The sequence below is a fragment of the Rousettus aegyptiacus genome, unplaced genomic scaffold (genome assembly GCF_014176215.1).
Source record: "Rousettus aegyptiacus isolate mRouAeg1 unplaced genomic scaffold, mRouAeg1.p scaffold_m13_p_13, whole genome shotgun sequence".
Taxonomy (NCBI): domain Eukaryota; kingdom Metazoa; phylum Chordata; class Mammalia; order Chiroptera; family Pteropodidae; genus Rousettus; species Rousettus aegyptiacus.
Window position 1 is genome coordinate 75935575 of NW_023416288.1, and position 140746 is coordinate 76076320.

The following is a 140746-nucleotide window of genomic DNA, read 5'->3' on the forward strand; positions in this document are numbered from 1 at the left end:
ACCTGTTGTTAAGCAGCCCAAGCTGGGCACTAGTAGCAGCTGGCCTTGGTCCACAGATTAGCATCTCTTAGGCACCTCCAAGCCCAGCACAAGTGCAACCATTTAAAGATCACTTTGTAGCTCATAACAAATGGCCGCATGAAGGACCCAGGCAGCAGCTAACCTTGGCTTGCAATAGAGCCCCTCCCAAGAGGCCCCAGATCCCACATACCCAGTAGCTACTTCAGACAACACCAGACCACTACCCAACCACCTCCACAAAAGACACGCCTAAAGGTCAATTAGGACAGGGTTCAGGGACCCATTACAGCAAATCCTGCTCTATAAGAACAGCTCCTGCACAACCGCTCCTCCACTATAGTCACAGCCAGTCCTCACAACCAATACCAAAAGGAAGGTCAATCCTTTTCATTGACATGCAAACAGCAACCAAGGCTCAACTATAACAGGAGGGCACACACATTCCACACAAGGGACACACTTGGAGCACCCAGCTCAGGTGACTAGGGGAACTGTTACAGGGTTTCACAGGTATCTACCACATAAGGACACTCTATTAAGGCCAGGAGACATAGCAGCTCTACCTAATATATAGAAACAAACACAGGGAAGCAGTCGAAATGGGGAGACAAAGAAACATGTCCCAAATAAAACAGAACAAAGCTCCAGAAAAAGAACTAAACAAAATGGAAATAAGCAATCTACCAAATGCAATAGCTAAGATATGGAGGAGACCTAAGTGTCCGTGAATAGATGAATGGATAAAGAAGAGGTGGTACACACACACACACACACACACACACACACACACACACACACAGAGTAGGATATTACTCAGCCACAAAAAGGAATGAAATCTTGTCATCTGCAATACCATGGATGGACTTAAAGGGTATTGTAATAAGTGAAATAAGTCTGAAAGAGAAAGGTGAATGTCATATGATTTCACTTATATGTGGAATCTAGAGAACCAGAGAGCATTTTGATGGTTGCCGAATTGGGGATGAGGTGAGGAGACTGGCGAAGAAGGGAGGAGATTAAGAGGTACAAATTGGTAGTAACAAAAAGCGATGGGTATGTAATTTGGGGTAATTGTTTTACTGTTCAGCACATAACTTATTTTGACAATTGTTCCATATGCTCTGGAGAACACTATCATAGCTAGGTGTAGTTTTCTGCAAATGTCAATTAATATGGTGAACCATGTTTTCAAATATATGTTTACTGATTTTTTTTAATGTTGGTCTATCAGCTATTGAAAGAGATGTTTTAAGTTAACCACTACAACAATAAATTTGTCTTTCCTTCTTTAAATTATGTCAATTATTGTTTCTAAACCTATTAGTTATCAGATACATAAAAATTTTGAATTGTTTTCTTTCTGGTAGATTTACCTATTTAGTAAAATTAAATGTCTCTCTTAAATGACTCTAGTAATATTTCTTGCTCTAAAGTCTACTTTATTTGATATTAGTAGAGCTACACATTAAATATTTTTTTTCCATTCTCTTGCAATCTTTTTATGTCATTGCATTTAAATTTTGGATATTATAAGGAACATATTGTTTTGTGTTGTTTTCTTCAGTCTGAAAATCTTTGTCTATTAATTTGAATATTTAGTACTTTTATAATGCAATTATTGATATTATTGCTTTGATATGTACCACCATAATATTTGTTTTCCATATATGTAACTTGTTTTCTGTTTCACTGATCAAGTATTTTATTATTCTAACTTTCTATTAACTTGTGGAATATATTACATATATTATATATATTATATATCTAAATACATTTACACATATATATTTATAGCTATATATATAGTGAGTAGATAGAGTTATACTATGTAACTCTATATATTTCTATCGATTGATCGATTGATCTATCATCTATCTTGCTACCGCAGGAATTACAGTATGTACCCTTGACACCCTTGACTTATTGTCTTATATGATAGTAGTTTCTACTTAAAATTTGGTGAGAAAAGTTATAATTTTCTAACTTCTTTTAATCTCCTCTGACTTTTCATGTGATTACTGTCATATATTTTAATTCTAAATACATTTTGTAAGCATACAAACTATTGTTTTTATTATAAAATTATTTTAATTCATATATGTATTTTCCAATACCAGTGATTTTTTTCCTTCCAGTGTTTTTTGTTTCTGTCAGAGGTCATTTTCCTTCTGCCTGAAGAAACCCCTGTGGTATTTACTATGATATTGCCAAGAGTGAATCCTCTCTGTTCTTGTTCGTCTGGAAACTCTTTATTTCACTTTTAATCATGAAATATATTTTCATGTACTTTTCAAGTGAATTTTAAACTGGCAATTATTTTCTTTCATAATTAAATATGTCATCACATTGTCTTCTGGCTTCCATCATTTATGTTATGAAATTAGCTGTCCATTTTATTGTTACTAATTTGAAGATACAGTATCTCTTTTCCTTTGTGTAGTTTTGATATTACCTTTTTGTCTTTCATTTTCAGCAGTTTAACTCTGATGTACCAAAATGTGGTTCTCATTGTATTTACCGTGCTTGGATTTTATATTCTTCTTAAACCTATTATTTATTATCTTTGGTCAGATTTGGAAAATTCTTGAAAGACTCTCTTTTCTTTCATCCCCATATTCTGTCTCCTTCCTTTCTGACACTCCAATTTCTTATATGGTAGGCCTTCACTGAAATATCTTTTAAAAGATGTGCTTTCTGAAGAAGAAAATGCAACCTAAAAGAACTGAGAAGCAAGAAACTGGCACATAAAGGAATTGATAAACATCAGGGTAAATACAAAAAAGAATTTATTCCATAAAGTATTATCATAATTATAATTAACAACTCATCTAAAGAGTATGAAGTAAGTCAGAACTAAAAAAATGGCAATATTAGATCTGAGGGAATGTGGTATTTAAATGTTCTAAGAATTTATACTTTTCAGGTGAGGGATAAGGATACTGATTAACACTGAACTTTTCAAAGTCACATGTGTGTTTAAACTTACAGACTATGTAAAAAATAAAAATAGAATATAAAACTTCTAAAGTATTATCGGAGCAATAAGATTTTAAAATAACATTTAATCTACTAAAAGCTTGAAATGAGGAGGAAATGGAACATAGAAAAAATGGGATAAGCAAAAGTCACAACATAGTAAAAACAAGTGATGAATATTTCAGTTTAACTGAACTTGACAGTCAATAAAATTAAGGTTGGAGTTTATAAAATATAGAGCAGTATTCTGTTTAAAAGCGACACATTTAAAATGTGAACATGTAGAAAGATTATAAGCAAACAAATGGTAAAATGTATATTTTGTATTTAGTAATCAAAAAAGAGCTCTGCTATAGGGGACAGCAACATTTTTCTGTAAAGCGCCAGATAACAAATATTTGGGGCCGTGTGTCACAACTCCTGATCTCTGCCATTGTAATAATAAAGCAACTATAGGATGTATGTAAACAAATCAGTATATATATGTTCTCATAAACTTTTATTCATGAAAACAGGTAGCAGGCCATATTTGGCCCACGGGCCATAGTTTGCTGACAAGTCTACTGAAAGGTCATAATCATGGGCATACCATACATGCAAAAGAATATTTTAAAATACAAAGAAATAAACTTAGATATAATTTTATCAAAAAAAATCAATCTCAGAAGCTAGAATAGGTATTCAGTAAAAATAGAGGAGAAAGAATTAAACAAAGATGGTAGATAACCCATGATTTTTCTTTTCCCTCACTTCCATCTTATACCTGTTCTAGACAGGGTAAAAATTAAGACATAGGCTTGGAACAGTAACTGCAGACAGCAGATGATCCAGAATTTATGAGAACCAACTCCCCAGAAATTGTAGGATAGAATGTAAGTGGTTTTATGGCTATGTTACTGGGCAGCTCTTCTGTATCTGCTTTTGCTGTGAGAATGAAAGATACAGACCACTGTTTGTGATGAGAAGTTCCCAAAACTAATTGTTAACACTAGTATTTATGGATGATTATTTAGGAAAAGAATGGAGAATACCAACCATTATTTATACTTAGCATTAGAATCATAAACTATAAAACAGCATATTAAACAGTTGCTTATCGTCGCGATTATAATTCTTACCACTAGGTGGCACTCATTCCAAGTTGTATTTACCCAGGAAGGTGCCATAGAGGTCTCAAACTGACATGGCCAGATTCTGGCCACAAATGTATTTTGATTGGCCCATCACATTTTCGAAATTTGTATCACTAGTCAATGTTTAAGATTAGAGAATTCTACATTATAAAACTAACTACATTTCTTGCTTCTCTTGAAAAACAGACCTGAAAACACTGGGACTTTCCTCCACCTGCCAGCAGACAGCTGACTCTACTAGGCCATTTCTGTAGAGAGAGCAGGCACTCTCACATCAAGCACTGTTTATTTCTCTCAACTTGTCTGCTTTAATCACTTATAGTCCCATTTGACCCTATAGGTAGTTAACTTTGTAACCAGAAGTTCTCAAGCAGTGGCTATTTATTTAAAAAAAAAAAAAATTAAAAAAAGAAAAGAAAAATATAACTTAATACTGAAATGTATTTCAGAAATGGAGATGCAAAGGTAAAAGAGAAGAAATAAGACAGGAATCAAGATACAGTTACATATTATAGACTGCATTTTGAATGAATGAAAGTAAAGGAGTCTTTGAGCAAGGTAAAGAGCAGAACAGTATAAAAAGGTAAAAAACAAGAGTACCTGGCAAATCTCAATTGACTGGGTCCAGTGGTGGACACTTTATGTAAATTCATGCACTAAATTCTCAAAAATCGTTCTATGAGGTGTGTTGTTTCCTTCCCATTATGCAGCAAGAAAAATGAGGCCTAGAGTTAAATAACTTATCCAAAATCATAGACAGAAAGTGGCAGAGTTAGGTTTAAGCCCAGCAGGTCTAAGGCAAAGCTCAAGCTCTTAGCTTTTATTCCATGGCCCTTGCCGCCATAGAGAGCTTATTTGGTGATCAGTTCGACATGTATTTTGGTTTGCTTTGCCATTCATACTGATTCTTTCTGAGCCCCTACAATGATTAATTCATTTTTCCCTGTTGAGGGAGGAGGTAATTCTTAAAGCAAGATAAGTGATCCTCCACCTTGTCCATTTGAAGAGGAGGGAAGCAAAGTTCCCTTTTAGATAGTGGCACAGTTCATTTGGATTGCAGTCAATTTCTTTCATGTGAGAATTCTAAAACTCCTTGGGATATTTACTCTCCCCACCCTGAAAGACAACCAGAAAACCTGCTTTGTCAGTGGCAGAGGCCATTCTTTTTTACAGTTTCAGCCATAGGTGTCACTGTTGAAACACAGGGAACATGGCCACTCAGGTAGGGTCACTGCTGCATAACGTTGTTACTGATTCCCAGGCCGGTGCTGGGGGCTGGGGACCCTGCAGAGGGGAGCCTCAGTGACCTAGAAGCACCACTGCTACTCATCAATTATCTCGCAGCAGTTCCTTTAGAGAGAGAAAAAAAATCTCTCCCTAATGTTACTTTGAACTATGAAGTTCTATGCCATGTAGGCCTGAGCCACACCTGCCCTCCCACCAACCACCCCACACACAAATAAAGTCTTATTATTAAGAGAATAGTTGAATTTACATATGAAGCCATTTTTAGAGGATCCATACTTAATCTGCAGGGTGGCTACATTTGGAGGGATTTTCAATCTCTGCCATGCAATTGCCCCAAATTACCTCTCCTCCCTCCCACCTTCTTTAACCAACCTGCAAAAGGGAAAAAACTCCCTCTTGATCTCTCTGTCCCCATGGCCATCCCCTTTTTTATTCAAGGAAGAGTTATACTCTTTTATAGCAAAACCTGAGCTTTTCGAAAAAATAGCTAGTAACCTTAATGCCTACGAATCTTTCTCTTGCTCAGAGAATTAATCTATATGGATTAAACCACCTTGTATGGATTATATTTTGGTTTCAGAGATTTGGATATGGACTGACTGTGGGAAGCATCCTCTGTACCTGAATGTCAACAGGATAATCCCCAAATACCTTCTTGTTAAAAAATAACTGATACTATTACTATGCTAGGGATGCATACAACTGAACAACAGATGGTATTTAATGAGGTTTCCAATTCGGTAAAAGGTATTTCTCTTATAATTCTACTGTATACCAATTTTCTTTCTCATAGAAATATTTTCTATATCTTTAAGTAGAGATTGGAGATACAGAGTAAACAGGAAGAAAATGCTAAAGATGGATTTGAGGATCATGAAATGACCTTGATAAATTGTCCTTTTTGTTCTGGATATATAGTAATATAGAGATATAGTCAACTTTCCACTAATCAGAACAGAGAGAAGTTCACAAATGACTCAAAGTCGTAGCCAAAATAAACTATGCATCGTCTGCTACTGCTTTCCAACTCCTTCTACCAACCTATAAGCAGCCTATCACCAAGGTTTGGCTGTAATTTTCTTAAAGCCACCAAAATGCTCCAGCCTTCTGGAAGAGAGGGAAGGGTGTTCTAGTAAACAGCTACAGCAACATATGATAGATAACCAATGCCTAATTTTTGATTCCTGATGCATTATTACCATAGCTAATTAGTAATTAGGTTTGTTCTATCCCATGTTAATTGAGAAGCACTGGTACCTAGTCCTTAAGATCTTCCAGGAGGTAGAATAATCACACATCTTTTCTTGTTAATCAGTTCTAGAAGTAATTAGCCAAGGAAAACTTTTTCTTTTACTTGGTACAATATTGATTAATTTCCTCATGAATTAAGAAAAACTTATTTCCTGAGAGGTCATTTATATTTAAAATGGAGGGTATTAAGTAACATGTTTTTCATCAGTGGTGGAATCCTTCCAAAGCAAAATGAAAAAGTTTGGAATTGTAGAAAGGTCTACAGATTATAAAATTCAAGCTTATGACTTTTTCACTTACAGATAAGAAAGCTGATTGCATTCAACATTAATTTTCTCATCTGTTAAATAAGAGCTCCAAATAATTGCCTTCAATTGCAGAGTTAAATTACTGGGGTGGGGAAAAAAAGCTAAAGTTCCTCTCTAAGGTACTTTCAATTACCCCTGCTTTATTAGAACTAATCAGTCATTGTCTTCTGAAACCACTTTTCCTCCCCCAAATCAATGAGGTGATATATTATAGTTCTAGATTATAGCTTTTAGAACACTTGGCTGGAGCTAAGAAGGAAAGTTGCTGGAATTGTGGCTACTCTTTTGTGGTTTACAGGCAATCCAAACATCAGTTATGTGTTGTTATATTTCAATTCTCAGACACTGATAGGATCCCATGTTACTGTATGCTTAAAATCAAAACAAAGACACTTCCTTTCTAAGGCTGTGGGATGACATACAGTTTTGTGCCACTTCATCAGAACTTGGTCTTTTGACCAGAACATTTATTACAAAGTGCAGTGAAATGGAACAGACCACAAGAGAAATGGGAGAAGCTCTCTCTCCCTTCCTGAATTAGTCTGAGGAGAGAATTTTCCTTCAAAAATAACATGTCTGCATCAATGGCTCTGTCTCATTGAATTAATTTCCATGGGGTACTTCAAAGAAAATATCTGAGCTGGAAACTAGAGAAATACCCATTTTACAGTCACTTTCATTCAATATGCCTCCCATCTTTGAAACAGAAACTATATTATCAAGTTATCTTTGGAAATTGAATGGGCAGAGATATATTCTAACTTAGTTTCAATTAGTTTGAAGAGCAAAATATGTAAATAAAGACATCCTTTGGCAACTGGAAAAGTAAATTCAGAAAGGTCAAAATTTTGAGGTTAGAAAAATGGAAATAAAATAATTTACTGTATGTAGATTTAATTAATATGTGTGAACAAGGGTTCTAAAAGTCTGTCACCAGCTTTTCAAATCAGTTCATATTACCATTCTGTTGGTTTGGGTTCTACACAGCCAACTTTTCTTCCCTATCCTTCTGTGATCCTGAGATGGTTAAGGTGCTAAAAAGGATTTAAATTTGCTTTTTTATTTCTAATCTTTATATTTCCTTTCTTAAAAAGTAATTTTTTTAAGTTGGCTGGAACTTCTACTACATAGTTGCCTGAGGCTGTATTAGAACTAGAAAGTTGAGGACTAGATCAAAGCAAGCTGTGTGCTTTTGTTTCTGGATTATTAAACATTTACATTTGACTGGCCAAACTGTTTTTTTCCTAAATGCATACACACTTGATTGAGTGACAGAATTGGTGTCAGTAATTTAGAGGATACTTCATTTTACCAGAAGGCATATTTTAGGCCCAATTTAGCTAAACTTTGCTGATGGGACAGAAAATTTAAGTACAAGGGTAGACTTAAAAAAAAAAAAAAAAAAACTTATACCCATAGAGTACACAATCACTCTAAACCAGCAAAGCAAAACAAATGATGTGTTTATAATGCTAATTACTGAACTTTACCCACACAGACCAAGATATATTAAAAAGTTAGAGTGGCAAGTGATTTGTTTCAGTTGTTAAGCTTTTGCCTTAATTCCTTCCTAAACTCAGAGTAAGAATCCTGAAGGAAGAGGCTAGAGAATCCAAATAATGTTTTAAAGTGATAGAAGAATAAGAGAATACTAATTTCTACACTTTCGGGATCCTAATGTCATATGCTTTTAGACTGAAAAAAGTTCGTGAAGCTTTCAAAGATAACAGACGTGTAGCCAAAAAAAAAAAAAAAAAAAAAAAAAAAATGGAGTACAGGGTACTCTAGTTACTGTGTGAATTGTAAGTGATAATATTTATGTGTACAATAGAAAACCAAGGTAAACTCTAATGACCTGCTCTGGAAGAAAATTCGTTTATCTACTTTCTTAATGCTATTTGCCAAAAACTTTTTTGTGAATATTCCACAATTTGCATACTTTTCAGATTGGGAAATATAGTGGTTATCCACAATAGTTAATGAGAATAGGCCAAGATTTCCATTTTCCATAGTGTTTCAAAACCTCTAGGCTAAGTCATTCTCTCCTTGACGTATCTTTAAATGTTATACCTAGTATCAGATTATTCCATCGCATAGCATTTTGTGAAAATATACTGAAACAGTATATAATAGGATATTTCTTGTGGTACAATATTCCCACCTTGCAAATATTCCCACCAGTGGTTGCTCATAATCACATTATGTTTGAGTGGTGATTGAGGGAATGTCTAATAGATTATCTTTTCCATTCTTCTGCATAGTTAGCTCTTTCCAGACTCCCATTAATAGTTTCTTTTAAATAGATTTCCCCTAAATGATAAAATAAAAGGGGTGGAATTTGACCTCAAAGGCAAGGGAAATAAAAGCAAAAATAAATGAATGGGACTATATATCAAACTGAAAAGCTTCTGAATAGCAAAAGAAACCATCAACAAGACAAAGACATTTGTAAACAAATGCCTCCTAAGGGGCTAACATCCAAAATATACAAAGAACTCTTACAACTCAACAATACAAAAACAAACAATCCAATTTAAAAAAGTGGACAGGGGACACTATTCTCTTATTTCTATTCCTATTTCTATAAGTAGTCTCTCTTACATATATTCTTTAATTTTTTATTCTTTTCTCAGTTCTCTGCCTTCAACACAGACAAAAATTATGTAAAATTAACTCAGATTACTTCATTTTTAACTATCATCAGTATACTTTTGACCTCCAAATCAATATTTTCAACTCAACTCCCTCCCCTTCTTGAGATTTGAACAAATATTTTCACCAGCTGGCTGGGCCTGATTATTAATTTTTGAGAAGAACATAAATCCAACATTTCTAAAACTAATCTCCTTCCACTACCCTGCATTAATTCCCCCAGACCCTTCTACATACCCAATATTTACTGACAATACAACAGCCATCTTAACTAAAGCTTGAAATCTTTTTAGCTCCCTACTCCCTCAGTGTTTATATCCTTAACTTAGCCATTGTTTATATGTCAAATATTCTGGTACCTGGAACCCTCTTCTCCATCTATATTGTAACTGCCAGTCATCAGGCTACTGTCATAACCCTTTTGGAGATGTAAAAGATGCCTAAATACTCTCTCTGCTGTTGGTCCCTTCATATTCATTCTCCACAAACTTTTTCCCCTTTTGTCTTCCAAAATTCAATTCCATACAAGCCTTCTGTTATTCTTTTTCTATAAAATAAAGTTAACAGCAAAGATTCACCTATCATTTTTGTTAGAGAATAATTTCCCCTAGTGGACATATACAGTACACATAATTTTGGGATATATCTAACATGACTGAAACACTAAAATCCTGTTTTGAGATGTCGAGTAATGTTCAGATCCTTAAGTATTTATGGGAAGATGCTAAAAACCACAAAAATTTAAAAGCTAAAAAAAATTATGGTAGACTTCCAAGGACAAACTGCTGTAGGTAAAGACAGCACATGCCATTAGTTACTTACATATCTCCTAATGATGGCCCACTTCTCATTGCCATGTTGTGAATTATTACAGTGTTGGATGGACTCTGAAATTAGAAGTCAATGCCAAAAAGTGGCAATGAGGAGAGGGTTTTGGCTGGTATTTTTCTTGGTCAAAAATGCACTCCTTTGAATCAGGTTTGAAGTATTATGAGGAGCTGGTGTCGCCTGTGGCATTGTCCTTGTAAAGCCAAGTATCAGAAAACCATAAATAAGACCTGTCTTTGCTTTTATTATGCTTCTTTTGTGTTTCATAGGGACCATGACTCTGGAATGTATTTGCCTGAAATTTCCTATTTAATTTCTTCTATCAAATGCCACTAGTGCCTGCCTTAGACCTTCTCCGCCTCACCTAACATCAACTCTTGCTGTGGCAAATGGTTCCATGAGCACTTTGTCTTACTAACATAACTAACACCTCAAGTGACCATGCTCTCTGCCCAGGGCTTCTTCTTGCTGCAGTGTACAACACAGAAGACCACTCTACATGGATACATTTTTAGCCTAGAAGCTCAGGAGCATTAGCAATCCACGGGGGAATGCTTAACCAGTGGGGGACAGGAAGTGATGGATAATCTCCTCTGGAGGATCTACACACTCCTTAGGGGTCCAGTCCCAGTAATTCATGGAGATGACCTACACCATTTTAGCAGGCAGCAGTAGTATCTGTGCCTGGTAACACATAGTGGTGGTGATTTCTGCCAAGGATCAGGTTGGTGCATTGGCAAAATGCAAGAATAATGGGTAAAATCCCACGTAAAGAAAACTAGCTACCAGCCACCCCATGTGTCAGCACATTCTATCCCTTTTTCATAGTCAAAACAGGAAGATAGCAATTAAAACATACAATGTCCACAGAGGGCTGGCAGGAAACACAAATAAAGATGAACATATGAGGACTCACAATACATTTGAGGAAAAAAATCATAAAGTAGTAGAGCTAATAGAAAAAACTAAATGAAACCTTAGAAAATGTATAAGTGGAGACAGCTCCCCCACAGAGAGGTTCAGGAAGATTTTGTATTAATCAAAAACTCAAATAGAGATCTTCAAACATTTTAAATTGATCATTAAATTTAAAAAATACTCTAAAGGTTGGATAAACAGTAAAATGAACAAAGCTGAAAGATAAATTAGTGAGCTGAAATATCAAGCTAAGGAATTCTTTCTAAATGAATTCCAAGGTAACAAAGTGACAAAAAACATGGAAGGATAAGAGACATAGCATGTATATCCAGAGGTTCCAGAGGCAGTTACAGAGGAAAACAGCACAAATAACAAAGGGAGGGGATGGTACCTAAAACAAAAAAAAGAAAAGAAAAGAAGAAAATATCCTAGAACTAAAAAAGCCTTGGTATAAGATGAAAAGAGCCTGCTTAAGTGCTAAGTGGAGCAGATTAAAAAGAAGTCATATAAAAAGCTCCAACTTTAATGCACATAAAAGTAAAATATCACAGCATAAAGGAAAAATTCTAAAATATAGAAGAGAAGAAAATACAAAGTGTTACTTATAAAAAATAAGTATTAATTTTCCTTTTCTTATTCTTTAAAGAAGTATGCTGAAATATTAGAGGCAAAACACATAATGGCTGCAACTTATTTTCAAATGGCTAAGCAAAACAATGCACACATAAATAGAGGAGAGGACATCAAGCAAATATGGCCAAATGCTTATCTAGGTGTCAGGTCCACGGGTATTCCCATTCTTTCAACTTTCCTATTTGTTTGAAAACTTTCCTAATATAAAGTTGGGGGAAAACATCTCAGGATCCTGTTGACTGGCAACTAACAACTAAAAATTGTCTATAAACTATCAGGTGTCAGATTGAAATTATACATCACAGTAGTAACACTAGATACAAGACAATAATAAAGCAGTATCTTCTACATTCTGAGAGAAATATCTTTTGACTCTCTCAGCTAAACAAACTATTATTCGAGGATAAAGGCAAACTAAGTAATTAAAAATCATGAAATGTACTAACTTCAAACTGTATTTAATAGAATTACCAAGGAATATATTCCAATAAAATTAAAATTAATGAATGCAAGATGAAACTAAATTAAGCATTACATATATGGAATCAAATACTTATTCATTTAATCTTACACCTAAAAATCCCCTTAAAATAATATTAAAAAGAAAAGATCAAAACTGACAAATACGAAGATCACAAGGGAAGAAAGACAACATCAAAGGGGGAATTTTAATCAATTTCTAGAAAATAGAACCTACATGGATTTATCAAGGCTGAGGAAGCCATGGTCACAAAGCCAAACAGTGCATGAAGAGTAACAGTTTCCATTGCCAAAACTGGGGGGGGGGGGGTGTTCAGGAGTAGGAGATACAAAATACAGTGGAAAGTGATGAGGAAGGACAGGGCAAAATTGAACTTTTACAGACAGTACAAACATTGTATATGATTAATTCCTCCATCCTCCTTCCCCACCCTATACAAGGAAGGCTGGTAGCTAAACTCCTCCCATCTCTCACATCAGGTGAGAGATTGGCAGTTTCTTCTCTGAAGAAATTAGTGGTCCTAGGGATATAACTCCACTTGCGGTATTTTGCTGAAATAAGAAAAAGAGCCAATGAATGAACAGTCCTCAAGCTGAACCACACAGCTTCTAATCTGCTGGTTCTAAATCTCACTGTGAAATACTAATGGAAATATAATTTTATGAAACATATGAAAAAAAATTGCCCATATGAAAGGATGCCAAAATAGAAAAAAAAAAAAAACATGGAGTTTAATGAGGTTTTCTTCAAAACTGTCATCTTTAATATATTCAGGACAATCAGAGAAGATATTGGATTGCATCTAGAAAACAAGAACATAAAGCTATGGAAAATAAGCAATTGGAAGGTAAAATGGGTTCTTAGAAATATGACTTTTTAAAAGTCAATATGAGGATTGAAAGATAAAAACTAAGAATATCTCCCCAAAAGTATGACCAAAAACCAAAGATGAGTAAAATACTGTGATAGAACAATCAATTCAAGAGATCCAATATTTTTTTTCATAATAAGTTCATGAAATAGAAAAAAATGAAAATGATGAACTTAGAAGTAATGCAAACTTCCCAGAAAAATTTTCCAAATCACAATACCTCATAAAGTATCTAGCAAGACAAGTGGACTATTATTTACCAAATATTCTCTATTCAACTAATATTTTAGTTTACATAAAGGAAAATTATTAACTTCATTCAATAAATAATTTGAATTACTCTTTGTAACAAATGTGCCTGTGTCTCAGATTTGATGACAATGACATGTCAGCTTTCGAACATCAAAAATTTGCAGAAAACAAATCTTTAATAGAATTGACAAACTATAATACATAGGCCAAATCCAATTTGCAGTCTGTTTTCATATAGCCTGGCACTAAGAGTTACAAAACACAATACAAAATAAAGAATATGTGGCCTGCAGAGTCTACAATATTTACTATACGGGTTTCCTCTAGTATGCTGATCTTCTTTTAGAATATTAAGGAGGTTTTAAAAGACTCCATCATTAAGAAACTAAGAGTTATCTCAAAATTATGGAATATCTGAACAACTTTTGCCTCATATTACCTTATACTGCAGGGAATGCCAGGCTAGTTATTTGCATTAATGCAAGACACCACTCAGGGTTGTAAGATACCTAGAGCAGTGGAAGAGGCCAGTAAGAAACAAAAGAGAACATGTCTGAACTAAAGACACTCACATTCAATACACACACAGAAAAATGTGCTGTGCTTACCAATCAATACAGACTTGTGTGATTTGTTTAAAATCATTGCTGAATAGATGAATGTCATGTTCTAGAATTCCTGCTGCTTCCATAACTTTACTTTATCATTTTCATAGACATCTAAGAACCAAACAAAGTCTGCTTATATTGAGGAAATATCTCTCTTCTAATATTTGTGAATTACTTGGTGTAATATATTTCAGACCAAAGATTTTCATAGGATATAGCAGATAATAAAGAAATCTTAAGTCAAAGAGAAAAGCACTTGTAGGTTGATGCCTATAAGATCTCATGCAATAGACTGATTTCCAAGATGATGTCCAATAATCCCTGCTTCCTGTTATTCACACTTTGTGTAATGCTCTCCCTATGAGTATGAGCTGGATCTAGTGACTTGCATCTAATGAGTAGCCTATTTCCATTGATTAGGTTATAAAAATTGTGTTTTCTGTCTTGCTAGCACTTTCTCACTGGCTTTAACAACATATCTGATAGGCCTACATGGCAAGAAACTAGGGGTAAATTCTGGCTATTAGCCAGCCAAGGAGGACAAAGGCCTTCACTATAATGGCCAGTGAAAAACCGATTCTACCCTAGCAACCACTGAATAAGTCCAAAAGGGGCTCTGTCCGAGATGAACTTGGAAATGGCTCTAGCCAATGATCTGATTTCAGCCTTGTAAAAAACCCTAAAACAGAGGACCTGCTAAGATGAGCCCAGATTACTTATCAAAAGAGACTGTGAGATAGTCAGTGTGTACTGTTTTAAGTCACTAAGTTTGGGTGTTATTTGTTCCACAGCAGTAGATAACAAATACACATTATCATAGGAAGAAAATGTTTTACACCTTGTTCTAGAGTCAGTTTGTAATTCTGCCACCATCATAGGATTTATGAATATTGTATCTAGGCCTAGTTCAGTTCAGTGCCATGCAATACTAATGCACTTTCTTCCTTTTTGACTTAACTATTATTCTTTTTACTATAACACAAATATCTAAGATTTAAAAAATGAACAAACAGTTGTATCTAATTTCAGTGGAGATTTGTCATTATGAGAAATATGAATCAGTACCTGGCCAGATACTCCATACCACATAACAGATCCAGAAACATCCAGATTTAGAAACACTTATTTTAGAATATATTGTTACTTTTTAAATTAAAAATGTTATCAAGTAATTCAAAATATTTTAATATTAAAAACTTTTCAGTAATTTTTATTATTTCTCCAACCATATATTTGAGATCTTAATAAGAAATATTTGACATTATTTTGAGATTTACTGGAGATAACATTATCATTCTATTCTTTTCTTCTAGAAGATTAAAATCCACACTATCAGACTTTTCACATTTTTGCCCTTTAAATTATATTTATGTCGGGTTCATACTGTATAAAGTGGATTTATGATGTTGACATCTTACCTTACTAAAAGTTGCTTAAAAACTTCATTTAGTGATATGCAATTTGCTTCAAAATAGTGTGTATGGAGGGAGGAGAGGAAGGCTTAGGGAGCAACCAGTCATGAATGATATATGGAATACCTGAGGAAGAAAATCCCCACTCTGTACTGTCTATACTACCTAGTATGATTTATTGCCTTCCCTTGACAAGTAGCTATCTTCAAGGCTGGTTTAGTGTAGCCTTGACCCATAATGACTTCCACCATTTATCACGCTCCCATATCCTATAAAAGCATGTACAGTTCATATCCCATGCACTCCTTCATCCATCAATCTCCATGATCCCAGAAGTACCACCCAAATTACAGATTCACTAAAGTATCTGCTTTTAATACAATTCCTTACTTTCTCACATGAGGGGAGTAATAATCCCTAGGGCAAGAAAGTAGAAGAACATGTGAGTATCAATCTTTTTTCATGACAAGTTCTTCAGTTTTTTTCAAGGCTACATTAACTTCAGTGCATGGAAAGGGTCAACCAAAAGCTTGGACAGATTGCCTCCAGAAAGCAGAGGGTCCAACTCAGTGTTGCCAGACCATAAATGCAACTTCTTAGGACCATAGCCTATGAAAATGGTCACCATCTTCTTAAGTGTCTACCTACAAGGTTTGCACAAGATAATGGCAAATATTGGTACATGGCAGTTTTCCAGAGACCAAATTTTAAGGATTTCTTCTGTATCCTGGTTGCCTCCACGAGGATAGAGTCAGCCCTTGGCAGCTACAACCCCTTGAAACTCAGGAGAGTGACTCAGAGATTAGACATCAACAAGAAGCCATCTGTAAGCATAAGGTTTAGGCATTGTAAAAAAAAAAAAAAAAAAAAAGTGTGATGGATGGAGGAGAATGACCTAGGAAACTACATTGGAAAAGACTGGCTATGAGTTGATGGTTGTTGAAGCTGGTGATGGTTTCACGTACCATTCTTTCCACATTTGTAAGTTTTGTAATTTTCCATATATGTGATAGACTTGGATATAAATATTTAAACTTCCTAGTATCCTACTGTAGTAATCTATGATTTTTCTTTTCTATAAAATCACACGCTGCTTGCAAGTTTCTTGCTTCACAAACCAGGCACACAATTTTGTTTAACATTTATTATTTTCAACAAGACTCCTCATTTTGAAGGGGACATGCCGTAGAGGCAGATATAGCAACTTTTACTAATGACTAAATTTTATTGGTGACTTACAATGGAGCAGAAATACCACTATGTGCTTTAGATGAAATATCTCCCTTTAATAATCCTCATGGAGATAGTTTTATTACTGGAGTGAGAGATTACTAGGAACTTACCTGTATAATTTACCTGAATAAATTACTAGTATTACTTATACATAAGAAACTTGTCTGAGAAGCTGAGTATGAGTCAGAATCTCTAGGAAAGCCAAGTGTATATTCTAAAGCAAGATATGATATACCATGGCATGATTTTCTCCTATTGTAATGCTTCTCTGGAAAGTTCTTTGATGTCCTACCAAGTTTGATATCTTCTCTTTAAATACCTGATAACTTGTATGCAACAAAACACTTCCTGACAAAGATTATGGTAGATGTTTATATTTTATCTCTGAAGGGCAAATACCATAAATGAGTCAGTAACTATTTTCAGTAAGAGAGATCTTGCTTAGGTTGGTCTTAGAATATTATAAAGCTGAGTAGTTTGATTTAACGTTAGCTGGAATTATCATTAACATAATAGGCTATTAAATTTCAAAATAATTAAAAAGAAAAATAATTAAAAATAATTAAAAAGAGAATAAGACAATTGATATGAGGATCTGTAGAATTCAAAGCAGTGAGCTAGTTACTGAGAGGAGCTAAAGAATTTTAAGTTTCATTATTCTATATTCTGATGGAAAAAAAAAACAGAAACAAAAGTCTGTTTTTTCAAAAGATTTTCCTATAGTTTGCTTTGCATACAAAACCCTAGAAACAATGATGTTTACTTTGTTTTTGTGGGAAATTGTGTTGATTCATTATTTGTTTGCCAGAGTTAAACTTACTCAACGCCCTTTTAGAATTCAACCCATATGTAACTTCACTGATGTTATAATCAACACAACCATTGATAGAAAAGCAAGTATAGATCCTGTAAGTGTTAAAATAAGCATTCGTAAATTTTTTTCTTTCTTGCATAAGTTATGACAGAATTATTTTTAAAACACAATTTAATTCTCACACTTTTCATCTCCAATTAGTTACTTATTTAGATGTCCTAATGAATTACCTGGGTTTGGATCCCAGCCCACCATATATTCTATGACCATGGTAAAGCCTCTTTGCCTTACCAGGTCGCGTTTCCATCAGTAACATGGAAACCCTTGTTCTTATCTGAAGACAGCTACATAGCCTAGTGATATAGTCATGGTAAATGCTCCCAAAAAGACCATATCCTCCCTTCATATAAGAGGCAGGTTATTTTTCCTGTAGTTTCAATAAAACTTTTTTTATATAAATAATAAATTAGTGTTTCATAAGCCATTACAATTCTCATTTAATTGAAAGGTACCGATTGGGCAATTCATTACATGATGATATTACAGAAGACAATGCAAAGGGGAAATTTCAGAGTTGTGAATCTGAAAAAACATCATCTTCCAACTCAGAAAAGATTTAAGATGTCAGCTGGACATTTATTACTTTTAAAAATGCATTTAGTGAATGAAACAGTTATTTCCAAATGCATGTTATATATGTAAATTGAGTGCTTTATTATTTTCCATTTCGGGAATATTTCCCCATATGAGCTCAATGTTTCCCAACTTGCCTGTTCCTGAGGCTCTCCTAAATCAACGATATATGTTCAGAGCCCCTCCCCTGGAGAGGCTGACACATTGGAGCTGGGGCAGAAACCTGTGCCTATAACTGTCACCCCATGAGGCTCTTATGATCAGTCAAGTATAGGAAAGAGTGCCTCAGCTGATCTGCCTGTTTTGCTTATTGGGGGGAAAGTGTATATGTGCAAGTCAACCACTAAAATTACATTTTCCCTAAGTCATAGCATGCTCAAATTCAATAACTGTTTCCTCAGAGTTAAGAGTGGTTTAGCAGCCTGCAGGGCTGAAAAGTTAATTACAGTAATGGTTGAGAAGGTGATTTTGCCTTTCTGTGATGGGATTACTTTTCAGTGTTAATCTATGTGCTTTCCAAGTAATTCCCTCCCTTGCGGCTCTCTCACTGGTACACTGTGAACCTCTCTTCCACTCTCTCACCTTCCTTCTGTCTTTCCTTCCTTCCATCCAGGAAAAGCCAAAGCAGAAATAAACACTGAAAGAAGCTGTTTTAGTCTGTATGGTTTGCTATAACAAAATACCATAGACTGGTGGCTTACAAACAACAGAAATTTCTCTCTCACAATTCTGGAGACGGTGGGTCCAGGATCTAGGCACCAGCAGATTCAGTCAAAGCAACTGTTATTTAGACAAAAGGACATTTAAAATGAGAAGTGAATTTTGATAAAAATGTAGTAGTATCAGTGATATTTACTTCTATTTTTTAAATACTTAAAAAATGCATAATGTTTTCAGGTCCATCCATGCCACAAATGCTGTCACTTTCTCATAGACAGCCATCATCTCATTGTAACTTCACATGGCAGAGGGGATAAGGAAATCTGTGGGATCTCTTTTATAAGGATACTAATCCCACTCATGAGGGTTCCACTCTCCTGACATAATCAGCTCCAAAGGACCCCATCTCCTAATACTATCACATTAGGGGTTAGGATTTAAGATATGAATTTAGGGGAAGGGGGAAACATATATTCAGTCTGTAGCAGAAGCCTTTGGCTTCAGTGTTAGACTATAATGTTGGAAGATAAGCTTGCTAAGATCAGACCAACACTAAAAGAAGGAAAGAGGAAGACATATACCAAAAGTGAATCGAGGAAGGAGTGGTGGGCTGAGGGACAGAGAATATATATCCTCCCTGTCAAAATCAATTTCTCTCTCTCTTCCATTCAATGTTTTATGCTTCAATTATCAGTCCGATTGCCTCTATCAGTAATATCTGTGTATGAATGCCATATGTGCGTCTTGCCAAAATGCTAGGAAGCCCTAAAGGACAATGCATCCTCCATCACTGTATCTGCCCAGCTACTCAGCAAGGGACCTGGCACAAGAGATGGTCTCATATTTCTGCAAATTTTAAAGGGCTATACAAAATGATTTACATCAGTAAATGTGAGATAAAGATGCTAATGATTATCTGTACCTATCTGGCTTCCAATTTCTGTAATCCTTGCTCTCCACCTAACCCCAATATTATAGTTCTAGAAGGAACTCAAACTTTGGATACAATTCCTCTCCTCTCTTGCTAATAGTCTGATTTGGCTGTAAGTTATCCTTGATCTCACTTTTGTTCTGACCTTTGGTCCTAATTCTTAAAACTGGACTATTGACTTTTCTTTGTTCTCTAGAACATTTCTATTTAACCTGAACACTGCTACTCCAATACCTTTAAAACTTGGTTAGTCTTTGTTATGGGTTGAATTTTGTCCCCCATAAGCATATGTTGAAGTCATAACCCGCAGTATCTCAAATGTGTCACTGCCAAATGTGACCTTATTTGGAAATAGCATTGTTGCAAATGTAATGAGTTAAGATGAGGTAATAATGGAGTAGGATGGACCCTTAATCTAATATTACTAGTGCTCTTATGAGAAAAGGAAGACAATTGAAGACAGACACACAAGGAGAACACCATGTGTTGCCAGAGGTAGAGAAAAGAGATGTTCTACAAGCCAAGGAATGCCAAGAATTGTGGCCGCCACTGTAAGCTATGAAAAGGCAGATATTCCCTAAAGCTTTCAGAAGGAGCATGGCCTGAAGAGGAATTTTCACTCAAAAGGCTAAGCAGCTCTTTATTCTTCTTCTGTAGATATGCTTGCTGCATAGGCCATACTTGAAATTAACTAAAGACTCATCTTTCCTTTTCCTTGTTCCATCAAAGCAACAAATGTAAATGCCTATACTCTTAAGGAACAAATGTAACTGCCTGTACCCCCTAGCAACTCTTGAGCTTTGTAACTCTGTAACTGCCTGCAACCCACAGCAACTCCAGCGCTTTGTAACCATCTGAGGACAAATTAACCGATCAGCCCATGCCACATAAGTTCTATATAAGCAATGTTGCAACTAAGCTCCAGGCCCATATCTTCAGAGTGTTAGCTCCTCTGGGACTGCTGGCAAAATAAACCTGAGTTCTTCAACTCTCAGAGAGCTGCTTGGTTTCTCGTCAGTTTGATTTTTGCTACTTTTCTGCAACAGCCCTGATGACACTTTGATTTCAGACTCTTAACCTCCAGAACTCCAAGACAATAAATTTCTGTTATTTTAAAGTCACTAAGTTTGTGCTACTTGGTTAGGGGAACCCTAAAAAACTAATATAGTCTTATTGCCAGTTTTTTTTCCAGATATTACAGACAATTTCTGAGCATCAGCAATCAATATGCCTACCCCACATACATATGTAATGGCTGAAAAATGACTGCTAGAAATTTATTACTTGCAGGAAAATTACTGCTTGGTTGTAATTGTCCATGGGAACATAGGCTGTCACCCATAGGAACATAACATTCTAACAATAAGCTTTCTGTTTCTGTACCCCCACTTATGCACCTGAATTGTGAGTTGACAGGTAACGAATAGAAGAAGGATAGACCTTTGTGTTTATACAGAATGAAGAATGGGATTTTGGGTTTAAAACCCCTGTACTTCTACATTTCAGGGCTGCTTAATTTGGGGTCTGTGTGCCCCTGGCAGATCCAGCTGGCTAAATAGTGTATTTCCTATAACTCACTGAGTTCCAGTGGTCCGTGTGTCTTTTGGGGGCTGGTGGCTACAACATTTGGAGGCCCCAGCAAGATCTCAGGGAAGGGCCCTGAGATCTAAGACCGGACTGGCCTCCAAAGCGGTTGCTGTCTCTGTTATGGATTCAAAAGGGTGGCGAACCAGAGACATTCCAGGGCCCTTGAATGCTGTGGCAGGGTTAATACAATCATTGAGGACGCAACTTTCAGGACACACTCTTTGTTCCTGGTCCCGACGGGAATCTGGAATCTCTGAGGTCTCGGTATCTGGATAAAAGGTACATTCCTGGTTCTGTTGACCGGTCATTGGGGGTCCATGGAGAGACTGGACACAGTCATATCTCCCAGACCATGGCCAGGCCATGGGACGCTACCTCCTGTGCCCTGTTGTCGGGTTCTGTTTTTTGTCTCTGGTCCTGTCTAGGTTGTAGGTGGCGGAATTCTCTGGGTCCACCTACACCTCAGTGATTGTTCTTGTCTGGTGTCTGTTTTGTTTTCTGTTTTGTGTTTTCTGCACAAGCAATAGAGGGAAGCCCGAGTTCACAGTGACACCCTTGGGGTGTCTCCTGCAACATTTCAAAGAAGAGTTTGTAGAGGGAGCTGACTATGGCATAAAGTTTTCTCCAAGCAGACTAAGAACATTGTGTGAAGTTGAGTGGCTATCATTTGATGTAAACTGGCCTCCGGAGGGCTCTTTTGACAAGGGTTTGGTGAGGAATGTTTGGAAGGTTATCATAGGAGACCCGGGACATCCTGATCAGTTTCCCTGCATTGATCAATGATGGTTAAACCTTGTTCAGAACTCCCTCCTTGGCTCCGCCAGTGTACCTTTTCTCTGGGGGAGAGGGTTTTAGTTGTGGGCACCCCGAAACATTCAGCAACTGAATCTCCTAGATAGCCCAGTCCCTCAGTCCTCCAATCTCCACCGGAGGATAGTGACCTTCCCCTATATCCTGGACAACAGAGGCCAAATAGCACTGCCTTACCTCTTCGGATGGCCAGCAGGTAACCCCTGTGGGCCCCCCGGCTCCTGCTCCGGGAGGGGCACCAGCCAACACCACCATCCCAGCCATCCTCCCTTTGTGAGAAGCACCACCCCAGGGGTAGCACACTGACAGGCCCTTTATGGTTTATGTGCCTTTCTCGACTAGTGACCTATACAACTGGAAAGCACAGAATCCGCCTTTCTTTGAGAAACCCCAGCATTAATGGGACTCTTAAAAAGTGTCTTTCAGACTCACTGCCCCATCTGGGACGATTGTCAACAGCTTTTAATTACCCCCTTGACCCCTCAGAAGAATGTAGACCAGACACATTCAAAGCATTCAGACTGGAACAAAAAAGATAGCTGTAAGAGGGAAGAGAGTTAAGGAAGCAGGGGAACAGATTGAAAAAGAATTTCTCTCCACCCGCCCAGACTGGGGACACAATTCTCAGGCAGAGAGAATGGCATTAGATTGGTACCACCAGATTCTAATTGGGGGAATTAGGAGGGACGCTCGCCAGCCAACTAACCTTTCTAAGGTAACTGAAGTTATACAGGGAGGGACCTTAGGAATCCCCTGGAGCGTCTCTTGAACGAGGCATACCGGGTATACACCCCATTAATCCTGAGGCCCCTGAGAACCAGCAGGAAACTAATATAGCCTTTGCTACTCAGGCAACCCCTAATATCTGAAAAATTAGAAGGTTTTGCAAGGATGAACCTTTCCCAACTTGTCGAGATAGCTCAGAAGGTGTTCAACAACAGGGAGGCACCAGTTGACCACAAACATGTGGCTCAAATCCAAAGCTACTGTCATCACCTCAGCCAATCTGTTGCCAGACTCAGACCCTGAGACCCCCATTCATGACTGCACAGATTTCACAGATGCTGTGTATTCCTTGTGGCCAGACCTCAAAGACTCCCCTCCGCCTGAGGCCGATGAAGCTCTGTTCACGGACGGGAGCAACTTCATGCATGAAGGAAAGAAGTATGCTGGGGCAGTGGTCGTAACTCTAACTGGTACTTTCTGGTCACAAGCTCTTCCCCATAAAACTTCTGCTCAAAAGGCAGAACTCATTGCCTTCACTGAGGCACTAAGATGGGGAAAGTATAAGGCAGTTACAATATACACTGACAGCTGATATGCCTTTGCCACTGCACATGTACCTGGGGCCATCTACAAGGAAAGAGGGCTTCTGACTTTAGCTGGGAAGGACATTAAGAACAAGGAGATCTTAGCCTTATCTGAAGCCATACGGATGCCTAAGGCTCTGGCTATTGTTCTTTGTAAAGGGCGTCAAAAAGGGAATCGTCCTGAGGCTGAGAGAAACCTACAAGCCAATGCAGAGGCAAAAGCAGCGGCCACAAGGCCAGTGGGGCCCCCACCACATCTACTGACTGTTGTTCCTTACCCAGAACTACCTCTGTTTCAAGATAAGGGAGCCACTAGGAACCAACAGGGTTGGTGGACGACCCCAGATGAAAAAATTGGGCTCTCACAGGTCCTTAGAAGGACTCTCCTCCACCAACTACACCAGACCACACACCTAGGGCGAACTAATTGGAAGGACTCTCCTCCACCAACTACACCAGACCACACACCTAGGGCGAACTAAGATGCTCCAGAAGGGAGAAGAACTGCAGAGGAGATTGCCTCATGATGCCTGCCTTGTGCCCAAGTTAATCCAAAGAAGGGGAAGATAGAAGAACCTAGGCATAGAGAAAGAGGAACTTATCCGGGGGACGACTGGGAAGTCAATTTCACTGAGATAACCCCAACTGTGGGGGGCTACAAATATTTACTTGTTTTTACAGACACCTTTTCAGGATGGGTAGAGGCCTTCTCTACCAGGAAAAAGACTGCCTTAGTAGTTACTAAGAAACTACTACAAGAAATCCTCCCTTGATTTGGTCTCCCCAGAACTTTAGGGTCGGATGATGGGCCAGCCTTCATAACAAAGGTATCACAGCAATTGGCCAGCTACCTAAATTTGCGGTGGAAACTCCACTGCACCTACTGGCCCCAAAGTTTGGGCCAAGTACAGCAAATGAATCAGACGCTAAAGGAGACATTAGTCAAATTAGGATTAGAAACTGGTGGGACCTGGGTAGAACTTCTACCTTTGCTCTTCTCCAAGCCAGGTGTACTCTGTATATTAATAGATTCACCCCATTTAAAATTTTCTTTGGAAGACTCCCACCTTTAGTACTTAGAATAAAAGATGAAAAAAAGGCAGAACTGAGTAACCTTGTCTTATTTAAGTCTTTATGGGCCCTTCAAAGTGTATAGAAGAAAATATGGTCCCAGGCTCGTGCTGTCCACTCAGCTCCGGGGGACACACTTTCCCATCAGTTTCAGCCTGGGGACTCTGTGTAGATCTGGAAGTTCACTTCCAAAGGACTAGAACCCAAATGGAAAGGACTCTTCACTGTCTACCTGACAACGCCCACTGCAGTTAAAGTAGATGGCATCCCATCATAGATTCATCACCTCCATGTGAAGACAGCAAGAGAGTGGACAGCTCAGGAAGACGGGCCCTTAAGACTAAGACTCAAGCGTATATAAGTATAACCCTTTGTTTCTTCCTCTTTTCCTCTTTAGCCCAGGCATTGGACCAGTCACAACCAGAACCAGTAAGAACATTAATAACTTTGCTAACAACAATATACAAAGTCTTAAATAAGACCACCCCAGACATAGGACAAGTTTGCTGGTTATGTCTAAACCCCAAACTCCCTTATTGTGTTGGGGTAGGAACTCCCCTAAACTTAACTGAGCTCAACAGGCTAGAATTTCAAATTGATTCACTAGCAGAAGTAGTCCTTCAGAATAAAAGAGGGTTAAATTTATTATTCTTAGAACAAGATGGATTATATATAGTTTAGGTGAAACCTGTTGCTTCTATACCAATAACTCTGGAGTAATTAGAAAAAGCTTACTACTAGTACAGAGAAATTAGATGCCAGAGAAAGACAGAGACTGGAATCAAATAACTAGTTTCATAGGATGTTCATTTGGTCACCATGGCTAACAACCCTTTTATCTGCTATAGCTAGACCTGTAATCATCCTCCTCCTCTTGTTAACTTTTGGCCCATGTTTCCTTAATTTCTTGTTTACATATATACAGAAGAGAATTAATTCTATTAGACTTTTAGTATTACACAATAGAGGCTATGAACAAACTCCAGATGAAGAATCAAAGATTTGATTGTCTGCTAAAGCCAGTGGGGAATGTAATGGCTGAAAAATGACTGCTAGAAATTTATTACTTGCAGGAAAATTACTGCTTGGCTGTGTCCATGGGAACATGGCTATGTCCATGGGAACACAGGCTGTCACCCATAGGAACATAACATTCTAACAATAAGCTTTCTGCTTCTGTACCCCCGCTTACACACCTGACCTGTGAGTTGACAGGTAATGAATAGAAGAAGGATAGACCTTTGTGTTTAGACGGAATGAAGAATGGGATTTTGGGTTTAAGACCCCTGTACCTCTACATTTCAGAGCTGCTGAATTTGGGGTCTCCGTACCCCTGGCAGACCCAGCTGGCTGAATAAAGAGTGTTTCCTATAACTCAATCACTGAGTTCCAGTGGTCCGTGCGTCTTTAGGGGGCTGGCGGCCACAAGTATTATTATATTAGTACACCCATAACTAATGGAAATCTGGGCGACAAGTTCATCTTTATAGCTATATGTCTTAGATGAGGAGTCCCCAGACCCAGGGCCATGGAGTGGTACCAGTCCATGGCCTGATAGGAACTGGGCCACACAGCAGCAAGTGAAGCTTCATCTGTATTTGCAGCTGCTCCCCAGCACTAGCATCACCACCTTCGCTCCACCTCAGATCATCAGGTATTAGATTTTCATAGGAACACCGGTCCCTGGTACCAAAAAGTTTAGGGACTGCTGCCTTAGATAGCTGCTGGTCAAAATATATTTTCTTCAACTTCCGCAATTGTTCTGGCCTCCAGTCTTACAAAATATTAAAATAGAGTCTAGCTCTGTATCAGTATATTTTTATTTTACCTTGCTAATCTTTATTAACAGCCTTAACATTAGAGGAACAGGAAAAAAAGCATACCAAAAAAAGCAACAAATGCAGAGGATCATTTATATGAGAGAAATTTTAGTTAGAGAAAGATAGATTTATTTGTAATTCAATTAATAGCTCTGTCTGTCCTCTCTTTTCAAGAAAGCAGTATCCGATATTTTTATGAATAAATGTGATTTCCAAAAAAGAAACACTGCATCACTTTCTATGTGAGAATGGGCATTAACGTACAGAGTGTGCAAGGAAATGAGAAATAATTGTTGCATAGATGTGAAAAATTACAATGCATCTTTTTTTAATTGTAAATTGAATGTTCTTGGTGAAGTCGATAAATAGATGACTCAGTACATCTGGGGACTTGTTTACTCCAGTCTGAAGTTGCCCTTTGCCACAAAGCCTGAATTTTGTTCTCTCATAGTTTGCAGGATATAAGAACATAAAATAGATTTTCTAACTCTTGGGTCAGAGACATCTCTCATTCTTGTATATAACTATATAGCCCTTAGGACAGGGCTAATGTGGAACATGTGCAATCATTTGTGTGTATACGCATGTGTGTATGTACATGCATAGGTACCCATTTATATATGTGTATGGTGGTGGGCTAAATCTTTTTTTAAGTGTACAAGTATACCATAAACATAGATATATACTAACACTTGTACCTACCACACATATATGTATGTTGCATGCAGCAAGAGTATAGGGAGTTAATTTGAATTAATTTAAGTATTATAATAGAGAATGAGAAAGAGAGAATGAGAGAAATATTCCACTCAAAATGAGCCTAAAACTAAATTTCAAAACATATGAAATAACTAAAGACAGTCAACAAAATCATGAATCAGAATGTTTTGACAAAAGCTTTAAAATCAATGGGCTTTGAAAATACACGAAAATAATGACATCTATAGGAAGAAAAAATAATGATACACGAAAAGTCACTTATGAAACGAAAAAAGTGATTTTGAAATAAAATCAAAAATTTTAAAATGTAATACGAAGTCAATAAAAGTGATGGTGACAGTGTAAATTAGTAAAATGGAAAATGGTAGAGAGAACTTCTCATAATGAAGTACAGAGATAAATAATATTTTCTTATGAAAGAGCAATGAAGAGATATACAAAAGCCATTAAGGAGTCCTAAAATATATTTAACAGTAGTTTCAAAAGGAAAGATTGACAGGAATGGCAGAGAATGTCCAGACTTAAAAATCTATAATGTATAATACAGGTAAATGAGTATATTATGGAATAATGAAATGAATAATCTATTAAAAACCTATAACTTATTGTATCCAAATTCAACAAAAGGGCTTCAAGATTTAGAAAGCAAGCAACAAAAAATAGTTAAATAGAACGTCATCCAAATTAAAAACTTTTGTGCATCAAAGGAGACTATCAAGAGAGTGAAAAGACAACTCACAGAATGGGAGAAATTTTTTTCATATTATATACCTAATAAGGGATTAACATCAAGAAAGAACTCCTAAAACTCTACAATAACAACAACAAATAAACAACTCAATCTAAAAATGGACAAAGGACTTGAACAAAACTTTCTCCAAAAAAGATATACAAATAGACAAAAAGCACATGGAAAAATGTCACTAGCCATTAGGGAACATCACTAGTCATTAGGGAAATGCAATTCTAAACCATAGTGAGCTTTCACTCCACACCCATTAGGACGGTTATTGTATTTAAAAGACAATGAAAAATAAAAAATGTTGGTGAGAATGTGCCTGCTTGTGTGTTGCTGGTAGAAATGAAAAATGATGCAGCTGCTGTGAAAAATAATTTGTCAATTCCTCAAAAAGCTAAACATAGATTTCACACCCATGTTCATAGCAGCATTATTTGCAATATTCAAAAGGTGAAAACAACCTAAGTACTCATCAAAAAATGAATGAATAAACAAATGTGGAACATACATACAACCAAATACTATTCAGCTTTAAAAAGGAAAGAAATATTGAAAATGGTATGATATGAATGAACCTCAAGAATATTATGCTCAGTGAAATAGTCTGTCGCAGAAGAACAAACATTACATGATTCCACTTACATGAGGTATCTAGAGTAGAGAACATAAATTTACGTTATGTGTATTACATCACAATTTTTTTAAAAAGCTAAACATAGACTTACTATATGACTTACCAGCAATTCCATTTCACTTTTAGGTATATTCCCAAAAGAACTGAAGGCAGGAACTCAGACACTTGTACACCAACATTAATAGCAGAATAATTTATAATAGCCAAAAAATGGAAACAACTCAAGTATCTATCAAGAAATAAGTGCATAAAAAAAGAGACATATATGTGTATGTGTGTGTGTGTGTGTGTATAATTATTGTGTATTATTTAGACATAACAAGGAATAAAGTTCTAATACATTCTAGGAAATAGATGAACCTTGAAAATATGCTAAGTAAAATAAGCCAGACACAAAGAGCAAGTATTATATAATTGCACTTATCTGGGTATCTAGACAAGATTTCACTTATCTAGGTATCTAGAATAAGCAACCTAATAGAGATAGATAGATTAGTGGTTATTGGGGCCCATGGAGGGAAGGAGAGTTATGGCTTAATGGTTAAAGAACGTCTGTTTATATTAATAAAAAATGTTTTGGAAACAATGGTGATGGTCATACAACATTGTGAATGTAATTAATGCCATTAAATTGTATACTTGGAAATTATGAAATTAGTGAATTGTGTTATGTATATCTTATAACAATAAAAATACATAAGAAAAAAAATGACAGAGCTATAGGGGAAGAGTACACATCCACAATTATAGTGAGAAATGTTAATATTTATCTAACAGAAAATATCAGATCTAGGGGACCAAATACTTAGAAAAAATATAGTATCTAAATAAGAAAACTAAACTACTTGATTAGTTGTATGTATACCAGTGTGTATATAAACATTACTCCAAAGAAATACATAAAATATATTCTTTTAATGTGCACTTAGAATATTTAGAAAAGATGCAATGCAATTCTTTGCTAGTATTTGGTCAAAGATTAAATAGCTTATAAGTTATATACTCCGACTATAATACAATAAAATCAGAAGTAAAAAATTTAAGATGATTTAAAGGGGAAAAAGTTTAGCCCTCTATGTGTAAAACCTTTAAAATATAAAGAAGATCATAATAGAATAACATTACATGAAGATCTAAAAATCTACTACATATATACTATATGAAATGGAGTTAAAGTGGGGTTTAAGGTAAATTTACAGAATTAAATGTTTACATGAGAAAATAAAAGTATTTAATTATCAATTAGCTTAACATTCAAGTCAACACATGAGAAAAGGAATAAGAATCAATTGAAGAAAATTGAATAAATAAAATCATAAATATGAGAGCAGAAACCATGAAATAGAAAATAAAACAAGAGGAAATTCACAGTTGCTCCTTTCAACATTGATATTCTAGGTAAAACAATAACAAAAGAAAAATAAATAAGTGATACAAAGATTGAGAAAGAAGAGCCAAAACCGTTTGTATTTTCAGATCCTATTATTGTCTACATAGAAAACTCACAAATATCTACAGATAAACCCTTAGAATAAATAAATATGGTTAGCAATGTTACTGGATACAAAGAAAAAAAAAATCTATAGTATCCTCATATATCTCCAGTTAAATTAGATTATTTACTATTACTATTAGAATAGGAGAGAAAAAGTTCCAATTACAATATGGCTGTCTGGGAAGAAATCTAACAATATTTTACAAAGTAAAGCACAAAACATTACTGAAGGATGGAAAAGCAGACCTAAATTAAGAGGAAAAAGATAACCTCCGAAATTGGAAAACTCTCTATCAAAGATGTAAATTTTCGTCAAATAAATTTACGAATCAAATATAAACATAATCAAAGTCCCACCAGGTTTTTCCATGAAAGTTGACAAAGGACAAGACTCTCAAGGACAAAGTTGAAGAACAAGAAAGGAGACATAGGATAAAGCAATAGTACTTAAAACTTTCTAATGAGCTCAGGAATAGGTAAATTGAGCAAATAGAATAGAGTGAGAGTAGGCTCAAAAATAACTCTACACACATATGGAAACCATATATGACAAATGTGTGAGAATGGATAGACCATTCAAAAGCGGGTTTGGACAACTGTTTATGAATACAGAGTAAAAATCTTAGATTACTATCCAACACAATATAAAAAATAAATCCCAGTTGAATAAATACATAAATTATAAAAAGTACACTCTAGTATTTTGGAAGAAAATATATCTTTATGAAACTGATATTGATCATTTTTGTTATCTATTGATACATTATGGCTCCTACATCTTGTAGAGACATTTTTGAAGATATGGCCTTTGAAGTTGCCAAGAAAGGGGAACAGAGAGATCATGAAAGCACATCAGCTTTTAACTAACCATCTTTATTGGCCATGATTAGTCCCAACTTAACTGCAACAGAGCCTGGGAAATGTAAGGCTACACTTGGAATATTCGCTCTTCCACAGGTTATTGACCTATGATTTCTATGTACCATTTATTCACATGCTTATTAGTTTCCTATTTCTGCTGTAACAAATTATCAAAAACTTAATGCTTCAAATAACCAAAGTTTCTTAAATTGCACTTTTGGAGGTCAGAAGTTCAAAATGGATTTCCACTGGGCTGAAATCAAGGTATTGACAGGGCCATGTGCCATTTGGAGGCTCATGGGTCAATCTATATCCTTATCTTTTCCATATTCTAGAGACTGCCCTACATTCCTTGACCCATGGCTCCCAGGCAGCAAGCAGATCATTCCAATCTCTGCTCCTATTATCACATCTCCTTTTCAGACTCTCCTGCCTTCCTTTTGCATTTACAAGGACTCTTGTGATTATATTGGAAACACTCAGATAATCCAGGATAATCTCTCCATTTTGTGATCCTTAATTTAATCACATCTGCAAAGTCCCTTTTTCAAGGTAAGGTCACATATTCACATGCTGTGAGCTTTAGGATGTGGACATATTTGTTGGGCCATTACTCTGCCTACTACATCTAGTATGAACCAATTTTTGTAAAACACACATACATAAACACACTCACACATATACATAACTGACTATTTATATGTGCCTATAAATACAATTCTATAGGTATAAATGAAATGTTAGATAGATGTATAATCCAAAGATTACTAAATGTATACAGAATTTGAAATAGAATAAGTAATACTTGCTGAAGCTGAGAGGATTTTATAAGAAAGGTTTTTTCAGAACTATGCATGTTTCACACACAAATGCACGCATGCACACACTGCCCCAACACACACACAGAAGAGGAGGAGTCTGCAGTGTGTGAGAGGATACTAGTCTTACTTGAAATAGAGCACAGAAAGACCATTCCAAGGGCTTGATATAAGTTCTCTGAATTTGTGGTGGAGGATGCCACAGAAAATTAATGTCTGACAAAGTCCTCAGCACTCCAACAGTGATAGGCTGTGGCTATTACCTGGGGTGGCAGAATAGGGAAAAATGCTTTGAGAGTCAGCTACACTTCCACTGCCTGTAGGGCAAAGGATGCAAGAGTATTTCTTCTAGACCAGGTAGGATCACAGAACAGAAGAGAGCTCAGCTCACCTGGATCCTTTAAAAATTCTATGCATGAAGTTTACTTTGAAATGGGACCCCAGATGAAAGTCAGAATGAAGTACACCACTAAAATATTAGAGACTGAGGAATACAGCAACCCAAAGATGAGAATGCATTTACTAGGCTTATGGGAATTGCATTTGGAGAGGTTCAGAAAGGCAGTGAATGAAGAACATGTAAAAAATTCTCAGGCCCACGAGCGACATCAGCATAATGGTAGAACAGGAAGCTCCAAGCTCTTGTTCCTGCAGAGACACCACATCAACAACAACATACAGACTAAATTGCCTTTGTAAGAACTCCAGAAACCAGCCGAAAGGTTGAGGGTAAAGCCAAGAAGAACCTCATGGAAGCTTGTAAAAATCTATTGCATTTATCGTTTATATTCCCTCCCCCTCTGGCACAGTAACAAAAGCAAAAATAGACAAATAAGACTACGCCGAACTTAAAAATTTGTCACCTTAAAGAAGACAATCAAAGAAGTGAAAAGGCAATATACAGAATGGGAGAAAATATTTGCAAATCGTATGTGTAATAAGGGGTTAATGTCGAAAATATACAAGGGACTCCTACAACTCAATAACAATAAAATGGGCAAAAAGACTTAACCAGGCATTTCTCAAGAAAAAAAAAATAGAAATGACAAACAAGCATATGAAAACATGTTCACCAGCAATGATTATTCGAGAAATTAAATGGATAGCACACACACACACACACACACACACACACACACACACACAGAAAATAAGTGTTGGTGATGTTGTGAAGAAATTAGAGCCCTATGCACTGTTAGTGAGAATAAAAGTGTAGCACTATGAAAAATAGTATGGCGGTTTCTCAAAAAATTAAAAATAAAATTACCATGGGATCCAACAATTTCACTTCTAGGTATTAATCCAAAAGAATTGAAAGCAGGATGAAAGACATTTGCACAAAAATGTTCATTGTAGCATTATTCACAATAGACAAGTGATGGAAGCAACTCAATGTCCTTGAAAGATGAATGGATTAAGAAATGTGGTATATACATACAAGGGAATATTATTAAGCCTTAAAAAAGGAAATTCTATCATATGCTACACCATAGATGAACCTTAAGGATGTTATTCTAAGTGAAATAAGTCAGTCAAAAAAATAGTGTATGACCCCACTTATTGAGGTATTAAAAGTAGACAAATTCATACAAACAGAAAGTAGAATGGTAGCTGCCAGGGGTTTGGAGGAGGAGGAGATGGGGTGCTCTTATTCAAGAGTATAGTTTCCAATTTGCAAGATGAAAAAGTTCTAGAGATCAATTGCACAACCATGTGAATATAGTTAACAGTACTGCATGGTTAAGATGGTAAATTTTATGTTATGTGTTTTTTAACCACAATTAAAATACAAAACACCCAGGCCCAGAGACCATGGAGTCATCTTTAAAAATTACATTAAATTTCTTATCTGACTCCCACTCCCATTTGTCTTTCTTCTCCACCCTGTACCCGGTTAGCTCCAACTCAAGCAGAGTCAATATCACTGGTAGTAAGTGGGGGTGGAGGCAAGTTAGAAAGAGGGGAGAAAAGGGGGATCCCTTTCTCTGGCAGCAAATTGTCTACTTGAAGTGAGCCCAACCAAGGAGAGTTGAAGAGCCAATCAATATATAGCACTTGGCATTTTAATTTCTAATAAAGGATTACAGTTTACAACTTACAGTTAATTGGGAATAAGTGGAAGAGTGAGGAGGCAACCAATTTTAATCCACTGTCAGAGAGAAATTTCCTACTGAGCCTATTTAAAGAGTTGATGGGAAACAAAAAGAAAGATGCTTTCTAATTATACACAATATGTTTTACCTATCCAGTGTACTGGTTTCAAATGCTAATTACATAATGTTAACATAGAGAAAAACTTGGGAAGGCTCTACACTAAATGTTTATCAGCCATCTTTGGGAATGGATTAGTGGTGGGGGCATGCGAAAGAAGATGTTTACTCTTCACAATTTGAATTATTTGCAAGGAGTATATATACATACATATACACACACACATACACACACACACATACACACATATATATGACATGGAATTTTTAAAGTCAAAGTTTGAATTAATATATTATTCAGGTTTAGTTCACACAGGTAATGGTTCTGTCTAAATACTGACTACTTTGTTATAACCAGATATTAGTAAACCTCTTGAGAAAGACCAACTTAGTTCGCAGTTGTTGGAATCCAGCATTGTTAAAAGAACCAGGTATAAAGACTGTTTTCTAGATTTCTTTTTTCTGTAGCAAAAGAGAAAAAAGGTAGGAAGCGGGGGGAGGGAAGTGAGGAGTAAGGTAGGTACAATCTCCATTCTCTATAAATTTTTTAAGAGACTAATTAAAAAACAACAACAACAACTCACTAACTCTACCAGTTCCTGCTAATAGTAAATGAGTTCACCATGAACAAATACTGAGCATTACAGCGCTGGCTTGTATTATCTTTCTCTTTTTAAAGATAGCATGATTTTATGGAGAAATTTTACATCAACATGGTGCTTCCAGTTAATAATTACTAACAATGTTCTCACTTGAATTCCTTTTTTACACAGAAAGAATATCAGATTACAGATGCTTACAAAAAGATTAAGAAAACTCTCAATAAGTCACAAAAGCAAACTCAAAAACTTTCTTTGAAAATAATTAATGATAATGGTAAACATTGTTTTCCTGGATATTCTGCCATTATTTTGGCCCTTCCTCACATGTCACCACTAGAATCTTACAGAGTTGCTTCCTGCCAACATAAGCATTGTGTGAAAACTTCACAAACATAGCTGGGAAGAACAGACCCATGACCTCTGTATGACTTCTTAGCAACTTTGCAAGATGGAGGCCGAATTTTTACATGTGGGTTTGGTGGTTTGACTGGCCTTGGCCAACATCAGGTCCACACGTAAAGGCAGTGCAGTGGATCCTTACCCTGGGGCACCAGCTCAGTCTCATGGGCCATGAGTCACAGTGGTGGAAGAGAGCCTCCTTCCTGGTTGTCTTGACTCATTCGGGAGCAAAAGAGGCTGCTTACTGGGGCTGTGGTCCTTTGTTATGTGAGAGACCGCAGTGAGCTAAACAGTTTCACCAATATGCAACCAAATCCCTCAAATTAGGAGAGAACAGGATAAGAATGACCAAATTCACTGATGATGTGGGCTCGCAAAGTTCTATGAAAGTCTAACATGAGCTCTACGCTCATAAAGCATGTTCTACTTTGTCTTTTTGACTTCTAATAGTTAAATTGCTGACGCTAAAGTTGCCTATTCAATAGATTCTAAAGGAATTTACATTCTGTTTAACAGTGAATTCACTTTGAAAGTCTATCTTGGAGCAGACCCAAATGTCCCAATTTGCCTGAGAAATAACCCATGTTGGACTTCATGAGCCACTGTACCCCCCCCTGTGTGTGAACCGGATGTTGGCCATCATAATATCTCTTTGGACATTATGAATACTGCCAATAGCTATCCACTATCACATTCTTCTCCAGGATTCATGTGTTTTTCTTTTCTTTTTAATTGAAATCACCAATCCCAGGTTTTTCACCTTTTTATTTACATTGTAGGATCATTTAATGGGAACTAAATTATAATGTGTACTATATGCATTAGTGATTTGTCTAATTATCAAATTACTAAAGGGTTGTCCCTCCTAGACAAACTCCTAAGACTATTTTAGTTGCAAACTAATAATAAATGGAATATAAGAAAAACGTTAAACAAAATATATCAATCCCTCCTTTCACCATATGACCAGCTTTAGGCCCTCTCAGAATCTAAAGTGATTTACCAATTTAGATAATCCAGGGATCTATAGTTTCATGCACCATCCAACCAAGGCAATGAAATATACATTAGTGCGGGTTGGAAAGGCTGCTCATATATTAGGGCTTCCATTTCTTTTCCTATAATACTTGTCCTTCTCTATCTTCCACTTGCTTTTTCCTGCTTTATATCACTTACATCCCTAAAGATTAAGTTACAATTAATCGTTTTAAGCAAATATTCTCATATTTGCCTCACTCTCAGGATTTATATTCTGTATTTTCTTAATTCTTGCTCACTCTGACAAATATTTATCATTTCTTCATTTTCAAAACACTATTTTCTCTAGTCATTCATGACTCTTCTCTGATCTCTGAGTTAATGGTATCTATGTTTCCTTTTGGTTTCTTCTGCTTCAATATTCTCCTTAAATGATTATATGCCCCAAGATTCTACCCTGGGTTTTCCATCTGTACACTCTCCCTGAGTGATATTGTCCTAAAGTGTCTCCCCTGAACTCTCCAGGTTTATAATCTAGATGCTTACTAAACACACACTTCCACATAAACTATAAGATTTCAAACACAAAATGTTCAAAAGTAAGTCTATATTACAGTCCCTGTCCAATCCAGCTTTCCTCTTGAATTCTGGATTTAAGTTAATGACTAAACTCTCTAATCAATCACCCTTTCATTCCTTACTCCTTTATTTTCCCAAATAAAGTTAATTGTCAAGTCCTGTCAATTCTCTCTCTTAAAAGCTTACATATTTGTCACTCCTTTCCAACCCACGCTAATGTATATTGCTGATTTCCATTATAAACATATCTATTTCAAGTCTTTAGGCTTTCATCACATCTCATATGGACTAACTAGTGGCAGTATAGGAGATGGATTAGATGGGAACATTGTATTTGCATGAGTATTGTAAAATGCATCATCATTCAACAAATATTTCTAAGCACCTAATCTGAGGCAGAAAAAAGGTGTAGCTAGTCCTAATTGAAAGTGGGAGGAGATGGGCGCAGAGTGACAGGATTTTCCATATTAATTTCTTATTTTACATTTTCATAGCAAAGCAATGTTTCATGTAATTTAGATAATTCTTTCATGTTTACAGTAGCTATAGGTCTCTCCACTACCTCAAGTCCAAGAAGAAGAAATCTCATTTAAACATTTTTCTTTTGGGTATGAGTGGTTAATTGAGTTCCTATTATTTTTTAAATTCAAGTGAAAGTCACAAAACATGAAATTAACCATTTTAAAGTGAACAACTCAGTGGCATTTAGTGCATTCCAAAAGTGTCCAACCACCACTTATATAAAGTTATAAAACATTTTTAACAACCCAAAGGAAAACCTCATCCCTTAAGTGCTTGCTCTCATCCCATCCTTATTCTCCTCCTCCTCCTAATAAGCATCAATGTACATTCTGTCTCTATGGATTTACCTATTCTGGATATTTCATATAAATGGTATCATACAATATGTGACCTTTTATGTCTGACTCTTTCACTTAGTATAATGTTTCAGTACTTTATTCCTTGTTACGGCTGAATTATATTCCATTGTATGTATGTATCACATTATGTTTATCTATTCATTCATTAATGGCCATTTTGGCTGTTTCCATCTTTTGGCTATGTTCATAGTGCTGCTATGAACATGCATGTACATATATTTGTTTGGCCACCTATTTTTTTGTGTGTATACATCTATAAATTGAAATTCTGGGTCATATTATTTATACCTTTTTGAGGAATTGCCAAAATTTTTTCCACAGCAGCTGTACCATTTTACATATTTTGCATTTTCATCAATAATGGACAAGGGTTCCAATTTCTCCACATCCTTGCTAATACTTTATTTTCCAGTTTTTTGAAGGGGGTTGTTTTGTTTTGTTTTGTCATTTTAATGAGTGTGAATTGGTACTTTATTGTGGTTTTGAATTTAATTTCCCTAATAACTAATGATGTTGACCATCTTTTCATGTCTTATTATGTATTTGTGTATCTTCTTTGAATAAATGTCTATTCAAGTCCTTTACTCATTTTCTGATTTGATTGTCTTTTGTTGCTGAGTTATGAGGGTTTTTATGTAATCTGGATACTAGACACTTATCAGATACATGGTTTGCAAATATTTCCTCCCATTCTGTAGGTGTTTTTTCACTTCCTTGATACTGTTCTTTGATGCATAATAGTTTTTAATTTTGACGGTCTAATGTATCTAATTTTGTTGTTGTTTGTCCTTTTGTTGTCATATCTCAGAATCCATTGTCAAATCTAAGGACATAAAGATTTACCCTTATATTTTTATATTTTCTTCTAAGAGTTTTATGGCTTTAGCTCTTATATTTAGGTTATTAGCCCCTTTTGAGATAATGTTTACATATGAAGTGAAGTAGGGGTCTAATTTTATTCTTTTGCACATATATGTCCAGTTGTTCCAGCATAATTTGTTGAAGAGACTATTTTTTACTCCACTTAATGGTTTTGAAATCTTTGTAGAAAATCAGTTGGTCACAGATGTTTAGGTTTATTTCTAGATTCTCAGTTCTATTCCACTGACCTATATGTGTGTTTATTTCACAATATTATCTTAATTACTATAGTTTTGTTGTAAGTTTTAAAATCAGGAAGTATGAATTCTACCATTTTTTCTTTTACAAGGTTTTTTTTTTTTTTTTTTTTTGGCTATCTGGGGCACCTTGGAATCCCACATGAATTTGAGAATCAGCTTTTCCTTTGCTGAAAAAAGGCTATTGAATTTTTGGTAGGAAATCTATAGAAGGCTTTGTGAAGCATTGTCATCTCAATAATATTAAGTTTTTCAATCCATGAGCATGGGATATCATTTCATTTATTTAGATTTTCTTAAATCTCTTTCAGTAATGTCTTATAGTTTTCAGTATACAAGTCTTTCATATCATTGGTTAAATTTTTCCTAGATGGTTCATTTATGCTGATGTAAATGGAATTATTTTCTTAATTCCATTTTCGTATTGTTCATTGCTGGTGTATAGAACTACAATTGATATTTTTTGTGATGATCTTGTACTTACAACTTTGCTAAATTAATTTATTAGCTCTAATAGAGTTTTTTTAACATATAGATTATTTGGGATTATTTATATATATATATAAATAATTTCACTTTTTCCTTTCCATTTTGGATACCTTTTTATTTCTGCTCTGTTCCTTCCACTGCAAAGTCTGAGAAGGAGCTGGTCAAGGGCAAGTCAAAATACTTGCAAACTCTTCTGCAGTTATAAAGTTGCTTTTATATTGACTCAACACTTGCTTAGTTGTGGTAAATCTTTGTCTGTTTTCAAGACTTCTAACAAAGTTGATTCTGACAGTTTCTGCTTAATTTTTCAGTGTTTTTGTGGAGGGATAGGCCACTGGAACTGCCTATACTACCTTTTTCACCAATATCATTCCAAATATTTTTTTTTTGTGGTGTACGAATCTAGGATAAAGTATACAAAAATAATATCATTTACAATATGCTCCATCCTTTTAACCTGTAATTGAAGGTCTGGTATCAAACCCAAATTCTCACCATGAATAACCAAAATGCTGGATTAAATCTGAAAAGAAAACAGTTGCATCTGAGAGTATACAAAGCAGGCAGGAAAGATAGCTCAGATTATCTCAGCCTAGATAGTTTGGTAGAGATTTTTGTCACCAATAGCTATGGACTAAAACTTAATAAACGATGAAATAATTTCAAATGTAATCCTAGTAATGCAAAAAGTAATGAAAAGCAAAGCAAAACATAAATATGCAAATACATCTAAATGAATATTGTCTATATACCATAAAATATTTTGTCGTATTTTAAAATAATTAAATAGAATTAAAATATGTGACAACAACTGCACAAAATTCAGGAATTAGGTAAATGAAAGTGTTCTAAAATCCTTGCACTGTCCAGAAACTAGAAAAAGTATTAATTTATAGTAGACTAAAAAGTCAAAATTAGTTTTCAATGAAAAAGACATAGCATAAGAAAAATATCCATAATACACATATTTGACAAATAAATCTAGAATATAGAAAAACTTCAAAGATATCAAGAAGAAAAAGACAAATAACCTAATTTTAAAATGGGCAAGAGACTTGAACGGTCATTTCCTGAGAGAATATCCAAATGACATAAGTACATATGAAAAGGTACTAAACTCTTTCTGTCATCTAGAAAATGCAAATTAAATCCACAATGTTATACCCCTATATACACATCTAAATCCATAATATCACAAAAAACCTCCATACTGGTTTGCATAGTCACTACACCATTTAACATTCCCACCAACAGTACAAGGGTTCTAATTTCTCCACATCCCTGCTAACACTTATTTTTTTGTTGTTGTTAATATCCTTCCCAGCTTTGTGTGAGATGCTATCTCATGGTGGTTTTGATTTGCATTTCTCTGATGATTGTGATGTTAAGCACTTTTTCATGTACCTGTTGTCTATTTGTATATCTTCTTTGGAGATATATCTGTTCAAGTTCTTTGACTATTTTTTATTTGGGTTGTTTTGTTTTGTTTATATTCATTTTTTTTTGTTTGGTTTTATTTTTGCTAAAAAGTTGTAGGAGTTTCTTATATTTTTTGAAAATTAATGTCATTAGATATGGGGTTTGCAAATATTTTCTCATATTTTTAGGTTGCTCTTTTACTGTTGTTTTTTTTTCCCTTTACCGTGAAGATTTTTAGTTTGATGTATTCCTACTTGTCTATTTTTAATTTTGGTGTCATATCCATGACACCATTTTACACATGGATATCTAGTTTGCTCAGCATCATTTGTTGAAGAAAGTATCTTTTCCCCATTGTGTATTTTTGGCATTGTTGTTGAAGATCAGTTACCTGTATGTGTGAGCTATTTTGTTCTATTGGTCTATATTTCTGTCTTTATGGCAGTATCATAATGCTTTAACTATGGTAGCTTTGTAATAGATTTTGAAATAACAACGTGTGATGCATGCATCTTCGTTCTTCTTCCTCAACTTTTCTTGGGCTATTCTAGATCTCTTGCTGTCCTATATGAAATAGCATAGAATATGTAGATTGATTTGGGTAGTATGGACATTTTAACAATATTAAGTATTCCAATCCATGAACCCAAGATGTTTTTCATTTTATTTGTTTTCTTAATTTTTTCACTGTAAAGTAGTTTTCAGTGTATAAATCTTTCACCTCCTTAAGTTTATTCCTAAATATTTTATTGTTTTTGGTGCTATTGTAAATTAGATTGTTTTCCTAATTTCCCTTTTGGGTAGCTCATTGTTAGTGTATAGAAATGAAACTGATTTTTTTTATGTTGACTTTGTATCCTGCAACTTTTTTGTTTACTCATTTTAACAGGTGTATACGTGTGTATGCGTGTGTGTGTGTGCATGTGTGTGTGTGCGTGTGTGTGTGTAATTTTTAGGGTTTTCTATACATGAGATCATGTCATCTACAAATGGAGACACTGTTACTTCTTCCTTTCCAATTTGAATGCCTTTTATTTATTTTTCTTGCTTAATTGCTCTGATTAGGACTTCCAATACTATGTCAACTACAAGTAGTAAGAGTGGGCACCCTTCTCTTGTTCCTGACTCTAGAGGAAAAACTGCAAGTTTTCACCACTGAGTATGATGTTAGCTGTAAGCTTGTCATTTATGATCTTCATCAGAATTTTGAGGTACATTCTGTCTATATCTAATTTGTTGAATTTTTATCATGAAGCAATGTTGAATATTGTCAAGTGCTTTTTGTAAATCTGTTGAGATGATGATGTAATTTTTATCTTTCATTCTATTAATGTGCTGTATCACATTTATTGATTTGTGTATGTTGAACCATCCTAGTACCCCAGGGATAATTTCCATTTATTATGGTTTATTATTCCTTTAATGTGCTGTGGAATTATGGTTGTTATAACTATTGTTAAATGTTTTCCATCTACGTTGATCAGAGATATGGACTTGCAATTTTCTTTTCTTGTAGTATCTTTTTCTGATTTTGGTATCGAGGTAATAGAGGCCTTTAAAAAGAGCTTGGAAGTGTAGTCTTCTCTTCAGTTTTTTGGAAGTTTCAGAAAGACTGGTGTTGATTCTTTAAATGTTTGGTAGAACTAACCAGCGAAGTCATTGGGCCCTGGTCTTTTTTTTATTCAGAGGATTTTCATTACTGTTTCAATGTCCTTACTTATTAGTCTGTTCATATTTTCTATTTCAGAAGAAATAGAAATTCTAATTCAGTAATTCTAGAAATTCAGTAATTCTAATATGATCCATTAATTCCATTCCCAGATATAAATCCAAAAATAAAATAAAATAAAATAAAATGAGGATCTCAAAGAGGTATCTGCACTGCAGTGTTTATTGCAACATAGCAGGATTCACACTAGATGATTTGGAACCAACCCAAATTAGCATCAACAGACAGATAGATAAAAAAAAAATGTGGTAGATGTATAGAATAGAATGTTATTCAGCCTTATAAAAAGGAAATCTTACCATTTGTGACATCATGGATGGACCTGAAATATGCATTTTTTAAGTATTTAAAAAGTAGAAGTAGTATCGAGACTGCTACATTTTTATCAAAATTCACTTTTCATTTTAAATGTCTTTTTATCAAAGTAATAATTGCTTTGACTGAAGCAAAAATTAAAGTGCTAATCTATGTATTTCTGGCCTTTTTAATTTAATTGGGTGACAAATGACATTATCTAGTTCTAATTGCTTATAAAACATGTGCAAGATCAGTTGCACAACCAGAGACTTTTTTTTTACTGACATTGCTTCACTTTGTTCAATCACTACTTTATTTATTTATTTATTTTTACAGAATATGTCTTGTCTAGATAATTCCCTGAGATTTCTATAATACAAAACTCAGGGCTAAAGCATCTTGCCAACCACCTGGGCCCCAGAGCCTAAATCTTGAGGGGGCAGAGAAGTTTAGGAGCTCAGGTGCTGGGCCCAGGGGATTTCAAATGAGGGCTAGGTCAGGCTGCACATGGAGATGAACAAAGAGTGACCCACAGTCTCAATGGTGCCTCTTATCCTCCCTTTGACTCTCTCATGGCTCTGACCATCTGAAGGGAAGAAACAGGAAGCCAATTTAACTTGAGGCTCCCATGGGATTATGAGGGAGGAGGAGCAGGAGTCACTGTGAGACTATAGAAAACATTATGCCTAGAACTAAGTCAGTCGCAGAACAAATACTGCATGATTCCACTTATATGAGGTATCTAAAATAGTAAACTCATAGATACAGAGAATAGAATGCTGGTTGCCAGAGAATAGGGGAGGGGAAAATGATGAGTATTTCAATGGTGATAAATTTACAGTTACATACACGTTCTAGAGATCTGCTGTACAACACAGAGCTCATAGTTAATAGGGTTGTGCACTTAAAAAATTGTTAAGAAGGTAAATCTCAAAAAAATACCCTCCCCCCCCAAAAAAAAAAAAACAAACCTAAGGGGCACAAGAAATCTTTTGATGATGATGGATATGTTCATTACCTTATTCGTGGTGATAATGTCACAGGTATATGCATATATTCAAACATACACAACTTTTTGTATATTTAGTTTGTCTCAAAGTTGAAAACATAAAAACAAACAAAAAAGATAAATGTAAGACAAAATTTAGAATATCAAGTATTGGCAAAGATGTGGAGTAACTGGAATTTTCATTCACTGCTAGTGGGTGATAAATTGGTAAAACAAATAACTATTTGGCAGTATTTACTAACACTTGTGGCAAGTAATAACACTCTTAGTTATATACCAAAATCAAATGTGTAACTACATACACCAGCAGGCAGGTACAAAAATACTCATAGCAGTATTATTTGTTGTCACCCCAAACTTTAAACAATCTGATGTTAAGCAGTATTAGAATAAAGAAATTTTGGATTATATACAAACATGAACATGAATAAACTACTATGACGCTCAATCTTACGGATATATTATTGAGCAAAAAGAGCCACACAAGAGTATCTACTATGTGTGGCCATTTATAAGGGTTCGAACAGAGGCAAAAAAAAAAAAAAAAAATGGTGGTAAAATTATAATAGTGGCTATTTTTGTGTAGGGGAGTCATGACTGATTAAGACCAAGCATGAAGAGAGTTTCTATATTGTTGGTAAACATTTAAAACATTTAAAATCTTGATATAAGAGGTAGTTACACAAGTTTATTCACTGTTATCCAAAATATACACTTCTTTTGTACATACACTAGCCCTTTAAATATTTTCACATCCATCAATTTGGAAAAATTTTTAAATCAATTTTGGCTATGGTGTAGGAGAAGGGTTGCTCATATATTAGAGGTAGACATATAAGTTGTAACAGCTACTTAGAGGAGCAAAGGAAGGAAATCTACTACTAATATTTAGAATGTGCATACTCTATACAGCACATTCACTTGTTAGTAACTCTACCGTGGAGAACACGTGCTATAGGTACAAAAAAAGCACATACACTTATATTGAAGTTAGCAACACTCAAAAGAAAAAGAAACTACATGTCTGAGGGTAGGGGAATCATAAATTACACCTATTGGGTCTGAGGGCTACCATGCAGTATTTTAAAAGAATGAGGTTAATTTGCATACCGATACAGAAAGGTCACAACCATAAGTTGATTGGGAAAAAAAGTCACATCTATACACATGTAAATGTATAGGAAACAAAAGTCATTATATATACACTGAGTTCGCAATTAGTGCCTGAGCAGGATTTTTTTGTAATATGTGAATTTATGGTTATGTGTAATTTAAAATTAATAATATCACTTAGAATGTCTAGAATAGCCAAGAAGTCAACAACACTAGCTGCCTCCAATAGGCAAACTGAGTGCCTGAGGAACTGGAAGCGGAGACTTTTCACTGTATAACCATCTATTTCTTTAAGTATTTGAAGAATATAACTGTAGTATCAATTGGGAAAAATTTTAATTAAACTATAAAGATAACTTGAATTAGCACAATAATTAAAAGATGTCTAATCTCGTGGGAAAACATACACAAATGTAATTAAATGTGATTACTGTGAAGATCGAGGTAACAGTTATTTAATAGCAGAGCAGAGAAAGGGTCTCCTACAGAGGTATGGGGAACTTGCGGAGAATTCAAAACGGAGATGACCTTTGAACAGAGAAATGGAATTTCCTACTTTTTTATTCCTGGGAGGTGTTCAGTGCGAGGTACCCAGGGGCTATGAAATCCAGTTCTGAAATGATTGTTGTCCACAAGCTGGAGCCTAAATCCCCACCAGAATCCTGGAGACAGGCGGAAGACGCAGAATAATCCGCTAAGAGGAAGAGGCCTTTTAATAAAGTGGTGTAGTAAAGACACAGTCAAACCAAAGCCCAGCTCCCGGTTCTTAGTCGGTGTTACAGATTCCCGCCCTCTCCTTAGGGCAGGCCAACCTGTCCTCTCCCGCCTCCCCAAGTCGCGTACTGGGTAGTACATGATTGACAGATTCATTCACCAATCGCTGGCTCTGCTACAGGGGCACTGAGGCCCCAGCCTGGTCTTTGGACCCTAGGGGGAGATGCGGCCTCTGCGCGTCTACGTCAGCGTGCTGACATCACGGGCCGGGTACTCGAGGAGGTTCGGGAACGGCCCGCGTCGCCTACCAGGCTTGATCTCAGGTTCCGCCCTGCTGAGCCCGCCCCTCGGCTTGGTAGGGCCCCCGGGGGCGCGACCACGGAGCTGCTGTTCTGGAGCCAGATTAGGGTGGCTGGCTCGGAACTACCCGATGAGGTAGGTTGGGTTTCTCATCACCCTATTTGACAGATTTGAAAACTGAGTCACCCGGGTTCAAATGACTTGCACAGGACTTTCAGGGCTCACACCCGCTAACGGAGTCCAGAACCCGTCGGTTTCTGTTTGCTGCGCCCTGCGAAGTCCTGCGGGGAGGAGGAGGCGGGGCTAGGCAAGCTGTGTTTATCAAAGGTACAAAAGTGAAGTTGCAAAATGATTAGCACCTTTTGATTCAGGGTTTGAGCTGGGTTTCAGGGCATGCCAAACCCAGGGGTGAGGTCTCTCTTCCTTCACTCGACAGGACCCCGAGGAGTCCTCGGTGGGGTCTAGCTTCATGCTGGTGTTGTGGGTCCTCCAGAGTGACCAAGAATGGGCACTAGGTGATGCATGGGTTATACAGACAAGTATAAGCAGCCTCTTATTCATCAAGAAAAGCTGTTTCAAAACAAAACAATTAAAATATTAAAGCACAGGTCATAAATGTTCTGACTATGGTTTCAGTTCAGTGCTTTGCCCACTCCTGGACGTATTTTGAAATCTCAGTAGCATGCTTACTTTTGTTTTAAGTTTAGAAAGGGATTTTTTTTTTCCTTTTAGTTTTAACATGGGTTAACATTGTGGAATTTCTCTTACTATTCCATTAATATGCCAGTTGTTCACCATGTCATTTGTCTTCTGTTTCACAGATGGAATCACTAAATTCATCACTTGACTCAGTAATCGTTTGGATAAGTTTAGCAAAGTAACAAAGTATCAGATTTAACCTCTCAAATATACTGATACTCAGTTTGTTTATCTCAGAATTCTTGTTGAGAAGGGTTCTGAAAGACAGTTCTCATCTATATACAATCTACTCATACATCCTCTTCTAGGAGCAGTATCTCACTAATAAGGCAGGGCATAATTCATGCTCATAAAATAAATTTGTGTAATGTATAATAAGTGTGTGTGTGTGTGTGTGTGTGTGTGTGTGTGTGTGTGTGTATATATATATATATATATATATATAAAATCTGGAATAATTCATTCTCTTTAAATCTTGCCGTCCCAAACATCGGCCTTTTTAAGACTGCATGATTGCATAAAACTGCATTAAAGAAATGAAACTAAAGCATTTCCAGGTCCTTTTTCTCATTTATGTTCACAGAAGGCCATTCGAATTTATTTTTTGTACAAGTATATCTGAGGAGTGTCTTATTTATGCCACACTTTGTTTTAGGTGTTGGAGACTGAGTGCTGAAAAATTTAGATAAGGTTTCTGCCCTGAGACACCTTACATTTTGGTGGAGGTACAATAAATATTTAAATAAAAATGACAATTTTAGATAATGATAAATACTAGAAAAATATTACAGAGTAAGGGGCTAGATAGAATATAACTGGGGTGTAGGGGGGAATTTAGTATGGTGGTCAAGGAAGACTTCCTTGAGGAAGTGACAGTTTGGGTGAGACCTGGATGTTTGGAATGAGTCAAACAAGGCAAGATCTGTTAGAAATTTCCAGGCAGATGTAACAGTGCAACAGGGCTAAAGGAAAAATGAGCTTGGAATGCCCCAGGGGTAGAAGAGAAGCAATGTGGCTGGAGTGAAGTGAACCTAGGGGAGAGGGAGATGGGAGAGCAGTGATAAGAGATGACAGTCAAGAGGTAGACAGGAGCAGGATCATCTGAATGCCCTGTAAGAATTGCAGACAGGCAAAGGAAATAAGATTTGTACATTACCAAAGCACTCTTTGTTTTCTTTAGTGACCCTCATAAACTCTAACCAGCTCTCTGCTTTATTTTGATTATGAAATCATTGCAGTAATTCACTATATTTTTTCACCAGTGGTCCTCTTTCTTAATGAAAAAGATGTCTTCCCTCAAGCATTGTGTCCTATGATGTTTCTTTCCTGTTCATTGTTATTATGTGTAGGACTCTAAGCTTGTCTTCACCTTCTTGCTTTTTTCCTCCCTACTTCCAACTGTAAGCCCTCTCCAGTATTTATGCGCTTGCCCCTTGGAAAGGACTGGCAGTCAATCCCTGCTCTTCTCCAAACTGAGTTCTAGGAAACTGCATTGTCAAGTGGATTACTGTTTTTCATTGCAGCTTTTCTTACTTAGTGCCTACAATGTGCCAGGTGCATTACGTACCTTCTAATCTTTCTAACATATTGAAAAGGTAAATATCCCTTCTTGATGGAAAAGGAAGCTTACACTGAAGGCCACTCAGCTAGTACTGAAGGAGCCTAGATTTGAACTCTAATTAGCCCGCCCCAATGTCTAATCCATGCTACTCCACTGCTTCCTTTAGTATGTAACAGCAGCTACAAACCTCTATTATTTCAAATAATATTTTATGAAATGGCATGGTGGAGATCATGATTCAGTCCTCCTGGTTTAAAGCTGAGGCTGCGGCGGCTAATAGATGTTTAGTGATTTTCAAGACATAACTGACACTAAATTCTCCCCCTCCTGATTGTCAGCTTTGTGTTTTTTGGTGTACTTCATGAATGTTTCATCATGGGGTTTCTGGGTATATATAAATATAGTATTCGACATCATGAATTTACTGTCCATAAACTCATACCGAGTAATTTTAAAAAGATGAAATAGTGCTACTTTGGAGGCTAAATTAATCCTTTGTTTTCTTATTGTTCCTTTTTATCAACTGTAAGTAGTTATAAACTTTCTAGATGAATCTTTGGTTTCTGTTAGTAGAAAGTGATTTCAAAATGACATTAAAATTTAAGTTTTAGTTTCACAAATTTTTGAAAGGGCATTTAAAAGTCATTACTGTTTTCCCAGCTTTGAGCTTATATTTACAAGTGTGGGAATATTACCTAGAGTTTTCTGGCTCATAGTTTTGTCAGCAAGTGGAGTTTCTTCCTGTGATTGAGGAAGCCCTTGAGTCAGCTCAGGGGAACATAATATCACTCTGTTAGTAATAGATTATCATTTAAAAAAATAAGTAAAAATCAGTTTATAAGTTTTATTTATGATGGTTGGGATATGGTAGATGAATAATAATAAACTAACAAATAGCTTAATTTACTCTGGTGCTTTTTGACTCTCCTATAACTTAATGAGGATTGCCTTTTTCATTAGTCAAATTACAATAATGTTAAGGGAATTAGCACCTTCTTTCTTAAATGTTGAAAGGTGTTTAAATTTAGGCAAAAGAGGTCTTTTGCTGTTTCAGCCATCTACTGGATATTTTGACCTAGTATTTCTGTCCTTTAAGATTGTTCATGCTACAGAATACAGGTTCTGAAGATCCAGGCTGTCATAATTTATCCTTAAATTATAGTGCCCTCCTTCTGCTATTAGCAGAGATCCCCAAACTGGACTCCCGGGCTTTCCAACTTCAGTGCCATTGCTGTGGTCTTCCTACAGCTTGGAATGCCTTCTGGATTGACAAATCCAGCTAAAGTTCTACCTGTTCCTCTGCATTATCTTTGCTGATTTCTCGAGAGAGATTTCCTTTGTCTTTTTAATGGAAGCTTCCTTTCACAGCACTTTGGGAGTCTTTCTCGGTGATGCAGTTTACCAATCTTGATATCTTTGGTAATGTACTATTTTACACATGGGTGTTCAAATCAGTGTTGGCTTGAACTTAAAAGAGGCAACAGTTCTTGTTATCCCTGCGACATTTTTGTAGCTTGTAGAGCCCTTTAGTTTATTTACACTTTTATTACCTCATCTTTGAGAGAAGCACTGGTATGCTTTTCTTGGCTTTGATTCAACAGAATTTTGTCCTGTTTCATTTAAGAGTATGACTTCTACAGTTACCCAAGGGGTCCCTTGAGAGGAACGCAGATCTTTGGACTGTAAATGTTGAAGGAATTTCGTCGCAAATAAAAACGAATGTTCTCTCTGTTTATGGTGTCAGAAGAAAGTAACAACAATTGCACTTTTTATTATTAAAGATGAGAAAACTGAGGCCCAGAGAGACTAGCCAGGAGCCCCTGCAGTGCTGGGCTAAGAAGCCTGGTCAGTACTCCTGATTCACAACAGCAAAAGCTTGTGCAGGTTGTCATTGGGTCTGATGTCTGACATCAGAATTCCTGCCAGCCCCTGACAAGTATATTAGCACAGCTCAGGTATTTCCGGATTATTTCGCTTGTTTTTCTTGTGAGTGGACCTGGATTTGGAAGATACCTCTCTCTTGTGGTCACTTAAGTTCAAAACAGGACCTCTCACCAAGGATCTCTGAGCTGTTTAAGCCTGCTGGGTCTTCCTGGGCTGGCATCAGGGTAGTATCAGGTTTGGTAAACTCTTTAGTTTAAAACTCTTCTGCTTTCCTTCTTGTCATGGTTTTCCAAAAAAAAAAAAATCTCTTGAGACCGGTGGACATCCTCATTGTATTAAACTTGGAGTCTGGAGGAATTTGACCTAGTGCCTTGTAAGTTGTGGTAATCACAGATTTCTGTGTTTCATATTTTCTAGAACAGTATACTTTTCAAATATTGTGCATTATTGCTCATGAAAGTAAATTCTTGTTTGCTTTTTCTCCTTTTCAGGAAAATATATCCTCAATTTTTTTTTTTTAATTAACCACTTGCTTGTCGAATTAATGATGTAGAACTAGAAAGTTCTAAGTACATTTTTCTATTACTATGGTAGTTAAATTCATCAAAGATAACACAGGGAGCTCTTGAGCTATTAGATGTTTCACCACCTGAGGTGGAAACACCAGCCAGGCCTTGTTTGGGGCATTATTGATAATAACTAACACTTACAAAGGGCTTCCTCTGTGCCAGGTGCTGTTCTAAACACTTTATGTCCAGGTTGCTCATCCTCAGCACTATTGACATTTTGGGCTGGGCACTTCTTTGTTGTGAGGGCTGTCCTTTGCATTGTAGGATGTTTAGCAGCCTGCCTGGGCTCTACCTGCTGGATGCCAGGAGCACTTCCCCAAGTGTGACAACCAAAAATGTCTCCTTTGCTCCTGACACCTTGAGAACCACCGCCTTATTTAAACTAATTTATTCTTCATAACAACTTTCTCAATAAATTATATTATTACCTTCATTTTATAGAAGAAGCTGAGGCATAGAGAGCTTAAGTAACTTGTCTAAAGTTATTCACAGATATTCAGCAGTAGTACTAGATGTGAAACCAGGCAGTGCTCTCTGTGAATCCTGGCCTAACACAACCAACTCAGACTAGATACCAAGTATTAGTGATCCAACAACCCATATAAACCCAGAAACAGAACAGATGCCAACAAGAACAAGGCAGGGCTGTAAGTGAGGTGGCTGGCTGGCAAACCGATGAACTGGGGAGTATTGGCAGAATTGCCTATTTTTTAAGAGAAGCTAGAAATCTGGATTTTATTTATGTGGAAAACTTTCATCTTTTGATATTGGTAAATAATTCGATGTTTTAAAAAACACAGTTTAAGCCAATAGACTGACAAAATACTACCACGTCTATAGAGAACATTTGGTCCTTGGCCATCAGTTTGCAGGGTTTTTTTTGTGTTTAGACTTGGCAGCAATGTGACATGTAGACGTATACATTCATTTGATGGAGGAAATGAGGTAGGTTCTGTGTGGAGGGCAGAAGTTTCCCTTCTTAGAAGGCTTTGGTAATGAGAATGGGTGTGTTGTGGCGTGATCAAATCTAAGACCCACGGAGCCAATTGAGATTAATTATGAGCCTTTATTAGCTGGCTGGCGACTGATTCTCTCCACTAGAGAATCAACCCTGAGCTTCTGGAGGAGGCATCTTATAAAGCCTGAAACTGTGTCTTGGTGTCCTTGATCAAGCAAGCAAGCAAATTACAAAAAGCAGAAGATGGCTGTTAGCTTTTAGCACAAAGATATATTGTTTCAGGGGGACTCCTAAATCTTGTAGCAAATGGGGCCTGGTAGAGGGTTTTGTTATCTGCACCCCAGAAGCAATGTTGTTTTTCCTCTTGGGAGCTGATGCCTGAAAATATCACTCTCTGTCTTGTCCTTGGGACTAGCTTACTAGAGAATTTTCCACTTTTATATTCCCCACTGGTTTTCAAAAGGAATTCAAATCATTGAATCTTCAACCTTCAGTGGCTGGCAGTTTGTTCTGTGGACCATGAGTTTTACTGCCTGTACCCACTTTTTGACATAGGCAGTTATCTAATTAATTACACAGGACCCAAACAGAAGGCCCAGGAAGGCTGGAGAGGGTCTGTAATGGATGTCAGGAGCGTTGTTAACCAAGGGGTGTTATTAGAAAGTCCTCTATACTAAGATTCTCTACGCTTAAGTCGTTCTTCTCTGTCTTTAACCCTCTGTCTTATTAGTGCTAGGCTGTCTCATATAATTCTGGAATGGTTAGCATAAAAACAGCAAGTCCTACCTAAAGCTATACGATTAAAACAAGATCTATGCTTTATGAACACATTAGTCTTACATGTATGAATTAATATACAAGATTCTTATTTCATTTTATAGATTTGACACGGTTGATGCAGTAAATGAATATATCAAAACAAATAAAAGGCCTTTCAAACATGGTTTCATAAGGTGTGATCTCTTTACAGTAGGAGGTGCATTGTGTCCTTAATAGGGGAGGGAAGGAGGCTTACCCAGTTTTCGCCAGTTTCTAATATGAACTTGGCTAAAGTTTTTTTCAATGCCCTGTTCATCCTTTCTACCTGGCCTGAACTCTGAGGCCTATAAAGGCAATGTAACTTCTAATTAATTTCTAGAACCCCGGCTAAAGATTGACTGGTCTGGGTGATGAACGCCGGGTTATTGTCGGACCCTAGTGTTATGGGCAGGTCAAAATGAGGCACTATTTCTGAGACTAATTTCTTTGTTACTACCTGAGTTGCATCCTGCTTGGTGGGGAAGGCTTTAGTCCATCCTAAAGAGGTGTCAGTGAACACAAGCAAGTACTTAAATCCAAAGGAACCTGGGCTGACCTTAGTGAAATCCAATTCTCAATATTCTCCCGGTGCCTATCCACGAAGTCTCATCCCTTGTACTCCCTTGGAGGGCCCTGGATTCACTTGTGTGCAGATGTGGCACTGGGCCAATACCTGCTTGGCTATTTGTTGCAGCCCCAGAATGTAATAGTCTCTTTTTAATAATTCCTCCTAGGTGGGTGCTCTGATGGACGAGTGAGACTAGTTCCCAACCTAGGGCACTGGGTACTAGGGTGTGCCCGTCTGGGAGATGGATCTATCTAGTGGGTCTTTTTACACCCTTTAGCTTACTGCTTAGTTCAAGCTCCCCAGGAGTATAGACAGGTGAGTCTGAGAGCGTTCTAGGGGGCAGAACCGGCAGAATGTCAGTAGGCCCAATTGGTTTTTAGGTGGCTTCCTTTGCGGCCTAGTCGGTAAAGGAGTTGCCCTGGGCTACCTCAGACTCAGTTCTCTGGTGACCTGGACAGTGTATGATGGCTACTTTCTTAGGCAGCCAGATGGCTTCAAGGAGAGCTAGGATTTCATCTCCGTTCCTGCTTTCCTTCCCCCCTGAGGTGAATAATTCTCTCTCTATGTATAGTGCCCTATGAATATGTGCAGTAGCAAAAGCATACCTGCTATCTGTATAGATGTTGACTGTCTTCTCCTTAAGCCATTGGAGTGCTTGGGTCACAGCAATGAGTTCGGCTCGCTGAGCTAATGTTCCGTGGCTCAGGGCCTGAGCCCAGCTGACAGTCCCTCCGGTAACTACTGTAACCCCAGTATACCTGACTCCCTCTGAGATGAAGCTGCTCCCATCAGTATACAGTGTGTCATCTGGTTGCGGCCACGGGACGTCAGTCAGGTCTGGTCTGAGGCAGGTGATGCTATCCCAAAATTTGAGACAATCATGTAATGGCTGTTGAGGGTCATCATCAGGCAAAAGGGTGGCCGAGTTAAGAGCCACAGTTTTTAAGAACTGAATGTGGGGCTTATTGTTATAAGTAGGACTTTAGTCATTTTCATAGTCCGGGTGATATTAACTTCCTCCTGGTCGTTGAAAATGTGCAGGGCTACCTTAACTAGCTCAGTCAAATTCTTGTCCTTAAACCATCCTATCCTTTGTTACTTCTTTTTCCTAATATCTGGGGCCGACTGACTGAAAAAAGTAAGGTTTTATTATTTGGGTCCTCTGGGTTAATAGGGGAGTATAACCGGTAAGACTCTAAGAGATGTTCTAGAAATGCCACCAGCAATTCATCCTTGGTCTAGATGACTTCGCTTACCTTAGAAAGGTTAGTAGGTTTTTGGCAGACTGGAGGCCCTGGAACAGAAGCTGGTGATACCGATCAAGAGCCTCCTTACCTTGTTTGGTGTTGCGGTCCTAAGGCGGACGGGTGTATGGGAGGACGTGGTGGATGCGGGTGGATTAGTGGGCTGCCCATTTGGGTCATGTACAGTCTTGGCAGCCTCTCAGAGAATCTGTTCTCATTCTTCCGAGGCAAAAAGGACCTGGAAAAGCTGTTGACAGTTATCCCAGGTGGGCTGATGGGTAAAGAGAATGATCTCTAAAGGAGAGATTAGTCCCTGTGGTTTCTCTGAGAAGGAAGAGTTTTGATGTTTCCAGTTATACAGATCTTTCCTGTTATCTGAAATTCCAATTTCAATATTAAGACCACGTATTCACTCAAATCATAGCTATCTAATTATTGTAATAGTTTTACTGTCATGGCCTAAATCAGAGCCATACCCTTTGCTTCTTTATGAGCCCTTTGTTTCTGAATAGGCAGGTCTATTCTCGATATTCATGACATACAATAATTTATAATAAGTGAAATTATGACTGATACCATTATACAAGGACAAATGAATAGCAAAGATATTGACAAATTTCTAGGAACTTTATACAATTTCTAAAACACTTGTATTAGTAACACGTATTCATAAAAATGTAACTTAAAGAAGGCTAAGCATCATTTATTACTTGACAATGCTTCCTATATAATTTAATATATCAAATAAACTGAATTAGCTTAATAGTGTTCTTTAACAAAGTGACAAAACCAAACCTTTGAGATTTTCCACATGCCCTCTGGGAAGTCTCAGACGTATTTTGAGATAAAACAAAAGATCCTATTTAGATTTTATGTTGGGAAATTATTTAGATTTTATGTCATAATGTCACAATAGGATAACAATACTTAGTTATCTATTTAACCAAAGTGATAATAAAAGATTTCAAAGGTAAATATGACTATATAAAAAACCTTAGCACTCTTATTGTTAAGAAGACTTAGTTTTTTAAAAAAAAATAATCAAAGACATAATAAAGACTATAAAGTACAATAAATTATTTTGATAAGATATATAATCTTTGTTTCTTAAGTGCTCACAGGTGAAGAAAAATTTTTTACAATCTCTTATTAAGACCAGACTAAAAATCCACACTCAATTTTTGTGTCGATACACTGTTGATATTAAAATTTATTTTAAAACCTTATAAATAATATATTTATTTAATTTTAGCCAACTTGACTATATAAATCAAGAATTTCTCTTTTCCCTTTTCCTTTACAACTTATATATTCATCCAAGTTTTTGTCCTTTATTTTCCTCTTTTGTGCCTCAAATGACCTTTAAATAACCTGAAACTATTCTAATTACTCTCCTTTTTCTTAAAAACACATCCTTCATATCTCAAGACACATTTTATTTTCCTTGTATAATTTGCATACAGAATTTTTCCTTCACTTGTATTATTCCTAGTAATTCAGTTACATATACTAGAATTTATAACTCTTAGTAGCCTTAATTTCACAATGAAGTAGGAAATTGTAAAGATTAGCAAATTTATGAATATATCAATTTTATAATTTTTAAAGGCATATATTTTTTCATAGTACAATTTTAGGAAGACTTAATTTATCTATAAGTGCTTATTTCTTTCTAACCCAAAGTAGAGTTCTTTTACAAATCTACCTTTCTATAAAAGTAAACTCCAACCTAAACTGAAGAACCAGTTAGAACAGAGACTCTACCATCTAGAATTCTGCCCCACAGACATTCTGTGAACCTTTTAATCAAATTCACGTTCAGTCACTCTCTAGACTCAAACCTCCAACACAAATGAACATCCATCTCTCCACCATCCCTCAACGACATCCCCACTTCCAGTCTCTTCCCTGCTCTAATCTAAAATATAAAGAAGGATTACCCTAACAGGCTCTTATTAGCTTTTTTAACTCTTGTATTTTCAATATTAAAAACAAACTCACTTCCATTACTGGGTAAATTATTTAAACTTCCTGCACCTCAGTTTCTTCATCTGAAAGGCTGTTTGCAGGTCGAGTGACCCCTCTGATGGCCACCCTGTTCCAAATGTGGGCCAATCTAACTGGCAGAACCTCTGGAGATTGAAGGGAGTGATGTGGGATCCATAACCTTGGGCCTGCCACCTGAAGTCTTTGAAATTATTGAGGAGACACTGTGGAGGAGTAGGTCTGGATTATGGTGGTTGGAACAACAGAGAAAGAAAATATGATACCTGTAAAAGTTAAAAAGTTAAAGCAAGAGCCACGCATTCCCCCCGGGCACCAGTCCAGCGGGGCAGGGTTAGCGTAGCCGAGTGGAGAAAAGGCCTATGAGGATAAGAAGGAGGATAAAGACGTGTGACATTCAGAGAGACCACAAATCTAAAAACAGACACTGTAGTGGCAGAAGTGACGGACAAACACACAACAGGCAACAGGCACCGGCGGAAACAGACCAGTTCAGAAACCGGGTCAGGATCTGACGTCTTAGTCCTTGACCAGACTAGGGAAGTTGTGCTGCATCCAGCCTTCCACTAGTTCCTGGGGCCCACAGACAGACAGGTCTAAGCTGAGACTTAAATGTACCCTAGGGCTTACAGGCAGACAGGTCTAAGCCGAGACTTAGATGTACTCACCTGTGAGACTGATTCAGGTTCAGGTGGCTTGTGCCCAATTCTCAGTAGAATTTATCCTCCGGCCTCCTGGGCCGAGATTGTCCAGCATCTGGGGCTGAGGAACGTCTCTAAGCGGCCGTCCCCTGAACGCAGCCAAGTCTTGCCTGGACCGACTGACCGGGGCCGCGGGCCTGTGAGACACTCCCCCTTTTCTTCGAGGAGGATCTCACTGGGGCCTCCAAATGTAGAGCAATCAAATCTAAGACCCACGGAGCCAATTGAGATTAATTATAAGCCTTTATTAGCCGGCTGGCGACTGATTCTCTCCACTAGAGAATCAGCCCCGAGCTTCCGGAGGAGGCAGCTTATAAAGTCTAAAACTGTGTCTTGGTGGCCTTGATCAAGCAAGCAAGCAAATTACAAAAAGCAGAAGATGGCTGTTAGCTTTTAGCACAAAGATATATTGTTTCAGGGGGACTCCTAAATCTTGTAGCAAATGGGGCCTGGTAGACAGTTTTGTTATCTGCACCCCAGAGGCAATGTTGTTTTTCCTCTTGGGAGCTGATGCCTGAAAATATCACTCTCTGTCTTGTCCTTGGGACTAACTTACTGGAGAATTTTCCACTTTTACAGGTGGGGTAGAGCTTATAGGCTCGAAGTGGTTGTTTAGCTTTCTTTTAAGCCAAGATAGTCTGAATTAAAGATGGCCATCCACACTTTGAACTTTCAATGCTCTTCTGCTCAGTGCAGACTCAATTTGAAAGTTTTGTACTTTTACGTCCTTCGGCAGCATCATTTGTAACTATTTTTCTCATCACCTCTACTTGTCCATATGTTTAGTACATATTTTATGGAACATTGAGAAAACATAAATTCTGGAATTCAGTGGCTGTATCCTGGAGAAGCAAACCATAATCATATCTTACTTTGTTGACAGCTAGTAACCAGTTGAGTGTGGGTTTACCTCTCTTTGAATGTCCAGGCTTTCTGCCTACGGTTTAATAGCAGATGGCCTGCTGCTGGCCTTCGGAGTATATTTCTTGTCCTCAGCATTCCAACCTCTTTAGTTGAGCCATCGTGTGCCATCATGGATGCTCCTGCTCTTCGTGTGAAAAGTGAGTTCACACTCTTATCCTGACTTTCCATGGCCCTTGTAATCTGTCCACACACTTCTGTCTAGGTGCACTTCCTGACACTCCCTCATGTGCAGCCTCTCCCGGACTGTTGGTGACTCACAGAATATGCTCGTCCTTAGCACTATTGCCATTTGGGGCTGGATACTTCTTTGTTGTGAGGGCTGTCCTTTGCATTGTGGGATGTTTAGGAGCATCCTGTGCTCTACTCACTAGATTCTTCTCCTGTTTTTAGTTGGCCCTGGTCCACCTCTCTCTCTGCAGTATGTTACCTTTTCAGTTCTTTCAAAATCATATAGTTTCTGATAGGCCAGCTTTTTCATGAAGCATTTTCTGGTCACAATTGAAAGTTTAACCTTGTGTGTATTATAATTTTCTTGGGCTTTGATTTCTAATGATTGTATTACTACTTTACTTCCTTTATAAAACTATTCTACTTGAAGATAAAGACAGTGTATTTTCCATCTTACTTTTCCCCACAGCCGCTACCATAGAGTTTTACTTGTGATCTATATGTAATACACATCTGTCAATTCATTTGGGTTGAATAGGTTCTCACTCATATAGAAGTTTCTTTCTTTTTTCTATGTATTTGTATCAATTTATATAATGTATTGTTGGAGTGATTCTGCTAAGTGCATTCAAAACATATTGGAAAAAATATTAATTAATTTGGGGGAATTGGGTCATTTTTATTAATTCCATTAGCAATTATGGTAATTAGAGATTAAATATTCTTGGTTTAGTTAATATAATATATTGAAACTCCAAACGTGTGTAAACTTGTCGCACTTTAGTTAGCAAGTACAAAACTTTATATGATGGTATTTGTAATTCATGAATTTTATGAATTGAATGCCTAACAAACACATGGCCAGGCATTTCCCTAGGTGCTACAGATATAGAAGTGTCTTCTAGGAACTTGTGGTATACTAATGAGAAAAAGATGTGTAATATGTGAAATATATATGAAAGATTAGAGGTACTTTTAAAGGAAGATATATGGCTTTTGTATTATACGAATAGTATGAGAGAAGATTTCATTTGGAAATGATAGTTAAGCTTCCTTGGACAATGAATAGGCTTGCTAGAGCTGTTAATTGCTTGTTGGTTGGAAGAAAAGGTACCCTGGGCAGAGACATTATTAGGACAAAGACATGGATGGTGAAACCTCCTTCTGTACAGGGGAACAAGAGATAGGTTTAGGTTAGTACAACTAGAGCACTGGGTATGCAGGAAATGGAGTTTTGAGTAGAGGGATGAAGTGATTCATTCCAGTTTTCATTTTAGATAAACTAGCATGATACCAGTATGATGAATGTTTTGGAGGTGAATGAGAGTGAATTATTGCAATAATGTGAATGAATGCTGATTGAGAAAGACCAGTGAGAGATATTAGGGAGAATATCATAGGCACCATTTTGGGGTGTCTTGAAAATGGAGCCAGCATCAGAATCTAATTTAATACATTGTCTTAATGATAAAAACTCTAAATAAGCTCTTACTGGTTATTATTGCTTAATTTTTCTTACCTTAAACATTTTTGAAGTATTTACAGATAGTATGCATATGACAATATCTGTATTTTAAGTCATTCTTATAATTTCCTTTTTAATTTTGTAATTGCTTATCTCTTGGTAAATAATTTGAGAGCAAAGTTTTTGAGAATGGAGCTAGTTTCAAACCTCTATTGAGAACCTTGTGAGTTTAAAAAATTCTACTTTCGTAATATCCTCTGTTGCTGTAATGTGTGCTCTGAGCCCATTCTCATAATTAGGCTATAATTCATAATCTGTTTTCTGGGTATATTAAACTGTAGTTACATTGAGTCTTAATTAGTAATCTTTGTTTATGTGATTCTTTTTTCTGAAGCACAAGCTAAACTGATAAAGTCACCTGATGCTGATCACTTGAGGGTCTGGTTTCATGTGTGACTGCCTAAGAAGTCTGATGAAAAAAGGAAGGGATACTGACGTTTTTTAAATGTAAGCATCAGCATTTTGAGATTGACTGATGCACCAAGCTTTGGACCTCAAACCTTCATGCATGGTAGAGATTAGTAATTTTTTTTAAGAACTATGTGCCATCCTTGTATATCAAAGTATAGGAGATAACATACATAACTTCTGCCTGTTGGCACACTCTTGGGCAAAGGTGAGAATGGCATTCCCTCTTATTGACTTGTTGTAGTTTGTGAAATCGAAAGTTAGCTTTGGAAAACTCCAGGGGCAGTTGATGTTACATCTAATCTAGCATTGCTATTAGTGTGCCACTCCTACCAGCTATAGCCACTACAGGAATAGTGAGTAGAAGATGACTCTCTCAACTAGAGTGACACTTGTAGGAACCCTTCTCTCTCCCCCTCCAGAGAAGAAGTCTTGTGTTGTTGAATGAAAAACAACAACAAAAAAAAACAAAAACAAAACAAAACAAAAAAAAACAAACCAGTTTTGCTGTCTACTCATAGGCTAGCTACTTAGAATTTAGCTTATGTTTTCTTGTATAGTAAAGATAGGTCTCAGGGAAGGAGAAGGCTAGAAAAATGCACAGTGAACACATTCTTAATTCTAGTCTTTAAAAAGATGAAGAAAGTAACTTGAGATATTCATGATTTTCAGCTCTAGATCAATAGGACTGTCAGTTCTGTCTCAAGAATTGAGAGCATGTGTTTGAAAATTGCTGTAGTAAATACTGAAGAAGTGGTGTTACGTGGTACAGAGATGTCTTCATATGCATTATAAAATATTTCATGTTTCTGAATTGAGGGATTATCTGTCTAGATAGTAATATGATTATTGACTCCATCATTGCTAAAAGTGGCAACATGATTCCTCTGAATTACCATCTGCTGATGGTTCACAGTGCTAATGAAGTCAAAACTAGGAAATATAGTGGTAACTCCATAAACCATCAGGTATTTTATAACCGATCTATTGTGATTTTTCAGGAAAACTGAAAGTACATTTTGTTCTGTGGGAACAGAAAAAAGTTCTGGAAAATGATGGGCAGTCAGCAACCAAATAAATCAGTTATCTTTTACACTAGTGGAAATGACTTTGACACATGAAGGAAAAATAGAGTAATACATAGCTTCTGTGACCTGGAAAATTAAGACAACGTTGTTTCTAGGTGAGCTGTGGAGAAATTTGAGTGTAGAAGTTAGAGCTGAAGCTGAGAAAGGGAAAAAAAAATACAATATCAGTTTAATCACCAAAAGAGATCTGCTAGGAAGAGAATCAGAAGCTGAAGAGAAACAGTAGAATGTAGAAGACCCTGTGTTCCCGGTTATTTTGGCCACAGATAGCAGTTTCTGAAAAAGATGAGAAACAAATAAAAGAATATTCTTGATCGCCAGTGCCCATCTTGAGAGGGATTATTTTGAATGTAGCTATAACTTGCCAGCCATCTGACTCAGTACTGGTGACATAACATCACATGGTGATAGTACTGGCTACCAAGTTATCAACCCCTTCAGGGCTGGTGAGCTAACAATATGTACCACCGAATATAACTTTGGCCACCCCATGGCATGCTGACGTTTTGCCAACCTAGGATGTATGGAAGAACAAACACACATTGTTTAATGCCCTTCCTCTATCCAGCTGGGTCATCTTCCCCTGGACCAAGTAACATCCAAGTGGCATGGTTATTGTTAAGAGTATACACTTAATTTCTTTTCTCTTTTAAGTCACTACCATGTAATACTTATATATCTCTCTCCTCAACTAAGTGGAAGTTCTGCCAAGAGCAGGAGAACTTTTGCATTACCTTTTGCATCCTTCTGAATGCCTACTTAGGGTATAGCATTTTGTAGGTATTCGATGCTTATTTTTTAATAAAATGGGAACTCTTAATCGACCTAAAGAGGGCTCACTTTATAATTATTATTTTTTTGTTCTACAAATAAGTGCATTTCCTTGCCTTTTTTTTTTTTATCTTTAATGGAGAGAAGGAAGAACATTCAAGTTTCTGTTATATCTCAAGGGTTTAACTTCCATCTGTATGTTCTTGACTCTCAAATTTCTATTTCTAGCTAAGACCTCTTCCCTGAATTCCTGACTTATATAAAAAACTTTTTTATCTCCACTTGAATATTAATTAGTATCTCATATATCATGTGTCCAAACTGAACTGATATTCTTCAAGGTTGTCCCTCTATATTCTCCATTTCAGTAAATAGCAACTCCGTCCTTCTATTTCCTCAAGCTATAAATTTGGTAGTTCTTCAGTCCTTTCTTTATTCCATATTCCATACCCTTTCATCACCAAATGCTTTTGGCTCTATATTTAGAACCAATCATTTCTTAACCACCTCAGCTACCACCACCCTAGTCTACTAAGTCAATATGTCATCTCTTCTGAATTATTACCATAGTCCCCTAATTGCTCACCCTATTTCGATAGTTCTCTCTGCTAGAGAGCCTTTTAAAGTTTTAGCTGGATCATGTTTCACTTATACTGAAAAGACTCTCATTTAGAGTCTTTATCATGGACTATAATGTCCTTTATTCCTTGATACCTTCTCTTTTATCATCTCCTGATAACTCTCCTACTCTGTCACTTAGCTCCAGAAGAACCGAAAGCTGAACTCCTACATAGCCAGTTCCAACCTTTCTCAGGACTTTGAACTTACTCTTCCCTCTACTTGCTGTTCTTCCTAAAACTTACATGGCATTTCTCCCTTATCTCCTGCTGATCTTTGCTCCACCTTCTCAATGAGGTCATGCTGACTACTCAGTTTAAAATTACAGTGCTCCTTGGTTTATCCTCTGTCCCCTTACTCTAGAAAGTAAGCTCTGTAAGGGTAGGAAATTTTGTCAGTTTTTTAATTCCATCAATTATACATTTATTTCTGGAGGATATCTTTGTACATTGTCAAATATGCCTGGTTATTTTTTAATTTTTATTTTTCAATTAAAATTGATATTTAATGTTATATTAATTTCAAGTTTACAGCATAATAGTTAGACATCTATGTAATTTACGATGTGATCCCCCTGATTAGACTAGTCCCCACCAGGCACTATACATAGTTATTGGGGAATATTATTCACTGTATTTCCTATGCTGTACTTCACATTCCTATGACTATTTTGTAACTACCAATTTGTACTTCTTAATCCCTTCACCTTTTTCACCCAGCCTACGAACCCCTTCCTATCTGACAGTCATCAGTTTGTTGTCTGTATCTATGAGTCCTTTTCTGTTTTGTTCATTTATTTTGTTCCTTAGATTCCACGTATAAGTGAGGTCATATGGTATTTATGTTTCTGTCTTATTTCACTCAGCACAATATCCTCTAGGTCCATCCATGTTGCGAATGGGAAGATTTTATTTTTTTATGGCCAAGTAATATTCCATTGTATATATGTATGACATCTTCGTTGTCCAGTCACTGTTGATGGGCACTTAGGTGGCTTCAACATCTTGGCTATTTTAAATAGAACTACAGTGAACATAGGGGTGCGTATATCTTTTCGAATTAGTGTTTTGTATTTTTGTATCCAGACAGAAATTGCTGGGTCATGAGGCAGTTCTGTTTTTAAATTTTTGAGGAACTCTGTTCTGTAGTGGCTGCACCAGTTTGCAATCCGACTGACAATGCGTGAGAGTTCCCTTTTCTCCACATAATCATTAACACTTGTTTTTTGACCTATTGATGATAGCCATTTTGACAGATGTGAGATAACATCTCATTTTGGTTTTAATTTGCATTTCTCTGATTATTAATGATGTTGAGCATCTTTTCATATGTCTTGGCCATCTCCTCTGGAAAAATGCCTATTTGGATACTCTGCCCATTTGTTAATTGCATTGTTTGTTTTTGGTGTTGTATGAGTTCTTTATAAATTTTAGATGTTAACCCTTTACCATATGTACCATTAGCAAATATCTTTTCCCATTCAGTAGGTCGTCTTTTCATTCTCTTGATGGTTTCTTATAGCCCTGTAGTGTATTTTGACATCAGGTAATGTGACACCTCCACCTTTGTTCTTCTTTTTCGGATAGCTGTAGCTATTTGGGGTCTTTTATGATTCTGTATAAATTTTAGGATTCTTGGTTCTAGTTCTGTGAAAAATGCCATTGTATTTTGATAGAGATTGCACTGAATCTATAGATTACTTTGGATACTATGGCCATTTTAGTGACGTTAATTCTTCCTGTCCACTAGCGTGGTATATACTTCTATTTACTTGTATCTTCTTCAATTTCTTTCTTCAGTGACTTATAATTTTCCAAATACAGGTCTTTTACCTCCGTGGTTGAATTTATTCCTAGGTATTTTGTTGTTTTTGATGTAATCACACATAGGATTGTTTTCTTAATTTCTCTTTCATAATTCATTATTGGTTTATAAGGATGCAACCAATTTCTGAATATTAATTTTATATCCTGATACTTAACTGAATTCATTTATCAGTTCTAACATTTTTTTTTTTTTGGTGGGCTCTTTAGGGTTCTCTATGTATAGTATGTCATTTACAAGTAATGACAGTTTTACTTCTACTTTTCCCTTTTGGATACCTTTTATTTCTTTTTCTTGTCTGGTTGCTGTGGCTAGGACTTTTAACACAATGTTGAGTAAAAGTGGTAAAAGTGAACATCTTTGTCTTGTTCTTGATGTTAAGGAAAATGATTTTAGCTTTTCCCCGTTTAATACGATGTTACCTGTGTGTTTGTCATATACGGCCTTTATTATGTTGTGGTATATTCCCTCTATTCACACTTTACTGAGAGTTTTTATCATAAATGGATGCTGGATTTTGTCAAGTGCTTTTTCTGTATCTATTTATATGATCATACAATTTTTATCTTTAATTTTTGTTAATGAGGTGTATCATATTAATTAATTTGCAGAAATTTAACCAAAATACCACTTGATCATGATGTATGATCTTTTTAATGTATTGCTGAATTCATTTTGCTAATATTTTGTTGAGGATTTTTGTATCTGTGTCCCTGAGGGATATCAGCCTGTAGTTTTCTTTCCCTCCTTCCCTCCCCCCCCCCCGCTTTTTATTGTAATATCTTTGTGTGGTTTTGGAATTGGGGTTAATGGTGGCCTTGTAACATGAACTTGGGAGCCTTCCCTCCACTTGAATTTTTTGGAGTGGTTTGAGGAGAATAGGTGTTTATTTTTTGAATGTTTGATAAATTTACCTGTGAAGCCATCTAGTCCAGAACTTGTTTTTTGGGAGTTATTTGATTACCAATTCGATTTTGTTAGTAGTAATCAGCCAGTTCAGATTTTCTATTTCTTCTTAATTCAGTCTTAGAAGGTTGTATGGTTCTAGGAATTTATCCATTTATTTCAGATTGTCCAATTTGTTGGCATATAATTGCTGATAGTATATTTTTTTATAATCCTTTGTATTTCTGTGGAGTCAGTCAGTTGTCACTTCTGCTTCATACTGATTTTATTTATTTGAGTCCTCTCCTTTTTTAATGAGTCTGGTTAAAGGTTTATCAGTTTTGTTTACCTTTTCAGAGAACCAGTCGTTGGTTTCATTGATCTTGTGTATTGTTTTCTTAAACTATTTCATTTATTTCTGCTCTGATTTTTATTATTTCCTTCCTTTTACTCACTTTAGGCTTTATATGCTGTTCTTTTTCTAGTTACTTTAAGTGTAAGGTTATACTGTTTATTTGAAATTTTTCTTGTGTCTAGAGGTAAGCCTGTATTGCTATGATTTTTTCTCTTAGGACTGCTTTTGCTATGTCTCATAGATTTTGGATTGTTGTGTTTTCGTTTTCATTTGTCTCAAGGTATCTTTTGATTTCCTCTCTGATCTCATTGTTAACTCATTCATTATTTAGTAGCATGTTACCTAGCCTCCCTGTGTTTGTGTGCTTTTCGTTTTTTTTTTTATTTAATTGTTTGTATCGAGTATACAGTACATTGGCTAGACATTTATATAATTTATAAAATGATCCTCCTAATTGCTCTTTCTCTCCTCTGACTCTCCACTTAGCCATTTTATTAATGCTAACTACATTCCCTATGCCATGCTCCCCATCCCCGTGACCATCTATCAATTACTAATTAGTACTTCTTTAATCGATTTCTAGTTTGATGCCATTGTGATGGATTCTCTTGCTGCTTTTAAGATTCTCTCTTTGACTTTAACTTTTGGCATTTTAATTTCTAGTTTGATACCATGATGCCTGATACGATTTCAGTCTTCTTAAATTTATTGAGACTTGTTTTTGGACCTAACTTGTGTTCTGTTTTGGAAAGTAGTGTTTTATGTGCCTTTGAGAAGAATGTATATTCTGCTGCTTTGGGATGAAATACTCTAAAAATATTGATTAAATCCATCTTGTCTGTGTGTCATTTAGGGCAGTGGTTTCCTTGTTGATTTTCTGTCTGGGAGAAAACAAGACCCAAACATGCTGTCTACAAGAAACCCACTTCAGATTGAAAGACACACACAGAGCAAAAGGATGGGAAAAGATATTCCATGCAAATGGGAATGAAAGAAAAGCTGAGGTAGCCACACTCATATCAGACAAAAATAGACTTTTAAACAGAGGATAATAACAGACAAAAAGGAATATTATATAATGATAAAGGGATCAATCCAACAAACAGTGAGCAGTTATATACCCAACATAGGAGCACCTAAATATATAAAACAAATATTGACTAACATAAAAGGAGAGATCGACAATAATATGGTCATAGTAGGGGACTTTTAGCACCCCATTAACATCAGTGGACAGATCTCCCAGACAGAAAATCAACAAGGAAACTGCTGCCTTAAATGACACACTGTCTGGGAAGCTTTTTATCTCTCTTCAATATTAATTGATAGCCTTGATGGGTAGAGTAGTCATGGTTGTAGGTCCTTGCTTTTGATTACTTTAAAATTTTTGTGCCAAGCCTTTCTGGCTTGCCATGTTTCTATTGAGAAATCAGCTGACAGTCTTATGGGAGCTCCCTTATAGGTAACTAATTACTTTTCTCTTGCTGCTTTTAAGATTCTCTCTTTGACTTTAACTTTTGGCATTTTAATTTTGATGTGTCTTGGTGTGGGCCTCTTTGGGTTCATTTTGTTTGGGACTCTCTGAACTTCCTGGCTTGTATATTTATTTCCTTTGCCAGGTTAGGGAAGTTTTCAGTGATTAGTTCTTCCAAGACCTTTCAATTCTTTGTTCTCTCTCTTTTGCTTCTGGTACTCCTGTAATGGGAATGTTGCTATGCTTGATGTTGTCCCAAAAGCCCCTGAAACTATCCTCATTTTATGGTTTTTTTTCTTTTTCTTTTTTCTTTTCTTTTTTTTTAGCTGTTCTGATTAGGTGTTTTCTGCTACCTTGTCTTGCATATCACTGATTCAATCCTCTACTTTGTTGTAGCGCCAGCCCCCGAAAGACACACGGACCACCAGAACTCAGTGAGTGAGTTATTGGAAACACTCTTTATTCAGCCAGCTGGGTCTGCCAGGGGTACGCAGACTCCAAATTAAGCAGCCTCGAAATGTAGAGGTACAGGGTTTTTAAGCCCCAAATCCCATTCTTCATTCTGTCTAAACACAAAGGGCTATCTTCTATTCACTACCTGTCAACTCACAGGTCAGGTGCATAAGCAGGGTTACAGAAGCAGAAAGCGTGTTTAGAATGTTATGTTCTTATGGGTAACAGCCTTTTCTATGGACATAGCCGTGTTCTCATGGGCATAGCCAGGCAGTAATTTTCCTGCAAGTAATAAATTTCTAGCAGTCATTTTTCAGCCATTACAACTTAATCTAATCTATTTATTCCCTCTAATTCTTCATTTCACTTATTATGTTCTTTATTTCTGTTTTTATTTTAATGCTTTCTGTGCCCTTTTTTATACTTAGTATCTCTTTGTCGAAGTTCTCTCTGAGAATTTCTGTTCTTCTAAGTTCATTGAGTATCATTATACTAGAACTATGTATCTGTTAGATTGCTTGCCTACACTTCATTTAGTTCTTTTTTTGGAATTTCCTCCTGTTGTTTCATTTGGGACATATTTCTTTGTTTTCTCATTTTGGCTGTTTTTCTATGTTTTTTTCCCTCTCTATGCATCAGGTAGATCTGCTGTATCTCCCAGTCTTGGCCAAATAGCCTTATATAGTAGTTGCCTTGTGGCGCAGTCTCCATGATCACCCGTACTGGCTGTCCCTTGCGTGGACTGTGTGTACCCTCCTGTCATAGTTGAGCCTTGGTTGTTGTTGGCATGTTAGTGTGGGGGATTTACTCTCAGGCTGACCGGTTGTGAGGATTGACCACACCCACAGGTTATAAGCTGCTTGTGGGGCTGACCCCATGGAGTGAGATTCACTCATGGGTTTGTGTGCCTATTGAGACCACCCTTTGAGTATGCTGCTTGTGGGCCTAATCATGTGCTCTGTTGTGGTCTGACACCAGTCTCCAGGAATTTGATTCTGGGACCTCTTCAAAACTGTCATTGGTTGGTTGCTGCCTGTGCTGGACCTGGAGGCATCTGGGCCAGCTCCCACCAGTACTTGTCTGGGGTAGGTCAGCAAAAGGCCCAGGTCCTCCCCAGGCCTTGGGCTACCTTCTGGTTGCTCATAAGACTCAGCAGCTGAGAGTGCTTTGGGCAGTACATGAGTTGGGAGGAGCCGGGTTTTCATATGAGCCAAAGTCCCTTCACCAGAGCCCAGGGTGAGTGCCTTTGTGAAGATGAGTGCCTGTGTGTGACTGAGTCTCTGTATGGGCCCTTTAAGAGGAATTCTGAGTTTCCAGCAGCCTTCTATCTTATCTCGATGGTCAGACTCTGTTGATTTTCACAGCCAGATTTTGTGAGAATGCTTTCTAGCACTGGAACCCTGGGCTGGGGAGCCCCGTCTGGGGCTGAGACCTCTCACTCCTCTGGGGTTCCCCCACAGCCAAGATATCCCTCCTAATATTCAAGCACCACACGTGGGTGTAGGGCCAGCACATTTCATATCTCAACATGGCCTCTTCTTTATATCCTTAGTTATAGGAGTTATCTTCAGCTTGTTTGCACATAGTTATCCAGGTTGATTGTTCAGTAATTTAGTTGTAATTTTAATATGGTCGAGGGAGAAGCAGCACAGTGATTACATGCTACACCGTCTTTGACTGGAATCCTCTAATATTTCTAGTATTGCTATAGAAATAGATTACTTAGGAATAAAATGCTATTACAACAGTTTTGGGCTTAGGAGATAAATTAGTGTGTATTAGAGGAGTGACTTAAAAACACCATAGCATATTTGTTTTCTGTTTTAATTTCTAAGTCATTAATAATAATTTCTAAGTAAATCTGAGTCTTCAAGCAGATTGTCAAAAGGTTAAATTCTGTGTATGTGCACATGGTTACTTTCCTAATGTTAACCAAAATTAGTGAATAAGACAAGACCACAAGAAATCATATAAAGCTTTAATAGAGAGCCTTCTCGAATGTGTGGGAGAAAGAGAGAAGAATGCATAGCAGTGAAGAGTGACTAAATTTATCAGGATGGAAAAAAAGCTTTCATTACATCCCAAACAAATGTAAACAACACTAGGTAATATGATATCTATAAAAATAGATATTTGGAATAAATCCATGAAATTATAGATAAATAAACCTCTGTGTAGTTGGATTTCTGAATTCTTAAAGAAAAGTAAGAGAAAGAACAAAAAGAAATGTTGTTGAAATGTAAGTATCAGGGTACTAAGTCAGCTGCATGAATAAAATGACACATGGTGTGCTTGAGCCTTGATAGGCGATGCTTTATAGAAAATCTTTCTCTAAGTGTTTATGAAGTATTTGAATACAAATGTATGGAACAAATGAAGGACAAATTTGGCTTTTAAAAGCTTGAAGTAAAGTGATTCCATGTGCATTTTCACCAAAGAAGTGAGTAAACTTTAGACTCAAACTGTTGCACAGTGTACACTCCACTGTTTCATTTAAACCTTATGACAACAACAACAACAAAAAGACCATTATTAGATATTTGACGTTGGCTCAAGATTCAGACAGAATGACTCCTATCTGTAGTCACAAGCACTTTAGCAGTCTTTAACTTCAACACTCAAATATCTCCATTTGTATCTAGGTAATTTAATAGGTATATGAAGGGCAGAATGACTTGGATGCCCAGAAGTCTTATAGAGGTTTCCCTTTTAATCTGTCACTTGTCATAAACTGTTGTATACATACAGCTATTATTCAAAAATGTGTATACAAATTCCATGTCCACTCTATTTTATAGAATTATTTAAGAGGTTTTTTTGAATAATTCTGGTTCCTTACTCTGTGCTCTTAAAGGTAGCTCATACTCAAAGCAAAGTTAATTTAATGATTATTTTTTCAATGAAAATGCCTTACTCTCTTTGATATCTATATAGACTGCATATGCATAGGTATACTGTTAACCAAAGAAGAGGTTCGGGCTCTAATAAAGAACAGAAGGCATTTATTTGAGCAAAAGGATTTGAGACAGATTCACATAGCAACCCAAAATGCTCTCTGGATAGGACAAAGAAAGTCAGGATTTGTTAAGGCAAAAACCACACAATGTAATTCTTCCAGCAAATGAAGGATTCCTGGGTAGATTAACTGGAATTGGTTAGTTTCAGTATGCAAACAAGGGAGTCAAAAACTACAGGAAAGTAAAATCCATATGTGTGCATGTGGCAGTTATTCCAGAATGCTTATGGCTCCAAGATATCCTTGAGCTGAATTTAGCAACAGGTTTAGCAACTTAATAACAGCAGCTCTGAGAACTAAGGAAGCACAAGGTGTGCTAGGCCCCATTTCCTTAATAGCCTCCTGACTGTATTTTAAGTGACTGTCTTAGCAGTGTTTATTCCATTTTATTTTCTAAGCTATCAATACATAATATACGTATTATGTTTAAACATATTTATATTGTATATATGTTTATACATATTGGATGGATGTTTGGATGGATATATAGAGCAAGCGGTTCCATCACAAAACATCCTCACATTTTTCTGAACTATTCACAAGTTTAATTGTGTACATCATGGCCCCACTTCTTTTTTGTTTCTTTTAAAAGAAATCCTTGCCTATAAAAAGGTAATAAAAATATTCTGCTACACATTCTTATTTTTCGCATAGTATAAAGTTTGGGTTCTGGGTTTTTTGTTTTTGTTTTTTTTTTCAATTTTGATATCTGGTTGACTCAACATTGTTTGTTTTAAACAAACTTTCTTTTTCACCATTGGATTGCTTTGACATTTTTGCCCAAAGTCCAGTGATCATATAAGTTCTGGTCTATTTCTAGGTAGGCTCTCTATTATGTTCTATTGATCTATTTGTTGATCCTTATGTTGGTACCAAACTGTTTTCATTACTGAAGCTTTATAGAAGTCTTTAAGTTAGGCATTGTGAGTCTTCCAATTTTATTTTCTGTCAAGTTGCTTTGGATTTTTTATTTTTTGCACTTCTGCATACATTTTAGAACAACCACGACATTTTCTACAAAAACAAAACAAAACAAAACAAAACAAAAAAACCTTGATAGGATTCTGATTGGGATTGAGTTGACTCTGTAGATCAATTTGAGAAGAACTGAAATATTAGCAATATGGATTTTTTATTTCCATAATATATCTTGCCATTATATTCATCTTCCTTATTTCTCTGAGCAGTATTTTACAGTTTTCAGTGTTGAGACCTTGCATATTTGTGTTAATTTCTTAGGGTGTTATGTTTCTTATGCTATTTTAAATGGCCTTTGTTTTCTTTTTTTCCCTTCCTCCCCCCACCCCACCCCCCTCCTTTTCTTTTGGTTTGTACTTTCTTCTCACTCCCAGAATGAAGCCCAGAATGAAGGGACTGGTAAATAGATGAATCACAATATCCTAAGTAAGCTGTTACTTTTTTTTAGAAAAAAAATGTGGAGCAAAAATAACCTGGATGCAGTGTAATAGCTGTCATTATAGAGGTCTGTGTGTACTGTTCTCCCATAGGTGTGGAAGAGGACGAGGAAGCAAAAGCTTCCCTAAGAGAGTGACCTTTGAGTTAAGACTTATAAGAAGAGTTAAGAGCCATAGACATAGGGAGAGTAGCACTCCTGGTAGAAAAATACAGAGATTCCAGAGAACGTGATTTTTTTTAGCCAAATCCTTATAATTTTTAGTTTGGTGAAGTGGTTATGGAGAAGTAGACAGAAGTAGGCCATGTGCTAGGTTAAGCAAGATTAAGGAATTTGAGGTCTACCCGAAGGTCAAGGAAAGTATTTAACAAACAAGCTCATAAATTTAGTGTGCTTCTCTAAAAAACTTACAGGTGTTGGGTGAGAATTATTATTATTTTTAGTTCATCAGTACATTTATTTTTCTTAAGTGCCTTGTCTTTGCTCATTTTTCAGATTGAGTTTTAAGGATTTCATCATGTCTTTCATCACTTTTAAGTTATACTTTTAATGTTTTTTTTTTTGATAGAAATGTTTTTGATTGTTATGTATTCAAATCTGTTTCTTCTTGACTTTCTTAGGAAGAACTTTCTCATCCCCAAATTGTTACTTATCTACAGTTTCTTCTACATAACCCATGTAAATGTTTTTTTTTTTCATTAACTTTTAAATAAGATCTTCAGTATATTTTGATGTATAGATTTTTTTCTCCATGTACTAGAATGACTAATAGTTTTATTATTTTGCAACTGAATTTCACTGGCATCTTTATCATCTGTAGATGTTTTTTGATTTATACAAGTTTTTCGTTGTAGAAAAGTTTAGGAAAGTAAAGGCAAGATGGTGGTTTATAGGTAATGCATTTTTCTTGATCTTTGGTGCTTTTATTTTTTTTAATTGAACTAATGCTTGATATTTGGTACATTTCTTATTACAGTTCAGATTTCTGGCTTCTACTGATAAATCAACAGTGTGGCCTCTCTGTCCGCACATATGGCCCCTGGAGATCAGGCACACTCCTCTCCTGGTTGCTTCTATCTAGTTCCTTTCTCCCAAGGTTGATTGTCAGTTGCCAGTTTTCTTTCAGTTTACACTATAGTTTTTCTCATATCACAAATGTATTTTCCTCAAAACCTGGAAAATAAGAAACTTGAGAGAGCCACATTTTAAGAAAAGTAGAGGACAGTAGATGTCTATGGAAATAAGGAGTTCCACAAAGTTTGAAGTTATGCTAGTCTCTCCAAATTAAAAACCAGTCAGAACTACATAATTTCAAAGTTTTTTGTCCCAAATGATTTATAAGTTGTGTTAGTACATGCTTTTAAAATACAGTGAAACATTTTAATGGACAAACAGAAATATCCACCTTCCGTATTATTAGGTTTAGTTTTTAGTTATATGAGTTGGACTTATTTATGTGTTGTTTCAGGATTATATTCTAATATGTGGGTCCTACTTGTTGGAGCTGTTGTGAGGCTTGAATATATAATGTATGTTAAGTACTCAGCACTTTGCCTGACTCAGTCTTGACATATGGAATATATGGTATACAGTGTTATATAATATGATGTAATATGTTAATAGATGGGATTAGTTTATACTTGTGTTCATTCTTGTGCTGTGTATTTTTGGTCAGATAATGTCAAGATTATACTAGCTTTATTTAATAATAGGATAGCTTCCCTTTTTAATGTTCTGGAACAACTTACAGGGTTTTATTTATCTTTTATTTCAAATTTTGAAATACCTGTCAAACTAACGCTAGTTCTTTTGTTAGATAATTCTTTGTCAACTTTTTCCTTTTCTTTTTGGTATGGTTCTTTATATTCAGGCGATCTACATCTTCCAGAGTATTGACTTTATGATTTTCAAATGTAGTTAATGTAAAGTATCACTTACCCTTTGAAAAATAACCTCTTCTGTAGTTGTACTTGTATTCCTTTCTTAATCTCGCCCTCCCCAATCTAGGTTTGCCTGTTTGTCCTTTTAAAAGACTAATACTTGGGTTTATTTATATCTTTTAAATTTGTTTGTGGAAATCTTTGTCCATGTACAAAAGTAGAGAGTATAATAGTATATAGTATAATAAATCACATTGTACCCATCCCCCAGCTTGGAACAATTGTCATCTTTTAGGATTTATTTATTAAATATAGTCGTTTTTTTCCTTTTTTACATTTTCCCCCTGAGATAAGTGTAGTTTTTATAACTTTATTATTGAAGTGCCCAATTCTTTAATTTTACTCTTATTTACTCTTATTTAAAAAGCTATTTCGAAAAGTAATTAAAGCACTTTAAGAACGTAAATTTGACAGTAAGCTCAACTTCGATGATTCTCTACTGTTTTTGCTGTCATTGTTTTCAAGTAGTTGATTTTTAGATGTATTTATCTCAGTAGTTATTTTTAAAAATACTGTTTTAAATTTATATTTTGTGCAGTTTCTTCGTATATAAACCCTAATTGCAAGACTTATTGAATTAGATATTTTTAGTAGTCTAGTTTTATGATCAGTTTTGTAAACATGGTGTATTGCATCCTCAAAATAGCATATAGACTGATTGTAGGGTTAAGAAAATAATTATCAATCTTAAAAAAAAACTTAATTACAGTACTCAAATAATTACTATATTTAAATTTGTTTTTAAAATACCAAATAAAAATGTAAACTGTGCAAACCTCTCATTTTGATTACACTCTATCATTTACTTAGCTTTTGCATTTTCTTAGTTTTTAAAGATGCATTTTACGTTTGCTCTTTCTGGTAAAGCATACATTGATACTGAGTGGTCAATCGTAAACCTGACTTTTTAGAATCCAAATATTAGCTATACTTACTGAGTTAAGAGGATATATGTTATAATCTTTAGAGTAACTTATGCATCTTGAGTTTTTGAAGATTGTGTGTACTTCTTAAAAACCTTTAGTTGAACTATGTACCTCTCCTGCTTTTTATTGGTTATGAATTAGTAATCAGACTGAAATACTTACAAGTCAGATCTAAAATAAGCATGTGTTGTATTATCATTGCAGTCAAGTTCAGTTATATAGCTTTGGTTTGAGCCTGATGACTGGTCCTATTTAATAATTCTACTTAAGGAAAATCATTGGTAATTGCATGTAAATTTATAAAGAGGTATTTGAAGAATGCTGGAGTGATGATACAACTGTAATTCTCTTTTGGAATGTTACCACTTGCATATCGTTTACAGAATATATGTTAATATTTTATGGTGGCCAACCATCAATAAGATGGTATCTAAATGGTATCTCTAGAAGTTCCCAAAGAGCAAGTCAGTACCCAAGAATGCTGTTTTGGGTCATTAGGAGACATCTAGATGTCTGCCTCCCAAAAAGCTTTTCAATGGCATCACATTGGTAACTTTCTTAGAGTTTAAGTGTAGCCCTCTTTCTGTTGACTGAGAAACCTGATTCATCAGTTTCTGTTTACAGAGCTCAGTGGAAAGTGGCTCTGCCTCACATGAGTAGACTCATGTTTCAGAATCCGCAGTGAACTGTCATGTAGACTAAATGTTTATTTCAAGCTGATCTGTTTATTGTTTCTCTACATAGAATATAATTTTAATAAAAACCGTAGAATTTTGAAAGGTCGTGGGAGGCATACAGGGAATTAGTAAATTTCCATTATATTAATCATTGGATTAATCTGACCAGTGGTTGGAGGTACTTAAAATCCAGCAGGTGCCCCCACTTAAACATTGCCAGGTTGGGCACAACTACCATTTGCTGTGACACTACTTTTCCAGACTGACCCACCCCTTGGTCATGGGCACATTCCCTCTTCCCTTCTTTAGATCTGAACATATGTTCTGTCAGCTTGTTCTCATATTTTGGCCTGTGAGCCAATTTGCTTCTTTAAGGACACATCACATCTTGTCTTAATTCATTATGTGTTAAATTTATAGTTTAACCCTCAGAGGGCAGTATTATTATTTTTACTGTTTCAAAATTCTCCTCTTCTTTCCCCCATTCTAGCCCTGATGATACGGGCATCTGTCGAAAGTCTTGCATAGTTTCATACATGCACATAAATCTTTTTTTCTTTTTCTTTTTTAAAACGCTTCACTTATTTTCAGTTGGCAAATTAATAGGGACCTGCTGGCAAAATTTCAGTCCTTGACTCAGGAAAGATTTTTAAAGTAATACAAAACAATTGGTTAGATTATTTTATTTAAATGCTTTGGAAATTTTTTACTTATTACTTTTAAATAACTGATTTATTTCTAAGAATATGGGGTGATTGAAAGAAGTGGAAGACCCAAGTTTTAATTCTAATATATACCTCGAAATATCTCTTAGATGGGTGCATTCCTATAATCGCCACAAGCTTCCGCTTCACTTTTTCTTTAATCTGTAAGCAAACATTTACTTGATAAGCAAGAATAACTTTGATAACAAAGATGAAGAAAGGTTTGAAACAATGTGATAAGGCACAATCTTAAGGTATTAATACTTCTCTTTGCCTGTAAACAAGGGAGTGGGAATAGATCAGAGCAGAGAGGCAAACTCAGATGCCCCAGGCTAGGTCAGAATGGAGGCCAATGCATGTCCCATTTGAAGAGGTCAGTTGCTTCTTGGATTTTTTATCATGATATGGGGATGCAGGTCTGGTGATTCTGTATCTTTTAACTTTTCAAGAGAAGCTGGAAATCTGAATTTTTATATGAAAATTCATTATTTAAAATGTCAGCAATTAGCATCTACGGCCATGCCACCCTGGACACACCTGATCCCATCTGATCTCGGAAACTAAGCAGGGTCAGGCCTAGTTAGTACTTGGTTGAGAGACCACCTGGAAGACTGGGTGCTGTAGGCATTAAAAAAAAGTCAACAATTAGTTCATAATCTTTAGAAACACTGTATAACACCAAGCAAAACATGTCTGTAAGCCGAATCTGCTCCCTAGCCCTTTGGATAAGATGACAAGAGAAGACATCTTTCTGAATTAAATATTTTTAGTGTCTGTTATTCTGATACTCCATCTTGGAGGAGAATATACAGTGTACTGTCTGTTGTCAGAAGTAGTACAGAGAAGATGACTGGGCGATTGGGTTGAAAGCCTTGGATTGGCTGCCACTAGTAGATACCCATGGGCTCTATCTACTCCTCCTACTAAGGTTCAAGAAATTGTGGAACTTCTGTAAAATATCAGTGGTGGTAGTTACTGCAGCATCAGTCAGTTCTATGCTGAAGCAGATGGAGCTAAAGTTCTGGCCCAGCTTTGCACCTAGGATGGGGACTAATGCAGTAGAAAAATCTCAAAGGTATAAGCAATTATTTTGGGAAGCAGAAAAGATTTCAAGGTTTTTGATTTGTTTTTGGTTTTGTTTTTCTGTATGGGAAGGATATCATCATTTAGGAAGCTACCAGTATATCATTATTTAGGAAGCTACCAGTATAGAAATTTTCTTCGATTCTAGTAGTATGGAATTAAGGAAAGAGAATAAGATGAAGAGCAGTGTGTTCATGCTGTAAGTACTGCTGAAGTGGCCTTCAGGTAAGCCAACATAGATAAGACCACCCATGTCTAAGCTGTGGTGTGTCACTAGAGCAACCACAGAAAACTAAGAATGAATTACAAGTTTTTGCTAGTCACAGGTTAAGAGCATGCACTGGGAAAATGAATATTTGTTAATTAGTCTATTTTTGCCAATCTGATAGCTCTCAATCTCACCTGAGCCCCCTTTGAGAGCTGAAAGCAGTAGTCCCTCTTTATTGAAAAATTCAGATAGTAAAATAAATATTTTAGGCTTTGTGAACCAGTATAGTCTCCATTGCAGCAATTCACCTCTGCCATCTTACTACTAAATCATCCATAGACAGTGGGAGTGGGTGTGGTGGCATTCTAATAAAACTCAATGTTCAAAAACAGGCAGCAGGCAATATTTGACCTGTAGCTTAGAGTTTGTTGACCTCTGATCTAGAAGATTGATAGTTGTGCTAGATTGGAATATTAATCAGCAAATACTCACTTACCTAGTCTTCCTCTGGGTGGAGTATACATCCCAGCTCTACTGCCTTTGCACTTGACCTTGAAACATACTTAGGCCAATAGAATGTGAGTAGACATAATGGATACAGAGATTTTGGATGTGTTTACATGGTCTAGCTATTCTAATGTGCTCTTTCCAGTTGCCATGAAAAGAACATGCCCTAGGTAGTCCTGATCCAAGGAAGAAAACAGACATAGGGAGAAGACCTAGACCCCCACAACACAGTTTGAAGCCAAGTTCTGCTACCTACAACCTGAAGCAGAGTTGCCCAGCTGAGCCCACAGTCGATCAGCCAAACTTTAGGCAGCCTGCAGGCCTGTGAGATTGATAATATAGATTGTTTTACCGCATTGAATATTGGGGTAGCTGTTAATGCAACATAATTATAGAAATAATTGGCTAATATTATAGTACAGTGGAGGATAATTATCCAGCTAGATAAAATAGTGACCACATGATTCTTGTTTTCAAAAACCAAAACAACAAAAGGATTTTCCTCATACAAATCTGAGAAAAGATAAAGGAGTATTTTTCTTTATGATTCTCGACACTACTCCTCATCCCCTCTGCTTTCCCTGTGGTTGAAATAAGTCTTGAAATGTAGAATTAGTTCCTGTGTGTACAGCTAATCAATACTTAACACTCTTTTTAGAGAGGCATATCTTTCCTTAAGTACCAGAGAGAACCTCAGTACCAAGAACTGAATATGTAATACTTCTGAAATTATATCTGGAAGAATATCCAAGCTCTTCCTCTGAAACAGGAAGTTGTGGTCTCCTCAGTTCATCAGAGAATTCTGAGATCCTGAATGTTTTTGAAGGTCAGGATGAAGACCTCTAATCGTAGAGTAGAAAGGGGGTTTAGGAAGTATCCTCTTTACACATTAAAATGAAGCTTTCTCTCTTAGAATTTCCTTCTGTCCTGGAGAGATCAATCTGATTAGAATCAAGCTGCTCAAGATAAATCTGAGCTTTGGGTAACTTTATTATTGAAGTTATACAAGTATGTATAAATGCTAGCTAATTACCAGTTCTTTGCAAACATGTAAAAAATAATATAATGCTTCTCATTTCCCAGGGTTGTTGTATACCACTTATATATGTCAATTTTTAGTTTGAAATGGTCTCAAATTCCTAGTATGGTGTTTTGTTTTGTCCTTTCTTATTCTTGAGAAGTGGGATCAGGGAAGGAGGAATGAGTGAGACTAAGAAAATGGTCTAATTATCTTGGAAATGATTTTCTTTCTAAAATAATACTGAGTTTGAATTGTGACTGTTGAATTTTCTGTTAGTTTAATGGATTTAAGAATTTAAATTAAGTTTTAAATATAGTTGCCGGTAGATTATTAGACTGGCTTAAAAAATTATCTCAATTGTTGTTTCTTTATGTAACATATGTTGTTGCAGAAATATGTCTATATTCATTCACGTTTAGAGAATATCTGCTATCTTTGCACTCTGAAACATGTATTTCATCACGGAAGACATTGTTTATATTCATTTTTACTTATTGTCCCAGAATTAACTCTTAAAGATCTGGCAGATAAACTTAGTATTTTATGAGCTTTGTTTTAAGAGCAACTTTTCTGGGAATGTGCCATTGGTATTTCTTCTACGAGGGTGGTAGTGATCTCATTGAGAAAGAAATTGTGTGGAAATAATTTCAATTTTTGGAATTTTATATTTTCTTTTGCAAGGCACTGAAGTGGACTCCTGTTGAGCTTTTTAAGATACTTTACTGATTTGCTGACTGAGGAGGCAAATTGAATGACTGAGATGATGTTATCTGCTGTTGGCCAGATGGGTTGCAGAGGAAGGGAAGAGCCTTATAAAACCCTGGGACATCTGTCCAGGATGCTAATAAAATTAAATTTGAATTTTAGTCCCTCCTATTATAAATGTAATCTGTGCAAAATAAAAAAATTAGAAAAATATGGGAAATGTAGAAAGGAATTTTGTTCCTGAGTGTGGGGAAGGTGGAGAAGTGACGGTCAAGTATGAAGAGACAGAGTTCTGGCCTGTGAATAGGACCAAATGGAATCATATTACCTTAGGGAAATTCCAGCAATGTTTTAAAATTTTATTTTACCCACCTTGAAAATGTTCTACTTTATCTGGACATTGCCAGTCATTGTGGCAGAAAGAAAAGAAAGCATGATGAACCTGATTATTAAGATGTGGATGTAAGTGATACATAAACTCCACCCACATTACTACATTGGCCAAAAGAACATGAGTTCAGTAGAGCCAGGGGTATAGGATATAATCCTCGCACAGGAAGAGCTTCTTTAGGGAGGGAAACTAGAATATTTGTCAAACAAAAATACCATCCACCATGCTCTCTATTTGATGACTTTGCCTTATCCATGAGGAGTTTGGATCATTTAGAGTGCTAAATCTTTCACTATGGAAGCACACTCTGGCCTTGGGTGGAGGGGGTCCTGCATCTCCACATAGGACTGTAACTCTGTAGTTTTCAGTGGGACATTTAGTTATTGCTGAAACTTTGCATTGTACATACTTCTTTTTTAAGAAGAGGTCCAGCAACATGTTTATTAATTAAGAGGTGATGAAATGCTAAATTTGGTTTATTAGATACCTTTAGTGGAAAGCATTTCGTCTTTAGGAAACAATTTTTTTTATAGCTAATTTACACATTCTGGTTATGTGCTCTCTGGAAAGATATTCAGTAAATGTTTTCCTAGTCAATGCAATGACATAGCATTATAGAAGTTTTCTCCCTGGCACAGCAATAGGACTGGCTTGGATTTTTTGCCAAGAGGCTTGCTCCAGGTCACCAGGCACACTTTTTTGTTGTGGTTAACATCCTGTTTTTATCCTTTGCCACTGTAAATTTGCCTTTTTCTTTATTGCCATTCTTTTTCATAATAGTTATTTTGTAGTATTGATTGATATCATCAAGAATTACTTCTCATTTCACTTTCTCTTTATGTCTTCATCAAGACATAAATGTCTTCCGTTAAGATACTCCGATGCTCACTTAGAAAAGCAGTTGCTCGGTGGTGGGAGTGTTGCTGTGGTGTTGGGTAAGCTCTGATTTAACATGGTATCTCTCTTTTATTCCCCAAAGATCTCTTCTCTCCAGGGATGGTGAAGTTGGAAAGGGGCTCCTATAACCCCACTCCAGGATGAACCCCCTGCTAGAAGACATGGAGAACGCTCTCACAGGGAGCCAGAGCTCTCACGCTTCTTTTCATGACATCCATTCCATCAACCCTACACAACTCATGGCCAGGATTGAGTCCTATGAAGGAAGGGAAAAGAAAGGCATATCTGATGTCAGAAGGACTTTCTGTTTATTTGTCACCTTTGACCTCTTATTTATAACATTACTGTGGATAATAGAGTTAAATGTAAGTTTTTTTTCCCCACGACTTTATAAGAATTCTTTCTAGAGACGAAAAATAAATTATATTGTAATTTCTGACTCATTTAGTAAATTTCTTTTCCTTCCCCCCCAAAAGAGGCAACATTGGTCTTTTTTTCTCCCCCCCAAAGGAGGCAACATTTGTCTTTTCTAGCTGATTCGTACATTTCTTGTCCTTTAGTGTTAGTTTTTAAAACAAACCTAGTTAATTTAAAACTCACTTTGTGTGGGATTTTGAAATGTAAATTAATGGTATTTCACTCTATTAGAGGAGTTGACAAACTACAACCTGGGGGCCAAATTCAGCTGGCCTGTTTTTATAAATAAAGTTTTATTGGACAACAACCCTGCCCATCTGTTTAGATATTACCTATGGCTGGCTTTTGTGCTGAGTGGTTAGGTTGAGTAATTCTGACAGTCAGTCTGACCCACAAAGGCAAAAATGTTTATTCCTGGCTCTTTTCAGAAAAAGATTTCTGATCCTTGTTCCAAAAAATGTAGCATGCTTCTGGAATGTATTTTAGGTATTGTATTCACTTTTCTAATTCTCATATTTAAAATTTTACAAAGAATAAAACTTTAATTTATTCTTTGATTATTTTAATGAAGAGATTATTTATATTTTATCTAAAAAAAAAAAAATCCTGACAGCATTTGGAGCTTTGTCAATGTTTTGTTAGATTTATGCAATTATAATGCCAAAAATTGTTTAGATCACTACCATCCAATAAAAATATAGTGTAAACCTCATATGTAATTTTAAGTTCTCTAGTTGCTACCTTTATTTAATGAAAGTAAAAGTAAACATGAAATTTATTTTAATAACATATTTTATTTAATCCTATATATGTTTTCTCCCAAAGCCTTTGTTCTGTTTACATTCCTTACCAACAAATAGGTAAACTCTTCCAGGATGCTTTCCTCCCAGGCAAAAATTGTCTGTTCCCTTTGTTTTCAACAGTTCATCTATTTTTAGGAAATACTTGGTAAGGCCTAAGGTAGTAATAGTTATTAGCTGCTTTTTATTATTAAGACGTTATTCTCTGCTAGGCACAGCGCTAGGTGCTTTATAAGAAATTTATTAAAATACAAAAATATGAAAAAATGCTGAGATTCCTGTTTGAAAATAATTTTTAATTTTGCCTTTTTATAGGAAGAGTCAACATCTTAATGTAAACTCAAATATTCTGAATCATAACAGCAATTGTAGTTCTAGACTCTTAGTAATTAGGGTGATTAAACTCATTTAATTTCATTATGGATCCTAATAGAGTAACAAAACTCATTATGACAGCAGATACTTAGATTAGAAAATAAGATTTACCCAGAATTGCAGTAATATGCCACATGAATCTACTATTAAGTTTCTTTTTACAGGTTTCCCTTATGTTAATTAAGCACCATAGGTATGGTTTATTTTGTTTAAATCTAAACAAGCAAATGATATTACACAATAATTTAGTGTCTCTTTTTACTGTTAGTTCTGTATATGTACATTAAAGAAAATATTTAAATTAATATATATTTAAAGGAATAATACATTTTTAAAACTAATAGTTATGTAACGAGAGAGAAAAAAGAAATACATATTTTAACAGCAGCAGTTTAAAAGGAGCACAGTTAAAAATTATTGATTTACTATATTATAAATCATATCGCATGATTTTAAGTGAGGGAAGCTATGGGGCAGAACTGTGTGGGAGTTCGCAAGACCACACTTCTCACTCTCTCTTTTTTATTGCTTTAAGAAAATTCAGCTGGAAGTGAAGTTCTTGTTTATCAGAAGGCTTCTGTTTACCTCTGTGTAATGTGTTATAAATGAAAAATCACCAGGCCTAGCAATTAAGAAATGTGTTTTTATTCTTACTTTTCCACTGCCTGCTAGTCTCCCCAGTTACAAAATCAAAAGATCACATGGGTATACGATCTTTGAAACAGTGCCTTATGAATTTAGCAAGGTCTTTTTTTTTAACATTCAATTTCTAGTCCTGTTTGTTTTGAATTGTCAGTCTTAACCTGAGTTTTTCACTACACTCTGTACCATCCGTTTTCTTTTGTTGTCCGCCTCTAAATCCATTGTATATATTTTTTATATGTCTATACATTTACTGAGTGTCAGGGTATATGTCTCTGATTCAAGTGTTGCAAGCTCCACAGAAAAACTGTGAGATAAAAAATTTAGCTGAGGAGGTATATATCTTATACTGCCTGTACTGTTGGTCTTTAAAAGAAGAAAGAAATAGCATTAAAGGTGCTTAGGTCTTCAGAAGCATATGGGGACCCAGCTGTTCTATACTATTGTAACAATAACCAAAATACTTTTCCTTCATATATGGCTTCCGACTTAACCACTTTTTCTCCTTGGATCAGGGAGCTGACTGAGACCCAAGCCTGGAGTGCAGGGACTGGTGAGCCTAGAGAAGTCGAATACCAAAGTGGTTCATTTTCCTTCTAGAAGTCCTTAGGATAGTTGATTTCTTTAAGGCCAGTTGAAGGGATGTTTTTGATTTTGTCTAGGGCTTCCTGGTATACCCTTGAGTAGACTGATTTTCCCAATTGGATCTGGAATTCACCATGGATTAATATCCTGAGGATGCTATTTCCTGTCCAAACTCTTCTACCTCAGGTTCTTTAGACTGATACAGACAGGGACTAATGAGGCAGTAGAAGGGAAATTATTTTTTTTAGCTTTTGATACTTTGGTTCAAAAAGGGCCTTTATCAGTGCTTTTTGCCTCTTTTTGTTTTGGGTTTTTTGTTTTATTTTTTTTCTAACTGGTGTACTATGAAGTGTCAGGATGCTTCTGATTTGACCTAGAGCTGTCACAACCAGCTGTGTGGCTTTAGGCAAGCCATTTAAGTTTTCTGGCCCTTCGTTTCTCAGTTAGCTAAACTAATACCTTTCTTGCCTGCCTTTAAAATTCCTGTGAGGATCAAATGAAAAGATATATACATCAGTCTCTTGGCACTTACAGAGCTCTTCATAGCTATAGGTTGTATAATTTATTATTAACTAAAATTTTACCTTGAAAGACAGGGAAAAAGTTGTTATTCTCTCACTATTGTTATGTTTCAAGTACTTATTTTCTTTCCATTTTTGATTCTGATTTTATTGCCCCATTGTCACTATGTTCTATAGTTAAACTGTGGTAACCAACAATAACAAATTCAAATTAGGGGGAGGTCATTGGGTTAGATTTATCTAAGGAATAAGTGGAAAAGATGGACTGTGAATTGGGTATGGAAGGATAGGTGTAATTTGGGCTAGAAGGATGATCTGGGATTGGATTGGGGAACGATAGGGAAAAGGTTTGGAGATCAAGGTGAGCAGAGGCACTGAGGCAGGAGTCTGTGCTTATGCATGTGTGCGCGTGTGTGTGTGTGAGTGCGCACCTGCACTTTGGGGAGGACAGGGACAGAAGCTGAGAAAATAGCCTGGCTAGACAGTAAAGTTTATATAGAAAATGAAATTGTGCAGGTAAGCTTGTTTTAGACTATTAAAATTCTTAAAAGCTATATAGAGGTGTTAGACTTAATGCAAGAGTGAGATTTTATAGGTTCTAGAGCAGATTGGAAAATGTGGTTTTGAGATCTTCCAGAAGTTAGTGATTCACATTCCACATCATGACCTACCTGCCATGTCCAGTTGGATGTCAGCGTGCTCCCTTCCCAACATACACACATATACACCTTCTTTCCCCTTTCTTCTTGATCACTAAATACCCAGATACTCAGGTCAAAAATGAAGTCTCATCCTTGCTTGATTTGTTAGTTTGTTTTGTATTTTTCACATTCCATATCCAGTCTAAAAGAAAGTTCTGTCAGATTTACTTCCAAGACTGAAAACAGTGGAGAATGATCAGAATGTGAATTGTCTTCTTTAAAAGTATGTGTTTGTAGAATTTTAAGTTTGGGCTAAGTGGTTTTTTTTCTCTTCTAAGAAAGCTTGAAGAGAACAAAATTGTTCTCTTTAACATTTTAGTTTGCCAAAATATGAACTACAAAAAAGCATTGTTTTTCATTATACATTTATATTTGTTGAATGAATGAATTCAGAAATAAGTAGGAAATACTATTCAGAATTTTTCTATTAAAAATATGAGAATTTGTCTATATTTTAGCATTTCTGGGTTCTGAGAAGATAGGCAGAATAGTGTATACAAAACCTTATGTGTTATCTTGTATTATTTTCACACATAAATCTTGTTTTCACTTACTCTTTCTAGGTGAATGGAGGCATTGAGAACACATTAGAGAAGGAGGTGGTGAAGTATGACTTCTACTCCTCTTATTTTGACATATTTGTAAGTATTTTTTGTTTTATATTTCAGTTCAGCTATAATGAAACCTTAACCAAAAGGCAAATTTCCTCTCAATAGACCTCAAATTCTGTTCAGTGCTATTGGTTCCCTCCCTTGAACACTGTCACTCCTTTTTCCTTTAGTTACTGGCCCATTTTATTTCTCTTATCTTTCTCTTTATGAGGAATTATCTGGTCATCTCAATGAAAAAAAAAAAAAAGGTTATTGAGAGATAAGGGAGGGTAGCAGAAAATGCCATTCTCATTTTCTTGGAGTAGAATGGCTGAAATAGAAGCCATTGACATTAATTACTAAAAGGAAAATTTACCTATTTATATAATAACATGATGAAAATACCTTTCTTTTCTGGCTTGAGACAGATTTGAGTGTATTTTAAATAATAGTTCTGTTTCATTTTTCTATAATAGAATTTGAAGACAGTTACATATTGATAATCTTGGGCAACATTAGTCAGTTGTAGAATTAATAGGTGCAGTTATCTGTAGATGAGGCATTTGTTTAATCCAAATGAATGTTTGCAGTGTCTTCCTAGGATGGACTGTGACCTTAATTGTGTTTGCTACATCTCCATGGTATATCAATATTTATAGTATAAGTAAATCAGATTGTAACACTGCATTAGATACAGCATAGGCAATTAAAATTCACAGTGAATTCCCTCAAGTTCATTTTAACTATCTTAGAAAACAGTCTTTAGAAACTGCGTGCACATGGTTACAAGTAGGACCCTTAAAGTCAGAAAAACCTGGGTTTGATTCATAACACTATTACTAGATTATTAGGTCTAATGTCAGTTTCCTCACATGTAAAATGAGATCATCATTGTTCTGAAAACTAAATGAAATTGTAATACATGGAAAACACTTAGCCCAGTGATACATCTAGAAGTGCAGAGAACCACCTGCAATCACTGTCATCATCATTATTATTTTTGTTTTGTTTTGTTTTTGAAGGGGCCCGTAGAAGTGCATATGGGGAAAGAGGTGGGATTTTCAATAAGCAGCAAGCTGAGTAGTTCCATTTTATTTGTATAGTATGTTGGAAAAGTGTCTGGCTGCCACAGACTATTTGTAAAACCACTAATATAATTTCATCCCCTTGTTTTTCCAAATGAAGACATTGCATTTCATGGTTCAGTGTCTTGATCTACCTCAGGTCATTGAAGTTGATCACAGAGGATGTTAAATCCTAAATCTCTTGATATTTATTTCTTCTGAAACTATTCACATGTAAATAACAAAATTGCTTTTTATTTTTTCTATTGTTTCCCTTACTGAATTTATCTTAAAATAGCCTGAGCCAGGAATTGCCAGGAAACCAGATTAATCACTAGTCAGATCTCCATGGGCTTCTGTACTCCATGCTTAGGGGGTTAGACTGTCATGCATGGGCTAGGAAATTGACACGGCCCCAAGGGAAACCTGGGATCTGGGAGACTTTGAGATAAAGGGTTAAAGACATACTTTTGCCAAGTCCCAAACACAGAGTTGGAATGAATACAGAAACTGAATGGTTAGCAGATTGTTGGAAAACACATTTTTAGTGAAAGCAGCCAAGCAAAAACAAATATAACTTGCAAACTTCACTCATGTAAAAAGATCTTAAGTGAGATTATCTAGTCAATGGCAGCAAAAAAGTTGTCAGCCTCCAGCTTTTCAGCATTTTTAATTAGTGAAGAACTTTTGGCAGACTTCTACCCTGAGTTTCAAATTAACCTGACTTCCTCAACTCAAAATAAGCATATTTTCCAAGTAACCTTGGTAAAATGTTATTCTGTGTTTATTCCTTAGAATATAAGAGTTACTAAGACAGCTGTGGGATAGTGATTAAGAGCCTGGTCTGTGGAGTTAGGCTACTTGGATTCTAATCCTGGCTTCTATAACTGAAGACTCATGTGGTTTGGATAATTTTTCTATCCATTTTATCTGTGTAATAGAATTAATGATAGCAGTTGACTCGTGGGATTGTTGGGGTAGGGACTATATAGGATAATAGTACACATAAAGAGTTTCACAAAAGTCCCAGAACCACCCTCAATAATTAGATGGTAACTACTGGAATAGGTTGAATGCTCCCAGCACCTCAGTAACCTAGAGATTTACAGCGGACTTTTCTAAGAACCTGGTATCTTCCAAAAGTCTGCGTCTGTAGCTGGAGTAGAAAAGTCAACTTTGAGAACATTTACACCAATCTTAAAAGTATATCAGAAATATCTGTGGACTCAAATGGAAAGTAAAAATTAATATTTAATTATATGTCCTTTCGTTGAGAATGGGAAGTTAATTTGAATCCTTATTTGGGTGGTATTACATAAATTCTAGAGCAGGGGTCTCAAATGCTGGTCAATAGACCAGTGTTCGTCTATGACAGTCAGTCTTCAGCTAAATCAGAATAATGAAGACGCTTTGGTGGGTTCTTTATAAAACCAAATTACTTTGCTTTTCTATATATTTTTTAAAATGTATCTTCTTCTTTTTTTCTTTTTAATATAGCTTTTGGCAGTTTTTCGATTCAAAGTGTTAATACTTGCATATGCTGTGTGCAGACTGCGCCATTGGTGGGCAATAGCGGTGAGTATACCTGGATCAGTGGTTCATCAACTCCAATGCTGGTGCCAGGGCCAGCTCACTACGGGGCTAAGCTAAGAGAAGAGGTAGTTTTCATCTAGGGCGAATTCTACTAGCTTTTCCTGAGTCCTTTTCTTCCATACTTCCACAGATTTAACTCACCAGTGCTTCTTTCCAATGGTAATGAGTAGCTAGTTTTGTCTGTATGGATACTAAGCCAAAAGAGAAATCTAGGGGCCCAACAGGATTATTGGCCACGTACCAGCCCACGCTCTACCTCATTTTGCAATGAAAGGTGAGATCAGTACCTCTGCCACAAAGATATTTGGAAAATTTCCTGTTGGTTAAAACTACTTAGTGATTTTTCATAGTTTGCTCTGCTTATTTTGCTGTCTTCCCTGTTATATTCCTCTCCCTCTAATCTTAAAGGGAAAAGTTCTCATGTTCCTTTTTATTATTGCCTTTAGGCTTCTTAAAGGCAGTAGCCTTTTTACTCATCTCTGATTCCTTTCATCTGGCATAGAGCTTTGGCACATGCTATTCACCCTCAATAAATATTTATTGGTTGAAAGAAGAATTATAAGCAGTTCTGCCTGAATTATTTTTGCCATTTCCACTGAGGTCTGAACACTCACCTTCCTGAGAGCTCTAATAAGGCAGGTATATGGGGGGACTGCTGAGCTCTTTCCTCGGGCTGGAGAGAACTGCTCAGGAATAACCTGTGGTCCTGCTTTTGGAGTGTGAAACTTTGGTTTGTGTGTGGACCAGCAATGGCTTGTCTGGCTGTGAATGGAGTGCTGCTCTCCTAAGAGAGTCCACCAGGGGCTGCCTCTACCTGGGCCATCTCTTCTGAGCATGTGCAGAATCACAGGGCTGACATCAGAACATCTGTCAAGCCCCAAGCTCATGTTTCATGGATATAGGATGACAGTTTTAGCCAGACTTGGCTCCCTTTCCTGAATACACTTTTGCCAATACCAAATTGCTGTGATGATTATTCCTTCCCAATTTTCTACAACAGTTCCTATTTGGAACATTCTATCCCAGAGTCTCTATAATGTACACTGGTATATGTGAGACCATCTGTCTCAATTTTTGTTTCAGAAAACTGGTTGACACTCAATGAGAGTTTCAAGGAAGTATCTTCAATATCTAATTGCAAATAATCAAAGAGACAGGTCAAATTTAGCACATTTATTTTATTGTTTCTGATTTTTATTTTTAAAAATATTTGTAGAGAGGAGCCAGGCAACTTGAAGAAGAATTCAGCTGATACCTAAAGAGCACTTAGGGTCAGCCTGTAGGTTAATTATTATCAGAATATAAAATGCTGCCTCTCCCAAGTGGCTCACTCTGGCTGGCTGGCTGGCTGGCTGGCTGATTGGCTGGCTGGCGTGTGAGTGTGTGTGTGCGCGCGCACATGTGTGTTGTAGTATTTTGCTAACAAATGCTGACTGCAACTTTGTAAATACTTACTGAGCATGAAACCTAATGTCCCCTGACCTCCATTCTGTCAGTTAACTGTTGGCATTCACTTTGGTTGGGTTTCATATGGCTGCAAATCTTAATTGAAGGACTGAATGAAAAGGGTAAGGGCCGGGTCCTTTGGGATTATCTCTGGGCTTCCCAACCCCTAGGGGGAGCCTTCCCTCTGTATTTCACTGTCCCTTCTTCAGTAGTGATAATGTCTTTGGATGTTGTACCATCTAGTGGACAAAACTTAGTTGCTCAGCACACCGGCCTGCTAAAAGGTGGGAGAAAAGAAGCCATGAGCAGCCAGTCAGGGATTGTGTGCCACGCAGAAGCCTACTTTTCCTCAGTCTGTGTTTAGGGGATAGAGATAGAATGATGTGGGAAGGTGTCAGGCTGAGCTTTTCCTGGCATTATGTGCTTCTGGTTAGGTGGGTGTCTTGTGTGAGAAATGTAAAATGTTTAATTTGAATGGTGCCGAATTTTTGTGTCTTTCAGTTGACGACAGCAGTGACCAGTGCCTTTTTACTAGCAAAAGTGATCCTCTCAAAGGTATTGCCTATGGCTTTTTCTGAACAATACCATCTGTAATAACAAAGCCTCATGTGAGCCCATGCTAATTATATTTCCCCCTGTGGGTCACACTTGTTCTTCCAGCTTTTCTCTCAAGGGGCTTTCGGCTATGTGCTGCCCATCATTTCATTCATCCTTGCCTGGATTGAGACGTGGTTCCTGGATTTCAAAGTGTTACCTCAAGAGGCAGAAGAAGAAAACAGTAAGTTTCTCTCAAAGTTAGCCTCTTGAGACTGGCTAGGCACCAAACTGGAAGAACCGTAAGTGTGATTTGAATGGAGCTGCGCTGGGGGCAGTTAGGCGGATCATGTTTTCTCCATTCCTGGGTACGGCAGACTTGGTGGGTTCATAATGAAGATGGAGTTAAAGAGGAGGAAGAGTAAACCAGGGAAATGCTCGGGCATCTGACTTTCACACATCCACCTATGAGGATCTGAGTGATAGCTAGCATCGTGTAATCATGAGTCCTGCCAAAGCTATTATAATCTCCTTGTTTGGCTCTAAGTATCTCTGGATGTTGATTAAGAAGGCCAAATGACTTATTGAGCTTTCTGATTAATTATCGGGCTGAAATTCTTCTCTGCATGATGACCTTCGGGGAAGCCCATGCACTCCACTTGCTCTCTTGGAGTTCAACACAGAGACCCAGGCAGTTTTAAGATATGCTGTTTTTATTCTTTGTCAGTCATCTGGCTCAATTTGCCCTGCCTAAGAGGAAAAAACAATCTTGTTATAGAAAGTTAAACTAGCGGAAGGCAAAGTAACTTTGCAAATGGTTTGCTTTTGGAAGACCCCATTTACAGAGAAGAAATACATAAGAATGAATTACTCAAGAGTAGATTTAAAAACGCATTAATCAAACCATGATGTGTCTTCTATCTTTTGCCTTCTTTTCCTTAATGAAAATATATTATGGAAAAAGGACAAAATAAATGGAAGTCATTTTTTAAAAATTATATGTAAAGATAAAATTAAACATTATTGAAAGCAGAGCAGCTATTAATGTGAGTGAGGTCTGAATGCTTAAGCGATTAAACTAAATTCGAAGTAATTAAGCAGAACATAGAATTAATGAAAAATTTTAAAACAGCATTTATTTTCACTGTCTGTAGCATATTTTATGTACATACATGGCACCTGCTGTTTGGCCTGGTGCTTCCTCCAACTTTTTCTTATTGTTAATACATGTTCAGCCAGAAGAACTCATTGTCGACGGCCTCTCTGGACATGCATTAATGTCCTTGACCTTGCTACATCATGCTTCCTTCTCTTTTCTTTGTTTTTTCTTACCATTTTTTTTAAGCAGTATTTTAACGAATAAATACTTCTTCACCATCTTAATTCCTCTTTGTATATTTATAAAAGTCTGTCCATTTAGTATGCTTTACATCCGGTATCTCTCCAACCAGATGTAGACTATAGACCATTTGTACACGTTGACCAGGTTTTTGTTTGGCTTTGTGCTTTGGTTTTAATGTTGTTGGTTTCTGTAGGGAAGGCAGGTATTCTCAAGGGAAAGATGCTTTAAATACTGAGTCAAAGAATCCCATGAGTAACAGGCAGTTTTTAAAACTAGTTGGAATGTGTCGTTATAGTACAGGTATGTAGTTAACTAATAAAACTTCGTTTTTGGTTGAAAGAGTTTCAAAGTACTTCCTTTTGCTAAGAGTATTTTTTAATGTAACATTAACACGTTTTATTGTGGGTAACCTTGCCAAGAAGCTACCGGGATAGTGGCATCATTCTCAGCATCTGGATTTCTTCTCTTCCAGGACTCCGGATAGTGCAGAACGTTTCAGAGAGGGCGGCACTTATACCTGGTGGTCTTTCTGATGGTCAGTTTTATTCTCCTCCTGAATCTGAAGCAGGTAAAAAGTTTATCATTTGTATTTTGCTCAGCTTGCCCTCTCTTCCTCTCTTTCCCTCCCTCTACTTCTCATACGAGGCATTTTGGATGAGAATAATTAAGTCATAATGTTGATATGAGATCAGCGGTGAGAAATGGAAATGTAAAAATAAATGTAGTGGAGGGCCATAGACTCTGTGATTTGTGATCTGCATCATAGAAGACAGGTAGTCAAGGATAAGTGTCTTGATTCTTTCATTTCTTTATTCTTCCTATCATCCCCCAAATTGATTCTCCTTCAGGATCCCTCATTCCTGAGAATGGCAACACTGTCTACACAGTTGCCCAAGTCAGAAACCAGAGCCTCACTGGGGACTCCACCTCTTTCTTATGGCTCATATCCCATCATTCACCAGGCCATTTTGATCCTCTTTATTTCTTATTCAAATTGTACTGCTTAATATCACCTTCTACTTTAATTTGGCATTTCTTGCTTCAGTGTCTGTAACAGTCTCCTGTCTCTCTGCCTCAATTGCCTTCTCTCATTCAGTCACCAGAGTGCCATGTTAAAAATAGTAATTACATTGTTCTAAGGGTTCCTCAAATCCACTCTCTGATGTAAAAGTCTCATTATTCCTATTTTAGAGATAGGCAGATTGGGACACAGAGAAGTAAAATAACTTGTGCCACATCACACAGAGAATAAGAAGTGGAACTAGGATATGAACCCTGGCTCTAATGCTAGCATCCATACTCATAGCTAATAAATATACAGTCTTTTAATATTAATTAAAATTAAATATTGGTCACATTATTCCCCTGCCCAAAAGCCTTCAGTGGCATAAAAGATTAGGAAAATCATGGCTTCTAAGCTGGCAGAAAGCACCTCTGTGACGATCCTTACCCAATTGTTTAGCCTCTTATCTTGTTTGTGTTCTGTTCCTAGCTTCTCTGAAAATTCTGTGCGTCAAAACCCTCAAGCCATTGTGCATCTTGTTTTTCTATCCTTAACACTAACCCTCTGTAATACTAGTCTCTACTCTCATATTAATAAGGCTTCTCTCCACCCCCGGCTCCTGGAAGTGGATGATAAGGTGTCCTTTACCTGTTCTTTGGAACCTCTACCACAACCCTCTCATCCCATATTGGCTGCACCGTCTTCAGCAGTGACTAGGCCTGTTTCTGTCGTTGAGAATGTAAACTTGAGTTAAACACTGCATTATTTTATTATCAGCATTATGTTTAGTAAGTATTTTAAACAAGCATATACATACACACACAATGTAGTAAAACAGATTCCAGGCAGAAAGAACCATGTGAAGACCAAAGGCACAAAACTGAGATGTAGCATACTGAGAAACTTGTAGTAACTTGGCATTTGGAAGTAACTTGATATTCTGGAATATTGGTGTTGGATCTAAAAGCAGTATAAAACAACAAAAGCAGAGAGTCATATGCATTACAGATATGAATTAGCGGAAAAGCTGTTTCTCAGCCAGCAGAAGCTATTAGAATAAGTATTAAGCATATTATTACCTCATAAGGATTATTTCATTGAGTTTTATAAGACTCATTTCTTTTAGAAATGAGCATTATAGTTCATGTTTTTGTATCACTTTTATTTTTCAAAGACTAATAAAATTTCTCAGCACTGATGTATTTTGTTAATTAGAAATTCAGAACATCAGGATGATGATAGTAACACGAGGCTTACCACTCAGGCATTCTTCAACAAGCAATCCGTTGGCTTCCTTCCTGTGGCTTCTACTACCATCTAGTGGTAGTTGGAAGTTTTCCATTTCATTGGATTACGATGCTCTAAACATGAACAACAAATACTTTTCAGTGTTCCTCTGGGAAAATGCTTTAAGACAAATGCAGATTATAGTGTATTGTATTGTATTATTTTCATTGTCTGAGTGTTCAGTGTAGGAAAGAATTAAAATCAAAAACTGTCATTGGAATTAATGTGCCTAGAAAAGAAGATTCTAAAGTAAAGCTTTTTCATCAGGACAGTGTCTGAATATTAAAGTCTTTCAGCAGCAGATGTTATAAGCTTCTTTTGCCCTAATACAACATTGATTGGACCCTCATAGATAAGAAGAGCCTTGCCTTGTTTCTTCTTTCTCCAGTACCTACTACAGTGCCTGGCACATAGTATATGTATAAGTGTTGAAGGAATTAATGAAAAGAGAGAAGGAAAGAAATTGGAGGCACCAAAATTGAAATGTTAGCATTTTTCTCTGTAAAAGAATGGCTCGAATTTTTATGTTACAGAGATTTGGAAAACCAGCACATTTTAGTAGATGTACTTTTAAAAGATATAAAGGTGGTTTGTTTTCAGGTTTGCTTGTTGGTCTAGCCATGTCCTGCTTACCTGCGAATTAAATGGAAGAAGCAAGGAAGTAAAGTCCTCTCAGATGATTGGGTTCAAGTCATTATGTGTGGTTAGACAAGCGTAAATGAACCAGTTGTGATGCTGGGGAAAAGGTAATTTATCACCTCCTAATTCATTGAAAGACTAACTTAAAATGAAGAATAGCTTAATTGCATTTTACAATTTGTACTAAACGAAACTAGATGGAAGCATTAAAATTTGCATTTGACACCTACTAAAAGCAACCATACATTTTGGTTTGCATGTGACAGTCTTGGTTTACTCCTGTGATCTAACAGAATTATTATTAGAACTCCTTTTATTTCTCAGTATTCTTGTTTAGATAATCAATTATATGATCACCTATTTATATCAGTAGAGTTGAAGCACAGTTTTCTCACTTTTTCATTAAAATTTTGAAAAGTATTAAGTCAGAGCTGAAGATATTAGATAACATTAATTAAAAAAAAATTTAATGAGGTACAATTTGGATACCATAAAGTTCATCCATTGTAAATGTTCAATTGCATGATGTTAAGTAAATTTGTAGTTTTTCAACCAACATCACAATATAATCTTAGAGCAATTATATCATCCAAAACAGTTCCTTTATTTGCAGTTAATCCCCAATCCTAGGCAAACCACTGATCTGCTTTATGTCTTGACAATTTGCCCTTTTTGAACATGAACATAAATGTAATCATGTAATATGTAATTTTTTTGGATCTGGCTTCTTTAATTTAGCATAATGTTTTTGAATGTTGTAGCACATTTCAGTAGTTTATTCCTTTATATGGCTTAACACTATTTCATTACGTGGATTTACAGCATTTTGTTTTCATCAGTTGTTGGACATTTGGATTGTTTTCAGTTTTTTGCTATTATGAGTCATTCCTCTATAAACATTCACATATGTCTTTGTGGGAACATATGTCTTTTTAAGACAGATTTATAGGAGAAGATTTGCTGGGTCATGTGACATCATCATTATTATTATCGTCATCATGACAAGTTCTGTTTAACTTTTTAAGTAATTGTTAAACTGTTATCCAAAGTCGTACCATTTTATATTCTCTCCAGCGAAGTATAAGAGTTTGTTTTCCATATAACTGTCAACACTTAGCATTGGCTGTCTTTTTTATTAGAACCATTCTAGCAGGTATCAGATAGTATCTCCTTGTGATTTTAACTTGCATGCCTGTAGGGACTAATAATGTTGAGAACCTTTTCATGTGCTTATTAGTTATTCATTTATCTTCTTTGGAGAAATGTCGTTTTAAGTCTTCTACCATTTTTTTTAGTTATGTTGTTTGTCTTCTTATTGAGTTGGGAGAGTTCTTTGTACATTCTAAATAAAAGTCCTTTATCAGATATATGATTTGCAAATATTTTCTTCCAGTCTGTATGTAGTCTTTTCATTTTCTTCATGGAAGCTTTTACAGCATAAAGTTTTAGTTTCGATGAAGTCTGGTTTATCAAAATTTATTCTTTTATGGATAATGTGTTTGGAGTCATATCTAAGAACTCTTTACCTTAACCCTATGTCATGAAGATTTTCTCCAATATTTTCTTCTAGAAGATTTTGTAGTTTTAGCCACTTCAGTTTAAGTTTATGGCCCATTTCAAATTAATTTTTGTGTATGGAGGTAAGGAACTAAATTCATTCTGTTGCTTTTGGATATCCAGTTGTCGCATCATTTGTTGAAAAGACTATTCTTTCCCCCATTGAATTGACTCAGCACATTTGTCAAAAACCAGTTGACCATAAATATAAGGGTTTATTTCTGGACTCAGTTCTCTTCTTTGGATCTGTATGCTCTTTATGTACCAGTATGACACTGGCTTGACTACTGTGATTTTACTTTGATGTAAGCTTTGAAATCAGGTACTGTTAGATCTTGCTTAAAAGTCCTGCCCTACTGTCCCCAGATACTTCAATTTTGAAAGTAGTAAAGTTTTTCATACCCTCTTGTGTGCGTCATCAGTCTGAACATCCAAATCAAATTTTGGGTGCCCCACCACACATACCCTGCTTTTGCAGGGTGATCTTAATAATCCTCCAACTTCGTTCTTTTTGAAGTTATTTTGGCCATTCTAGGTCTTCGGTGTTTTCATGGCAATTTTAGGATGTTTGTTAATTTTTGCCCCAAAAGCATGCTGTATTGAATTTATAGATCAGTATGGGAAGAACTGTCATCATGATAATAGTGAATCTTCTAATCCATGAACATAGACTCTCTCTGCATTTTAGAGAATCTTCAACTTTTCTTTGCATTGTTCTGTAGTTTTCAGCATACAAGTTTTAGTCTCCTTTTGTTAAATTAATTCCTAAATATTTTATTCTTTTTGTCCTATTTTGAATACAATTGCTTGTTTTTTTTTTCATGTTTAGATTGCTCATTTATAGTATATAGAAATACAGTTGGTATTTTTATATACTGAACTTGTATCTTTTGCCCTTGCTAAACCTGTTTTTTAGTTTTAGTTTTGGTTTCGTGTGTGTGTATGGATTCCATGGAATTTTCTACATACAAGATCATGTCATCTGTGGATAAGAACTGTTTTACCTTTTTCTTTTCCATATGTTGGTTATCTTTAACTCTTTTTTCTTTTTTGCACTTTATAGAACCTCCAGTACAATTTTGATTAGAAATGGCAAGAGCAGACATCCTTTTCTTGTTCTTACTCTTTAGAGAAAAGCATTCAGTTTTTCATTATTAAGTATGCTGAGAGCTGTGGGTTTTCACAGATGCCCTTTATTAGGTTGAGGATGTTCCATTTTAGACCTAGTGTGTTAAAAGTTTCTATCATGATTGGGTACTAAATTTTTCAAATGCTTTTTTATGCATCTGCTGAGATGATCATGTGGTTTTTCTCCTGTAGTCAATTAATATGGTGTATTATATTGATTGATTTTTGATTGTTAAATCACCTCTTTATATCTGGGATAAATCCAACTTGGTCACATTGTATAATTCATTATGCATGTTTCTGGATTTGATTTGCTAACTTTTTCTTGAGGATTTTTGTACCTATGCCCGTTACGTTCATACCTGTTGTTCTATAGTTTTCTTATTATATCTTTGGCTTTAATATCAGGGTAATGCTGGCCTCATAAAATACAATAGAAAGTGTACCCAAGTCCTCTATTTTCTGAGTGAATCTTTCTTGTGACAAATCAGTATTCCTTCTTTAAATGTCTGATAGAGTCTCTTATGAAACTATCTGGATCAGGGATTTTACTTTGGAAGATTTTTAATTGCTAATTTAACTTCTTATTATATCTAGGTCTATTCAAATTTGTTTGTTTGTTTGTTTGTTTTTGAGCTCATTTAGGTAATTTGTGCCTAAGAATTCATTCATTTCTTCTAAACTATCTAGTTTGTTGCCATAAATTATTTATAATATTCCCTGTAATCCTTTTTAATTTCTGTAGGAATGAAAGTAATGTTTTTTTTTTCCTTGATTTTGGTAATTTGTGTTTTATCTCAGATCTTCTTGGTGATTCTAGCTTGAGGATTGTCAATTTTGTTGATATTTTCAAAAAACTGACTTTTGTTTTCCTTGATTTTTCTCTCGTTTAATTATTTCTAGTTCAATTTTTATTATTTCATTTATTCTGCTTAGGTTGTTTTTTAATCTTGCTCTTCCCTTTCAGGATTGATTTCTTCCTTTCTGTTGCAAGTATTTAAAGCCATAAATTTCCCCCTTAGCATTGCTTTAGCAACATCTTATAAATTTTGATGTTTTGCATTTTCATGCATTTCTTGGTTTTCAGCAGGTTTCCTGTGATGTGCCTACCTGTAGATCTCTGTTTCTATCTTAATTACTATTTGTTTAGCTTATTAGATGTGTAGTTAATATTTCTCAACAAATTTGGGGAGTTGTGGCCATAGTTTCTTCAAACGTTTTCCTGCTTTTTTTTTTTCCTCTTCTTTCTCAGGGAGTCCCATTACATTATGTTAGTATGTTATCTTATAGGTCTCTGACCTCTGTTCAGTTTTTTTCTTCAGTCTTTTTCCCTCTGTTACTCAGATAACTTCTATTGCTCTATCTTCAAGTTTAGTTTGTCTTCTACCAACTTGAATATTCTTTTAACCCCCTCTAATGAATATTTCACTTGTTATACTTTTCTACTTTAGATTTTATTGTTTTAATCTGATCATTTTATAATTTGTCTCCTTATTGAGAATCTCTATTTGTTGATTTATTGTCGTTATACCATCCTTTAATTCTTTAAAAATGGTTTTCTATATTTCTTTGAATGTATGTTTATAAATTTTTATTTATAAATATAAATGCACTTACAATGGCTGCTTTGAAGTCATGGTCTGATGGATAAAATAGCTGGACACATGCAAAGACAATTTGTATTGAGTTGTGGCTTTTGTTTTGTTTTTTTCTCCTGAAAATAGTCACATTTTTCTGATTCCTTTCCTGTCTTGTAATTTTTTATTGAAAAATATTTTCTTGAAAATATATTGTAGCAACTCTTAGATTCTGATTCCCTCCCCCCAAAAAGAGGTTGATGTTATTACTGTTTGTTTGCTTAAAAAATTGCCTGAGCTAAATCTGTGACATTGTATCCCCTGTGGTGTGTGGCTGCTGCTGTCTCTTCTCAGTTTTTTTTTTTTTCTTTTTATTTCTTTTATTTTTAAGCCTAGCTTCATGGAGGTCATCCCTACGTCTACATAGCTTAGTAGTAACTAATGATTGGACAGAGATCATACTCAAGCACCTTGATTAAGATTTCCGTCTTCTGCTTAATGAATATATGTATGTATAGAGTAGCACATTCAAATTTCAGGCCTTTTGGAGTCTTCCCCGGCTTATACTTTCTGCTGAGTCTTTTCACATCACCTCTGCATAAGCTTTCAGCCTCAGGATAGGCCAGGAGTATTTGACTAGCTTGCGCTCTTTTGGATCTCTGCCAAGCATACACACAGCTTCAACCAAGAATATTCTTGCTGCAGTCATGACTGCCACCTCAGATCAGCATAGCCTCTGGCCCTTCTGCTCACACACTACTGAGTTTGTCAGTTCCCCATCTAATTACTCCCCACCCCAAATTAAGTGAGCTCCCTTCAGCTGTGTAATTTTGCTGCCATTCCTTGTAGCCTGCCCTAACCTGGAAGAACCTTCATGGCCATCAGTCTATGTGTTGGGAGGTGAAGGAATTAGAGCACTCCAGGCTCAGGGAACAACAACATTGTTATTCCCTGAATTCTGCAGTTTTTCAAGCATAAACACTTCTTACAGTATTGTATGCCTTCAGTCATTTCCTGAGTGCTGAAATGGTTAGTTTTATTCATCTAGTCCAGTTTTACAGTTGCTTTTCAAGGAGATTTCTAGATCTCCTCACTTGACCATAGCCAGAAGGGCTTTCTAGCATTCACTTTTAAATTATGTAAAGCATACATATTATTATTTTAATTAAAAGTTTTCCTTTATTTAAGACTACCAAATAATTTCCAGACATGATAGCTCATTGTAGCTCAAATACCATTAGCCCTACAGGTGGAAAGTGAGCCCAGAAACAGGAAGTCTTGTTATAACCATTACCCTCAGATTCCTTTCAAAGTGAAAAAGCAGTTCAGCCACCCCAGTGTCTATGATTTACAGCAGTTTAACGGGCTGGAAAGTGAAGCCTTTATCTATTTATTTTACCACAAATGTAACTATATGACATTAAGGTTAAGATGTGGGACACAATCTTCTAAGGTTCTTAACCTTTCATTCTCCTGTACCAGATTTGTTTTAGGCTATAATCCAGGCAGACATTCTCATAAGAAAAGCATGCCTCTTTTGAAGTGCCTTACCTAGGCTATAATCCAGGCAGACATTCTCATAAGAAAAGCATGCCTCTTTTTGAAGTGTCAGCAGCTTTAACTGTTTTAGCTTTAACATGTGAATAGGTTCTCTCCGGTACCGGTACCTGCTGCAGTGGTCTCTTACCACTCTTTTTTATTTCTTGACCTTGATTGTGAGAGTAAGGCATACTTTTTATAAATATGTGGAAAGAACAAAAATAAAAGATTACTTGTTCTTTAAACTATTCAGCAACCTCAGTATTAACAGTTTGTTTCCTTCTAGTTTCATATTTGTAATTTACATAATTATGACCTTACTGCTTATATTATTTATATCCTGTTTTAAAAATTTAAAGTTAACTTAAACATATTGTAGAAATTTTGGAAATCCAGACATGTTTGTAAGTTATTTACATATACCTGGTTGTTCTCTTCTAGTTTTTCTGATTTGCACATATGTATTTAGGTTTTTTTTGTTTGTTTTCATCAAATATGATCTTATAGTATTATACAGTTGTTTAAATTACATATTTGCTTTTACTTAGTTGCATATTCATTTTCCATGTTGTTATAATTATATAAAAAATTTTAAGTGGATGCAGGATATTTCATGGAAATGTAATAATTTTTAACTTTTCTTCTACTCTCATTTAGATGTTTTTCTGCTTTTTAGAGGGAAAACAAATACTATTTCTTCTAGAATATATCTATCCTAAGGAAATAATTCTAGAGTAGAATTATTTGATATCGATTATTTGATAGCATCAAATGCATGAATAATTTGAGGCTCACCAAACACTGACCCAGAGTGGTTATAACAGTGGTCGCTGGCAACAGCACTCAAGAGTGACCATCTGTCATCGCCCTTGGCATTAGGAAGCCTTATTTCTCTCTAACTTGCTGGGTACAGCAGTTTTTAAAACTATGTAGATTAAATTATTTGTACCAAAGCTCAAAGTTATTTGCACTTGAAAAATACATGCAAGCTGATCAGCAAAGGGTAGAGGAGGGATAGCCTGTATATAATAATTCTTGATTCTTGGTTTGTGTAAATACTTTTAATAGTACATAGATGAACATGACAAACAAACAGAGACTCATAGACATAGACCATAGTTTAGTGGTTACTAGAGGAAAGGTGGGAGAGGGGCAGGTAGATAAGGGTAAAAGGGGACAGCAACTATATGGTGACAGAAGGAAATTTAACTTTGGGTGGCAAACACAAAATGCAATATATATATGATGTATTATTGAATCATACACTTGAAACCTACATGATTTTATTAACCAATGTCAACTCAATAAATCTAAGTAAAAAATAAGTAAAAATAAAAATAACACATAAGTGAAATCCTTTTAGATGGATAAGTATGTATGAGAGATCCTATTTTAAAGGTTTTCCTATTACAATAAATAAAGTAAAACTTTGTTTTACAATTACAGTTTTGTTAGCCTGAATCTCTTGAAGATGAAATGTATGTATGCATCTCTCATTTAAAATGTGTGTGTATAAATTTTAAAGAAATCGTTTGTTACTTTAATAGAATGCAATACTTTTTCTCCTTCCTTTTCTTACCATGTAGGATCTGAAGAAGCTGAAGAAAAGCAGGACAGTGAAAAACCACTTTTAGAACTATGACTACTACTTGTTAAAATAAGTCTTTAAAAATGAAACTGTAACAACAAACTAGTGGAATATGGAACATTTCTTTGAGTCGATTTAAGGTAAAATTCAAAGAATATGAGTGTGAGTATGTAGCCAGATTTGTCCTGTTTACATGAATTTGCCAGTCACATTTTATTACTGTATAATTTCTTTACATTTTCTGTATGGATGTAAATTTGTGAAGCATGAAAAATACCTGAGTCCCAAATTTCTAAATAAGGGTGCATTCATTTTTGTTTATTTAGCCAGAATGTTTCTGTATCAGACATTGTTTAATTACAAACCCTAACTTAGGTGTGCTGTGAGGTAGCAGTACTATGAGATGTGGTACTGTTATTATTTCCTTTTACACTTATGGCAGGTGAGACGTAGGGTCTCACAGCTAACAAGTAGCAGAGCCAAGACTCAGGCTCGCCTCTCTGGTTCCAGTATTCACTGTCACCCTACATTGAGATGGCTCTCAGGTCTTTGGAGCTTCCAGTGAAAGATGTGATCTAGCCCGAGCAGCAACCTTGATCTGCCTCCAGGTGAGGAACGTTGTTAAATCCCTTGAAATCATCAAAGGAAAACATTTCAGCCTCAGAAATACAAGCAGATAAACATAAAGTAAATTGTGGTAGCAGCAACTCTGCTTAATTATTTAAACATAGAAAAGCGAGTAGATTTTAAAAGTTCTCTCACAAGAAAAAAAATTATGTAACTCTGTGGTGATGGATGTTAACTAGACTTGTAGTGGTGATCATTTCATAATATATACGAATATTGAATCATTATGCCTTATACTTGAAACTAATATAATATTATATGTCAGTTATATCTCAAAAAATAATAAATTTTTTAAAAAGAAGGGAAAAGTTCTAGACAGATTCGGCATAGTCGGGGAGCCAGAATTGAGGCCAGGTGGCCAGCAATGGCAGCTAGAGTCCTGGCAAATGGAGGCGTCAGCAGCACTCAATACTCCTCAGTGCCTGCTTCCCACAACAGCACTTGAGACAAAGCAAAAAGTAGGCATGTGAAGAGTCGATCCTCTTCTAAAATGTTTTAAAGTAAATTCTTGTGTGACTACACCCATTGTCCTTTTAGTGTCTATAACACAGCCCATCTTCAGTACATAGACTTTGTTATAAAAACATTAGGCAAAGTGTAGCGTTTTGCCCTTTAACAGTACATCTCAAATATTTTTGTGTTCTCTCTTTTCCTAAGTGTGAAAAACCCTCATTGAAAATTACCAGAGAGAATAAAAGGACTGCAGATGGGGTCCCCCTATAAAAATTGAAATGGTAACATCTACTACTAATTAATTGAACAGTTAATTAAGAATTTATTTATTGTAATACCTCACAGACATTGTACCATATCCACACATATTTAGTAGCCTGCCTCTGGCTGGAACGGTAATATGATGACCCATCCTACATTCTCTGAGACTGAGTCTGATCTGTTAATTAATAGTTGCAGAAAAGTCCGATGCTGTATTCCTAATCAAATGACTTCTTAATATATTGGAGTAACACTTTTTTAGTAAGCATAATATCTTATTTGGATTCACAGAATGGAATTGTTTTGTTTCATGTCTCAGATTTATTTTGTATTTCTTTTCTAACAACCCACATTTCCCTTGTGTTTTTTAATTCATGCACATGCGCTTTTTGTACAATTTAAAAAGTAATAAAATCCAGCAAATAAAAATGATTAATTTTCTTGCTTGCACGATGTATTTGGCCTAAAGTATTGGAATTACAAAAGGGGGACAGAGGGATAGTGAATACATACAGAAGTTCACCAGATATTTGTATTATTTTTATCATGAAATTGTATCTTTCTCTTAGAAGTACTTTCTGAAATAGCCTGTATACTCGTATTTTGACCTACACTATGAAATCATTGCCATCATTTTCCCTTTGTGTTTAACTAATTCGAATTAGAGTGAACTAAATTATATTGTGAGTTATTTTTTTAAAAATGAATATTCACTTAATGCTTCATAGGAAAGCAGAATATCTATTAGTTTTCTTTCATTCATTTCTTTCATTCATTAAAAACTCAATTGTGTGTAGAGATAATGGAGCTGGTTTGTGTGGAAACTGACCATTTGTGCAGATCAAATCAACTCCATCTGCACTTGTTTTAAGAATGGGCCAAATGACAGAAATGCATCTGGGAGGCTGGGGTCTAACCAGGAGAAGTTTCTTAATGGTGGAGAAAGGGGTGAGGAAAAGCTCCAGGGTCTGGCCTAGGGCCTAAAACCTTAGGAGCTCTTATCACAATAAGAATGCCATCTCACCAAGTCTCCCAATGATGCCTGAGCTAGACGTCAGTGTGTTAATTTAACCTGAGAAAGAGCTTTCACCCAGACATGCTGAACTGAACCAATGAGATGCAGCCAATCCTCATAGGAAGCCAAGGCTCACCCAGAAGTTGGTTCTCAGAGCACAGACCAAGAAGAACGAAGTATCTTATTTGAACAATGCCATGAAATCAGACTATGAAAGCCTGAAGCATTGATCTCAACCATAGAGCTTTATGTCTTCCTAGGAGGGCACAGATTGAGTCTGTGAACCTGGACACCCATTCTGAACAGCCATCTTCCACTTGACCCCAAACACACATCTATCTGATGTTAGTATCCTCTATTAAGCCTTGCTCAGGTTGGCTCCAAAGTCTTTTTATCTCTTTAGAGGGACTGACATGATTCAGTATGTGACATGCAATTACACAGTTGAATTTAGGGCCTTGCTAAATTCTCTCGTAAAGGAAAAGGTGCATCACTGTTGCCCACATCTATGAAACATCCATGCTACCAGGTTCATGGCACAAGTTTTGTCACCCTGTCTACACTGAGAAAATGAAACCAAAGGTACCATCCTGAGTAAATCAAATACCGTGGAAAAGCACAGATGTTTGGTGTGATGTTAGGGATTATCTAAGTGCTACTAGAAGACCTGGCTGCTCTTCCCTTCAGAACAGTGTCATGATGGCCTAAGAAGCATCTGAACAGTCTGGGCATAAGATTCCTGACTTCACATAGTAGCTAATTGGAGTAAACTCTCTATATAAAACACAGGGAACCACTTACCCACAGCCTAAGAGTAGTCAGAGCAACTGCCTGCATGCATATGTAGATGAATGTTTTCTTTCCATTAGCTGTGGCCTTTTAAAAGTGAGCAAAGTTGATTGTGGTTTAACTGTTCTTAGTTTATCTTATAACACCCTAGTCACCACATGCACAGCCCCAACCAGTAGGGGCTGGTTTGACTTTGAGCATTTTCCACGAATCAACCACATTCGACAGAGCACATAAACAAAAGAAGCCTGAGAAAATAAAACACCATCAGCCACACCAGCATCCTCCTGCCACCATGCTGTCTCCTCCACTGCCACCTCTGCTCACCTTCTCCGTACTGCCCAGTTCAGGGCAGCCCAGGTCGAATTGGGAGGGAAGTTGCTAAGAAGTTTGAAGCCACAGGAAATGCTCCCTAGTGGTGCCCCAGCAGTGAAATTGACCACACGAAGCATTCAGTGATTTGCGTGTTTCCTTTCTCTGCTTATATGCTTTCCCAAGCTCTAAGTAGAAGACCAGGTATTTGGGCTAAAGAGGTCTGACTGAATATATGAGAATCAAGGAGTAGATCTAATTAAATTTAATCTTTTTTGTATCTGGTTTGTCTTATTTTGTTTCCGAATGGGAACCTCTACTCTGTTTCCAAAAGAGCATGTTTTACAGAAACAAGCTGATTATAAAGAAACAAATTTTACAATTTTACAAATTCCCAATTTTAAATGAGACATTGTTTTAATTCTAATATATAAAAGTTTTTACTGCTAAAGGATTCATTAGAGAAAATAGAAACGTGCAATCACCCACCTACCATACATAAAATATTTTTTTTTATGCCTATGCCTGTGGAAATACAGACACATGTGTCAATGAGTATCATACTTGTTAGTATTAATGGGAAAAGTGGTCAAAGGACATGTCAGAGAAAGAAGTATAAATAGACTTCATGTGAAAAGATGATTATCTTCACTTATAAAAGAAAAACAAATTAAAATCACGATGAGACTAGTTTTTACTTGTCAGGTTAGCAAAGTCCTGGCATTTGACAGCACACTCTTGGTATTCACCTCCATTGTTGTAGGTGTGTAAAATGGTGCTATCTCTATTGCGGGCAAGTCAGAAATGCCTATCAAAATGACCAGTACAGTCAAAATGACATAAAACATTTATTTCAGCATTTTTGACAGTAGCATAAGATTGGAAACAAGCTACACAGTCTATAACAGAGAACTGATTTTATAAAATATACATTTACCAGTGAAATATGCAGCCGTCTTTGTGTTCCTATATGAGAGCTATGGGGACATATAAGAGAGAAATGCAAAATAATGTATATTATATAATTCCTTTGTGTACTAAGGAAGGAAATTAGAATATATATATTCACATATATAAATATACATGTATATATGTGAATTCATATCTGCATAATAAAAATTAGAAGGATGGATAAGAAATAAAAGTGTGACTTGTAAGAGGTGGGACAGGTAGAGACAGTGATTGAAGCAAGACTTCTTAATGCATTTTTTAGAATGTTTTGATTTTTGAACCACATGAAGATATTATCTAACAATTTTAGTGGAGTTCTATGCATATGATTTTTTCAACACTTCTTGATTTTCATTTCTTTACATTTTTTGAAAATGCATAGTAATCTGTCATATGACATCCTTTAGTTTATATTTTTAGTTTCTTATTGGACATTTGGGTTAATTTGGAGCTGCTATAAATAGCACTACAGTGAATGAACATCCTTGCACATAAATCTTAGTATATACCTTCCATTTCCTTAGGAAATGGATGAGTTGAATACTTTCCAGGTTGTAGCACATTTTACACTCATGGAATGGGATCTCTGAGAGCTCCTCACTGCCTGAGGACTGAGACAGCAGCACTAGAGCTCAGGAGCCATTTCAGTCACTTGACTGCACATTACAACTACTGAAAGAGGTTTTTAAGTCTTCTGCCTGGCCAGTGATGAAGTCTAGGCCTCAGTGATTTTTAAAGACTCTAAGAGGAGAGTCACTGATATAACAGATAAAGCAGCACATTTTAAGTCAGACAGACCTGGAATCTGGCACTACTCTGTGTTTAACCTGGGCATATTCTTAGTCTCTATGAGATCTAGTCTTCCCATCAGTGAAATGAGCATGATTCCTATCCTGTGGTACAGTGAGAGCATTAGAGTTTGCAAACTGCCTGCCAGAATTCCTGATGCTCACTAAGTGGTAGGTTCTTGCTGTTACTCAAACGAAACGAAAGCAAACAAAAAATAGCCTAAAGGACATGACAAAAACCGTGCTATTACCAGATATTTTTTCATAGATAACAAAATGAGTCTCGCTTTTTGGCTAAATTGCATCATGTTTGTATGGTATCTCTGTTTATCACTAATCAGAATATCTAATTGGCAGTTATATAGGACTTTGATTGCTATAAAGGTAAAATCAAGTATTACTTAAATTGCAGCCTGCTTGATTAACAGAAAGCCTTGAAAAAATGAAGTTTATGAGGAAAAGAATTCCAAAACGGTAGAATTCATAATGGAGAAAATTTTGAGAATTGTTGTGTTGAAATTTCTCTTTTTTGTGGTTGAGAAGTGTATGGAGTACTCTAGTTTCATAAAGACTGTTGAGATATGGGTGCTTTTATGTAGAATTGTATAAATCTTTGCCTAATTTTTCTATTGCACATCTGTGGATACAACCTGTTGTTCCGGTATTTATATCATCTAATCACGTGTCATGGACTTTAATCACAGAAGACCAATTGGTGGGTAAGTGGTCAGCATATAAAAATCTCAACACAAAAAATTATGTTGCAGGTTAGCCTATAATCCTCCAGTTAAATGCACAGCGTAGGAGCAAGGAGAGGAAAGGCGGACAGGCAAAGAGGCAGTTCTCTTCACCAGCTCAGCCTGTTTAAGGAAGGAAATGTGCCTGTCTATTCTGAAACGACTCTAGTAGCAACTAATATAGAAGTTAAGAGCAGAGCTCCAGTAGCCTGTCAGCTTGGTTTCAAGTCCTAGCTGTTTGTTATTAGCTGCCTAAATATGGGGATATTCTTTACCTCCTCTTTGCCTCAGTTTTCCCATTTGTAGATCAGAGATTGTGTGTGTGTGTGTGTGTGTGTGTGTGTGTGTGTGTGTGTGTGTGTAATCTTAGGGTTCTTGTGAGAATTGTAGGTCAAACAGGTACTTAGACCAGTACTAGTTAGCACTACATGTTTGCTATTATTACTTCATTGGGATGTTAATCATTGAATTTGCAAATTGTGCTAGAAATCTAGATTATGTAATTTGAACACTTTCTCCTAAAGATCGGTAAACTTAGGTAATGTGTGATTGTTAAAAAAAGAATGACAGAGCTAATTAGAACCAGACCAAGTAGCTGAGGCTCTCATTGTGGTGTGTAAAGTGGAACTTCTGGTTCAGTGTTCCTCCCTCTACACCATGTGGCAGTCTTGCTTTGATGAAAAAATACTGGACCAAAAAGGAAGTATACCTATCTCCCACCTCAGAAATGCACCTGGACATCTAGAGACTTCACAAGCTGATTCTGAAGACCTCCAGGCCCATTCAATCTAGGGGAGAAGCTAGAGTGTCAGAGTGGTACAGTCAGAGAGAACCATCAAAGGTCCCACTCTGCCCGAGATTCTCAGTACATTTCATTAGCATCCCCAAAAGAGCAGTTGTAAATCTAAGACACACACAAAATATGCAGGATTTATACTATTGATAGCAAAGGGAGCAATTATGACTATACCAGAGTATATGTAGGAGGAGAAAACATAGAGGTACCTCATAAGTCCTTAAGAAAATTCTCACTGACTCCTTGGAGAATACCTCTAGTAAAGAAGCAGTGAGTGTTTTTCATTTTGTTTTGCTTTTCCCAGTTAAAGGTAGGTGAAGGGGAACCCGCATGATATTAGGTAATAAAATACAGTTCTGAATTCAGAGAGACCTGGCTTCAAATGAGTATTGTTTACCAAACAGTGACCATGAGCAAATAATCTTCCCAATCTTAGAGGGTTAATGAGATTGCCTGGTACATAGTAGAAACTCACTGAGTTCCTATTCCATCCACATCTAAACTCTCTGCAGGGAATAAGATTAGAGATGATTGTCAAGGCTTGTATGTGTGCAGGGATAGGGAGTATCTCCTATTTCTAAAGAGCTACTAACAGCTCCTCATGCTGTTGAGGATTTAAATGTACCAAATGTTATTAACTCATCTAGTCCACACAATTTCAGGAGACTGAGCACTGTAACTTTATTTATGAATGAGAAGATTGTGGCAGAAAGTATCTGCATAGCTTGCCTGAGGTCACACAGATACCAATACTAGATCCAAATTCAGGCACTTAGGGTCCAGAGTCAAGGTGTTACACCCCTCCACCAAAATGCCTCTCCAGTGTCAGTGCAGCCCTCATGAAGTTATCATGAGGATCAGTAAGCTTTGATGCTTGTGAGACACTAATAGAGATCTGAGCACACACAGTACAAATCATGATAGATGTTATAATGTCACCATCGGAATATCTCAAACCAAATGAGTCTAGTTCTGGCGACCTTTGAAAAAGAAGTAACCTGGGCACTATTATTTGGTTTTGGTTCCTCTTGGACCCACTGACCCAAAGAAAACATCATGACTATTGTCTCAGGGAAAAAAATAGAAATGTAGAATTGACCATTATTACAAATGACCCTAAATTTGATAGCTTAGTTGTCATGCCCTTTCTTACCTTGGACTTTCAATTAGATTTATCAAATTAAAATAGACAGAGTAGACTTTTGATTTTTTAAATTTATTGTGCCTATTATGTAAAGCAAAGTACAGAATTCAAGTAGCAAAGATGGAGGCTTAAGGGTGTGTAAAAGGAAAGCTTCAAGGCAGCTATCTGGTTAAAGAGTACTAAGGACCATGACTAGAAGCTGCATGCTATCTGTACTTGGAAGCCATGCTTACTTGGTTGGCTGGAGGAGCTAATAGAGATTATGGAGAGAATGGTGCAAAAGGCTACCCCTTGGCCTTGTCCCTGAGTAATGGCAGAATTTGTTATTGTTACAGACTGAAATTTTCTGATTGTTCAGCAGTTTGAAAACTGTTGTGTGATAATAACATAATAAAAAAATGCACATGTGAAATGAAATAACCCAAACCCAGAAAGAAATCCTAGCTAGATCCACAGCAGACACCTCAAGGACAATAAATGAAGAAAAGTTAACCACTTTGTTCCACCATCTGTTATAAATTCTTTCCGTTGCCACAGACTGCTGCTGTTCTTCTAAATAGACAGAAGGCGATGATGGCAGAGTAGATCATGCTCTTGAGTAGGAGGAGGAGGTAAGTGTAATAGGCAGAAGTGTTGGTGAACTGCAGCTGCAGCATGTCTAAAAAAGGCAATTTGGTTAGTTTCTTGTGCTATTTTGAAAGGATAAAAAATATTAATGGGGAGGGTCACAATTATTTATTTCTTGTGATCTAAATTGAAATGACACCTCCATACCACAAAACCCAAAAGTAAATGTCTACCGCCATCATCATCATCACCATCAAGACAACTCAGAATCCAGCGTTCAAGTCAACAAACGACCTCTGCTAAATTCACTTGGAACACTAAAATATTAAAAAGTAGATTACATTTTTAATGAGTACATCCAAAAACATATTTGTGATAGGTTTAGCATTTTTTCACCCCTACCCTGTCTCTAAATAATAATAATAATAATAGCTAATATTCATTAACCATTAACCAAATGCCAAATGTTTATTCTGATAGTTTTGTGTGCAAGCTTTAATCTTCTATAATTTTTATAATAACTTATGAAATTATTATTCATCCCCATTTTACAAATAAACTGAAGATAGAGAGAGAAGTAATTTGCTTGATGTCAAGCATTTCTTTAGTACTAGAAACCAGATTTCAATGCCAGCAATAATTTTACAGACCGCATTTCCATTAGCCACCCTGTAATTCTGCATTTCCAAGTGCATTAAATACTCTGGACATCGAAGGGGTAAGCATAAATATAAAATTGAATTGCTGATTTATAAACATCTGGGCCATTACATGTTGTGCATTCAATATGATTCATACAAAGGGTACAATCCATGAAAATGTGGTGGTATTTACAGTGGGGCGAGTGGGAGATTTTACTAGAGGGCATTATATAAACTGGAAGAAAGTAGTTAATCCAAATTCTCTGAAACTTTAGGAGGTAATAGCTTACTCATCTGTCTTTACTGAATGTCTCTATTGTGGCTGTGATCCTACAGGGTAATTTCACTTAATATTCTTTGAAGTTTTACAAGAAATATATAATGTCAAGAAATAATTAACAACAGTGATGGTAGGTCAGACTGGCTACTCAGTGAACCATAAGGCCAAGTCCTTTCTTGTGGAAATTTCCCTTTCACAAGCTTTATTATCATAGAGTCAGAACTCCAGAATTATTAGCACTTGGTGTGGAAAGGAACCTCAAGAAGTGATGTGCTCAGAACTCCTTGCCTTTGGTCAGGTAAGGTGTTAGCTGAGGTCCAAAGGCCCCTTGATATTGGAAATGGAGGAGAGATCAGCAAAAATAGAGCCAACACTTCTAGTTACTTTCTTTGCATATATGTAGGGAGAAAGAGCCAGAAACTAGTATTTATTTTGTGCTAGCTAAATGAGATATCCTCTGCTAGACATTTAACATATGTGACCTTATCCCTTCAATAACCAAGTTAGGTGTAATTATTCCTGGGTGACAGATGAAAAAAAAATGTTGCTCAGAAAATGAAAGTACACATATATATGCAACTAATAATTAAAAGAACTATGGTTAAAGTCCAGTCTGCAGTACTCAGAAGCCCTTGCACTCCCTGCCTCCTAGCCACACATCTATTGTGTGTCCAGGTCTTAGCTTTGTGCTTTCTTGCTCTATGACTCTATCTTAGAGGAAGAATAGATAACTGAGTAAGTGTATGAACTCTTAATTCAGACGGGCTGAGTCAAAACTCCAGATCTAAATGTGGGGCATGGAGCAAGGGACTTAATTTTAGTTCATTGCCTTCATTTGTAAAATGGAAAAAAATATATTCTACCACTTTACAGAATTATTATGAGAATTAAACAAGAAAATGCATTCAAAACACAGCACAATGCCTTCTCTATAAGCAGCTCTCAGTGAATATCAATTCATGTTATTAACTACTAGAAAAATCAGACTTAAAAAAAATCTAGAATCAACTTGATATGATGTACTCCCTAGTTATTAGAAACAAAGCCATACAAATAAATGAAGTCCATTGTTGAAATAACTCCAAAAATATCACCGTACCCTCTAATTTACAGTCATCTTATATCAAGATCCAGCATTTACTGTGTTAAGATGATTGGAAAATGATGGATTGGCTTAAAATATCACTCAGTGTAGTCTGCAAAATCCAGCTATTCTGATTTTTCTACCTTAAGCCAGAGAAGTTCAAAAGTTAAGTTAGTCAGAAGGGAAAAATACTATAGAATGACATAAAGAAAAAAAATATTTATATATATATAAATATATATATGTATAATCTTACCCCTTTCGACTTTCAGACAAGCTTCTTTTGAATTATTAACAGCAGCGAACTCTACAAGAAATGAAAGCAACTGTTAATCAATTGTTCATATCTATTATTTGATAATGTGTGTCTGTGTGTCTATGTGGATAGATAGAAAGATAGATAATACATAGGTAATAGAAGATAAATGATGATGATAGATGAGAGAGAGATGATAGATAGATGATGATAGACAGATATAGATAGATAGATAGATAGATAGATAGATAGATAGATAGATAGAGAGATAGAGAGATAGAGAGATAGACAGACGAATAAAAAGAATCTTTCGGCAGAGAGAAGTCATTAAAAATATAAGCCTCATGATTCTAGAAATAGTTGCTCAAATTCTGTAAAATTCAGTAGATCTAATTCATGTTTTGTGTTTCTGCACATGAAAATATTAATATTAATTAAGGATACATTTTTTAAAAAATCGTAACTGGAGGATACTATTCAAGACTCCCTTGTTCCCCCCTGCTTTCCTATCTCCCAGCACAACGCCTACCACAAAATAGTTGATTAATAAATACTCATTGAATGGAAAAATTAAACAGAAAAACGGCTGCTCTACAGTCTTCCACACACACTGTTGACACAAAAGGTTGCTACCAAAATAAATGTATTTAATCCTAAAATCCACAACAGAATCTTATGTGGTTGAAGGAATCTGGATTAGGCAAATTCCCAATCTAAGCAAAGGAGAGCAGCCATACCTTTCCAAATCATGTACGTCCCCAAGACCCCCAGCTCACACACATAATTTTCTGGACTTTTAGTCTTTGTGAACATGACAATAATATTAATAAAATCTAATGTATTGAGTGATTATTATTGTGCCATGCACTGTGTTAAATTTTTCACATGCGTTATCACATTTAATCCTCCAGTAACACTGAGTGAGTTGTATTTTGGAAGACTCGATGTTACAAATTAGAAAATTACCATAATAAGAATTTGCTGAGAGTCATACTAATGACTGGCAGACCCAGCATTCAAAGGATTGTTGTAAGAGATTAAATAAGAGAGAGCACATGGAAAGTGCTTGGTAAAAATAATCCACACAAATAAAGAGACAATATAATTCCACCACTGTGGGCACTAAAAACATCTTCTCTTGAAGATGTCTTAACTATGCTTTACAAATGAACTTTTTATTATGGGAATTCTGCATTATAATGCAATTCTTTCAAGGAACAGAAAAATAGACCAAGTCACATTTATAGTTTTCTGAATATGTGAAACCTGAAGTGAGAGTTGTATTTATCTACAATGTTTTTTTCAAAAAAGCAAATATACATATAAAGACAGAATTTCTTTCAAAGATCATTGATTGTCAGATGGAGGAAAACAGTCATGATGGTTACTTTTGTTTATACTTTTTCTACTAGATATGTTCTTGTTCATATGGATATAGTTCTGGTATGCAATTTTATGTACTTAATGAGATCTTTTTTTGGTGTACTCTAAAAAATTAGATTTGATGTATATAGGGTTTGAAAATGTTAGTATAATCATGTTTAAATACTAAAATATCCTCCAGGACTGACTTAATGTGTCTTAAAAGTCTCTTTTCCTCACAGTGACTTTATTCATTAAAAGATAAACTGATTGAGGTAGAAACAATAAAGTAACACTTTTCACAATAAATGTGCTTAAGTTCTATTTTTCAATCAAGGTTGGTCAAAAACTTCAGCCAAAATAGTTTTATCTCTCTTCAAAGTCACTTCATTTATTTGTACTTCCATGCGATATTTTTAGTTTTTATCAAAAACAAAACAACAAACAAAAAAATTCCAAGAAACAGTGTTAGAAATTTGCTGTAGAACGACATTAACAGAAAAGTCGTCATTGGCTTTGTTGCTGTGAGAAGCTCATGGGAGACACTTGTTTCGGAATTTAAATCGGAACTTTTCTCCTTTATGGTAATCATCACCACGAAACTTACTACATTTCTTATTTTTCCCTGATTACTAGAAAGATCAAAACCTAATAAGACACTTAAGCCCAGTGGTTATATTAAACTTGCGTATTGCATATTTGCTTCCTCTCTGTTTCTTAGCCATAGCAATAGAAAATTAGGGCTGTTTTGGTAATCTTACTTTCATTTTAGAAATGGATGTAAATAAACATATGAATAAATACATCCATGTTATGTTTTCAAAAGCAAGTATTTTCAATGACATTATTTCATTGTTCTTTATCACAACCCAAGGAGGAAGCCAAGGCAAATGTTCAGGCTGAATTTGATCACTAGAGAAACTCAGGTCTGAGAAGATAAAGACTTCAGAAATTTAGACTGGTATACAGCAAAGGCCTTAGCACATCTTGTTATGTACTTGTTCTCCACCATTTAAAAGATGCTTGTTAACCACAGGGAAAAGTACAGAATTCCTTCTCAGGTGGAATTCCCGGGGTATTTGGTCTGTTATGTTAATATTCAGAACTTTAAGTTTTGAATCTAATGAGTCACTGGACCTCTGCTGGAGCCAGGGCGTGTTCAGCCCCCTGCCCATACTGTCTAAATAATGTGCAGCATCTGCATCAAAGGAACTCCTTTGGTACTTCATGCCTGAGTCACAAGTGGCTCTGAATGATTAGAAAAGAGTATATTCTCTTTACTGTGTACATTCTCCTTGGACAGCAATTCATCCTGGGGTATTTATCCACACATCCCTTCCAGGCCTGGCACATGGCAGTACTACAGTACATGTTTCTTGAGTGTTATTTACCAACGGCAAGAAATGCATTCATCATGTAAAATGGAAATATGTTTCTACATGTTAGCCTCACCCAAACTTTAATTATGAAAATTTACCTTATGGTATTATATATAATACAAAGCTGAAAAACCTAAGACCATAATAACACTGCAGTGGTTGAATTACTCTATTTTTTTTTTGAGCCTCGATCTGGCTCCCTCATATGAACATTTGTTTATGGGCAATACTTTCAGTAAAGGAAGACTGAAGAGACAGTGACTTTGCCTGCTGAGTAGAAGATTCCTGAAAGACGTGTAATTGTTCTTATTCCTGATCAAATAAAATAATCAAAGTGGGATCTCTTTCTGAGTGTTTACTGTGTGCTAAATCGCTAGGTGCTTTCAAGTATATTGTTTTATTTAACCGATACAACAATTCTTAAAAGCATCATTGTGACCTTAATATTTTGGCTAAAACTGATGCTGAGTAAAGTTAAGCAGATTTTTCTATTTCTTTTTCTTTTTCATGTTCCAAAGCCTATACTATTTTAATTCTATGAGGAAATAGCAGGACATTTATGCCACTATTAAATGTAGCAACATTTAAGAAATATATATTATTAATACTTGACCAAAAATGTGGGGCATTCCCTTTGAAAAGGGGGTTCTGAGAGGTTATATTTACATTTATATTTATATTTATATATACATACCTTTCTTTATTGAAGAAGAAAGAATCTCTTGACCAACTATTTTATTATTCTCATGTTTGGCCTTATATTTGTGTTCTTCATCCATTATTGAAGGAAAAAGAATCTCTTGATCAACTCCTCTTTTATTATTCTCATGTTTGACGATACACTTGTGTTCTTTATTCATTGACTTTGCAGTCACGGTCAGCCAGCTGAACTTCATGTATGTGTCGTTAATCTTCATGGTATCTCCCTGCCGGGATTCCAGAATTACATCGTTGTTCTTTTCCTTCCAGGATACCTTAATAACATCAGGGAAAAATTTCTCAAGAAGACAAAGATACGTTCCAGCCTTATGGAGGTTTATTTCAGCAACTGAAGGAAGAAAAACAGTGGGCTTGGGAGAGATGTCTGAATTAAGCCTTCTATCTGTGGAGGAAAATAAAAAAGCAATTAAGAAGAATTATTAGAGAAACACAAATATTCTGTGGTTTGGAACAACATAGCACATTGTAAAAGGAAGAGAAGCTGCCTTTGAATTAGGGCTTATTATGGATTTTCATCCACAATAGATTGTGAGGTACTTATTATCGTTCTGATTTTCCAATGGGAAAAGAGGTTCAAGAGGTCACATAACCTACCCAAAGTCACAAACATTAAATAGCACAGCATGAATTAGAAGTCAGCCATTGCTCCTCTCCACATGCTAAGATGGAGTATGACTTTTAATGGCTCTATATCAAGACTTCCAACATTTGTCAACATATTTAAATTAAAAAAAATTTTTTTAGACTATCATAGTGGAGCATGTTTTCAAGGTAGAGGGTGGATGGCAGGGATTGGGGAGGAGACTGGGTAACTTATATGACCTCTCTACAGATGAGAATCTTTGATCACTTCTAAAGCGCTTCCCTTTCCCATGCCATGAATTTTGTAACTTAAGCTCCCTTTGACCAAGTAACACATTCTCGTGTTCCACAACTCTGTGGAAACTCACTCTTCATTTAACTGATTCTGAAATGCACCATATCATCTTTTTTCCATATAAACAAATGCCAGGGGGAAGTTTTTTATTTTTTCTAAATGATATTCAGTCAATTGCTTTAATAGGAATCTACTTTCACAAATACTTAATGATCTACCAAGTTGATCTTTTAGCTTAAATGTGGGCCCCATGCCCAGTTCTGAAGTAATGAAGTTCTCCTAGTTGATTTCTAATTTTATATAACATCTTAATTTCACATCTGAACCACTCCAGGTTTTTGAGTAGGGCATTATTTAAAGCTACACCTCCAAATTATTTATGATGACTTAAATTTAGAAAAAAAATAATGATATTTCTAAAACTTCTATTAAAAATTTTATTTATTATTCTCAGAAACACTCATATTAATATTACCAAGGAAATGCCCTTAACAGACTTTTGTTTCACTTCAGAAAATGTTTACCAAAAGCACATTTTATTTTGTAATTCATATGAAGTTTAAGCATGACTAATATACCATATTTTGAATACATCGTATTTTCACTCAGTGTCTCGCCTCAAATTTGTATATACTCTATAATGCTGTTGAGCTGTCTGGAGCTCCATCATTTTGTTTTATTCTGTTTTTATCTACTGAATTACACACACACACACACACACACACACACACACACACACCCCACACAATTGGTGTAATGTTATAAGTCATGGTTTTAGAGTTTCTTGCAGGCATAATATCAAAATACATAAGAAAACAACATGTATTTACAAAGGCATTACTTGATTATACATTTATTTTTAATCTAATGACTGAAAATATAAACATTAGAACCTTTTCCAATTTTATTTCCAGTTGAAACACAAATATTTAATATTATCTTTGGGCTAGCTTAGAGTTAGTTTAATAATTTATAGGCTACTTTTTTTTTTAAATGTATTTCTCATTTGAGAAGAAAAGGAAAAAAAAATTCTTGAGAATTTATGCCTTTGTAGCAAACTCGTAATTTTTATACTAAATCAGTATGCGAACAATGTTGTTTTTATTCATGCTGCAAATAAAACTAAGTCATAGTGCACTTATTTTAATTTTATACAACTTGCTTTCAGTGCAATAGTATTTTATTGATTATAACAGTAAGACACTGTATATTTCTCCAATTGTATATTTTGTTTTTAATTTTAAAAGTGTGTTATATAACATTAATTTTTCAATTGTACATTATATTTACATAATTTTACTCTCTAATCAATATATTAAAGAATTTAATTATCATCTTAAGAACTTTTTTCTTCATAGTAATATTTCTGATTCATTATACTAAAGAAATTGAAATTTAAATGATGAATTTGGAAATTTTCTGTGTGGTAACATATTATTCTTATTACCTGTCCCGTTTCCTTAGATAGATTCTTTGTCATTCTTTCTAAGATAAAATGAACCTTGAATTTCTCTAACTTTTTCAATGTAATCGTTAACTATAATATTAAATAGTGTACTTGATTAAAATGGTTAATGTCCATATATCAGATAATTGTATCACATTTTTTCTTCACATATATCTTTTAAACTTATTAACAGTGTTTTTTATATTATTTTTTAAATTTTCATGATGAATATAATAGAAACCAGGTTAAAAAATAAATAAGACTGTCTTATACATTTATATACATTCATTTGTATAATCAAATAATACGTTTGAGTTAAATTGGCTGAGTTTAAATTTATAAGATGCAGCAGTGTAAATTCCACGTAAATTTGCCAAATGTCAACTAAATTTTCAATTGAAAATATGATGTTTTAAACCTACATGTTGATATTAAGTGTTCTCTACTTTTTATTGTCATTTTTTATCAAATAAGTTGTAATGTTAATTTATGTTTCTATAAAAATTTCAAATTTATGACATTCCTAACTATATTTAATTGACTTTGCATAGTAACCATTTTCTGTATGAATTTGATTTTTTTTCAGTTAAATATGAACATAAAGTCCAAACTTGGCTATAAAATTTATTGGTTATAAATTTTAGGACCAATAAATGTTAGTATTATAGATGATATCGATTAAGATAAAATATTTTTCTTAAATAGTACAAAACATAAATTGAGATTTAAGGTATATAGAACAACAACAAAAATTTATAAATAACACATGTTAATCTCAATATTCTTTCCAAGGGAAAAATAGTTGTAAAGAGAAACAAATACCTCCAATTTTTTTTTTTTTTTTTTTTGAGCAGTTAGAAGTACAGGTCAATTCTCTGGGGGAATTTCTGCTCTGTCAATATTATTGGTCACAAACAACTCTTCATGTTATTAGAACTATGTTGGCTTGCAATTCAAAAGATCACAGTTCTGGTCCTGGTTCATTTTGCTCATAACAAGTTATGTGGCTGAGCAAATCAAGTAAATTAAAGTTTTGGGTGCTTTATTTATCTGAAGACAGTGATGTTAGTATGAATCAATTCAATATCACTACAAGTACCAAAGTGAGACCAAAGTGAAACAAGATTTAAAAAGCAATTTGATTAAAATGCTATAGAAATAAGAAGTTATAATAATTACTAGCAATTTGATTATGATGACTTTGTGCTCCAATGTGCCATTTTAATCTCATGGGACCAAATCTTGGCCTTAGTAATAGGAATTCAGCATTATGAAGTTGTAGCTAAAACTGAGGCAATACATTTCACTTTGCTCTAATATGTCTGGAATTTTCAAATTCATCATCACAGCAAATGTGCCTTTTATACACCTAATTAATAAGCAATCATTTGTCTTGTCTTATCTGCATTTTCAGTGTTAATAAAATCAAGGGGAACATTGGCTAAATATGTTGACATGCAGTAAGTATATGGAATTGCTTCATTTGTGTTGTCCAAAACAAACAGCTCTTTTCCCAATCAAAAGCACAATCCAATCTAGTTGCATTCCAAGCTTTTACCAGAAATTTCAGCCTCAAACTGACACCTTTCTAGCTCATGTTGAAAGTTCAGCTCGAAGCCCCTGAGTTTGGGTCTTTAAGCCAGAATGACTAGAGGAAAGGCAGGATGCCTGTCCTCAAGTCCTCTTACTGTCACGTTAGATCACTAAAACGTTACCTGCCTGACCTTATCTCCTGAGGGTCACCATCTGTGAATGACATTAATGTTATAATGCCCATAGCCTTGATGCAGTGGTAGTACAAAATGGGTTTATTTAAAGACCATTTCATCCATTTTATAAAATGGACTTTGAAGACAATATTCACTCTTTTACTTTACTTTCCTCCTGAAGCAGGGGTCCCCAACCCCTGGGCTGAAGATCGGTACTGGTGAGGTGAGTTGCCTATTAGGAACCAGGCCACAAAACAAGAGGTGAGCAGCAGTGCAAGCTAGTGAAGGTTCATGTGTATTTGCAGCTGCTCCCCAGCACCAACATCACAGCCTCAGCTCCACTTCAGATTACCAGGCATTAGAGTCTCATAGAAGCACCAGTCCCTGGTGCCAGTAGGGTTGGGGACCGCTGTCTTAAAGCACTCATGCATTGAAATCCTTTTCTAAGTTTATAATGAGAAAAACATATCATATTTGAAAATTTGGTGAACTTCACTTTATCAGTTAATAAAAAGTATGTAATCCACTATATTTTTCCTATCATTTTTCTTTTTTATTCATTTTTTTTATCGTGGTATTACTAACATAACTCTCTTACCTTTGAACATAAAATTTTACCTTATGCTTTTTGCTAGATAATTATAGGCCTTTTTTCTTCTGTTTTCTTTAGTGCTTTTGATCGTCTATTTTTATTTTATGGTCCGACCATAATTTGTGTATTTGATTTTAGGTCATCTCGAACAGATTTTGAAAATAGACAGTTTAAATAAATGACAAATAGTGTATGCATTATAGCTTGTTTCTTTTTCTGCCCCAAAGGTTGATAAAAAAGTTTAACAAAACCTAATTTGAAGATGACATGAGAGATGGAAGAATATGTTTGCAAATGTTAGTTCTGTGACATAGATGCAAAACTGTGGGATTCAAACAGACTGAAAGTGCCAGAACATAAGGTGAGGATTTTTTTCCCCAAAATTATACATCTCAAAACAGGGGTTGCCTTATATTTCAGTTCTGTGTAATCTCTCATATTAAAAGATGCTCTTCCAGTATCTGTTTTGATAAATTATTGGCCTGAAATAAGTTAATTTTTAAAATTTATTTTAATAATTTGATTAATACTAGTTTAAAAGCAAGCACTGGTAAAAGACAATAAAGAAATTTAACATAGATTTGGTAAATATTATTTGGGACTAAAGTCTCTACAGTTTATGGTTATACTACACATGTATAGAATAACAATAAATGAAAAAAGTTCTTTTCTTTTATGATGTAAATGGATAATCATATCTTCAGATTAAGTTTTCAGAGACATTATCATATGAGGATCTCAAAAGAGACACTCAGATCTTAAGTTGACTTCTAAAGTTGCTCTAAGGTAGATGTTTTAGATGCATGTGAAGAGTAAATGAAATTTTTAACAAAATGTGAGGGCAAAAAAATCAATATTTCTTATCTGATATTTCTATTTGTATATTTTTAATCTTGTAGATATAACCCAATTAAGAAATTAAATATTATAAGTGTATACCTGACTTTTATCTATATCTCAGTAGATTTATGTATGCAAATTGCAAACTTTTCCCCTTTTTTTACTTCTAGATATTTCCACTGGAAAATGAGAGATTACCTAATATTTAGGTTAATAATATTTGACATAATGCTTATCATATTCTAATCATTTTTAAAAGTAGGTACTGTTTAGTTTTATAAATTAAAATTATTTTGCAAATACTGACCTTTTGTTCTAAAGTGAGCTGTAGACTAGATTAGAATTAATACATTTATCTGTATCCTGAGTTCATAAAGAACTCCAATGGGTGATACTTTGAATTCTGGAGAATTCACATTTTAATCACCAAACATGTCCCAACCTTTATGGTTGGTAATTTCCATGTTTAATTTCAATTTAATCCTCACAACAGCCACTTTAATGGTCGCTGCATAAAAAGAATAAATGAATGAAAATGTATCAAAATGTTAACAGTGATGTGTCAATATTAAATTTTATTTTTTATTTCATTATTTGTATTTTTCAATTTTTTCTATAATAGGCTTGTAGTATTTTTTATAATTTGAATAAAGCAATAATCACTAAATCAAAATTTATTTGCTAAAGAATGATTATGCAGAGAGTGATTGACCCAGAATCAAAGTCTATAATTTTTCCTGAATTATACTCTCCTAAAAAACATTTTTCAGGACTTTCACGAATTTTATCTGTTACTATTTTTAATTTTATGGCTATAACTTACATTGAGTATATATAGTCAGCTTGAGAAAGAGGACCATAAAGTTGTTTTTCAATTTATAAATTTATTTGTTTATATGATCACAACCACTAAGGGAACCAAAATATATCATTTCTTTCATTATTTTCAATGCCTTATCAACTTTGTGAAAATTCTTTGAAAACTTTTGTTTGAATGGATCTCATAGGCTAGAACATCCTTGTGAGATGTTGTCCCTCATTCAGGCAAAATTTCATCTTTAAGGCTAATGAACAATGAAAATACTGGACTAAATTTAGGAAAAAATAAATCCAACTATGACATTCTTGAATATGGTCAAGCACTTAAATATTTTGATATATGATATCAATCATCTGCTACCAAATGACAAATTTAGCAGATTTTGTTCATTTTTTCCAATTGGTTGTTTTGGGAATCAAATAAATAAAATATATAATCTTCTTTACAAATATTTCAAAATAAAAATACCAAATAGATCTAACATCTCCATCCCTTAGAAACTCACAGTTGGTCTAACTAGTTAACTCCTTATCAATGTCCTCAGTGCTATGTCAGGCAGACAACTGTCCGCAAAGACCTGAATAGGATCACCAACCTCTCCAGTGATCCCACTATGATTCATGACCAAACTGGGACAGAACCTAAGAATTCTGAACCAGTACCAGCACCTACCCTGCATTACCTGCATTATCTGTCTCCCCTCCCTATCATAGCTGAAGAATTTAATGAAAATTAACCTGTAACAATGAACTGTGTGCCAGGATTAACACTTGATTCTCTGGCATCTATTTGCCCACTATCTGAAAAGTCTTCATAGAAACGTCCCTTGGTGCCTGTTTTAAAACCGCATCCATGTTTTTCCATATTGACATAAATATATAAAAAATTTACCCTGCTAACATTAAACCAAGATGAAGTTGAAGGAAAAGCACATTAGATATGAATGTAGTCAAGAATTGAAGAACTGAACCCTCTCTGTCAGGGTACCTTGGGTTATGTCTTTTCCCATATCAATTCATGTTGGAGAGTATAATTTTAACTTTTCTCACCATTTTGCCTGAATCTCCTCCCTGAAAAGGTTTTCATGTATACAGTCAGTTCTTTTCCCCAGAGTGTAGTTTAGAGTTAATATTTCTTTAATTTTCAAAAAGGAACAACAGTAGAAATAAAATATTTGAGTATTAAATAAAATATTTGAGTATTTAATAAATTTATTTCAACTTGTTTTACAGGTATTCTGTATTTATAGGTGTTGAGGAGTGGGCAAATGGATTGATTTTACAGTAACTTCTTCCCAGAATCCGATTTCCATTTATAGTAGATCAGATGAGCTGTTACAGAGTGTGAATTCTTAATGATGGTCTTATAAGCTATTATTGTTGAAAGACTGCTCCTTTGAACTTGAAAATACCCTTACAGTTTCCAGGGCATTGACGATAAATCCTGTGCTGCTCATCAGAGAATTCTGTTCAGTTTGATATTTCTGTCTCATCATGAGTAGAAAGGCAACTCTGAGTTACACGGTTTAGTTAGTAATGCAATTTGGTATAACTACTATAGTACTTTTACCAGCTACAATATTTCTAGCAAATATGATGCCAATACAGAAGGAAAATTGAGTGGAATGGTGTCAAAATGACTTCTCATTTTATAGAAATACTCTAAAAATCACATTTGGAATATTAATGAATACATATACAATATGACTTATTTGATCTTTCTTTTTGGTCAAGGGAGGTAATTTATGTGTCATGATTAGAAGCAGAAGCACTGTTTTCATGCATGAGCAGTAACATAAATTATGAGCTATTACTAATTAAGTAGTCAGTTAAAGAGTCCATTTAAAAGGTCAGGCTTTAGAAGAGTAAATATTCAGAATATGAAAACCTGACTTAATGTTTCTAATATCACATGATGGTCCAGACCATGCACTTTGGAGTAGACAAGTCTTTATTGGAGTCCAAACTTTGCCATATTAACTAGTCATGTGGTCTTTAGGCAAATAACCATACTACTTTAAGCCTCAGTTTTCTTATCTATAAATTGAGAATAAGAAGATCTCCTGTATCGGGCTGTTGTGGAAGGAGATAAGGCACTGAAACTATTTAGCGTAGTGACCTTCAATAAATACTCACTACTATTTGTCTATTCAATGAGATGTTTTGGGGCCCTTTTTTTTTCAAAATTTTCCACCAAACAAAATATATGGGTTTCATAAGCAATAACTATTAAATAAATTAAGGAAGAAAAGAAGTTCAAGAAGCCAAAACCTTCTGCCATTCTGGAAGCTGCAGTCCAAAAAACATGGGGATCAATTAAGCCAGCATCTAGAATACTTATTCACTAGATTAGAAACTTTTTGAATCTTGGGATTGTGTCTTGTTTATCCTTTATCTTTAGCATTCAGCACAGAAAGTGTCTTCTATAAATGTCTGCTGAGAGAATAAATGAACAAATGAGGATGTAAAACCATGCAAACTCTTCATGGTCTTTGGAGCTGAAATGGCTTATTGAGTTTAAAGTTCCATTAAACTGGCCTATCTCTAAGCAATATGACAAAACTTGTGATAGTATACATTTTGACTGATCTCAGTCTACCTTCTAAGAAGCTAAAATAATAAGTGGTGGGATTTATTGATGTTCTATACTCATTTACTATAAGAATTAAGTTTGCCCTGGTGTTAGGGATGAGATGAAAACCAATAATACAGATTTTGCAAATTATTGAGAGAAAGAAACTCAATGTTTTCTCTCAAAATATAGAGAAGAGATAATAAAAGTGTCTCTCAATTAAAAGACCATCTATGAGAAAAGTATCTTAAACGAATAACTTATATCAATGGTTTACAGACATGGTTCTGAAGATATTTCGATTTCTAGCCTGAGTCTACCCTTTGTGTGTGTGTGTGTGTGTGTGTGTGTGTGTGTGTGTGTGTGTGTATTTTAAAAGAAAAATTTGAATCTGCTAATAAACAAACAAACGAACAAACAAACCATTTACAAAGTAGTTTTGTTTCCATTTACAGTGATCAGTAGCTGCAAAATTGCTGTTCATATGCTGAGGGCAAAACTATGGCAGTCAGATATGGGTTATCCTAAATTTTTATCTAAAAAGCGTCTATTAGTTTTTCATTACTAGGGTAAATATAGAAAAAAAGTTACTTACCAGGAGGAGTTACTATGAGTTTAGTTCCTTCAGCAAATATCTTGATCCAGTTTGAGCTATCACACTGATTTCAGCTCCTACAAAAATCTCACCCTTCTGCATGACCAGAAATGAAAAATCTATATGCTGGCAATTTGATCTTTGGAAGTCCTTGAATATACATTTCATGCCATCTGATATTTCATAAGTTTTCCTCAGATAAATTGACCTAAATGTCTATTTTCTACCAAGGCAGTAATCATTGAAAAGCACTGATAGAAAATGGAAAGAATAAGAGCAGGAAAAGAAGAGATTAAGCCTAACTGCTCAACCAGCTGCTTTTCTAAATTACCAGGAAAAGTATTCAGAGAATTAGGACTTTTGTATTTGCAGGTGTTCAATTCTGTGAAACTACTCAGAGATTACATCAAAGGAAAGGCCCTTCTGTTCTCATAAACACCAGGGCTGCTCTGTTAACAATTTAGGAATGCATTTCTGAAAGGAAGAAACACTTCAGAAACTGAAAATGCGTATCTGCCAACACAAATACACTTGCAAAATGAGAATGAAGTTCTCCATTTTTAATAAAGTCACTTATATCATTTGGCAATGTGATTCTTTACCAGACAATGCCAAATGAGAAAGTAATTTCTATGATGATATCAGTTTTTGTGGAATAAAAGAAATTTATAGACTTCTATCTCCTATGAAATAATATATATATATATATATATTTTAAGTAAACATTTGATTGGTTTCATCAGCAAGTCTAGCACAAATTTTCCTGAAAGGGAGTGTCAGAATCAAGCTACTCACAGGTTCCTGAGGTGTGGGGGTCATTTAGGAGGTCCTCACAGTCATTGGCCCCACTCTCACACCTAGTGGCCCAGTAGAATGAAAGTTGGGTTGACAAAATGTAAAGAGAGAAAAAAGGAATACAGGGTGAGGGAAATACAGGCTCTGACCCATACTTCTGCTTGCAGGAAAGAAAAGGGAGTGCAGGAGACTCCTTGTACAGAAGATCTGAAACTACATATTCAAGTTTTCAACCTCATTATATAGAGAGAAACAGATGAGCTTCTCTCCAACTGTTAAGAACCCCTCCTCAAGTGGTCTTCTGTCGTCTCTGTTCTTTCTTCCCCTTTCTGTATTCCAAGTTCTGCAGTTCAAACCTAAGTTCTGAATTCTAAGTTCTGCCTTCTAGGTTCCCAGTTCTGCCTTCTTGTTCCTGTTCCATTGTTTCCTGCCCCCAGATCTTTCCCAGCTCCCATTTTGCAGCCTTTCTGGGTAGAATATGTGGACCTCCTGCTGACTTTGCTAACTTGAGGGTTTTTCTCTTTACTTCTGTGGCAGTTCTAGGCTTTTCCTCAGCTGAAGGGACTTGTCTCAGACTGTCCAGCAAGAGGATGGCAAGTAAAGACAAGAGAATTCTTCAGAGCCTGGCCTGGATTGACCTTTTCCCTTCCTACCCCTTCTCTAACCTCTGGACACACTATCTTTTGTACAACTAAAGTTAAACTGAGAGTTTCCATGGTGATAATTAGGGACTAGAGGCTTTGAGATAAGGAAGCTTAGAGGTAAATGTGAGAAGACATAAAAAGTTACTGTTTTTATTCAAAGAAATTAAAAACTGCTTCCAGGACAGGGAGCGAAGTGGGTGGGGAAGATGAGAAGGGTCTGGGCAGAGCTGCAAATCTTCAGAACCCTGTCATCCTTCAGCTCCCCCTTGTCTGAGCTGAGCACTAACCCGTAGAGTCCTCCCAGATCTGAGACAAGGCCTAGACAGCAGGACTTGGAGCCCCTCTGTCATGGCTGCTCTGAGGGAGAAGGAGAAGGAGATGGAGTCAGCAGCAGCAGCCCTGAAGAGGCGAGATCTTCAAGGGGACACTCCATGTGTTGCACCAAGGGGAATGTGTAGTAGACATTTTCATCCCAGCCCCTCTTCCTCCAGGCAGCATTTCTAGTCTCCTCCTGAGATTGTAGATCTTCATTGGTCCAGAGATAGTACACTATGTAGAGCCCCACTGTCAGAAGAAGCTACCCACTGACCCCTGGTTCTCCTCTTGGTACTTGATGGCTTGAAACCAATTGTTCCCCCACTCAATTATGGTTCCTAGCATGAGCTGGTATGTCTTTAGCTCATAGACTGTGGGGCCTGCTCTGGGTTGTGGCTCATTCCAGAAGCCAAACTCGAGGAGGGTCTGGTTTCTCCTGGACAACAGTATCTAGCTCCACTCCTTTAGGAAGTCCAGGTACTCCTTGTTGTTTTGAGCTTGTTCATGCAGTCCATGAAGGCTGGGTAGCCACCTGAGAATCACCACAGATATACTGTCTGGTCCTGCTCCCCGTACCATGTGTTCCAGTTGCCCACGAGCAAGCAGGGATAGTCATTATCCAGGTTGGCTTGGGCAGCACAGCCTCTGTCAGGCTGTTGTAGGCATCCAGACACTCGGGCTTCACATTGTGAAACTAGATCTTATAGAGGTTCCTGGTCTCCTTCTTGGACAATAGGGTGGAGTGGGCATCCTTCTGGGGAGCTACTTTGTGAACGAAAAGGGAGAGGAACCAGCTGCCTTCATTGTCCTTTGAATTGAAGTGTGCCACAGCTTCAGCTGCAATGTCCCCAGCACAGGCCCGGGGGCCCCACAGCAGCCCATGCACAACTGCAGAGATGCTGCACAGCTGCGTAGCCATATGGAAACAGAACAGATTCCTTATTTAAACTAACATTTAAAAAGAAAATCCAGTTCTCTTAAATGCTGCAAGAAGCCTCTTGGTAGCTGTTCTATAGTCGCACCACTCATTTGGGATCAGAGGTAAAAGAAATTGCAGGAAGCTAATCTTTGTTACTAAGAGCACAGAGGAATTGCCCATCTGTCAGGTTGCAGATGGACAAACCCTGATGATTCTCAGGTCCATGTCAAATCCACTTTATCCTGGCCTAAGTCCAATTAGCAAATATTGCCTCTGCCCCTGAGAATAAAGGTATGAGGTGATCACAGTAGACAAACAACACATCACAGCACATCACAGCCCCCAAAACAATGAAAGAAGATAAAAGGTCTGGGTAAAAATTATGTCTGAAAAGGGTTTAATTTTAACTGAGACTTCCAAGTTGTTATTACTTGGAGCTGTCAAATACCTTTTACACTGATTGTATACATGAATGATACTTATTCAGTCCCTTTATAATAGCTTGTCCTCTGTTTGGCCTTATTCCAAAACCATGAGCAAAATTATTAGGAGCTTTAGAAATTATCTATATTTCATGATCCATGAATAATTTAAGTAATAAAATGCAAAAGAATAAGTAGGCATCACATTTTTTATTAAATTTACAAAAAAAAACTAGAGATATGAAGAAAACAATAAAAGATTTTACAAAAGAGCATAAAATAAAATCTGAATAGATAGACACACCATATTCATGAAGGAAAAACTCAATATTATAAATATGCTAATCCTTCCTAAATTCACATATGTAAATTGACCATAATTCCAATCAGAATTACATTTTATTTTTTGTTTTATAATGTAAAGGTTGAAGATGGGCAATATAAATTCACTTTGAATGCTAATGAGAATAAATATGAGACAACTGAAAAATTAATTTTTGAAAAATAATAGTGAATAGACGTTTGGCATAGTAGATTTTAACACTTTTCACAAAGCTACAGATATAATATGATAATGGTATAAGAGTAATAAACAAAATAAAACAAATCCTTCAGAAAATTCTCCAAGTATATGTTGATACTAAAATATGATATGAAAAGGAAAAAAAATGGTGTAGATGATAGAGGCTTTATTCATTCCTCTTGCAACCAAATAAAATTTGTTACCGAAATACTGAGCAAACAACAAGGAAAGTTGCCTGGGACCTAGACAAACAGAAGCACTACAACTGGGGAGAGAAATAATTAATCAACCTGCAGCACAGAGGTAGGAGGGGGCAAAGACACAAGGAGGAAGCAAAGCTGCCTACACCCCAGCAGCTGAGTGGATCAGAAGCTGCAGCAGCTGCAGCAGGCAGCTACAGATGCATCTTAAAAGGGCCGTGTCCATGAATGGACTTTCACTGTGACAGACCTGGTCACTCTGAGCACCAGTACCGGGTAGGCTGTGTGGGGGGCACCAGGGACTTAAAGGGGGACTCTAAGTTGTCAGCATGAAGGCCCAAGGTGAATATCTCTCCTGGGCAGAGGTGCCGTGTTGGCAGTATCCATTATTCCTCTGTTAAGTCGTCCCCGCCTCCCAGTGTGCGGACACGGTGCCACCATAGCTGAGATGACATCAAACTGCATAACAGAGATTGCTCTGCCCAGAGGATTCCATGAAACTCTGCCTCCCCCAACTCGTGGCCCCAACCAAGTCACATCCAGGTGTGTCCTGTTAAGTCAGGTGCTTCTTGCTGAGCAGCCCCAAGACCCACAGTGGTGGCAGCTGGCCTCAGTTTCTGGTGTAGTTTCTTGAGACAACTATAAACACAGCATCTGTGGATTACTTGCTGATTCTGGAAGCCCAGGAGGGGCACAGGGTGGGGCTAAACTTGGCCTACAGCTGAACACTTCTCAGGACTGTGCCATTGGACACCTACTACATAAAGTTGCACTGATAAGACCGGGAGACTTAGGAGTTTTGCTTAGTACATAGAAACAGACACAGAAGGCAGCAAAAATGGGAAGGCAAAGAAGCAGAAACCATGTGAGAGAACAGAACAGAGATCCAGGAATAATGGAGTGAAGCAATCTAACAGATGAAGAGTTTAAAACACTGGTTATAAAGATGCTTAATGAACTTAGGGGAAGTGTGGATGAATTCACTGAGAACTTTAACAAAGAGATTAAAAAAACATAAAAACAGAAATGGAAATTATAAAAGGGAACCAGTCAGAAGTGAAGAATGCATTATCTGAGATGAAGAGTATATCAGATGGAATAAACAGAATGTATAAAGAAGAGGATTGAACCACTGATATAGAGGATGGGGAAGCCAAGGACACTCAATCAGAATGGCAAGAAAAAAGAAGGCCAAGATTATAATAATAATTTAAGGACCCTATGGGACATTATTAAATGTAAAAATATCTGCATCATAAAGATACTGAAAGAAAAACAAGACATTGATAAGGTATTTGAAGAAATAATGATGGAAAACTTCCCTACTCCAGTAAAGGAAATAGGCATACAACCCCAGGAAGCTCAGAGAGTCCCAAGAAAGAGGAACCCAAAGAGGTCCACACCAAGACATATCATAATTAAAAAGCAAAAATTTAAATACAAAGAGAGAATCCTAAAAGCAACAAGAGAAAAGCAGCTAGGTACCTACAAAAAGCACGCATAAGAAATCAACTGATTTCTCAAAAGAAACTATGCAGGACAGAAGGGCTTGACACAAAATAGTCAACATGATGAAAACCTAGGATCTACAACCAAGAATACTTTATCCAGCAAAGCTATCATTTTGAATCAAAGGACAGACAGAGCTTCCCAGACAAAAATAAGCTAAAGTAATTTTATCAACATCGAGCCAGTATTACAGAAAATGTAGGATGGACTTCTTTAAGAAGAAAAAACATGCATCAAAAACAGGAATAAAGAATTGTAATAACTACATTCCTATCAAGTACCTCAAATGGAAAAGAATTAGGTGCTCCAACCAAAAGACAGAGTGGTTGAATAGATAAGAAAACAAGACCTCTTCATATGCTGCCTATGAGAGATTCACTTCAAATTAAAAGACACACACAGACTAAAAGGAAGGAGATGGAAAAAGATGCTGTCTTGAGTGACATAGATGGTTTTGTGCTGAATGAAATGGGTCAGATAGAGAAAGATAAATATTGCATGATTTTATGTATATGCAGAATCTAAAGAACAAAATCAACCATGACAACAAAAGCAGAAATAAACTCATAGATACAGAGAATATTTAGAGGGATATTAGATGGGAGGAGAATTAGGGGGACAAAAAAAAAGCAAAGAGATTAAGAGGTATAAATGAATAGTTACAATATAGACATGGAGATATAGAGTGTAGCATAGGGAAGATGGTTAATAATGTAATAAATATGTAAGAGGGAGGGGTACTAGATTTAGTGGGATGATCACTTTGTGAGTTATGTGAATCTCTATGCTATACCACTGAAACTGGTATATTATTGTATGCCAAATATAATTTAAAAAAAACCAACTCATTGAGTTGTACTATGTAAATATGAGTAACTGTTATATTTCAATAAAGCTGGAAAAAATATATGATATGAAATTTTTAAACTGTAGTGAAACAATAGATTATTTAGAAAATGGCTTTGAACAATTGATTATCTGTAGTAAAAACAAAATAGATTTCTACCTTATACCATATAAAATAAGTTCCAAGTAGATTAAAATTTAAATAAAAAAGCATCTGGAGATATGAGCTAAGAAGAACAAATAGGAGACTAATTATGTCCATTTTAGAGGAGCTTGAAATGAAAATGGATAGGAGACACTTTTTATATTCTTAATTTTTAAAAAAGAGGAATTTAGAGAATTTTTACTCTTTACAGTATTTTCAAATAAAGAAATTTTTAAAAGAATGAATTATGAAGATTAAGGAAAGTTACATAGTTAGATCTGTGCTTTAGGAAGATAAATGTATGAGCAGGAAGCTAGGTTGGTCAAGGGATGTTTCAAAGATGAGACCATACACCATAAAGAGAAATCCAAAGACCTATGTTATTGTAGAAACACTAGAGAAAGACAAAAGAGCTGATGTAATAAGTACCAATTAGTTTATGAGAGTTTTAAAACAATTCATATGAGCTAAATCAAATTACCTTTGAGGAGGTTGAAAGTGAAGAAAAAGACATTTTAAAATAAAAAAAAAATCAGGATTGGCTTAAACATAGCAGCATGAGAGATGTTCCCAGATCTTTTTCCTTGAAACAACAATAAGCTGAATACCTAAAACTCAACAAAAAACACCCAAACTGCACACCAGCACATCTGAGTGTGGGATCTGCACATAAGAGCTACTATAGATCAGAACCCCAGGTGTCGGGCAGTGAACTGGGAGAAACAAAGAAGCTGCCTCTCAAAGCTAAGGTCCCTGTAGGAGGAAGGGCAAGGGAGAAGTAATGGCAAGTTCCCTGAACAGCCCTGCTTGAGAGTGCTATGAGCTCCATGTGGCCGGTGGCAATACCCAATCATCAGGGCAGAAGGCAGAGAAACAGGGATGGCAGAAAAGCAGGGACAGCAGAGAAACAGCAGTTGATTTTTAGCAGCCGATGTTGCAAAACTGACGCTGAGCCAGGCCTTCAACCCCCAACCTAGAGGGCCCCTAACCCCATATCCTCCAAGGCTGAATGCCATGGAGCCCAAGGGGAATCTGAGCAAATGCTACCAAAATTGTCACTAACACTGACAGGAACTGAAAATAAGGGTAGCAAGCATGATTGAAACATCAATAAGGAAAAAAAAGACATTATTAAAATTTTATATAAAGCAGAGATCCAAGACACTTAGATGCTACCTGCTGGAAACCAACAGAAAAACAAGTTATTTACAACAGGCTAGGGACCATTATATAAGAAATCTTTCTGGGGGTGGGAGGAGGCAGAGCACACTTCTATTAATGCTCAGTGGAGAAATAGTTCATTAAATACCATGAACAACCAAGGAGACAAGGCATCTCAGAAAGAAAGAGAAAAATCACCAGAAAATAAGCTTATAGACATAGAAACATGCAACTTAAATGACAGAGAATCAAGAGGAACTTGTGAAAAAACTCGGTGAGTTTCGAAATGAGCCATATCAACAATTTCAGGAATATTAAAACAACTAGATGAGCAGAGAAAAGAGATTGAAACTCTCGAAAAGAACTGAATAGATCTTCTGGAAATTAAGAACACACTGTAAGAGTTGAAAAACTGAAACGGCAAGGTTGGGAAATAGAGTCGACCAAATGGAAGAAAGGATCAGTGATATTGAAGACAGAAATCTAGAAATAAATCAGAAGGAAGAAGAGAGAAACTGAAGAATGAAAAATTAAAAAAAAAGCAAACAAGAACTAGCTGATACCATGATGAGAGGAAACATAATGGTCATTCTCAAAGGCGAGGAAAAGGAGTAGGGACTAGAAAACATTTTCAGACAAATAGTGGATGAGAATTTCCCAAATCTAAGGAATGAGCTGGAGTTTGGAATTCAAGAGATCAACAGAACACCCAATTATCTCAACCCAAAAAGGCCTTCGCCGATACACATTGCATTAAAATATCAAAAATCAAGGACAAAGATAGAATTCTCAGAGCAGCCAGGGGAAAGAAAATAGTAAAGTATAAAGGAAAACCCATTAGATTACCATCGGGCTTCTCAATATAGACCTTACAAACCAGAAAGGAATGGAATAAAATATTTAAACTGTTAAGTGAAAGGAACTACCAGCCTAGAATAATGTATCCAGCAAAGCTCTCCTTTAGATATGAAGGAGAAAGTGAGACTTTTCCAGACATACGAAAATTGAGGGAATTCTCCACTACGAGGTTTGTACTACAGGAAATACTGAAAGGGGTCGGCTCACCTAAAACAAAATGACAAAACAAAAAAATCTAATTAAGAGTAAAGCGACTATCAGGCAAATAGAAGCAGAGGGGTGCAATCCTTACAAAGAACAGGGCATTATAAGCTTAAATAATAACAAGAGAATTGTTATAACAAGATAGAAATGAACTTTCAGCATACATAGGAATTGAGATAACAATGATTGAAAAGGGGGGCGGGAGGGGATTCCAAGATCCAAATTTGCAAGGGGAGTGGAGATAAGGCACTCATAGAAAATGGACGACTGTATATATATAAATATCTTTTACATATTTGTAATGGTAACCATGCACTGAAGAGTCATAACTGAAGTATATAACATAAAACAAGAAGAATCCAGAGAGAAAGCCCACAAAAGCCAACCACTATAAACTGAAACACAAGGACAAGAGAGCAATGGAAACACTGAGCTATGAGGAAGCTAAAAATAAAAGGGCTATAAGAAGACCTCGTATTTCAATAACCACCCTAATGTAAATGGACTGAACTCACCAATAAAAAGGCACAGTATTGCAGATTGGATCAAAAAACAAAACTCAACCATATACTGTCTTTAGGAGACACATCTCAGTTCCAAAGGCAAATACAGACTCAAAGTGAAAGGGTGGAAAATGATGTTTCAAGCAAATGGCATTCAGAGAAAAGCAACAGTAGCAGTACTAATATTGGACAAAATAAACTTCAAAATAAAAAAGGAAAAGAAAGACACAAAGGGATACTTCGTAATGATAAAGGGAATCATGCACCAAGAAGACATAACACTTATGAATATTTATGCTCCCAATCAGGGATCCCTGAAATATATAAAGCAATTACTAACAGGACTAAAGAGAGAAACAGACCAAAACACTATCGTAGTAGGGAACATAAATTCCACACTGTTGGATATGGACAGATCATCCAAACAGAAAATCAATAAGGAAATAACATCCTTAAATGACACATTAGACCAATTGGACATAATTGATATTTACAGAGCATTCCATCCCAAAACATGCTTATACATTCTTCTCTAGTGCACATGGAACATTCTCAAGGATCGACCACATACTGGGACACAGTAGCTTCAACAAATATAAGAGGGTTGAAATCATACCAACCATATTCTCTGATCATAATGCTTTGTCACTAGAGATTAACTGCAGAAAGAAATCAGGAAGAACCACAAATCCATGGAGATTAAACAACATGCTACTAAAGAACGGCTGGGTCAGAGAAGAAATAAAAAGAGAGATTAAGAGATACATAGAAACGAATGATAATGATAGTACAACATATCAAAACTTTTGGGACGCGGCAAAAGTGATCAAAAGAGGAAAGTTCATATCACTACAGGCTTACCTCCAAAAACAAGAACGAGCTAAATAAACAACCTAATGCTTCACCTCAAAGAACTAGAAAAAGAAGAACAAATAAGGCCTAACTTCAGCAAAAGGAAAGAAATAATCAAAATTAGAGCAGAAAGAAACGAAATTGAAAACAAACAACCAAACAAACGAAAACAATAGAAAATATATATGCAACAAGGAGCTGGCTCTTTGAGAAGGTTAATAAAATTGACAAACCCCTGGCTAGACTCACTCAAGAAAAAAGAGAAAGGACACAAATAAACAAGATCAGGGATGAAAGGGGAAATTATGACCGACGCTGCAGAAATACAAAAAATCATACAAAAATACTATGAAAAAGTATGTAATACCAAATTTAATAACGTAGAAGAAATGGACCAGTACTTAGAAAAATACAATCTTCCTAGACTGAATCAAGAAGATCTGGAGAATCTAAATAGACCGATCAGCAGTATGGACGTTGAAACGATCATCAAAAACCCATCAAAAAGTAAAAGTCCAGGACCAGATGGCTTCGCCAGTGAATTCTACCAAACATTCAAAGAAGATGTAATACCTATTCTCCTTAAACTCTTCCAAAAAATCAAAGAGGAGGCAATACTACCAAAACCTGGTAAAGAAAACACACACAAAAAATAACTACGGACCAATATCCTCATGAACACAGATGCAAAAATCTTTAATATGTTGCTGTATTCAAACCGATCAAGTGGGCTTCATCCCGGGGGCACAGGGATGGTTCAACACACGCAAAACGATTAATGTGATACACCATATAAACAAATTAAAAAGTAAGAATCATAAGATCATATCAATATATGCAGAAAAAGTCTTTGACAAGATGCAGCACACATTTATGATCAAAACACTTAACAAAATTGGTATAGGAAAAAAAGTGCCTTAACGTAATAAAGGCCATATATGACAAACCCTCAGCCAACATTATACTTAATGGCGAAAAACTTCCCTCTAAGAACCAGAACAAGGGAAGGCTGTCCACTATCAACACTGTTATTCAATACAACATTGGAGGTCCTAGCGAGCACAGTCAGGCAAGAGAAAGATATAAAAGACAACCAAATAGGAAACAAAAAAGTCAAACTGTCACTATTTGCTGATGACATGATTCTCCAGATAGAAAACCCTAAAGACTCCACAAGAACACTACTAGAAAAAGTAAGCAAATACAGTGAAGTTTCTGAACACAAAATCAACGTTCCAAAATCCATAGCGTTCCTATACTCTAATAACAAAGCGTCAGAAAAAGAAGTGGAAAAAATCATTCCTTTTGCAATTGCAACAAAAAGAATAAAATACCTAGGAATAAATTTAACAAAACATGTGAAGGACCCATATAATAAAATCAAGACACTATTACTAGAAATCGAAGAAGTTACAAAGAAATGGACAGATATTCCATGTTCTTGAATTGGAAGAATCAACATAGATAAAATGACCATATCACCTAAAGCATTATACAGATTTAATACAATCCCCTCCAAATCCCATTGGCATTTTTTAAAGAAATAGAACACAAAGGCATCAGAGTCACATGGAAGCACAAAAGACTCCAAATTGCCAAAGTCATCCTGAGAAAAAAAGAACGAGGCCGGAGGCATCACTCTGCCCGACTTCAAATTATACTACAAAGTGACAGTAATCAAAATGGTATGGCATTGGCTGAAAAAAATAGACACACGGACAAGTAGAATAGCATCAAAAGTCCCAAAGCAAACCCATAATTATATGAGCAAACGATCTTCACCCGAAATGCCAAAAATATACAGCGGAGAAAAGAAAGCCTCTTCAATAAGTGGTACTGAGAAAACTGGAAAGACACCTGCAAAAGAATGAAACTCGACTGTTGTCTATCACCACACACCAAAATTAACTCAAAATTGGTTAAGGACCTGAATATAAGGCCTGAAACAATAAAATGCATAGAAGAAAACAGAAACTAAGCTCAAGGAATTTAGGCTTAAAGAGGATTTTATGAATTTGACCTAAAAGGCAAGGGAAGTAAGAGAAAAAAATAAATAAATGGGACTACATCAAACTTAAAAGCGTCTGCTCAGCAACAGAAACCATCAAGGTAAAGAAACAACCATACCATCTAAATGTGAAAATATATGTGCAATTTATTTTCCGATATGGGCCTAATATCCAAAATATACAAAGAACTCATACGACTCAATAACAGCAACAACAACAACAAAAAATCCAATCTAAAAATGGCCAGAGGACCTGAACGGACACTCCTCCCTAGAGCATATACAAATGGCCAACAAATATATGAAAAGATGCTCAACATCGCTAGCTACTAGGGAAATGCAAATCAAACCACAATGAGATACCATCTCACACCTGTTAGAATGGTTATAATCAACAGGACAAGTAATAATAAATGTTGGAGAGGATACAGAGAAAAAGGAACCCTCATACACTGCTGGTGGGGACTGCAAATTGGTATGGCCACTATGGAAAACAGCATGGAGGTTCCTCAAAAAACCAAGAATTGATCTACCATATGATCCAGCAATCTCTCTACTGGCTATTTTTCCCCAAAGACATGCAAACCCATATCCAGAAAGATATTTTCACATGGATGTTCATAGCAACGTTATTCACAGCGGCCAGGACACAAAAGCAACCAACGTGTCCTATGATCGATGATTGGCTAAAGAAACTGTGATACATATATACAATGGAATATCACTCAGCCATAAGAATAGATGAAATACTGCCATTTGTGACAACATGAATGTACCTCGAGATAATCATGCTAAACGAAATAAGCCAGACAGAAAAAGTTGAAAATCACATGATATCACTTATATGTGGGATATAAACCTAATGAACAGTACAAACAAACAGAGACTAATGGACATGAACAATGAACTAGAAGTTTGTGAGCGGGGGGTGGGGAGGGTGAATACAAAAATAAAATGTTACAAAACTTGTGTATATATAGTATGAAAAAACATAAATTGACATTTAAAAAAATAAAATCGGAAAGATCAGGTTCCAATTCCAGTTCTCCCACTCCTAGTAATGTGTCCTTGACACTCCTAAGGTCTTCAGTTTTTTCATCTTTAAAACAATAGATGATAATATCTATTTCTCAGGACTCTGGTAGGTTTCAAATGAGTTAATGTGTTTAGAAAAGATGGTGCAAAAGTTCAGCCACAGATAATTCACTTTCTAAGAAAGAATGGAAACATCTTAGTCTTGTGTGTAAAAATCAATAATTTTATATTTAACCCTGCTTTATGTAACACACACACACACACACACACACATACACACACGCAAACACACACACACACCCTACTCACCATATTTTTAGGTGACTATGTGGAACAACTAAAACTCTACTTCAAACCAGGGGAAGGATGAAAAAATATACATAAATAATAAGCAAGTCAAGTGAAGTAAAACACAAGTTTCAACTGAATTACTTGAAGTTTTACATCATTTTTTCGGGTTTGATTTTGATTTCATAACTAACCAATTTCAACCAACTTTGATAGACCATAAAAAGTTATGTAGATACATTTTGTGGGTTTTTTTTTAAGGATGTCATTGTCATCTTGAAACAAAATAATAATTTATACATCTTTTTCATATTGGTTTATCTTCTAGAAATTTTAATTAAATCTGGTACATGAGTAAGTTACAGAAACTTCTATAATAAAGATAGCCAGAAGACAAAATTAACATATTATCATCTGACATGTACAAGACATAAAATCACATACCACCTGTGAGCCACTAGTTTTCACAGTTTGACATAATTTTAATTTCACTATCACTTAGATGAAATCAGATGTGTTTCTATATAATACAATAGATCATTGGAAAATACCAAGATACTTGTTTATAAAAAGTGAAGGCAGTGTTTGTTAGAGGCCAAGTCATTTCACTTTCAAGCAGCTTCTTCCTTTAGCAATTTTACCATCTATCTTCATTGTGAACTTGGTTATCTTTTAGTCTCTTGGGGCTCCTTTGCATTTTGGATACTTCGACAGGCAGCTATGTACAATTCAGGTACTTCTTAATCTATACAGCACCCACAGGCAAACATGTTTGATGAAGCACTTGTTTCTTTTCTTTTCTTCTTCTTTTTTTGCAAACAAGAAATTTTTGTTTGTCTATTCTGAATAAGTGTGCATTAAAGACACTTGTATGTAAAAGAATCCCTCTTCAGGAAGACATATTCTACCTTAGCTCAAAATCTTCATTCTCCTTTTACTCTCTGCTCCAAGATCACAAGCTATGGCTCTGTATGCTCTGGTAGTAAAAAGTAAAAAAATTCATAAACTGGGGTCTACTATGAATTAGGCACCATTCATACATTTATTCCTATTAGTCTTCACCTCTACAATGGTTATTACTATTATAAGGCAGAGGGGAAACTAAGAGCTAAGGAGTTTACACTGAAGGGGGATTTGAATTCAAAATCCCAAAATCCCAAACCTTGTTCTCTCGACTACTTCATACCGCTTGCATGGAGTTGAAAAGATGTGTGTGGCAGGAACAGTTTCCAGATCTATTCTAGGTCTGTATAATTTAGAGGATCTATATCTCAAATTGGCAAGTATAAGAAATGATTGATTTGCATATCTTAAACAGTCAGTGCAAGCACCTAACAAAAGAATCTGTGAGGACTAGGTCTAGTTTAATTCGAATAGCCAACTAAATCCTACAATTTAGTTTCTTTTCACTTGTCTTTGAGTTACACTAGGAGATTAAAGTGTTTATGGGAATATTTGAGCCATACATCTCAAATAAACATTATTTGAATTAAGTGATTATATCTGCCATGAGCTTGCTGATTATATGTGTAAACTGGAAAAAAAAGAGTTTCTAAACTTGCATTAAGTTAGAGAGAAAGGAGTGAGATTTCTGTACATTGGATCTAAGAGTTTGAGTTGGGGGCACTATCTGGACACCCAGTTCTAGCCCTATGGGGTTTGACCTGGTTTGTATTTTACCTTCTGGCCGGTGAAACCACAGTTCCCAGGATCTCCTGTCTCTTTTCTTAGATCTTATATCATGGAAAATGACCAAATAATAGTCAGGTTTTCTCATCTCTTTTTCTCTCATTACCAGAGAAAGCAAAAGATGAGGAAAGTCAAGAAAACATCTGCTTTGTGAAACATCTTTGCCATTGTGTTAAATGACACAATACACCTTTGCCCTTTACTGAGATAGGAAAGTTTAGAGAGAAAAATAATACAAATTGTGGGGATTGGAGCCAAGGAATGGTACTGGAATTAATAATTTTGTTCTGGATACTTATTATACATCCAGAAAGAGAGGTTTCAACTGTAAGGTAATGATATAGATATTGTATTACTATTGTTCTTGTTATTGTCAAAGTGCACCTTGATATAAAAGTGTCCCAAGTCATGCTAACAAAACATAAAGTAGATAAGAGTTATCAGATTTGAAACCAGATATGTGACCATCCAGTTAGGATTGGTACCAGGTATCAGAATGAAGAGCAGGGGGAATTTAGACCTTACTTGAGCTGGTCCTCCTATAACTGGCAAAGATTTACAAATATATTAAAGAGAAACCAATTTCCACCTTCTACATGCCCATATGTTTCGAGTATGTCTCAGGGAAACTATTTTAATTATTGGATATTTCAGAACAGATAAGAAACTACAGAAATGAAGGGGAGTCGCTATGGGAAGATACCATGGAGATAAATGGAATTTCGAGTCCATCACCTGCTGACCTTTATCTCTTCT

General features: G+C 35.9%; 2 protein-coding genes, 1 long non-coding RNA gene and 2 pseudogenes across 4 annotated transcripts; 2 read left to right on the top strand and 3 right to left on the bottom strand.

The window, feature by feature from the left end:
* Positions 1-45567: 45567 nt before the first annotated feature.
* Positions 45568-103092, top strand: STARD3NL (STARD3 N-terminal like). Of its 2 annotated transcripts, XM_016138050.2 has the most exons (9): positions 45607-45700; positions 66988-67025; positions 80616-80898; positions 85138-85215; positions 87726-87803; positions 89769-89822; positions 89928-90045; positions 91616-91711; positions 101460-103092. In XM_016138050.2, the coding sequence occupies exons 3-9, from the start codon at positions 80674-80676 to the stop codon at positions 101513-101515; spliced, it is 705 nt and encodes a 234-aa protein (XP_015993536.1). In that variant the 5' UTR covers positions 45607-45700; positions 66988-67025; positions 80616-80673; the 3' UTR covers positions 101516-103092. The 2 variants fall into 2 exon arrangements, with proteins under 2 accessions (XP_015993535.1, XP_015993536.1); XM_016138049.2 differs by lacking the exon at positions 66988-67025 and having other exon boundaries at positions 45568-45700.
* Positions 76231-76348, top strand: LOC118610926 (annotated as a pseudogene).
* On the bottom strand, positions 92601-104823 carry LOC107507063. Its single transcript, XR_004954078.1, has 3 exons — positions 104619-104823; positions 93404-93507; positions 92601-93106 (listed from the first exon to the last, which is right to left on the bottom strand). It is a non-coding gene; the product is annotated as an uncharacterized LOC107507063 (long non-coding RNA).
* A 4995-nt stretch (positions 104824-109818) lies between these two features.
* Positions 109819-115851, bottom strand: LOC107501701 (T cell receptor gamma constant 2). The gene is made up of 3 exons (XM_016128119.2): positions 115598-115851; positions 112163-112213; positions 109819-109992 (listed from the first exon to the last, which is right to left on the bottom strand). Exons 1-3 carry the CDS (start codon positions 115818-115820, stop codon positions 109847-109849), a joined length of 420 nt encoding a protein of 139 aa, XP_015983605.2. The 5' UTR covers positions 115821-115851; the 3' UTR covers positions 109819-109846.
* Positions 115852-126897: 11046 nt separating this feature from the next.
* LOC107501700 lies at positions 126898-127837 on the bottom strand (annotated as a pseudogene).
* Positions 127838-140746: the final 12909 nt, after the last annotated feature.

Excerpts from the sequence above, each read along its gene's own strand:
- STARD3NL (XM_016138049.2), top strand. The coding sequence starts at position 80,674 with ATGAACCCCCTGCTAGAAGACATGGAGAACGCTCTCACAGGGAGCCAG. Across the intron at positions 89,823-89,927 it reads CAAAAGTGATCCTCTCAAAG|CTTTTCTCTCAAGGGGCTTT; the intron begins GTATTGCCTATG and ends TTGTTCTTCCAG. Across the intron at positions 91,712-101,459 it reads TCCTCCTGAATCTGAAGCAG|GATCTGAAGAAGCTGAAGAA; the intron begins GTAAAAAGTTTA and ends CTTACCATGTAG.
- LOC107501701 (XM_016128119.2), bottom strand. The coding sequence starts at position 115,820 with ATGAAGATTAACGACACATACATGAAGTTCAGCTGGCTGACCGTGACT. Across the intron at positions 112,214-115,597 it reads TTCTTCTTCAATAAAGAAAG|AGTTCGCTGCTGTTAATAAT; the intron begins GTATGTATATAT and ends CATTTCTTGTAG. Across the intron at positions 109,993-112,162 it reads TTGTCTGAAAGTCGAAAGGG|ACATGCTGCAGCTGCAGTTC; the intron begins GTAAGATTATAC and ends TGCCTTTTTTAG.